The sequence below is a fragment of the Haliotis asinina genome, chromosome 15 (assembly GCF_037392515.1).
Source record: "Haliotis asinina isolate JCU_RB_2024 chromosome 15, JCU_Hal_asi_v2, whole genome shotgun sequence".
Lineage (NCBI taxonomy): Eukaryota > Metazoa > Mollusca > Gastropoda > Lepetellida > Haliotidae > Haliotis > Haliotis asinina.
In genome coordinates, this window is record NC_090294.1 from 38947706 (window position 1) to 39091884 (window position 144179).

A 144179-nucleotide genomic window follows, 5' to 3' on the forward strand; every position below is an offset into this window, starting at 1 on the left:
TATGTTTATTTACTAGTATATTTGTTATTTATGTGTTGAGTCAACTAGTATATTTGTTATTTATGTGTTGATATTTTATTTCTTCCTTATTTGTCTCGAATTTGATTTGTTGTTCATAACTTAAACTTCAAACATCTTTAAATTAAAAAGGCTTTACCTTTGATGTTTTTAGGTCATTTTGGTAGTTATGGCAGTCGTCCACCGTTCACTTTGGGTTATGGTGATAATTGAACGGTACATTCCGACCTCAGCAACCACACCGCTGCAGTAGCTGGAGCACAGCTATAGTAGCTGGAGCACAGCTATAGTAGCCGGAGCACCGCTGTAGTAGCCGGAGCTCCGCTATAGTAGCCGGTGTACCGCTGTAGTAGCTGGAGTACCGCTATAGTAGCTGGAGTACCGCTATAGCAGCTGGAGCACCGCTGTAGTAGCCGGAGTTCCACTTTAGTAGCTGGAGCACAGCTATAGTAGCTGGAGCACCGCTGTAGTAGCTGAAGTACCGCTATAGTAACTTGAGCACCGCTGTAGTTGGAGTGCCGTTATACTTCTGTCAGATAATATTGACTAACATACAGTCGAGCACCCCTGTCTCGATCTTCATTCATGGGACCAAGAAAAAATATCGAGTAATCATAAAATATCGAGACATCCGTATCGAGTAAAAAGAGCTTGAATGATGATAAATTATGAAGGACTTTGTCGGGACCGAGATGTTATATCGAGACAACCGAGATATCGAGTTGTGAGATTTCCACACAACGGTGCTTCACTGTATATTTATCATATACTTATGGCTGAGAAACGAGTGCGTTACCAAGGTCAGGGCATAAACTGAAACTGCGCATATCATAAACTGAGACGCACGTACAAAGATATATACGATCACGACTGACAAGTGCAAACGAGGTTAAGTGAAATTGACACATCAGTTGGTGATAGACACAAATATCCTATTTCAACTGCGATCGTCTCAGCAATATATACATCTGCCAGGGACTAAAGATCACACAAATGCCACATTCTACGTACATTGTGGACGCTTTATTTGTAGTCTGTCATAAAATAATACGCGCGTGGACTGGAACGTTGAACTACGACGTCGTTATTGTTGTGAGAGAAAGCTTTGAAGGCGCGGAGTGCGTTCCACTGTGCCGCTGTCATTACTACAACACTTCAGCAATCAGAAATAATGTCTTTCGCGGTCACTATACAAATGCCTGACCTGCTTTCCGGGATCACTGTCCTGAACCCTGTCATTTCCCCTTCGGGTGAGACTAGCGTTTAGTATCAGAAATAGCGTTATTATCTTTACAAATACATAATCACGCAAATAACAATAAATCGTAATGGATCCGAAGCTAGAGCTTAATTAGATGTTTCATTTAGACTCGTGGTGGATTTCTTTCTCAGTTTAATCAATAGGTTATCGGAGACGATGTTGATGCGGTAGCCTAGCTAATACATTGGGTTTGCTCGTCACGCCGAAGGTCTGGGTTCGAATCCCTATGTGAGTATAATGTGCGAAGCCCATTTCCCCAGTTTCAATATGTCATGTCTCAATGTGAAATGTCGGTGTTCCCACGTCGTGATACTGCTGGAACGTTGCTAAAGGCGTCGTAAAACCCACCACACTCGATCACTCACTTATCCCATATGCCTTTGTTCACGCGGCAGCGAACTGGGTACCCGGAAGGATGTGATGGTGACTGTTAGTTTGCACCTATGGAAAAACGTATACAGCGCTATATCCAGAATAAACTGCACTGCAACGCTTGCGACTGACGGAAAGTTGCTGTATGCTTCACAGAAGCGACTGCCAAGGCTGCTTGGACTGTATACTCCCCAGGGAGCCGAGGCGATCGGTCACTGACCTGGATAATCATATGGCGCTTTGATCATGTACCTCTACATGGAGTCCGACATCATATAAACACACATGTTATTTATGATTCAACAGTTCAAAGTCTTCCGTCTTAGTAGGGCGTCTTGTTAGTTCAAACAGAATATTTCTATCATGTTTCTAGTTTGAAAGACAAAGCCTCAATACAGGTTGGTAGCCTTGTTGTACATGTGGCGGTGTTAGCTCAAACACGCTAAATCAATGGTTCAGTTCCTAATTAGGAACATATTCAGTGATAATATAGACATATACAACATACTGAACAGGAAGACGTGGAGTCCAGATTAGAAAGGTCCGACCTAAAGGAGTTTCACTATGTAGAAGTCACATTTCATTTGCAAGAACGCTAACAATGATGATGGTGATGATGATGATGATGGTGGTGGTGGTGGTGGTGGTGGTGGTGATGGTGATGGTGATGGTGATGGTGATGGTGATGGTGATGTAATAAACATTGAAACACATGGATGTATGCGATACCAAGAAAACATCAGACACTAACACCTGGTGATGAAGTCGGACGGTGGGTACGCCTAGTGGTTTAAGCGTTCGCTCGTCACGCCGATGAACCGAGTTCAGTTCCCAACTCATTTATGGTGTAAATTAAAAGATCTTGACCAAACTGAATATGAATTCTACAATACTTTAAGCAAGTTGAACGAGGACATAATATACCTTATCAAGTTTTAACAAGCTAACCAAGCCGGAAACGTTTGTAATTATTTAAGTTTAAATTAAGTTTAATTTTGATTAAGTTTTTATTCTTATACCGGATCCTAACCACATGTAGTGGCATTTGTTTCTTTTTGAGTTCTGTAATATGTTTATGAAGAAGGTGTGTTTGACTGAAATCTGGACCACTAGACTTCATTAAACAAGCTGTCTGTCGTACTGCTCTTCCGTCCGTCCGTCCGTCCGTCCATCAGTCCAACAGACCGTCTGTATGTCAACCCTTCTCCTTCAACCAATCCGCCATGTTTATCCCCGTACACAGTCTCTCCCCACCCACACAACCAGTCTCACCAGCCCTGAATATCTAGACCACGGACAACATCTAAGAAATGCAACAAAACACTCCATCGACTCCGATTCTTCCATCAATAAATTAATTTTAAAGCATCATCTCCGATCACCCCTGACATTCGTCCAGATGATGTTGAGGGGCAATGCGCCGTGCACGCTGCAACCTACAAGGCTTATCCAAACATCAAAGTCAACGGAACAGCATGGCTTCTAATTAAAAATAAACGCTAATACCACAGATGAAAGTAATTACCTAATTCAATAAGCCGAAATCGGGCTTCACAGGCCCAGCTCTGTATTTAATGCGATTTATCTTGTTTACAAAATTAGATTTCTGAGGTTCATCGATAGAAATTATTGATACGCGGTGTATTTCTATAGTGATCGATGATGCCCCGCTGTTTTGGACTACGTCAAATATTTTCCGTGGAGGGTGTATTTGAAGCTAATTAGTGATTTCCTGCAATGAACGTACATACGGGTATTTGTCCCGTCAGGACATTGACTGATTCCTTCTGGCAGCACGAAAGGGATCACTGCCGTTTAATGAAGCGAAGTTAGTAACTCCTGAACCAAAATGCCAATTAATGAACCAATATGCTAATAACAGATTCCGTATGTTTATTTACGGTGATATTTTGTTAAATCTAATTTATTCATAACTAGACATGCTTAATTGGTTGTATGGCAAATAATACTATCATGGATATAGGGATGCTTGGCGTACATTAATCTGCGCATGCTTGGCATTGGTTTCATAGCCAATTTGGGGCGTAGACTGGATGTTTCTGCTGCTGTTAGTCTGTCTCACAGTGCCTGAACCATATTGTTTTCCCGCCTTTCAAGTCCTCTCTGCTAAAGTCCTAAATCAAGCAAGTCTAGATTTTCTCAGGTTCTGAATCCCTAGTCTCCCTGGGGCTCTCAGTTTGTATGGGTTACTTTGTTACTATATCAAAATTATATATATTCAGAGACTAAGCATTAGCCTATACAGCCCTGCACGGGTGTAAGTACATGCAACAAGGTAAAGGACTCGCATCCATGGTGCCCAAACTGGAATGTCGCTTTATCACCAACAGAAGGGTAACAAGAGACAAGAAACTGATAGCCTGATGCGTCAATACGGTAGTGTTTTGTATGTCCCCTCTTGGCCACAGACTGATTCTTGGTTCAGTGAGTGCCATCATACACCGCCCGTGTAAGTCGTAGCTGATCTATAATTCATGGGTTTGTCTGGTCCAGCTCCGTGCAGCCGACACCCGCCGATATCGGATATCGAAGGTTTGCTCAGTCAAAGGTTTTTGAAGTACTAAGTAGAGCGTTTGCACGGATCGGTGCTTCAATCCAGGTGTAACAAAAGGCTTAAAACAATGGTGCTTGTTGTTTCCCTGCCTAATTGGGGATAAAACCAGGTTAGGGTTTTACGTCTCCGAGTTAGTTATGTGTTCCACTTCGAATATCTTTCACTGCCGTTCTTAAAAATGAACCATAAAATTTGGATAATAATCAACGTAAGTATCTATCAAAGTTGATTTAATTCCAAAACGCAGTTTGACGAATTCTATACCGTCACTATTTTTGACAAAGTCAGTTGATAACGTGTCCTCAAGACCGCAAAGCTCAAATGTGTAGCAAAGTAAATGCATGTGAGAGAATCATTCCGACATTAACGACAGACCTTTGGAGCTTATGGAAAGGGACGAGTATTGGTCGTCTTGCGAACACCAGACCAATAACTAATCTCTGAAGTGAACATTCATATTTACAGAACAAAATGCTCACACTAAAAAAATATAATATAATATAAAGGAGCTGTGAGACTATCTTCATTTTCAGAATTTAGACTCGCACAACGTCTAGACTTGCGTGGGCTTTCTTGGATTTATCAGTTGCACCAGGGTCTGTATGACACACTAAATGATAACGACGACTGACGACTTCATCTATATGGTCAGTCAGTGTCCTTACCGTTAGATCCACGAGAATCAACAACCGGTCATTTCGACGCGCGTATTAACTTGATATGCCAAAAGTTCAAAGCGTTCGCAGTTTGTAGGTTAATTAGTAATTATACGATGATGGGAGGATGCCGGCAGTCATTTGTTCAAGAGACCTTTGATATCTGCGTGATGTTTCTTTTCCCACGTCTTATAGCTTGTGCTTAATCGGGAGAGAAAAACGACTGAATTTCAGCGAGCGTTTTATTGCGCCAAGAGCAATACACTTTGTTTAAACTACAACGATTAAATGAATTGTTATTAGCGATCCTTACACAAGGAACATTTTGGGTTGATAAGAAAATAAACTAGATTCTGGAACAGTGTTATTTGAGCGTGGTTTTAAGCGCGAAGAAACTGACAGAGAAGTTAGAGGAATTCCGTCTGTAGTGAACAATAACAGATTATACACGAGCGCCGTGTTCATCCCAATGGCGTTCGTGTAGATTTGACAAGAGAAACGTCTGTAAAAATACTTTTCGAAATACAGTTTTGTGGTAAAACTGATAAAGTTCCCTCCAACCCCTAACATCTCATGGTTGGTATTCGCAAAGGTCAGGCAATTTGGCAACCCTGGTGTATTTGAATTAAGCCCATGTGTTTCCAACAGGACTGTGCCAATCTTTGACTAACACAGAGCCCCCGAAATAAAGTCATGTGTAAAAATTAAAATAATTTGCTGAAATAATTTGTGTTAAAGAACACTTATGTTTTTGGATTGACGATTGACGAGACAGTCGGAGAGTGAATAAGGTTTCAATGTTGCTGCTTGCCATATTCAAGCAGCGTTTAGAAATTCTGACACCCATTTACATACTTTACCCATACGGAGAATCGAACCCATGTCTTTGACGTGACGAGACCACCAGGCTGCTCGGAAGGAGTGTCGAAAGTTAACAACAGAGTCATGCAGTCATTAACTAGCACTCTTCAACATAGTCCTACAATCATCGTGACTCTACAGTTCAACATAGTCCTACAATCATCATGACTCTACAGTTCAACATAGTCCTACAATCATTGTGACTCTTACAGTTCAACATAGTACTACAATCATCATGACTCTTACAGTTCAACATAGTCCTACAATCATCGTGCCTCTTACAGTTCAACATAGTCCTACAATCATCATGACTCTTACAGTTCAACATAGTCCTACAACCATCAAGACTCTCACAGTTCAACATAGTCCTACAACCATCAAGACTCTTACAGTTCAACATAGTCCTACAATCATCATGATTCTTACAGTTCAACATAGTCCTACAATCATCGTGACTCTTACAGTTCAACATAGTCCTACAATCATCGTGACTCTCACAGTTCAACATAGTCCTACAATCATCGTGCCTCTTACAGTTCAACATAGTCCTACAACCATCAAGACTCTTACAGTTCAACATAGTCCTACAATCATCATGATTCTTACAGTTCAACATAGTCCTACAATCATCAAGACTCTTACAGTTCAACATAGTCCTACAATCATCATGATTCTTACAGTTCAACATAGTCCTACAATCATCGTGACTCTTACAGTTCAACATAGTCCTACAATCATCGTGACTCTACAGTTCAACATAGTCCTACAATCATCGTGACTCTACAGTTCAACATAGTCATACAATCATCGTGACTCTTACAGTTCAACATAGTCCTACAATCACCATGACTCTCACAGTTCAACATAGTCCTACAATCATCGTGACTCTCACAGTTCAACATAGTCCTACAATCATCGTGACTCTCACAGTTCAACATAGTCCTACAATCATCATGACTCTTACAGTTCAACATAGTCCTACAATCATCGTGACTCTCACAGTTCAACATAGTCATACGATCATCGTGACTCTCACAGTTCAACATAGTCATACAATCATCGTGACTCTACAGTTCAACATAGTCATACGATCATCGTGACTCTCACAGTTCAACATAGTCCTACAATCATCGTGCCTCTTACAGTTCAACATAGTCCTACAATCATCGTGACTCTACAGTTCAACATAGTCCTACAATCATCATGACTCTACAGTTCAACATAGTCCTACAATCATCGTGACTCTCACAGTTCAACATAGTCATACAATCATCGTGACTCTTACAGTTCCACATAGTCATACAATCATCATGACCCTTACAGTTCAACATAGTCATACGATCATCGTGACTCTCACAGTTCAACATAGTCCTACAATCATCGTGACTCTCACAGTTCAACATAGTCCTACAATCATCATGACTCTACAGTTCAACATAGTCATACAATCATCGTGACTCTCACAGTTCAACATAGTCCTACAATCATCATGACTCTTACAGTTCAACATAGTCCTACAATCACCATGACCCTTACAGTTCAACATAGTCCTACAATCATCGTGCCTCTACAGTTCAACATAGTCCTACAATCATCGTGACTCTACAGTTCAACATAGTCCTACAATCATCATGACTCTTACAGTTCAACATAGTCCTACAATCATCATGACTCTACAGTTCAACATAGTCATACAATCATCGTGACTCTCACAGTTCAACACAGCCATACAATCATCATGACCCTTACAGTTCAACATAGTCCTACAATCATCGTGACTCTCACAGTTCAACATAGTCCTACAATCATCGTGACTCTACAGTTCAACATAGTCCTACAATCATCATGACTCTTACAGTTCAACATAGTCCTACAATCATCATGACTCTCACAGTTCAACATAGTCATACAATCATCGTGACTCTACAGTTCAACATAGTCATACGATCATCGTGACTCTCACAGTTCAACATAGTCCTACAATCATCGTGCCTCTTACAGTTCAACATAGTCCTACAATCATCATGACTCTTACAGTTCAACATAGTCCTACAATCATCATGACTCTTACAGTTCAACATAGTCCTACAATCATCATGATTCTTACAGTTCAACATAGTCCTACAATCATCATGACTCTTACAGTTCAACATAGTCATACAATCATCGTGCCTCTCACAGTTCAACATAGTCATACGATCATCGTGACTCTCACAGTTCAACATAGTCATACAATCATCGTGACTCTACAGTTCAACATAGTCATACGATCGACTCTCACAGTTCAACATAGTCCTACAATCATCGTGACTCTCACAGTTCAACATAGTCCTACAATCATCGTGCCTCTTACAGTTCAACATAGTCCTACAATCATCATGACTCTACAGTTCAACATAGTCCTACAATCACCATGACCCTTACAGTTCAACATAGTCCTACAATCATCGTGACTCTACAGTTCAACATAGTCATACAATCATCGTGACTCTCACAGTTCAACACAGTCATACAATCACCATGACCCTTACAGTTCAACATAGTCCTACAATCATCGTGACTCTCACAGTTCAACATAGTCCTACAATCATCGTGACTCTCACAGTTCAACATAGTCCTACAATCATCGTGCCTCTTACAGTTCAACATAGTCCTACAGTCATCGTGACTCTCACAGTTCAACATAGTCCTACAATCACCATGACCCTTACAGTTCAACATAGTCCTACAATCATCGTGACTCTACAGTTCAACATAGTCATACAATCATCGTGACTCTCACAGTTCAACACAGTCATACAATCATCATGACCCTTACAGTTCAACATAGTCCTACAATCATCGTGACTCTCACAGTTCAACATAGTCCTACAATCATCGTGACTCTCACAGTTCAACATAGTCCTACAATCATCGTGACTCTTTCAGTTCAACATAGTCCTACAATCATCGTGACTCTCACAGTTCAACATAGTCCTACAATCATCATGACCCTTACAGTTCAACATAGTCCTACAATCATCGTGACTCTACAGTTCAACATAGTCATACAATCATCGTGACTCTCACAGTTCAACACAGTCATACAATCATCGTGACTCTCACAGTTCAGCACAGTCATACAATCATCGTGACTCTCACAGTTCAACATAGTCATACGATCATCGTGACTCTCACAGTTCAACATAGTCATACGATCTTCGTAACAGGTATTCTTCGACATTGTCCTACGATCATCGTGACTCGCACTCTTCGGCATAGTCCTACGATCATCGTAACAGGTACTCTTGAACAGTCCTAAGATCATCGTAACTCGCACTGTGCAACATAGTTCAACGATCTTCGTAACTCGCACTGTTCAGCATAGTCCCACGATTATGAAAATGCAATGCAGCAATGTTGACACAAGCCTCTGTGGTCTCAAACTGGACTGTTGCAAGATAAGATAATATTAATACTACTAATAATAATAGTATAAAATATTCAATTTGTTCAGAAAACATAAGCGGAGGTTCTGGCAATAACACCTAATCAAGAACAGATCACTCCAATATTATTGACAAGCTACTCTGACAGCCGATTCAACAAAGAGGACAAAGTAAACTATTCATGCTGGTTCACATGCAAGGTTTCGTTTGGCTTCTACACCTACTGGCAGGAACTGAAAGAACCATAGAGCCAGCACTCTCCTATCGAAAGATCAATATCTGCTGGAAATAGTATAGTCAAGAACCAAAACATGGCGACAGGTTGTTGGGTTTTTTTTGTTTGTTTGTTTGGTTTTTTGGGGGTTTTTTGTCGTTTTTGTTGTTGTTTTTTCGTTGTTGTTTTGGGTTTTTGGGTTTGTTTTTTGTTTTCTTGTTGTTGTTGTTTTCTTTTTCCCTTTTTTTTGTTGTTGTTGTTCGTGGTGTTTTTTCTGGTGTTGTTGTTGTTGTTGGTGGTGGTGGTGGTGATGTTGTTGCTTTTTCTTCACCATGGCGCCAGTTGCCATGGAACGATATACTGCAAGACATCCGAGTAGCAGAAAACATCACTCACGACCTTTACATCCGTAGGGAAAAAAGTAATTCTCAGTATTTCGTGACATTTCATCAGTAGAATGTATCAAGTGACAGCATTATAAACAGTCTGGTACGCAATAGTGATTGTCTATCGTAAAGTCAGAAACTATTGTAAACAGAGAGTAAAGTAGCGTACGATATAGTTTAAACATAATCAATAAACGAAACACGATTCCCCAACGGAGACTAAGATCTACTCTACAATGCTATTTCTTTCGGGCACAAGCACGATGTGTGTGTATTATGGGACTGCGTGTTTGCACCAGAGACTTCTCATGAACCGAATGAACCGGGCGCGGAAATGTCATGTGATAGCACGAGGCATCCGGTGCATGATTTCTCAGATATATTCGGCTAAATAAAGGTGAAATGTTTCTTGGGTTTCAGTGTGTCACTTTTATTTGTGCACGTTACAATTTTTCATTGCCATTTTAAATAAATAATCTTCACTTGGTCGCGTCCCGATCATCCATTTGTCAACAAGAAGATCCGGTTTAGAGTTGATTGATCTTATGCAACTATTCTTGTCGTAAGAGACGAGTAACGGGACCGGGAGGTCAGACTTGCTGATTGAGTTGCCATGTCAACATGACCCAAATGCGTAGATCGATGCTTATGCTGTTGGCCACTAGATTTTCTTATCGACTTAATTCTATTATTTACATACAGCTGGAATACTGCTCAGCTAAAGAGGGAAAAAACAAACAAAGAAATTTACAGACCACAGTCATACACTGGATAAAGATGAAACAAAATAAACAAATTATAAACAAAATTCACAACTTGAATCCATTATAGTCTGGGTGACGAAATGCTGACGAAACTAACTGTACGTTAGAACAACCGAGTACCTGAGTGATTTTGTAGCCCCAGCACATGAGATCACGTCTTATACACCCATGGATCTATCCAAGTTCACTAAACCTATATCTTAACCTTTGCTGCGGCTACAAATAGATATCAGACTATTCATTTACAGGTCACCTGAGAACGGTCTTTCATCATTTTGTCTCTTATGAGATCTGGAAAGTGAAGATGAGCATCAGTTTGGTAATCGTGCAATCTCCAAAAGGTCAACACGGGGCATTCCGAGGCACCGTTACAGATATATATTAACGATTTATTCTGTCAAAATAATCGTCTATCTCTCCCTTCAAATGATAAATGAACATTTCAAAAGAGAAACATTTCTGTTGTACAACCAAATACAAATACAACGATTTATTAGATATTCAAGAATTTTCTTTTGTTCATTTATCAAATTTATAATTCCGAACATTCTCACAATATCTTTTACAACTTGAAGTCTAAATGGTAGCGTACAGTTTAAAAGGAGCCCTGTAAAACCCAGTTGGCTACTATCGACGTCATTCGAAATCCCGTTCGCGAAATCTCCTTTTGACGTGACCTGTAATAAGGTGTCGTATATCTTTGTATTCCAGCGGTCTGATATTAATGAGCTTGTTCGGGAGGTTTTATGGTGAAACATAAAAAATACCGATTCTCTCACAGAGAGTGAAAATATCGCAAGCTCTAGCGAGATAGTCGCTACAAAGTTTATACTTCGACTGAAAATTAGACAGGGAGTCTTGAGTCTTTAAGTTTTCTCGTAAATATCGGACCGGTTTGTCGAGGTTCCTGTTGATAGTGGTTCGAAAGAGCAAATCGTGACCTGACGGTCTTCCCTGTCTCAGTAACATCCTTGTCCATTAAATCTCGCAGGCAGTGAGAGGACGCGAGATTATAGTTTAGACTGCTTGTCAGTACTCCCTGACCACGAAGACTATGCTAGCAATTAGATGCATGGAACGTCATTTATCTAGCCGTGGTCAATTAAGGGCCTCTCCTGCCGATATAAATATTGTTTATTAGACACGAGATAAAATATGCTCTAATTAACGTCTTTTTGTGTGCCAGTAAATCAGCTGTTTGGACCTTCAGATCTGAGGTATTTGGACTTCTGCTATTGGCAATTACCACAACTATATATCCCAGGCCACTGTTGACCTCTGTGAACCGTGTAGTATGTGCAATAATCACCGGTAATAACCACTACTGTAATAAGATTCATCTGTGCTATGTTACACACAATTCACTCGTTATCGGTTTGCTTTGTGCCGTCCTTTCAGAATACCAATGTAATCTGGTAAACCTAGCCATGCAGCAATGTTTGAGGATGTCTGAAAACTGTATATTGAGTAGTAATTGTTATCATTGTGATCATAGCTGCGTTTTTCGTTTTCAGATCTGTTACATTTTGAGAGAAAAAAACATTTTAGACGGAACTTTCTTTCTTTTGCATTGCATTGTATTAATTGAGAACTTTGCACGAACAGCTTAGAAAGTTGGAATACAAGGTAGTGGCCTTATAATATTATATTAATAGATTTAGGAACAGAAACCGTTTTTCCCAAAATATGTTCCGTTCAAAGACTAAATTTTAGTCTACCATATATACTGCGTTTCGTTGTACAAGATGAATATATAATTTATCGAAATATCCTAACGTAATTCTTGGCTCCTCATTTCAAAAATCAAAAATGAATTATAATCGTTTTGTTGGTGATTACATGCCCTAGTTATCCAGTATTTCCCGAAATAGATTGTTAATTAAGAAACACAGTTCAAGTGATACACTTAATGCCAGTAGTAATCTTTGTACGGTGTTTGTGCTGAGTACAGGTGCTATGAATTGTCATGGTAACCTAATCTGTTAGCAGTTTCTTTATTTGCCTCGTCGATGAAAATGACGTTTGATTTCCCGTGATACACCACTCAACATGGCATCAGCAAATAGTGAAATGTCCTTGATATTCATCATATATTCAGGTGGCTGCCTGCTAAGATATAATTACCAAGGGACCATTCCTGAATGAGTCAGTGTGCTTATGTCGACAAAACTACAGATAAGATATAATTGGCCTTTTCAACTCCACCATAACATCATAACCAGTATTTATTCCTTTGATGAGTATCATAACGGTTTATTAAAGTCGTAAAACTAGCCAGACCCCGCTATGGCGTTACCAATAAACTCTTTACAATGAAGTGAGATTCGCTAGAAGAGGTCATTGTATAATTACACGATGTTTGGAGTCTTGCTCCTCAAGGGAAATAACTATGTTGATCTCTTGCCCCTTGTGTTTGACTGGGAATCTGTCTACCGATTTCTGATGCGCTAAATTGTCCGAACGGTCGCGACGGTGAACAGCAGTGCCAGTAAACGTCAGTGTTAACACACCAAACTAATTTTATATCCCACATCTGGAATATATTAGTGCTGATATGGCCCTCGTCTACAGATCGCTGTGAATATACAGACGCGCGCGGCTGATGATAAACACTGGTTTATGTTGCACGCATTCAAATCTCGAAAAATACCATAGTGTCGCAGAATACGTTTCTCTAAACACTACGTAAATGCAATCACATGCTGGAGTGATCTACCCATTTCCTAGCCTCTCAGCCTTGTTGTGATATCGAAATAATATATGTCTAGATAATATTTACACTGACGTACAACACGGTCAATTTCCGAACATATGGTTAAGCTGCATGTACTTATAAAAGCTTCTGTTCGCATGTGTTTATAAAGTTCTTCTGTTTTCTAAAGCTTTCTTATACTAAGCTATTTTTTGTGGTGATTTGTAGCGGTAAAGTCTGTGATGGGAAGGTACAACCCGTTATGACTCATTTCGTACTTTGAATGACGCTGTTTGGCCTATTATGTGTTAGTTTCCCGTAAATAGTAAAACGGGTGACATGGATGTTACGTGATTTTAGAAGGCACATAGTCAAAATTTGCATTGGGCTGTGTTGGATAAATTTGTTTCAGTAAGCGTTCATGTTACGTTTCTTTTACTGCTCAGTATATAAATGTGATCTACAATACTCACAAGGGCATTTGTGAGGATGATTATTGCCCTGACCACGTATGTCAATAATTCCTGAGGTATACTCTAGGTGATTTTGATAAGAATATAGCTTTGAACGATATGGGTTGAATTTCACGTTATAAAAGAGTCCCTATGGTAACGGACTATTTCAATAAATCAGATTTAAACATCCTGGGAATTCAAAAGTATTTACGCCCATCATGATTCCTAATGGTTTTATAATGTGTTCTATGTTTCTGGTGATGTCCCGAGTGAGGGCCGGTGGTCAGTGAGTCTTGACCAGTCTGAGGATTTTTCCTTTACTAATTTGGTGTGAGACCCCGATTCAAACAAGCCCCTTAAACCTTTATAAATCAGCACTCAGCTTTTCTGATACTGCGGATATCTTGAAGTGCTGCGGTATGTTTTTGGTTACAGCTCGTTACGCCGAAACCCTTGTTCAATTCCCCACATGGGTACAATGGTAAACTAACAACTAGTCTCTGAAATGAACAAATTGTACAGAAAAAAAGCTCATAGTAAAATGTTCCAAACAATGATACTGTTGGAATGCAACGAAAAGCGGTGTAAACCCACACTCACTCACTCAAGGAATACATGTAAAGGATCTTGTTCTATGTCAGTTAGATTTAAGCATACTTTCAGAGGGAAACACGGATTTGGGTACTCAGTGACACCCATGTACAGAGTGAGTGAGTGCGTAAGTGGGTTTGGGTGAGTGGGTTGGGGTAAGTGAGTGAGTGAGTGATTGAGCTTGTTTGAACGAGTGAGACCCGTGAAGGTCCCGGGGTAGAATAAGCCTTCAGCAACCAATGCTTGCCATAAAAGTGAGTGAGTGAGTTTGGTTTTACGCCGCTTTTAGCAATATTCCAACCATATCACGGCGTGGGACACCAGAAAATGGGCCTCACACATTTTACCCATGTGGGGAATCGAACCCGGGTCTTCGGCGTGACGCCTCGGAGCGAACGCTTTAACCACTAGGCTACCCCCCGCCCCGCTTGCCATAAAAGGTGACTGCGCTTGTCGTAAGAGGCGACTAACGGGATCGGGTGGTCAGGCTCGCTGACTTGGTTGACACAATCATGTCATCGGTTCCCAATTGCACAGATAGATGCTCATATTGTTGATCACTGGATTGCCTGGTCCAGACTCGATTATTTACGGACCGCTGCCATACAACTGGAATATTGCTGGATGCGGCGTAAAACTAAACTAACTCACTCACTCTGAACGAGTGAATAAGTGGGTGGGTGGGTGAGTAGGTCGGTCGAAGAGTGGTGAGTGAATGAGTCAGTCAGGTATTACGACGGGTTTAGTAAACCAGGGTTCATAAAAAATGACGTTCACACATTCTACGCATACAACAATACAACTACGATACAAATATCAATTTGTATACCACCGATATCCAGATAGTTCAACTGCTCAAGGGCACTTTGTTTCTCCCTCGATCATTGGATGTCCATCACAACGGCACATAGTATTTTCAATCTCAACTCCCTGGGGATCATACAACTCTTGCAGCCTACCAGGCGCACAGAGTTAATGTGTCTCTCCCATCCTTACAAGGTACCCATTCACAGCTGGGTGGACTGGGACAGATAGTCACAGTACTTTGTCCATGTTTACTGCATGTTGCTGTACCCGCAACTAGGTGTTTGCATGTATTGCATGTGTGGCCGCCATCTGGTCATCTACCAACGGATTCGTGGTTTCATTTAAGTGCACAGGGTTGTGTACTGTACACTAGGGATTGTGACAACACTGAAAGAGTCTGCACACGAAGGATTTTTACACCCGATCACAGGTGGGCTCGATCACCTCCAAGCTCGCTGGATTAGTAGCCTGGCGCCTTAGACAGCTCGCCCACCGCATGAGGGGAATCGATCAGGGTCTCCGGCATGACGAGCTAAAACATCAACCACTAGAACATCCCATTGTCCAATGTTTAAAGTGAATGATAATCACAGATTTTACCTTTCAAATCCCCTTGCATCACAAAGAAGATTTTAGTATGCAGATATTAACCATATGTTAGTAGTAGGGAGTGAGTGAATTTAGGTTTACGTCGCACTCCAGCTATCTCTCCAGCTATGTGGCGGCGGTCTGTAAATAATCGAGTCTGGACCATACAATCCAGTGATCGACAGCATGAGCATCGATCTGCGCAATTGCGAACCGATGACATGTGTCAACCAAGACAGCAAGGCTGACCACCCGATCCCGTTAGTCGCCCCATATGACAAGATTTTTCTTGTTGTTTAGACTTCTTCTTGAACTCTTCTTTGTCAGTTCCTTGAGCTATATGCATGCACGGGACTATGCGACACCGACTACCCTCGAAAACACAGATCCACGAGTGTAAATCTTAACTCTTGTTCCCGGTTTTGAACAAAACCAGCTAAGAGGACTTGACACGTTCATCCATATATGTTCCCATCTGGGGTTAACAGTGGAGGCCTAGCTTGTGGCCCCGATCAAACGTAATTTCCATTTCTGTGTCAGGATATACGATTATTATTGTTAGTCACTGCCTTGGTTGTAATTACCTGTGTAGATCGTATTTAATGGTTTATCCACATTCAGGGCCAGAGTCAACGGCATGCTGGCCCTGTTCGAGCACCACATAGCTGCACCTGTCATAACAGGCGCACATCTCACATCAGCGTATGTAAAATCCATTACAACACAAGGCACTGACACTAATTACACTTATCAAGAGACGGGCGCGTGCACTTCCGCTGTCTCAGTAAACACTGGCTGTAATTAAATGCACGTGCTCAAGGGAAGGTTTTTCAAATCATGAACAACTTTATAAATGGTTTATCATTTAAATGTAAATTGTTTACACAAACACTCATGTCACATTTCTGTTTCAATTTTCATGAAATATACTGAGCTCTTTAAAAACGCAACTTTCTTTATCGTTCGGTTGACAAGAGCAGCCAAGTTGTTTTAGTTGTGTCCCTTGCCCGTGCTAGGATCTGATGATCTTATCTTCAAGTCATGGTGTGAATGAAATACTGAACACATAAACCTTACTGACTCCGTCACTTACTGACTCTGTCACTTACTGAGTCATGCATCGATCGAAAAGCTCCGCAGACATAATAATGACCGTATAGTGTTGATAATAATTCATAACATATGTAACATTTATGGGATGTCATTTATGTACTCCTTCTCAGCACGAGATTGTGGAGAAGTTATGGTCTTCATTTTGCTTCTTCTGTCTTTCAGTGTGCTTCATTAACAGTGTGACACAAGAGTCAGAAATTCTGGAGCGGTAACGTAGAGTCAGTTGAGTCGAAAAAATCTGCGTCATGTTTCCACGCCTTGCAGGTCATTTCCCTCTGTTACATCACTCCCCATAAACAACTCATCCCTCTCCCCCTCCAATCATTCAAACAACAAATATCTCTCTCTCTCTCTCACACACACACACACACACACACACACACACACACACACACACACACACACACATATAGGAGTCACACATTCAAGTCCGCCACACTCACCCGTCACACAGACAATGCTCGACAACCTACCCATGTCTTATCTAAAACAAAAAATAACCATAATACTCCAAGCTGCATCCCCTCTATTAAACATACCATGCAAACTGATATGTGGTCGTGTGCTCGAATCTCAGACTTACCCTGCTTGGCACCCACTTACAACGAGTCGAAATTTCCACGTTTCGACTGTCGGTCCTTAGTGATTAAAATATCCGCATACCATCAATTCGGCCTGTGTACGATCCCCAATTTATCAGCATTACTTTCATTACTATGTGACAAGCTGCTAATAAAAAGGTGGATTTCCAGGACGTCATTACAGAATGCATGGCAGAGTAAAAATATGTGTAGGCTAAATGTACTACTACTAGTACTACTACTGCTGCTGCTGCTGCTGCTGCTGCTGCTGCTGCTACAACCTCTTCAATTATTACTGGTATTGCAGTCACAACTGCTGCTACTTCTGTTACTACTACTACTACTGCTGCTGCTGCTGCTACTACTACTACTACTGCTGCTGCTGCTGCTGCTGCTACTACTACTACTGCTGCTGCTGCTGCTGTTGCTGCTGCTGCTACTACTACTGCTGCTGCTGTTGCTGCTGCTGCTGCTACTACTACTACTGCTACTACTACCAGTTACTGCTGCTACTACTGCTGCTACTGCTAGTACTACTACCAATTACAGTTGCTGCTACTACTACTGCTGCTACTACTACCACCACTACTACTAACATTACTGCTATTGCTGCCGCTGCTGCTGCTGCTACTGCTACTGCTACTACTACTACTACTACTACTACTACTACTACTACTACTACGACCACTATCGCTATTCATGTGTAACCTCAATTAAAACTGTGATTTCCTCGGAAATGCTACCAGATATGTAACATTTATAGGATGTCATTTATGTACACCTTCTCAGCACGAGATTGTGGAGAAGTTATTGTCCTCATTTTGCTTCTTCTGTCTTTCAGTGTGCAATTGTAATACGTATACATGTTCTGGCATTGAAGAGAACATATGACGCCCCCTAACCTGGATTCAATATCAACAAATCGGTCCTATTCAGTATCGAGTGTCCCTGTGCACAGTTTCTGGCAGCATTACTTTGATAACGCTGCCCCAAGACATGGATACGATACAAACAGTTCCATATCCCCTTTAAGCAATTTTCCAATTACACAATGGAAAAGCGAAACCTGTTTAAAACTCTGGTGTTTCTTTTGCGTTCGAGTTGTTAATCTTAGTGGAATGTGTAAATACTAATTGCATGTCCGATTATACTTGACTCTGTGTTTGAACGTGAGCTCCCAGCCACTTTACTGAGGTCTAGCTGACCTCGTACGAGAGATCCATGACTTTCTTGGAATTCCACTGTTAAGAGCCGCACGCGCGAATCTCTGCTCAAGGCCATTCGATCATGAAGTGCTTGTTGCCAGCTTTTCGCGAGAGTCCATCACGATCTGTCACAAATTGCAATTCCCGGCGAACAAAAACGTCTCTCAATCAATTGCTGTTCTGTAGGCTTGCATTTCTCTTTGTCAGGAACTGACATTTCTCTGTTAAGACTTCACATGGACATCAGCTGCTGTTGGCGTTATCGTTATGACAATATTTATTTGTGATCAAAAGCTTACCGTGACCGGAGACCATATATTATTTTACGGCCTCTGGGTGACTATCCAATCTTGAAACAGCCCTCTTGGGCTGGGGGAATGCGTATCGGTGAGCATAGCTTAAAGGCAAAGGCAAAAGGGCCAATCATTGTTCATCTTATCTTTACATTTATGCCACACGCCAATTAATGAATAGCAAATTAAACATACAAAATTATTTTTAACAATATTAGTTTTGACATGTATAATCCAGAAAGGACTCCAGTACGTGTTTTCCTACCAGATGTATCATATCTCGAACATGTTTTCCTGTCCTGATTGATAAACTATATAAATAGATGTATACATTTATCTCGAAATGGAGGTGGACATTCCCGTCGCTCTGATCTCTTGTCCTAGTTATGATTTAATGTAGAACTACAGAATTGTCGGCGTAGTTGTTTACCATGTTAATTAGAGGTTTAGAAAAGCAAGTTCGAGTACCTATCCACACTTCTGAGTCAAAAGCGGAGGCAAACACAAACAGACGCACAAACATTCGCATCGCCGTAAAACGAAAGATTTGAATAGGTTAGTCGATGCATTATTCAAGCTAGATTGCATAACAAATTAAAATCTGCAGTGTGTGAGTTGAGTTTTACCCCGATTTTAGCAATATTCTAACAATATCATGGCAACGTCCAGCCTATAACATGGTTTCAGAAATAAATAGACGTATCACGAAATTTGTGGGGGGGAATTGATGTGGTTCGATCGGGGACTTTCAGACAGAGCAGGATTCTGTTTCAAGTTCGCCGGTCACAACATTCGATGTATCGGATCTTGCAGTTGGATTTGTAATAAAAGAATGCAGTACTTTAAATAAGACAAATTCACCTGACACTATTACCAATACCGACGAAGCAATGCAGTAATCACTCAAATCAATTACATCAATTACACTCACTGCCTCTCCAATCGGTGTTACAAGGCAACTATGCTCGCCCGCACACTCGTTGAAATCGACACATTGCTCTGACGTGAACCCTTGACCCTTGTGAAGTGTCGAAGTTATTACAGGAAGCACGAAGATGCACGTGGCTGCAAATTGAATATGTCATGTGACTGTCATGTGAGTCTGAATACAATCACAATTTGTGGTAGCAGCTGAGTCAAACGTGATGTGGAAAAAATGACGGACGTATGATTTATGAAGTATCGATCCATTAATATGTACAATACTCTGTGTCGTACAAATCTACAACGTAGGCAGTGACAACAGCATTTATTGTTGAAACAGCTGAAGTTTGAGAAATGCATATTTAACCTAGTTCTGTTCATACGCTTCTTTTGTGGGAGGTTGGGGCAACCTGCCACATATTAATCATAGCCATGTTTACCTGCACGATATGAAAGGGAAGGCTAATATTAAATGATGTTGAACTCGTTCATGTGTGTGAAATGTATCCTGGAAATACATTGTGCCCGAATGAACTCTTTGAGGCTGTAGTTTTCCTAGCGCGTCCCGTTTGTGACTGCGGGGGATGGGCGTTATAAATAATCAGACTGGGACCTTGCGAACGTCAAGGATAGACAGTGGAATGGGAGAGTTGTTGAGACGATGGGAGAGGATAGATTGTTGGGGGTGGTGGACAGAAGATAGCTGATGAAATGAACAGGTGACGGGTGTGGAGGGATGATTGCAAAAGAGGATTAGAGTGAGAGAAAGTGCAATGGAAGGATGACATGTGAAAGACAGACAGAGGGATGTGCAGCGGCTGAGAAAAAATAAGCTGGCACCAACCATCTCTCTCTTACATACAAGGACACTTGGGTGCGAGATGTTGTTTAGAACTCTCTGTGTAAGTCATACAGCATGTTATTGAGTTTCCTTTCATTTATTGCGAGTGTAATGAACAGTGTGATCACCGTTTCCAACCGCTTACAGCTGACGCAACACGTCACTGTAGTAACCCACAACAGCCTAGCTTAACAGATCCAAGATCTATTGAGCTTATTCCCGCATTGCTTCTAATACACGAAATAAAGTGACTCAGCCCTTCTGATCTCGTCTTTCAGTTATCCGAATAAAAGGCTTTAACGATTGCCCCTGGTCACCTGTGTATCAGTCAGGTTCGAAGGAAATGTAATTTCTGTGTTGAAAAACTCCTCAAGCACGGCTAATGTACACAGCGAGGATTTGGTCAGCAATCTTGGCTTTAGCCAATTGGGTCCTGCGAAAATCATGTCCGCAGCGATTCAGGGAATGCACGATGAACCAATGTCCGTATGAATATATTAACCGAAAAACTGACGAATCAGATCGCAGTATTTTAGGTCACGCGGAGTCCAGCCTATCGTTGTCAGTCATCGTCATGCATGTTTTCCCACGGATGAAACGCGAGTCTCGTGCGGAGTGTGTGACTTGTAGTAAACAGTATTTTGAGCTATATCATTACATCTGGGTCATTTTAATGCGCAGTAACATTTCGATTCTAAACAGATATGCCGGTGTTTTGGTGTTTTGAAAGTCGAACAAAAGGCGAATGTATATAAATAATCCTATGATTAATGGATACGGGAACAGGATTTCAGATTGACATATTTGGGCGTCTCCTTCGTTTCTATACATGGAGTTCTCACCTGTTCCTCGTTCGCGTTAGACAAAACACGTGACAGTTGCACAGCGGTTGTTTTACCGGAAAGATTGAAATGCTGAATCAGGCACAGCATTGTCCTTGAAGTTTAAACGCAAAATACTCAAGAAAGACCATCCGAAGATCACATATAACTGCAAACTGATCATTAGATGGACAGTGTGTGGCCATATATGGCTGCAATGGGGAAAGCGTCAGGATCTAACCGATGCCATAGTAGTAGTAGTAGTAGTGGTGGTGGTAGTAGTAGTAGTAGTTTTGGTTGGTAGTAGTAGCAGCAGCAGTAGTAGTAGTAGTAGCAGCAGTAGTAGCAGCAGCAACAGTAGTAATGAGTTTGAGTGGGTGAGTTTGGTTTTACGCCGCTTTTAGCACTATTCCAGCAATATCACACCAGAAAATGGGCCTCACACATTGTACCTACGTCGGGAATCGAACCCGGTCTTCGACGAGCGAACGGTTTAACCACTAGGCTACCCCACCGCCTTGTAGTATGTATGTATGTGCGTGCGTGCGTGCGTGCGTGCGTGCGTGCGTGCGTGCGTGCGTGTGTGTGTGTGTGCAAGTGATGAGAATACCAAGCGTACAGTTGTAGATATATCAGAAGTATTGACACAACACGGATCTTCTACATGTTTCAATCGTGTATCTTCAGTCGATGGATTTGGTACCCATGCCATCATCAATCACGTCATTTGTCATGTCTGTTTATAGACCAGTACTTTGTATCTGAGCCGTCAGCAAGAGCCCGGTCGTGATTACCAACTACCTGCATCAGCACCGTGTGAGTGAGTGAGTGAGTCAGTTTCTGTCAGAGGTTCACACATTGTACCCATGTGGGAATCAAACCCGGGTCTTCTACTTGACGAACCTTGTGAAGACACGATTCTAGGACTTGCCACCTCTGCACAGTGGTCTGAGATTAACTTCCCCACTTACAGGAATTACAATCAAAGACAGGGAAGATATCAATTATGATTTCTGCTGCTGACGGCCTCGCTGCCTGACATCTGAATGATCTTTAAGCTTTATGAATAATTTACACGTTGTTATTACATTATCCAAGAACTGAGCAAAATATTTTCCCATAATCCAATTGATGGATCTATAATTGAATAATTGACACAACAACATTTCAGATCCATCTAATATAGAACGATCCCAACTTGGTTTAATATTCTGTTGCTCAGAGGAGCTAGGCAGACATGAGCATTGCACGCTGGTCGTTCAAAAGGTCACGCGAAATTGGTACGAAGCATATCTCTTAAACAAGCGTTCCCTTGTTGTTTTATAATATAGACAGTAAGCCTTCGTCTTCAATATCACATAATTCAATGTGTTTATGAATAAACAGGATGTGTTTGTAAACGCTCCCGCCAGTAAATATGCTAATATAAGTATTAATTGCAAATGTCATTGCAGATGAAAATCCAGGTAAACATAAGAAAAAAATGCATAAAACATGATGTATGGTGAATTTATTCTGAATCGTGCCTGTAACGGTTATGTTTTTCAGTATCTGCATTTCGACAGCATGTGACGGGTCGGGTTCAGCTGGCTATTGTCAGCCATTAACCTAGATCCACGTCAACGGAAATAGTACAGTTATTGTCACTATAATGGCTTTGTATACGGACTGGAGTCACGTGAGACGTATCGTGGATCTGATCCTGACTGTTTCTCACGTGGGACTTTTGTTCTCGGGCGGTGGAAGCTACATACACAGCTTTAGAAACAAATAATTAACCCAGGATCTCCCAACAACTCCCCGATGCGTTGTATCAAAACATATCAACTTAGGCGATGACCTTTCGAAGTGGCAGTTGTGGGCTATTGGTGGTTGTTGTAATGGTGGAGAATTTGGAGATTGATGGAATTAGTAGAGGAAATAAAGGAAATTAGTAGATATATCCGAGCACCCTGGTAATAAAACCTTATTTATTATTCCTTGACGCTGGTGCAGAAATTGTGCAAAAACATGTTTGTAAGTACAGGTAGTACTGGTCGTCGTCGTAGTAGTAGCAGTTGCTGTAGTGGCAGTAGTAGTTGTAGTAGTAATAGCAGCAGCAGAAATAATAGCAACAGCAGTTGCTGTAGTAGTATTACTACTACTAGTAGTAGTAGGAGCAGCAGTAGCAGTTGTAGCGGTAGTAGTAGTAATAGTTGCTGTAGTAGTAGTAGCAGCAGCAGCAGGAGTGGTGGTGGTGGCGGCAGTAGTAGTAGTCGTAGTAGTAGTCGTAGTGGTCGTAGTAGTCGTAGTAGTAGTAGTAGTAGCAGCAGCAGTAGTAGCAGTTGTAGCGGTAGTAGTAGTAATAGTTGCTGTAGTAGTAGTAGCAGCAGCAGGAGTGGTGGTGGTGGCGGCAGTAGTAGTAGTCGTAGTCGTCGTCGTCGTCGTCGTCGTAGTAGTAGTAGTACTAGTGGTGGTGATAGTAATAGCAGCAGGTGTTGTAGTAGAAGTAGCTGTCGCAGTAGCAGCTCATATCAGACTGATATACTAGTAATGGATCTGAGGGTCGGTTTTCATATTGTTAGTTTGACAGTCCCTGAAGCACATTATTCCCCTGCCTCCCTCCCTCCCTCCCGCCCGCCTTGCCCTCCCAGCTGCCTATAGCCCTGAATGAAGCAAGTCTAGATGTCTCCCATCGCATCGGGGCACTTTTCAAATTTAAATGGGTTTATTTGTTTATATTTTAAAGGACCACTGAAAGTCCAAGGTAGCACAGGCCTTCAGCAATCCATGCTTGCCATAAAAGGCGACTTTGCTTGTCGTAAGTGGCGACTAACGGGATCGGGTGGTCAGGGTCGTTAACTTGGTTGACACATGTCATCGGTTCCAATTGCGCAGGTTGATGCTGATGCTGTTGATCACTGGATTGTCTGGTCCAGACTCGATTATTTACAGGCCGCCGCCATATAGCTGGAATATTGCTAAATTCACTCACTTATATTTCAAAGTTACACATATTCATCGTCTAAGCGATATTCTACCAGGTTGCATGCAGACTGCACTAATGCAGCGTTGTGAAACATACAATACTTTCATAACGGTTTCACTAGTCATTAGTCGACAAGTCTTTCATTTTGTATCGTTAGGTTTCTATTTCACAATGTTAAATAGCACAGCACATACTTGCTTATCGTTACCAATCGGGTGTCCCATACCATGACGTTCTGGTCTAAGGGAGGTAATAATGTGTAACTTGAAGGAGACTCGCTTAAATGTTGTGTCAATCACGAGTAGCCTCCCCTTAAGGTCATATTTTAGCATTTGAAGCAGCTGTAAAATCAGTCATATTGGGCCGCCCCGATAAAATACATTTCAGGCGCTTTCGTCACTGCATTCACACTCACATCATTTAATACGTGTCTAGCATGCATGTCCCACTGTTTAAAGTTAAGTATAATTATCGTAATGGTACATTTTGTATAATCACTCATTTTCGTGATCACTTATTCTCATTGCCACTGTTGCATGACCATGACATCACAACTCCTGTCTGCTTATTTTCCTGGAGTACACTATGGACTTCCTGTTCTGAAACCACTAGAGGCCTTTAAACTTATACTTAATAGTGACGTATTTAACAATGGTAAGATTCCTGAACACCAATAACCCATGTTTATCGTAAGAGGCAACTAACGTGATCGGGTGGTCAGGCTCGCTGACATATTTGGCACATGGCATCGTATCTCAGCTGTGATGATGATCACTAGATTGACTAGTCCAGACTTGATTATTAGCATACGCCGCTGTATAGCTGGAATATTCCTGAGTGCGGCATAAAACAACGATCATTTACTAGCAGCTCAAGTCACTCAGTCTGGATAGCTCAGTCTGGATCAGAATTTGTCAGAGAAAACTATAATAAAATTGCCTTCTGTAGTTTACTAGTGATCAGGTTTCAGTGAAATGACTCACTTAAACACAACAATCTTAACGAAAGTCCTTAATCAATAATTCAAACCATTCCTTTTGTGTTTACATTTGTCTCGAAGTACATTCTTGTTTCCTAATTTTATGATAATTTCCTGAACCCTAGTTCGTTATAGCTGTCTCTTCTTTACAAACGTAGGCCCCTTCAACTTGGATACAACGGTGTTAGAGTAAGTGAGTGAGTTTAGTTTTACACCATACTCAGCAGCATTCCAGCTATACGACAGAGTCCGTACATCAACTGTGTTAGACTGTATACTGGCTAAATTCATAGACAAATATTTCATAGTAAACCCCACTTAAGTCGAAGTCGGATGTGTCTACGCCAATTTCACGTTTTGCACAAACATGAAAAATGTAATGTTGGAAAGATGTCATTGTCTTCCCATTATATTTCCCCCCTCAAAGATTGACTCTTAACCTTTGACCTTTATTATATCTAGTGGCTCGTATCTGCATCCCGATGAAGCGCCCGTATGTTGTACAAGCATCATATTGTGTTTGTTTGTCGTTTGCCCTCAGCTATATTCCAGCTATTTGTTGGATACATAATCGAGTCGGGACCAACCAGTGATCAATAGCATTGGCATCGGTCTAAGCAATCGGGATACGTGCAAAATGTGTCAACCAATCAGAGAGTCTGACCACCTGATCCCGTTAGAATGGGTTACTGAAGACCAACTCCGACTCGCATCTACAGTGTTGTAATGTCGGAAAGATGCCTTCATATTCAGTCATGATATTTCCCTCTAAATCAAAGATTAGAGTCATTAATGAAGGTTTTTATGAAAGGAACTCTACTAGAAACCCGGAAACAGAAAAAGACATTCTCAAAGCGTTGAAAACACTTCAGGTTCAAAACACAAATATTTTGCCTGTATGGAATACAACATAGATTAACCATTTCGTTTTCGTGCAACTTTTATCGACTGTAAAACAAAGGTTCATGCCTTTTACCCAACAGTTGTATTATGTAGTTTTCTGTAATGATATCTTCATGAACTGAAAACCAGATATGTAAGGAACAATGTTCGTCTCCATGAACTCGAAACATAATTGAACATATACTGAACAACAAAAGAAACGCAAGTTTCGAAAAAAAAATGAAATCCCATAAAAGTAAACTTTCATGCTTATGTCTTCTATTTAAAAAGTTGACAAAAAAGAGTTGCGTTTCTTTTGTTGTGCGTTATATGTACATTAATCGAGATAAACAGAATTTGGAGCTGAACGCAGATCATGAGTTTCTAACATTAAACCCCGTGGGTATAACCTGTACATATCCTGGGAGATTTAGCAGAACTAAAAATGAAATTATGTTTGTTGTGTTAAAGAATTACCAGAAATTCCAAAGTAATAAATTCAGGTGTTTGTGAACAAAATACAGTCGTACGTTTTTCTTTTAGATGTACACCGAAACATTCGACATCGAGTACATATTTATGACGCAATTCAGAACTGACTTTGCATTTGTTTAAAATTTATTGAAGCATTGATCGAAAAAAAGACCTGCAAACTGGGTGAATCCGCGAAATGGTTTTTCTCATAACTCTGCAAGTCGGGTTTTCTATTCATACCCAATAAACCGAAAAAATGCATAGTCGATCATTTTAATTCAACTTGACAACGATAACATGTGTTATTTACATTGGTTTCATGAAGCAAATCTATAAATTAAAGTAGACAATAAACACAAGGGAAATATTATTTAGAAATATACTAGGCTAATGAATGAAAAGAACATACCAAGGCATACTAATTTCCAAAGTTATTGTGGCATATCAAATGTGTTGCCTGAAATGATATGTACAAAAGGCCATTTTATATCAATCGCGTTCGTGCCTTCTGAACGATTCCACGTGAATCGTTATCGATATAGATCGATCACGATCACGATCACTCACTCACACACGCACACACTGATATGGTTGTCAGTGTTTTGAGACATGTGGCATTTGCAAATGCCAAAACACTGACACAGTCATATTATATGGGGTGTAACAACAAGACACGTATTAAAACCCTTATCGGTGTGATGAGGCTTGTCAGTGTACTCTCACTAAACGATCACCAACAGTACAGTCAGGGAGGTGAGGAATTAGAGTTATGTAACTTAGTACATCGTATGTACGCCTACTCGGCATTCATTCAAGTGACAAAGTCTTCTAAAAGTTGTGAACATGTAAATGGATACATTCACAATCTGATGTTTTGGTGTATGACCAAATTGACATTTAACACATATCTACTCCTGAAAGTCACAACAGTTTTGTACCCGTGCCCGCGGACTTCACCAATTTGTGAGATCGACATAACTTCGGGTTTTCCTCCCACTTCAACCAGCCGCACTTCAACCTTCAACCTCCCACTTCAACCAGCCGCTGTGATGTTACGTCTGCTCGTCACGCCGAAGACCCGGTTCGATTCCCCTCTTGGGTACAATGCGTGCAGCCCATTTTCTGGTGTCCCCAGTCGTGATATTGCTGGAATATTGCTAAAAGCGGCGAAAAACTAAAGTCACTCACTCACTCACTCACTTACTCATTGTAAGTCACAACAAACATCTAGACCCAGTAGAATAGCATGTTATATCAAAATAACTTACCTTTTGCTGGATATTGGGATTCGAACACGCTGCACTCAGCAATATTGCAGTTATATGACTGCGGTCTGTTACTAATCGGACCTGGATCAGACAACCCAGTGATCATGGGCATCGAAGTGCGATATGACGGACCAAATAAACCGTCCAGTCTGATTACATGATGCAGTTTGTCGCCTCTGAGGAAACGAATAGGTTTTTGAAAAAAAACAGTGACCTGAATTATCACGAACTTTCCAGTAAATTCCCCCAGTCGGACCGGCAGTGGGATATTCTACTCCGGGTAGACAGGGTATTCAATTAAGTACATCATGACGTTTCTTAATTGGGTGGGTGGGTGAGTGAGTGAGTTAAAATTTAAAGTAGTATTTCATCCATATCGTGAGAGAAGTTTTAAATTTGTAATTGTATAGTTTGATAAAACCAAAGTCATACACATACATGTCTGCAAAGAACAGTAAAGTAACAAGTCTCCCAGATATGTACATGTATACTAAAAATATATAGCCATAAAACATTATTTCTATTTTTATCAATACAATATAAAATTGGGCTGTAGGTAGGATCCAAGGAAAGAGAGGTGAGACAAAGTTAGCCCTCGATCGTGCATCCCACTATTAACTCTACCCAGTGAGCGAATTAATCTCTGTTCTAGCCAATCGAGCTAGCTATTAGTGGAAGTTATACACAAAAGTTTTCACTCGCCCGAAATTTGAATGTGGAAACTAAGCAATAGGTTACAAAAATGTGAAAAAAACCCATAAAAAAACATCACAAAAATAGCAAAACACAAGTCTGAACTGTATTAATATTATTTTTTATGCTAAAATAACGTAAATATGTCATTATTAAGCTGCTACTACGATCAACATTTTTATCAAGCCATAATCTTTATATATTATTTATTGAAGGTCATTATAACTTAACAAGTCGGAGAGAGTAATATGTTTTCAGCCAGTCTAGTGACTGTGGGAATTTACTGGCCCGACCGCATTTTTACTAGCCACCAGCTAGCGGACCAGTGGTTATTTCGCACACTGACTCTACCATTGAGTAGTGATTTCGTGTAAGCCTAAAACACGAAAAACATAAACTAGCGGCCAAAAGGAACGCCACCAAAATAAAAACGACTGTAAATTGTCAAAATAATTGTCAGTCTGTTTGAAAATAGCTAAAAACACATCATGTGGACATTTGCACTTGGATTTCGTATTTTGTGAAAGAAACACACGAATTTACACGAATAAAACGGAGGTATCCATATCAAATTAGGGTATGAAAGCTGACAAAGTTTATTCTCTTACATCATTTTAATCATTTGACAACTGGGAACATTCCTCGTTTAACACCAGGGCAGAGGGAGAGAGCAGTCGGTATGTTACAGATGGAACAGGCACAAGAGCATGTGGCTAGGACCATGTAGCTAGGACCATGTGGCTAGGACCATGTGGCTAGGACCATGGGATGATACACATCCACCGTCGTCACACGTCCCACGTCACAAGTCTGTCTACGACAGACTGGTCGTACTGCAGACATGCCAAAGATAGACTAAGTGATAGACTAAAGGTCAATACCCAGCTTGAAGATCGGTATTTACGGGTGTTGCGAGTGAGGAACCGATGCGTCACTGTGGCGTCATCAAGCGTCAACATCCAGTCAGCAGACAGTGACCAGACGACTCCGCATTCATGGTCTCTGTGCCGATCGACCTCTCAAGGGCATGACGTTGACGTGCCAACACCGACGTGCCAGGAACCAGGACTGTGCCACAATGGCAGCAGCGTAACTGGATACGCCAGAATCAGCCATTTCGTGCAGCCCAGAAAGTTGTAAAAGCTCTCAGTCGATTCTGTATTGGTGATCGAATACAGGATAATGCAGCTCAGTTTCATTCACGTGATCTTAGATCACAAGCTGCGCCATTTTTCTTCTTTTTATCCATTAAATATCGTTGCTTAATGATTGTTTTCTGCAATAAAATCTTTAAAATATTTAATGGCGTTTCTTTTGCACGCATGTTCATTTATCTTTGTTCTTCAACGTTGCTCTCACCAATATTCCTACCATATGGAATAATTGAGCCTATACCTAACAATCCAGTGATCAATAGCATGAGCACCGACCTAAACAATATGATGACCATGTCCCTGAGCCTGACCACCCGATCCCGTTAGTCCCCTCTTTACGATGAGCGCGGGTTTCTGGAGACCGGTTCTATCCCGGAGCTTCACTGCGCACCCCTATTCACATATGGGCATACGGAAATGTTACCAGTCCGAGTGCGCTTCCCCTCTGAAAGTGCAACACATTATTTCATCTAATGAGGAAGTTTGTTCGACCCGCATAACAATGAGAGCACAGATAACGTTGGGCTATCCAGTGCTTAGGACATGAATTAGACTTCTCTGAATAAATATATATAATTTTGATAAAATAATCATACGATTTAAGTTGAAAAAATGTAATGAGGTGTAGAATTCAAAACTTGAGGAAATCAAAATGGCGTAGGGATCAAGATTAGACTGGCGCTTAATCCCTGAATATATATAATTTTCTTAAAAACAAAAAGATCCATTTAAACAGAAAAGGATACCCACGCGGGTAGAAGATTCAGAACCTGGGGAAATCTAGATTTGCATCATTCCTGGCTTTAGCATTGCAGAAAGGGCAGGGCGGAAATTAAAATAATATAAATATATTTCAGGGACTGTTAGACACACTACATCTGAATCACAACTAGTGCCTACAGAAATTGAATGTATATGCAGTCAGTTCCAGATAAATTTAAACCCGCTTCGAGATTATTTAAGTGATTCCGACCCTTGAAAAGCTACATGTTTGCATTTGTATTGCCAAACTTGTTGACAGAATGGGTGGAGGTATGTCAATGGATTGTTCATCTTGTGTGCTGTTTAAATAAGCAGCTGGAGAAATTATTATCGCGGATGAAATCATGCAGCAAAAATGACGCGAAGGAGCATTTGACTGTATAGACTTACAAACGTAAAACCCGACGTGAACACTTTGCGGAGCATATCGATATTCAGGTTGACACCTCCTTCTACCTCATTATACCAGTGGGTGGTAGGGTAGCCTAGTGGTTAAAGCGTTCGCTCGTCTCGCTGAAAACCCGTGATGGATTATCGAGATGGGCACAATGTGTGCAGCCAAATTCTGGTGCCGGAACAATACTAAAATCGACGTAAAATCAGACTCACTCGCTCATTATATTAGTAATTCAATTTGACAAAATTAAAGTAATAGGTTTAATACACACACGGTAGTGTTCAGCATTGGTTTAGGGCAAACTAGTGGACGATAGCATGAGCAATAATCCAGGTCTTTGGAACTGGAACCCGACCAGTATGATATAACCCGAAGACCCCAGTATATGGTCTATACATGGATGTTCGGCATACTATCGACAACCAGTCTCGATAATTGAAATACTAAACGGAATAATGGGTCAGAGTTGGTCTTCAGTAACCCATGCTTGTTGTAAAAGGCGACTAGTGGGGTCAGGTGGTCAGGCTGGTTGGCGCAAGTGGTTGTCAAAGTATCCCAAATGCGTATATCGGTCTTGATGCTGATGATCACTGGATTGTCTGCTCCAAACTCGACTCTTCAAAGACTGCCAGCATATAGCTGTAATGAACAAGCAAAGCCGAACTGACGAACACTAAAGCACATTGGCAAGCATTCGACTAGCTTCAACGTTAGGTGATTCAGGATTCAGGATTCAAGATTCAGGATCTCGACAGGTGATTCACGTACAGCTGTGTCCGACACACCCTGTGTCCAGATATAACTCATCACACCCGCCAGTATTGCCACGTGTTGCCAATTTGACACCGCACTTGAACTTGAAAAGATACGTGCAGATATATCAAGGGAGACAACTCATCCCATTATATTTAGCACCGGCGCTCATTCACTATTCGGTTTTCATATCGAGTAGTCACAACTTCCTTAGTGGGAGAAATAGGCCAGTCTATCTCGGAGACTATCATGAGACATTTGTAGGTGAGTAGAATATTAATTCGTTTAATTGGAGTTTCTGATTTTAGAAGGATCAAAATATTCAGTCGGGGGGCAGAGGGGAGTGAGGTCAATCCCCACTTACCTCGTCAAGCATGAGAGTTATATTCAGTTGAACCCAGTGTGGAGACGCCGGGCTTTGCTCGATTGAATACTGGGTGTTTGGCATGTCTTATGGCGGTTTGTCAATAGTATTCACTAAGTTGAGACAGACATTGATGCATTTTGTTTTAACAGACGGGGAGAACACGTATTTAATGTTCCCTTGGCGTAAGAGTAAAGTTGGTTAACGTGTTCACGGGTGTGTGTTTAGTTATGGAGATGTATATGAACGTCTGTGTTTATGTCAATAGAATGTGTTTAACAGTAAATGGATGCAGGCTATATGTGTTATGTCAGCTTAACATGCGTCATGTTTGTATGTCACGTCTTAAGCATGTTTGTTATGCTGTGTCTTGTGCCATGTCTTTTTTTGTGGCTGTGTTACATCTGTGGTGTTTGTTTCATGTGTGTTGTGTCTGTTACACGTGTTTTGGTTTCATGTATGTTGTGTCTGTTACATATGTGTTGTGTCTGTTACATGTAGTGTCTGTTACATGTGTGTTGTGTCTGTTACATGTGTGTTGTGGCTGTTACATGTGTTGTGGCTGTTTCACGCGTGTTATGTTTTCACATGTTGTGTGTTGTTTCATGCATTATTTGTCTGTTTCTCATTTGTTGTGTCTGTCTTACGTGTGTCGAGTCTGTTTCACGTGCTTTGTGTCCCTTTCATGCGTGTTATGTTTGTTTCACGTGTTTCGAGTCTGCTTTACGTGCGTTATGTTTCTGTTTCATGTGTCATGTGTCTGTTTCACGTGTGTTGTGTCTGTTCTACATGCCTTATGCCCTTTTATCGTATGTATGTATGTATGTATGTATGTATGTATGTATGTATGTATGTATGTATGTATGTATGTATGTATGTATGGATGGATGGATGGATGGATGGATGGATGAATGGATGGATGGATGGATGTATGTATGTACATTTCCCTGCTGGTGGAGTGTGTCTGTTTAACAGGTCTGAGTGTGTACTATATTTCCGTATTTGTTTTACTGTCCGTGGTTATGTGTGACTTAGTATCTGTCGGTTTGTCTTTGTGTCCGTCCGGGCATCTGTCTATCCATTAGAGTGTAAAAAGTATGTCTATGAATTTGCCCTCTTATACTTTACTGTGACATATGTCTGTCAATCTGTCTCTGTCTGTGCGAGTGTCGGTTGCATTGTCTCTGTCCGTGAACTGTGTGACTCTATGAAAGGGAACTTTTGTTCTTGCTGTTTTGGTATTAGTATTCAATGGGACGCGTATAATGGACGAATTTCTCAGCAGACAGCGTGGCACTACCTTTGTTCATTCCAAAACCGAAAACGGAAGGCAAGTGTTCAAGTGAATGAGTGAGTGAGTGAGCTCACTTTTATGCCTCTTTTAGCAATATTCCAACAATATCACGGCGGGGGACACCAGAGGTGGGCTGCACACATTGTCCCCCTGTGGGTAATCGAACCCGGCCTTTCTACGTGAGGAGCGAACGCTTTAACCGTTAGACTACCCCCACCGCTTGTGTTGAAGTGCGTATTTAAATAACATGGTAAACCAAACGTGTCCTATAAAAAACATGATCAAATAGTATTAGATTCCCGGAAACTGCAAGACTATTCACTGCGTATTGACACGTAAAAACATAGCAAACAATTGTTTTGTTGTGTCATCAACAGTGGTGACATCATTCAAATCATATCGTAGCGGGAACCAGCTGAAACGGCCAACTGGTGACACTTCACTGCTGTATCGACGTAAACGAGTGCACACAGTAAAACCCTTTGGTTTACGTTTTAGTGTACAGTGTCGATAAACATCATGTGTTGGCCAATTTCCGGGTGTTATTGAGTATTTGAAGCACGGGAATATTTATTTTGAAACCTCCGGCTGACGCCGTCGGTTCCAACTGCCTTCCCGTGCTTCAACACATGATGTTTATCTCCTAATTACAGCGAGCTGGTTGAAGTGAGAGGGAAATCAGAATTTAGGCCGATCTCACACATTTTGGTCTTCAGAATTCCATGCTTGTCGCATTAACGTCGCACTTAAGAATATTTCGCTATTTCGCTCATATGACGACGTGCATTCGTGTGTATGCGTAGTTGCTTTTACTGGCCCAGACTTAAGCTGGTTTTAAGGTACCGTGCTGCAGATAAGCATGAATACTCAACTCAGACTCATGACACTGCTTCCGAGGCGATCCCACCTTCTTGTTCCCATTAACGCCGCGAACGCCAGTCTCTCTCTCATCCTAACGAGGTACCAATTCACCGCTTGGTCGACTGGGGCACATAGTCACAGCACTTTGTCCAAGTTTACTGCACGTTGTTGTACCGGCAACTAGGTGTATGCACGTGTTCATGTGGCCACCATCTGGTCATATACCAACGGATTCGTGGGTTGTTTTAAGTGCACGGGGTTATGTACTGCACACTTGGGGTTGTGACAACACGGAAAGAGTCTGCACACAAAGTTGACTCCAAGGTTTTTATACCTGGTCACAGATGGGCTCGATCCCGACACCTCAACCTCGCTGAATCACTAGTCTGGCGCTTTGGCCAGCTCGTCCACCACACTACTACACCTCGAAGGCGGCCTATTGTACGTTGTAGCATAGTGTTCCTGATTGCAGAGTTTAGATTAAAAACTTGGAAACCTTGGAACGTATAGTTGGTGTGTTTCATGATTATCCTAGAAACTCGTACAGGTCCTTTATTGATATTTCCTACTGTCACTATATACTTCGCCTCAATATATCTTTCACTGTAGACCCCTGTATACATATATACGGTTTCTGAGGTAAACAAACGACAAGTCTCTGAATTGCGTATAATTTTGACAGAAACAAATTAAATTTTATACAAATTAAATTGAAAACAAGCCCCAGTGAGATGAGAGATTCAGCATCTGAAGAAGTCTAGACTTGCATCTTTATGGCCCTTGGAAAGTGCTGGGCGGAAGGAAAAATAATGTGGTTTTGTGACTGCGACACAGCTGTATTCGACGACACGCGCTCCGATCCGTGGTGATTCTACCTGGAAGTCGGGAATGTCACAACTGCATTGTCATGTCATCCCAGCTGAAGGCCTTTTAATGAGAGCACTGGTGCCGGGGTCAAGTTTCACTGAGAACATTCCAAATGTCTAAAATTAGATCTGAACGCGCACGCTAATGGAGATAGGGTATTAGGGCTGGGACGGGTAGCCCGTCTATCCTGGACGGGTGAGTAATTAGATGGACCCGGGTACCTGTCTCAATACACAAACCAGTTAAAAAGTAAACCAAAATTGATTAAACGATGTAATATGTTATTCTTTCCTGATTAAAAAGCTGTAGTTTCTTTGAAGATTTCGGAATAATTACAGTCACTTCTTTTGAATATAATACATGCTTAAGATACTGACTGAGTGAGTGAGTGATTGTACTTTTACACCACACTCAGCAATATTGGGAACCGATGACGTGTGTCAACCAAGTCAGTGAGTCTGACCACTCGATCCCGTTAGTCGCCTCTTACGATAAGCATAGTCGCCTTTTATGGTAAACATGGGTTGCTGATGGCCTATTCTACCCCGGACCTTCACGGACCGGTTAAGATATTGAAAACTGTAAGTTTTAGCCTCCGAGCTGAAAGAAACATTAGCATTTCTTACAGCATTGATGTCAGGAATTCACATAGGTAAGAGGTAAGGCCGTGGACCGTGTTGGGGACCTTGAGGTTGAGTGCATGGTGGGAACCTGGACTTGGTGCGGGGTTCGTGGCAGAGTGGTGGACTATGGGTCGGGTTGGAGAAACGAATGATAGTGTTTGTGTGATAGTAGAGTTACTGACTATTGTAGGGTTGCATAGCTGTAGTGCTGACTAACGTTTCACTAAAGTGGAGGTACATGGTTAGCCCGTATCGACCAGAACTGGGCTAAACAGTCCATAATTTCATAAAACCCTGTTTACTGCGGTATTGCTTCCGGTCAACACTAAAACATAAAGCGATATATGCGTGGAATATGATTTAGTATATTTCTGTAGGGAAGCATTGAAAATTATCATTTACATATTTCCATATTCTTTTGCAAATACTTAACCCACGTTGAATTCTCCAAAATAATTTCATTTGGTGGCACCGAAAGAGTTTCTAGTGATTTTTGTACCCGTCAGTTATTCTGTCGTTTACAGCGTGTACATGCGTGTAGGCCAATATAGATATGTACATGGTAGGGGTTCCGGACTGATACAGGGGTGCTTTTAGGGGTGAATGATAGGAATGTTGAACTGATGTATATGGAGGTGTTGTACTCTAGTGAGGATTTGTGATAGAGGCGACTGAAGGTAGTCAGGCTTGGATGGACCTGGGAGACTTGGTACGTCCATCCACTGTCAATTACTGAGACCCTGGTGAGCCTGAAACAAGGCTGAAAGGTGTTGTTTACATTAATCGCTGCTTTCAGCAATATCCAGCCCATATCACGGCGGGGAACACCAGAAATGTGCTTCGTATATTGTGGGGAACCCATCTTAGGCGTGACGATCGAACGCTTTACCCTCATAGCTACCATAGCATCGATCACGCTTAGGGAACTTCATAATTTATGGCTAGGGTGAGTGGGTGTCTGGATGATGATGATGATGACGACGACGACGACGACGATGAGGACGACGACGAGGACGACGAAGATGGTGGTGTGACGACGACGACAACGACGATGATGGTGGTGGTGGTGGTGACGACGACGACGACAACGATGATGATGATGGTGGTGGTGGTGACGACGACGACGATGATGGTGGTGGTGGTGGTGACGACGACGACAACGACGATGATGATGGTGGTGGTGGTGACGACGACGACGACGACGATGATGACGACGAGGACGACGATGATGGTGGTGGTGACGACGACGAGGACGACGATGATGGTGGTGGTGGTGGTGACGACGACGACGACGATGATGATGGTGGTGGTGGTGACGACGACGACGACGATGACGACGACGAGGACGACGATGATGGTGGTGGTGACGACGACGACGACGATGATGGTGGTGGTGACGACGACGACGATGATGGTGGTGGTGGTGACGACGACGACGACGACGACAACGACGATGATGGTGGTGGTGGTGACGACGACGACGACGACGATGATGATGATGATGATGATGATGATGATGATGATGATGATGATGATGGTGGTGGTGGTGGTGGTGAATGTCATCACACAAACACACACACACGCACAAATACACACACACACACACACCACTGTATGTGTTTGACAGTGTCTTCTCAGTCTGTTGTGATCACGCTTCCTCGTCTTTACATTTGAATAGGGAAAATTGATCCGACTGAGTTTCACTGTAATTACAATAACTGTTTATAGCTGTTTTCGAGTAACCACTTCCTGATACGGCTGTGTACTTTTCAAAAGGGATATGTCTTCAGTCATTACTATCCAATTTCATCCCAGCGTTTATCAACAATGTTGGCGTTGTCTCAGATTCGAATCTTGGACTCATTATAACGTTTGAGTACTGAGTGAGTGAGTTGGGTTTTACACCGCTTTTAGCAATATTCCAGCAATATCACAGCTGGGGACGCCAGAAATGGGCTTCACACATTGTACCCATGTTGGAAATCGAACCCGGGTCTTGGGCGAGTGATTGGATAGCTTGGTGGTTAAAGCGTTCGTTCATGACCCCAAAGTGAGTGAGTTTAATTGTACGCCGCACTTAGCAATATTTCCAGCTATATGATGGCGGTCTGTAAATAATCGAGTCTGGACCAGACAATCCAGTGACCAACAACATGAGCATCGATCTGCACAAATGGGAACCAATGACATGTGTCAACCAAATCAGCGAGCCTGACCACCCGATCCCGTTAGTCGCCTCGTAAGACGAGCAGAGTCGCCTCTTATGGCAAGCATGGGTTGCTGAAGGCCTATTCTACCCCGGGGCTTTCACGGGTTATTTTAGACATAGCATTCCATGACGAAACAGTGGCAGTATTCTATAAACTACAAATAAAACTCAGTAGGCACAAAGATATAGAAATACTATATATGTACACATATTATATGTACATATATAATGATCTATATTATAACAATTTCACAAATTATGTGCAGTATATTCACATGGAAACAATGTGAGGAAACTATAGTAATACACAAAATTCATTTGAAATTGGGTTAATATAAATATGATGACATGTTTTGGAATAATTACTTATATCTGCAATAGATCTAATCAATTTTCAGGTGTTTTATTACAGATTTAATACATGGACATTTTTATATTTGAACAAGGTAACATTTGAAGCCTCTAATAAAAGTTCAGGGTGTCAAAACCACATAACATCTCCAAATGTGCTTTACCTCCTCAATGTTTGAAGACATTTTAGACAGTTGGACTGATAAAGAGTTAAGGTCATCACCTGGGAGATTTCATCAGGGAACAGTTCCTGTCTATACTACATGTGTTTTTTGTGTATTAGTTTAATCCGAAATAATAGCATGTCCAGGATTGTTACATTTACAACAGCTGTGATTGTATTCGAGACAGTTATAGGATTCGAGACAGAGATAGTATTCGAGACAGTGGTAGTATTCGAGACAGAGACAGTGATAGTATTCGAGACAGTGATAGTATTCGAGACAGTGATAGTATTCGAAGCATTGATAGTATTCGAGACAGAGACAGTGATAGTATTCGAGACTGATAGTATTCGAGACAGTGATAGTATTCGAGATACTACATACACAGATATATAATGAATTACAGTAACAAAACTTATAATACTACAAATGTGTATACTAATGGACGATATAGAGATCTACTATATTTGTTTACAGTAGCAGATTGTTTCTATACAATTTGGTTGATTATTTTTAAACACGAAGTTATTATTTTTCTGTTGTAGTAAGACTTTGGGATTTATTAACTGGATATGAAAAAGGGTTAAATAAGGGTTGCCTTGCTTCTGAATATTTAGTACAAGACATGAAATAGTGCTCTTCATCCTCAAGGACGGATATTGCTAAAAGCGGCGACCGTCGTAAAACCTTACTCGCGTATTCATCAAATATCGTCCTCTATATGATAGTAATATTTCCTTAATTTAACGTTTATTCACAGACAACAGTCAGTGTGTTTCCAGCTAAACAGGATATCCGAGTAGGGTGTGATAGATTGCTAGAAACTGGGACACCCACGAGAAAGTCAGTTGGGGGTCAGTAGATCTAGGAGCGGATCGTCCTTGCTTTGAACCCTAGCGTGGAATAATATTTCCGTTTCCATGTCAGCCCCACGGTAGAAAACGGCCTGGGGCTAGATTTTCGAAGCTATCTTAGCGCTAAGATAGTCGTAAGTTAATGTTAATGCATGACGCTTACGACTGTCTTAGCGCTAAGAGAGCTCCGAAAATCTAGGCCCTGCGTATTATCGTAAACAATCGAGATCACGTACATTAACTATGACGAACATGTTGGTGGCTTGTTAGTCATAATCGAAATACATTTCACAAATATGTACTGTGGTTTTTTCTTTCTTTCTTTCTTTCTTGTTGTTGTTGGTTTTAGTTTGCCTGTTTTATATTGTTGTTGTTTGTTGGTGTTTTTTGGTTGGTTGTTTCATGTTGTTGTTGCTGCTGCTGCTGCTGCTGTTGTTGTTGTTATTGTTGTTGTTGTTGTTGTTTTCACAATACCTAATGTGTACTTTGATTAACATCAGTATACTGTATGGTTACTTAGCCTACTTGTTAAAGCGTTGGTTCGACACGCCGAAGACCCGTGTTCGATTCCCCACTTGGGTACAATGTGTGAAGCTGATTTCTGGTGATCCCCGCCGTGATATTGCTTGAATATTATCAAAAGGGGCTTGAAACCCAACTCACTCACTCACTCACTCACTCACTCACTCACTTTAGGAAGTGTGCTCAGTGCAGTGTTCCTTTAACCCTTAACCTGTCCCTATCGGAAATGTGTAACAGCATTTCTGTTGTCCCTTGTCATAATAGTGCTGGATTCTAGTGGTGTAAAGCCATACCCCCTCACTCACTCTATCCTTGTGTGTAATTTCCCATTGTGTTTCTATATGCATGTGTTTAACACCCATACCATTGATATGTGAACTCGTAAAAATAGGTAGACCATATCCATATTAATAAGGCATCTCTGCTAAAAGGAAGAGTCGACTGTATGATTCCGATTGTTTCACGGACATGGACTATGAATCAAATAGTGATACAGGTACTCGTATGAAAGTAAGCCCTTCCCTGCGTCACAAACACACGCAGGGGAAAAAGTCAACTGTATCGTTTTAGGTAACAGAAGGAGCTGTATCGGGAACTAATAAGTGGTAGCAGCCACAATAAATGTCAGTGACGTGGTGAATGGTGTCACTGTTGTTACGTGTCATCAGTATTGGTTGCAGTAATTGCTCACTCACGTATCCTGGAATACTGGAATCCTGGAATCCTGGAATCCTGGAATCCTGGAATCGAGAACATTATTGGATAGTGGCGGGGATCTAATTGAAGCTGATGACAAAAATATTCGTTTTAACACCAAACTTGGCAAGAAGATTTAGAAACAAAAACGGCCACGAATGGTTCCCATATTGCTCTTATGCAGGTGCCAACAGCTTTCTAGGGACTATCTAATTCCGAATCTTTCAAAACCAACAGTACCAGTAGTTACCTTTGAGTTCAATTCTCTCATTAAACATCAACAGGAAATATAACCTTGTTTGACTTACAAGTCACAAACAGGTTGTACGTGCTCCCAAAGCAAGAACTGTGTACTTTCTTTAGTGCGTCAGTTTACCTACAACGATGCCTACTGCTAGTAAAATTGCAAACAGGTAACAATGTTGTATGAAGATCGCGATAGTAAGATCTTCAGTAGCTATTTATTTTACGATCATGTTAAAGGGTCGTAAGGTCGGTGGGGTAGCTCTGTGGTTTATGCGTTCGCGCGTCACGTAGAAGGCCGAGGGTCGAAGGCCTGATGTTCACCGCCGTGATGTTCCTGGAATATTGCTAAAGCGGCCTCAAGCCATAAGAACACTCTCACTAAAAGAGACATAAAAAATCACGAGTGTATACTGATTATCATCTCATGAGAATTACATGTTAATGTAATTTCTGTGTATGAGTGAGTGTACTAGTTAATGCACATATCATGGATCTGGGTTGATATTATGAACAACGACGGTTGATGTCATCCTGCCATGGATGACTATCTGTAAAGTCAGTCTAATGGAATGTTATATGTTGGCTTCCAGAGTGATGACAACATGTCTGACTCCCACTCCTACTGGGCGGCCATCTACTACAACAGCTCCGACAGAGACAAGGCAAATGAGTGAGTAATGGTCAGACAATGGTCAGACAAACACGTCACAAGGGGACACAAGACAAGAGGGGATAGTACACGCACCTGCATGCACACCTTACGGACACCTACACTCTCAACTGCACACACCCATACACACCTGCAATCACACCTACACACACACTTGTACATACATCTGCACTCACACCTTTTAAACACTAGAACAGACACACACCCTTTCACCAAAACCCAGACCCGCACGCACACATAGCTCATAGCTACATCTACACCTAGCCAGACCACTCCCCTGACACTTACACATAAACACACCTGCACTCACGTCTATATAAACACCTGCGCCCATAATTGTACAGACACCTGCACTCACACAAATACACTTGTACTCATACCTACATACACACCTGCACCCATTCCTGTACAGACACACACTTACACCAAAACCTACTCCCACACTCACCTACAGTCAAACCTTCATCTACACCTGTACAGACGCATGCCTTGACGCCTACACACTTGCACTCACACTTACAAACAAACACAGCCATTCCTGTACAGACACACACTTACACCAAAACCTACACTCACACGTACACACATAACTGCTCAGACACATACAGACACACACACACACATTCCCCCAAACCTACACACACCTGCGACTACACCTGTACATATTTACACACTCACATACACGCCCGCGCACACACAGACGCACACACAGACGCACACACAGACGCACACACAGACGCGCACACAGACGCACACACAGACGCACACACAAATGTATATATGTGGCACACTGACTCTTGACCTGTCCACTTCAACATTTTGCGGAAGCAGCACTCACGGTTAGGTCCTTTATTGTGTCAAGGAGACAACTGGCAGTAGAATGAAACATAAACTAAGCATATCCAGCTTCTGATTGTCTGATTTTCCCCATATGGTGCTGTAATCTATCAGCCTGTTGCACTTAGAATAATTTCTTTCTCAGCTGTTTCCAATAAGATTTTGTTCTATTATTAAACAATACCCGTGAAGATCCGGTTTAGACTTGATCTTCAGTAACTCATGCTTGTTGTAAGAGGCGAATAATGGGATCGGGTGGTCAGCCTCGCTGACTTCATTAACACATGTCATCGGTTCCCAATTGCGCAGATCGATGCTCATGTTTTTGACAACTGGGTTGTTTGGTCCAGACTCAATTAGTTGCAAAACGTGGCCATATAGGTGGAATATTTCTGAGTGCGGCGTGAAACTAAACTCACTCACTAACCCATTATAAAACATCAAATAAGAAGGGTGACAGATTTTCTCCTTGTCTCACGCCAGCTAGGGAAAGGAATGGGTGAGTTTAGTTTTACACCGCCTTTAGCTATATTCCATCATGAAATGGGTTTCATACTTTGTAACCATGTGGTAGGAAATCGAACACGGGTCTTCAGCCTTGGCTTGGCAAACCAGTAACCAGGGACCTAGACACGCAGTCTTCAGCGTGGCTTTTAACAATCAACCTTGGCTTGGCAAACCAGTAACCAGACTTCTTCAGGGACCTAGACACGCAGTCTTCAGCGTGGCTTTTAACAATCAACCTTGGCTTGGCAAACCAGTAACCAGGGACCTAGACACGCAGTCTTCAGCGTGGCTTTTAACAATCAACCTTGGCTTGGCAAACCAGTAACCAGACTTCTTCAGGGACCTAAACACGCAGTCTTCAGCGTGGCTTTTAACAATCAACCTTGGCTTGGCAAACCAGTAACCAGACTTCTTCAGGGACCTAAACACGCAGTCTTCAGCGTGGCTTTTAACAATCAACCTTGGCTTGGCAAACCAGTAACCAGACTTCTTCAGGGACCTAAACACGCAGTCTTCAGCGTGGCTTTTAACAATCAACCTTGGCTTGGCAAACCAGTAACCAGACTTCTTCAGGGACCTAAACACGCAGTCTTCAGCGTGGCTTTTAACAATCAACCTTGGCTTGGCAAACCAGTAACCAGACTTCTTCAGGGACCTAAACACGCAGTCTTCAGCGTGGCGAGCGAACGCTGTAACCACTAGGCTAACCAACTTCCCCGATATGCACAGGGGAACGTCATCATTAATCATCCAGCATATCAGTGTATTACAATTTTGTAATAAGGTTATGAGATTATATTCAAGAATTCTCTCCCCAATACCAAGCGTTTACAAAACAGCTTCTCTAGATCTAGCTTCTGTGTCGGCGACAGAGTGCCCAGCATGCACCAAGAAAGTATGCAGTAGCGAAATTGCAATATTCATTCTGTTGCATATCAGTGATTTCGAAAACTGAACTGAAACACAAGTCTTCCTTGGTGACGAAACACAACTGATTGTGTGACACAAGATCATTTATAGTATTCCTGCCTGATAAGGAAGAACCGGTGCAGCTAAATATAAAGTCCCCGATGATAATTGTTCTACCTGAAACTTGATTACTTTTCTGACCTGATGGGACAAGAAAGTGTAGATGATCTACTAACGTATTTACGTCCTGGTTCTCGCGGCAGGCAACAAATCGTCACTTAGGTTAGTTAAACGCAGCCCTGGCGAGGCCAGGATGGATGGAGAGCGTCTAGCTTTCATACAGTGTCCCAGTTTCGAACAGTGTCACAAAAATGCAACTCTTTTGGAAACTTGACATTCATATAGTTAGTAATTACAGGAGTAATTCAGAACCGTGAATGTACGGGGTAGAATAGGCCTTCAGCAAATAAAAGGCGACTATGTTTGTTGTAAGAGGCGACTAACGGGATCTTGGTTGACAAATGTCATCGGTTTCCAAAGGCGCAGATCAATGCTCATGTTGTCGATCACTGGATTGTATGGTCCAGACTCGAGTATTTACAGACCGCCGCCATATACCTGGAATATTGCTGAGTGCGGAGTAAAACTCAGCTCACTCACTCACTAATTCAGAACATTCCTTGTTGTTCCCCACACATGTATAACAAGTAGGAAGCTTTATGAAAGACTCAGTTGGATTTCGTACCTGGTTACATTGTGTGAAGCCCACTTCTGGTGTCCTTTGCCGGAATATTGCTAAAAGCGACATAAAACCAAGCTAACTCACTCACTCATAGCCGCCCTGGCTATTGACTTCTCCTGTTCCAACGGTTTTATCAGTATGATGGTCGCGTTGAGGGTCACAGAGCAATATTTTTCATCTGTATCATAAATTGTTACCTGAAAGCCCCCAGTTTGATACAGATGTATTTTTTATAATAATGCACATCCTACATCCATTCAGATCGTAAACAAGTTGATTTTGGGCGAGTGAGTGGGCCGGTGGTCATGTCAGGTCAGGTAACCGTTATATCTCGGGGGAAGATACTTGAAATAGTTTTCACACACTGAACCAAGATGCTTACTCATTGTCGGTGCTCATACTTTTATCCACTTGTTTGGGTTTTTTTCTATCAGTTCTCCGGTATCGCAACACAGTACAGAAGGATTCATCACGAAAGTGAATAGTGACACAACAACCACTGCATCATGACGTCATTTTTTGACGTCCGCTGTGATGACGTCATTTGTTGATGTAACTAATGGCGAATATACAACAATAAATGAAACTTAATGAGATTATGACTCATATCACATGTTTTAGGTTATTATTCAATGATAACCTATTCGTAAAAACGGAAGACAAGCTTGGTCAGCTATGTAAACCAATTTGTGGTTTTATGTTTCAGCATTATCAGACGGCTTGCAGAGGACGGCGTGTTCCTTGTTCGTGACGGGACACAAGGAGATGTCAGTAGCTTAATTCCTTAATCCCTCTCTTGGCCACGAAACCGTGGATTAAAATTTGTCCTTAACAGCCCATACTTAGGTCAGGCTAGCTGAAAATGTGTTTTCGTATCCCAATTTCGTGCTACATGATGCTGTCTGGTAGAGACACAACCGCTTAACAGTCCGCCATCATATACATGTAGCTGGAATATTGCTGAGTGCGACGATATGAAAGATCTGAAGACGTCATCCGGTCTGTTATGGCAAATCCTCAGTCACCACTTAATCAGTATAACAGGTCCAAAGAGTCGAACCCGACATAACGAGCGAAGCTTTAACAACTAGGCTAGCCTAACCCCGCCCCTGTACTCAACTGAAACGTCGTGAGTAAGTTGAGTTTTACACCGCACTCGGCAATATTCAAGCTATATGGCGGCGGTCTGTAAATACTCGAGTCTGGACCAGACAATCCAGTCATTAACATACATTAATAATGAACACCGATCTGCACAATTGGGAACCGATGACATGTGTCAACCAAGTCAGCGATTCTAACCCGGATCTTCGCTTGTCTGACATAACCGACTCAACGATTTTCAACACAAATCAATCTACATTTGTAAACTAAAACGCCGTAAACATCCTACGAGTAAATTGAAACACAAGATAATCTTTTGCCCAAGCTGAGCAGGAAGAAACTGCTTTCATTGTATAACAATACAGTCAGCACCAAGGAAGTGTTTTGTTGAATAATGCAGTTTTAGTTACCGCATATAGTGAACTATGTCGTATGATATCGTAATGTTGACGTTGTTGGGTTAGATCAACCTAATTCATTTCATTTTAACGATCAGTTCGTCACAGTGGCGGTTTTTATCCGATTTACTGTAATATTTTCGACGACTTTCCATGTTTTGTTTTCACCGTTCTACTCAATCTGTACTTAATGAAAGTTTTCTTGAGCACAGGACAGCATGATGTATATTATCTTAGCTTCGTGTGAAATATTTTATTTTCATGGGTCAATGACCAACAAGTTTCCGTGCCACCCCTCACAGGAGGGCCACAACTTGGAAAAAAAATTTACCCGCTGCCACGGTAACCCCCAAATTCTCCCCCGTGTACCTGTACCGCTGACAATCGTATGACGTCATAATATGACGCATGTGGTGGAAAAATGTTAGCTGTTTTTGATTTCACCATGTAGACATTTATTTCACCGACTTTCACTGCTTTATTTCAACTAGTATACACTGAATCGTTTTCACACTCAACTTAAACATAATTAACCATTTTATATAAGTTTTAAGCTTATAATATGTATTTCTGGTTTTAAAAATCCAGTCGAGAGGCAGGCGCCATTCTGTTGACAGCGATTAAAACGACGTATACAACTTATAGTAGACAGGATATACATAATCAAATATTGTCTTCATTTTTCATTGGAGTGCTCTTTAAATAATTTGTATTCATTGCACACGAGTTTTACTACTTTTTGTAGGATAATGGTCATAGCACAAATATTATACATTCTTTTTGTTACAGAAGGTTCTAGTCGTCTACGCTGATAATAAACCAAGAAAATTCAGGATTGAAAACGTAGTAAGTATTATTATTCAGACAGGAAACGAGAATACCCAAGCTATTAGACGCATGCTGTTGCTAATGCATTATATACTGATCAGCAAAAGAAACGCAAGTTTCGAACAAATGAAATCTCATAAAAGTAAGCGTTTATGCTTGTCTACTATTTGAAAACTTGACAAAAATTTTAGAGTTGCGTTGCTTTTGCTGTAGCATATTGTTCATAAATCAAGGACTTTCTGTCTGAGACAGAGATAATGTGGACGCCATAAGCCGTGGAGTTTTTGCGTTTGCATCATCAGTGTCACGGTTCACCAAGCGTTCGAGGCGTTACGGCCCATCGTAAATCCACAGGCTTACGAATGACGTTGTTATACGAACGATTTGTAGATAAAGTCCCAAATCTTGGTAGTCTGTGTGATACCAGCAAATATCTCTGTGAGGCTTGGGTCACGTGTTGACGTCAGCAACGTCAAATGACGTCCTTCTGCATAAGACTTTGCTTTTATACCTACCCAAATCAACATCTCGTTCTCCTGTTGACCAGTACTACAAACCATGACAATTCTAAACAACGCAAGGGTAGCCAAGTGGTTAAAGCGTTCGCTTGTCACGCCTCAGACCCGAGTTCGATTCCCCACATGGGCACAATGTGTGAAGCCCATTTCTGGTATCGTAATATTGCGTAATAATAAGTCAATCTTAAGTTGTCCTATTTGGTCTGAAAAGGAAATGATTATATTTATCAACATCAGAATCAATATCAACATATTCCAAGCACATCACGACGAGTAGTGCGTGTGTGTTTGTTGTGTGTGTTGTGCGTGAGTGTGTTTGTATGTGTGTTTGTGTGTGTGATATTCGAGTATATATGCCATTATGAATTAATCACAAGTAAATGGTCAACAGTGATTCATGCCCAGATTTCGTTGTATTACGAGTGAGTGAGTTTAGTTTCACGCCGATTTAAGCAATATTGGTCTTCAACAGCCCATGCTTGTAAGTGGCGACTAACGGGATCGGGTGCTCAGGTTGGCTGACTTGGTTGACTCATGTGATCGTACCCAAGTTACGTAGATCAATGAATTAGGTCACAGGATTGTCTGATCCAGACTCGATTATATCTGCTCAACGCAGTGTAAAACAATAAACAAATTATTAGAGTGTAGACTATGTTTAAGATCATAAGTATATTTTAGTCACAATCTTTGACACCGACAAACTTTGGGTTATAGTGTTATTTATCTTCAATTTCAGCAAGGACAATACTGCTTGGAGAGTAATCATGGAGTGGTATACAGCTCGGTGGAGGAACTGCTGCACTATTACTATACCACGTGTCTACCTAATTATAACGTGTACCTAACAACTCCGTTCCAACTTCACCCAAGGTTTAGTTCAGACATGATGTGGTAACATTGAAGTGGATTTGGTGTTAAAAGTTTAAATATTTGTGTTCATTCCAAAGACTTGTTACCCGGAAATGCACCGGAACCGGAAGTCCAAGGTTCGTGCATGGTCAATGCGATTTCTCGCAGTGAGGGAACAGGATATTGTTGCATATATTCATCAACAGGGCGCAAGCATGAAGCTTACTAGCCCTGATCGTGCATGTATATTCTATCCATGCTTAGGTTTGTCCTCCTAAGCACATTGGCCCAGAATATGTATTTGAATGAAGATTATCTGAACTGGTCATCGTAGTTTGAAGGATGTAGATAATAACAAGAATGAAAGATTGAATAGCTGAACCTTGTAGAGTATCTCAGCTATTCGTGGCTTGCATGAGTGAGTGTATTGGGCTAAAGCGTGTTTGCACTATTACTAGTTCATTAAAGGGACGCTGGTTTGATGTGTGAGGAATGTCGCATTTAACCAGATTATTTTGAAAAGGCGATATTCCAACCGAATCTTGGATTCGAACCCACATTTAAACGTTCCTCGGAATAAATGAAGAACATGCATTATGTCATTCGAGTGCTACTAATTGTTATGCATGTGTTATCACAATGTTATCACCATTTTATCATCTCTGCCTGCCTTGTTTTTATTTATACCAGGGTGTTTTAGGGCTCTACAAAGGGTGTAGCCTAGTGGTTAAAGCGTTCGCTTGTCACGTCTAAAACCCGGGTTCGATTCCCCACTTTGGTATAATGTGTGAAGCCCAGTCTGGTTTCCACCCCGTTATATCGCTGGAATATTGCTAATAGCGACGTAAAACATACTCATACACTCACTTATCTCTGTAATGACGGAGAACTGAACACCAAATCCAGAATCTAACCCGTGCCTTCGGTGGGAGGAAACGTGAAGAAGTTCCGTCATTTCAGTGTATCATAAATTTCCTTGAAAGACTCTCTAATCCTAAAAGCATCAATCACAGCTATGTCATACGTGCGTGTATACGCCCAGTCGGAAATTCGAGTCATCTATTTATGTGGTTTGAACTGCTTGGAAGACTTGACTGTTAGTTGATAGGTACAAGGAAGTGGCCAGAACACAAGAGTGTACACACAGACGCCCACTCCCTCTCGCCCTAAACCCACAACTCATCGGCGTCCCGCAACTCAGTGTCCCTTACAACGGCACCCTTTCCTTTTTCAATATTCGTCGACTAATGGATGCTATAAAAACGGACTATGATAGATGCAGTTTCCACTTCTGTAAAAATATATCTTAGATATATCAGACTAGCAGAGTTTTTTAGGAGTTGTCTTCGATGAAACGTTTCGATAATGAAATACATTTATGTCAGGTCGTGTGTACGAGGCGACATACAGTTTACCCCTGAACGTTTCGTTACGTGCAGAGGAGACCGACAGGGTTGTATGTTGAGTCTGTGTCTATTTATGTTCAGATGATATAGGGCCTGTCGAGAGCACGAGGTTCTACACAGAGTAGACTTAAGATTTATCTCGAAAAATGCTGAGTGGTGGCTCTGCCTGTCTGTATGGGTGAGAGAGTCTGCTTCTCTCTCTCTCTCTCTCTCTCTCTCTCTCTGTGTGTGTGTGTGTGTGTGGTTGGGGTGTTTGTGTGTATGTGTGTGTGTTTGTGCTTGAGAGAGAGAGGGAGAGAGAGATAGGAAGGGAGAACTAGAGAGAGAGAACAGTAGCTGGACAAACGTATAACGCAATTGCCGCGCCATGTGTGGGTAAAACCATTGCAGAGGACGCCAATTTTCAATATGAAGCAGCATTGTCACATGTCAATTTCCTACTGGGCTGGGTTGCCGGCTCAGATATAAATGAGGTGATCGGACTTCCAGCACAACCTCAGGGCGTTTCCCTATGAGCTGTACATCTTGCTGATAGTCGTATCTACACAGCGGTCGGAATACCGGACAGGTGACATATATATAGATATGAACATATATATAGTTATAGACAACAAGGAACAGACGAAGGGATAACAATGGACAGGTAAAGAAACAATAGCATTGCCTTGCACTAGTTGATGTGACTTGAGAGTTGAGAAGATTTTGAATCTATTTCTCAGTTGGTTCCGACATTGAGTGTACTGTCAACTGCTGTACCTTATTTCCGGGTTCAGCTTTTATCATTGAAGCAGTGGAGTTCTCTTCACCTGGTATATTTACAGATTTCATAATGAACCCGTAGCTCAGGTGCAGCAGGTTTTCATAAAGTTGATACTGTGACGAGATATGAGAAACACGCCCTAATGTAAGCACACACAAAATAGAAGGTTTGAATGACACAAGCTTATATAAACAGTCAAACCAGTTCACGTCCCTATTGTTCACTGTCATACAGTGGGTGATACCGTTGGTTGGTTCGGTTTGTTGTTGGGTTATTGTTTAACGCCGCACTCAGCAATATCACACCTATATGGCGGCATGCTGTAAATGATCGAGTCTGGGCCAGGCACATCCAGGGATTACTGGATACTGAAGACCCGTTGTACCCTGATCTTCACGGGGTTTGATAGAAGGAGACATACAGACATACATACAGACATACATACAGACATACATACATACAGACATACATACATACAGACATACATACAGACAGACATACATACAGACATACATACATACAGACATACATACAGACATACATACATACAGACATACATACATACAGACATACATACAGACAGACATACATACAGACATACATACATACAGACATACATACAGACAGACATACATACATACAGACATACATACAGACATACATACATACAGACATACATACATACAGACATACATACAGACAGACATACATACATACAGACATACAGACATACAGACAGACATACATACATACATACATACATACATACATACAGACAGACATACATACATACATACATACATACATACAGACAGACATACATACAGACATACATACATACATACATACATACATACAGACATACATACATACATACATACATACAGACATACAGACATACATACATACAGACATACAGACATACATACATACAGACATACAGACATACATACATACAGACATACAGACATACAGACAGACATACATACAGACATACATACATACATACATACAGACATACAGACATACAGACATACATACATACATACATACATACATACATACAGACATACATACATACAGACATACATACATACATACATACATACATACATACATACAGACATACAGACATACAGACATACATACATACATACATACATACAGACATACATACATACATACATACATACATACATACATACATACATACATATATACAGACATACAGACATACAGACATACATACATACATACATACATACATACATACATACAGACATACAGACATACAGACATACATACATACATACATACATACATACATACATACATACATACATACAGACATACAGACAGACATACATACATACATACATACATACATACAGACATACAGACATACATACATACATACATACATACATACAGACATACATACATACATACATACATACATACATACATACATACAGACATACATACATACATACATACATACATACATACATACATACATACATACATACATACAGACAGACAGACAGACAGACTGGGAGGTCGGGAGATAGGTAGGTAGGTATGCATCAAATTCTAACATCAAATGTGAGTGGGTGATTAAGCATGGTTCACGCCACTTTAAGCCATGTTCCGTCTGGACACCAGAATTAGGCTTCACACATTATACTCATGGTTTATGAAAGTAAAATATTCCGTGGATTTGGCGTGAACAAGTTAACATATGAACAAATGTGATCAAACGGGTTCCGCGTCCTAGTGTTAATATATTTAACCGAACATGGGATGTAAAGGTTTATTTGTCTCAAAAAGTGAGAGAAATTTGAAACAACATTTATAAACAATTGTCAGTTTCCAATACACGCATGTGGCTGCTGTGAAACGCACGTAAAATATCTGTGTCTAGGGTATATTTGACGCAAACGCGGTCACCAGAAGTTCCGACGTTTTCCGAACGCAAGCCCAGGGCTTGGATTTTGACATTTAATTCTGACGCCAGTTTGAAAAACGGGCTTATGTTCGGGAATATGGGTTTTTGTTCGGATTTTTTTTCTAAAGCGGCAATCATATGGAATATAAAATCATAAGGCAATAAGTGAAGGAAATCTTAAAGTTTTTTTACATTACTTTCACGAACATTGCAATGACAACGAAATGAAACGGAACGCACACAAACTCTTGTAAACTTTGAAATGTTTAAAAATTGATAATGAGAACTATGGGGTTCAAACAAGTCAATCCATCACACAAAGGATCATCACAGTCGACACCGCTTGCGCCATCATCTATAGAGTTTCTAACAAGTCAATCAAAGGGCTCAATTTCCCCGAAAGAATCTTCGTCACTAACGTCGTTTGTGTCCGCATCATCGTCTGCATCCATATCACCCTCCTCCAAACCCACATTGTATCCTAGGTTCCCTCGTAGTCAACTGGTCAGAACCGTTATAGCCACCTTTACTTCATTCAGAGCTATACGAGATAGTGGGACACATTTGACACACTTTGGAAGCCCATGGGCTCTTATTTGGAAACAAAATCCGAACAGTAGCCCATGAACTTTTAAACGAGATGGCTTGCTTTCGGAAAACTGCGGTACTGCGGTATAACAAGCCTATGGTTGCAAGTTCGATCCCGCTGGAGTATACATAACACTGTATACTCCAGTGGGGAATAAACACTGGATTTTACACATCACCTGTCGTATTTCTGTAAGTTTACATTGCACTGTGTTTGTTGTGTTCAAACATAAGGTTGTACTCCAAAGGGGTGTTTATATTGATATGGGGTATTCCGCTTGACTGTGTGGTTCTCCCTTTATTCATAAACAACCTACAGGCGAACATGTCCGCATGTAAACACAACCACTTTGACATTAAAAACAATCAACTGACCCAGTTTCATATTACAGTTGTAAAAACATATGTTGGGAACACATCACGGGTGACTAGTGAGTACAGTTTAATATTCCAGCAATATCACGGCGAAGGACATTCCCATGTCGGGAGTTGAACTTCCAGGTCTTCGGCGAGACGAGCGAACGTTTTAACCACAAGGCTACCCCACCACCCCTTGGCTGCACGACAGAACACTAGTATCATTCATACTATATGTGCCATGAGATAAACTACAAACATTGTGAATGATTGATTGAGTGAGTTAGTTTAGTTTTTACACAGCTTTTAGCAATATTCCAGCAACATCACGTCAGGGGACACCAGAAATGGACTTCACACTTAGTACACGCGGGGAATGGAGCCTGGGTCTTCAGCATGACGAGCGAACGCTTTAACCACTGAGCTATTCCATCGTCCCTTGGTTGCTTAGAACCTTGGCTTGAACATGAATATGCGTTGTTGGTGGTTTGCAACATATGCTTGTGCAGAGAAGCTGTGATCCTAACAGTGGATGTGGTTTTATGCTGCCTTTTGCAATTTCGAGGCGAGGGAAACCAGAAATGGGCTTTACATGTGTACAATACCCATGTGGGTCTTCGGTGTGACGAGCTATCGCTTTAACCACTAGGCTACCCAACAGCCCGTGAACGATTCAACAACACGTATCACATGTCAACACAAAATAATAAAACAGACAGAATGTTTTCGATAAAGTAAGAAAATATTTATTTGTCAAAAATAGGAAACGTATTTGCACTTTCAGCACGTCATGTATACAACAAATGATCCCACATTCGGCTCCTGGAAAATAAATATTTACATGAAATTGTCAATAAAATCTAAGCAGAATAAAATAAAAGCACAATAAACTGGTAAAATAAGCAAATATCGTGTACAATAGAAGCAAACAGCACTATGATTAAACTGTGTAGATGTAGATAATTTTGTGTCTTACTTGAGACATTTGATCATTAACGATCACTTGGTCCTTGTTTGGCAGCACTTTTGAAGCTATATTCCTAACAGATTCAAGACTATGTAATTAGCTATATGGTATAGTTGTACATCCAACATAAAATATACGAAATTAGAAGGACGGCCACTTGAACAAAACAAAATATTTACTTGTCATCCAAGGTAATTACAAATTAAATGTGTAACCCAAGAATCTTTGACTTCCAAGACTGATTCTCAACATTCACGACAGTTTCTTCATTCTAGTAATATTCTTGTCGTCAACATTCAATAAATTTTGAAGTTTGAAGGCAGGATTGAATGAATGATTTCTACTATTATTATTTCACCTTGAAAATATACGTCAAACATATACGTCAGATATTTCTCTTCATTAATAATGCTTCGACGTGACTGAACGCTTCTACCTCAGTCAGTACGGTACCGCCGTTTGACGTTGTACCCTAGTCAGTACGACGACGCCGTGCTACCTCAGTCGTTCTGAATCCGACGTATGACGTTCTACCTCAGTCAGCACGACCTCGAGCTTTGACGTTCTACTTCATTCATAGTGACACAATCAGTGAAGTTCTGATCCAGGCAGCTGTGATCATGACTGTGATGAACTGTGTCTTTTCTGTAACATGACTTCGGGAATGGACAAAGGGAATGTTTTGCATCAGGATGTTGATGTGTGCAATATTACTGATTACTAAGCATAAGGAAAAGAACGTGCTGAATGACACGATTAATATCAAGTGAAATCTGACATCTGAAATTGTTTTCATCCCTGTATGAGCTTTATCAACATTCCAAATCAGGCTTTTAAATGTTTGTTTAAATAGCTAAGCACGTATATTATGCGTCATCTTATTGTAAGCCAGGTGCATAAACTGTATACACTAACAACGGTTTAACTTTGTATTTCATTTCCTGTATACATCTATGGTAAAAGACCTGTCATACTGGACATGAAGGATGGAACCAGAATAGCTGATTAACTATATATTTGTCCATCATAGAATCCACAGGCGCCCACCACGGGTCCGAAAGATCGATAAACTAAGTCCCGGTTTACTATCCAACCCCTTACTACATCATGGTTTACTATCCAACCCCCTTACTACACCCCAGTTTACTATCCAACCCCCTTACTACACCCACGTTTACTATCCAACCCCCTTACTATATCACAGTTTACTATCCAACCCCCTTTCTACATCCAAGTTTACTATCCAACCCCCTTACTGGGGGTTGGATAGTTTACTATCCAACCCCTTTACTACACCCACGTTTACTATCCAACCCCCTTACTACATCCCGGTTTACTATCCAACCCCCTTACTATATCCCGGTTTACTATCCAACCCCCTTACTGTATCCCGGTTTACTATCCAACCCCCTTACTACATCCAAGCTTACTATCCAACCCCTTTACTACATCCACGTTTACTATCCAACCCCCTTACTACATCCACTTTTACTATCCAACCCCCTTACTACATCACAGTTTACTATCCAACCCCCTTTCTACATCACAGTTTACTATCCAACCCCCTTTCTACATCCCGGTTTACTATCCAACCCCCTTACTACATCCCAGTTTACTATTCAATCCCCTTCCTACACCCCAGTTTACTATCTTAGTTTATCGATTTTCGGACCCGCGGTGGGCGCCTGCGATAGAATCCCTGTCACTAATTTACATGGTGTACTTCAAACATTTATGTATCCAGATTTTCGCATCTGGAATTTAAAATCAAATATATGAAACAGTTATCCTCCTATGTGTTTCATTTTATTTTATTATTATTTTTTGGGGTAATATATCATGACGAAATCATGAAATAATTTTGAAAAAGAAAACAGAGTAGATCCTGTAGAATTGTTTTAGAGACAAACGTAATCGTCATCAACTGACAAGATGTTGTTACAGGATTTTCGGAGTGTTTTTGTTTGTTTGTTTGTTGTTGTTTTGGGGTTTTTTTCAAATTCGATTTAACCACTTACATGAAAATGCGAATCACAAATGTGATGACGTTGGTCATCAATGTAAATCAACAAAAACGCATGAGACAGCATGAGTGACTTCACAAAACCCTCACAATGGTACGTGAGTATTGTATTACGCAAATATTTCAGCAATACTCAAGCAACATCACGGTGGGGGACACCGGAAATGGGTTCGCACACACTGCATGCATGTTGGGAGTCGAACCCGGGTGTTGGCTTGACGAACAAGCACTTAACAGTTCTCCAAATCATAATTTATATATCTTCGCACAAGGAAGTTCCCTGTTAAATTTTATATTTTGATATTTTTAAGAAATTATACTAAGGAAACAGGCGAACTAAACATCAGGAATGAAAATAGTATACATTGTTTGTCCATATATGTGTGTATGTTAATCTCATCTTGTGCTTAGGTCAACGGCTGGAAATGCCCTCGGTTGAGACAAGTTGGCAGCTGATAAATTACAACTATGTACATAACGTGTTCGATGAGAAGGGTTGGGTGGACCCTAACGTTGCCTCACATCGACAGAGACTGGATCCAATGTACGGGAACCAGGACACGATGACAAACCGTTGTCTGTGACGTATTTCGTCATGTCCAAATATCTGAAAGTAATGTATCTGACGTTAAAATAACAGACTTGACGGTGATCTACCTAATTTCAAACCATAAAACCATACCTGTACTGAACCACCACGCCAGCTGATATTTCGATATTCTGTACATGCAAACACATTTTTAAATGATATGAAACAAGCATAGGTGTGATTAATCAATAAACTCATACTAACATCGACATCATTGGCACTCCGAAGTAGAAAAGCCCAGTATCCCATTAATGTGGCATGTTGTTTGGTTGGGTTTTTTTTATTGTTGTTGAGAGCCTGATAATACTGCATCTATAATGTGGCGGTCTGTAAATAATCGGGTCTGGATCGGACAGTCCAGAGATCAACTGCATGAGCAACGATCTGCGCAGTTGAGATAGGGTACGTGTGCCATCCAAATCGGCGAACCTGACCGCTTTAGTCGCCGCTTACAAGCATTGGCTACTGAAGGCCAATTCTAACACGGATCGTCATTGGTCAAATGAATTGTTATGGCGACATATATCATAATTCGGAATGACTGATATTCTAAACTGTTTGAGGACATATATCATAATTCGGAATGGCTGATATTCTAAGCTGTTTGACGACATATATCTGAAGATATGTAATAATATTCTGTACCAGAATATGCAATATTCTGATATACGCCTAATAAACACATGTGATATGCGTCAGTAAGTAAACACTGATGGCGATTATCATGAACATACTTAATGCACACTATTGTTGGTATGAATTGCTACTCTGCATTTTAACTGTCATCGTGAATTGTGAAATATTCACATTGCTGATCCCTGTATACTTACTGTTCCCCGACGATCATCTGTGAAATGCCTCCAGAGAATGGGGGCATGTTGTTGTCCTCGTCCTGGCCGCCAATGGTAACGGTGTATGGAGTTTTTGAGTCATCCCCACCAAAGAATGTCCATCCACCCCCGTAGGTGATGGACGCCTCTTTACCCCGATATTCAACTTCCAGGGTGCTACCGAATAAAAGAACAAATCATTTCTTTTCTTCATCACTAAAAATCTGAGAAATGATAGTGAGAGAGGGACTGAGTTTTATGCCGCACTCTGCAATGTTCCAGGTATATGTCAGCGGTGTGTAAATAATCGAGTCTAGACCAGATAAACCAGTGATCAACACCATGATCATCCATCTACGCAATACGATGATATGGGACAACAAAGTCTGAGAGTCAAACCACCCGATCCCCTTTGTCGAATCTTACGACAAGCATGGGTTACTGAAGATCAGTAACTGTTCTAAACAGGATCTTCACGAGATCTGAGACAAAAATTCTGTTACTTATTATATCGGTAGAATCAGTCTCTGATCTGAACCTACTTGACTGTGAAGGGCGGGCATGGTGAGAAAGTGTTTATATCTTTACGCGGCTTTTGGCAATATTCCAGCAATATCACAGCGGGAAACACCACAAAAAGTCTTCAGCGGGCACTTTAACAAGTGGACTAATCCACGGGCACATTGTCTAATTACTTATCAAGAAAAAGAAACGCACTGAAATTTGATTTCAATATCATTTTGTCGAGCGAGTAAGGGTGCACCTTATTTCTTTAGGCCTGTAATGACAACCAATGCGAGAAATGTTGTTTTAATTCAGGCTTGTCTGGACAATGTGTGAAGCCTATTTATCGTATGCCCCGCTTAGTATTGCTGAAGTATTGCTAAAATCGGCATGAAACTTAACTTGCTCACTCACCCACTTCAGTCAGGGTGAGGGGTAGGAGGTTGCGCTTACAGGTGGGCAAGAAGGAATGAATAATTATATAATATTCATTAAAATGTAACATCAAGTAAAACCTTCTAAAGTATGTTTCTTATGGTGTTGCTGTTTATATCAAAACTAAAACAACGGATACAACCACTACTATTTGGGGATTAGTTGACCATTTTGAACATAAACCCCTCTTTAAGAGTAAGGCTCACCTGCCCGTATCTGTTATTTTGATAACAACAAACATGCTCTTATCCTCTTTCGCATAGTCAAGTCGGCCGTCGTAGGATTTCACAGACTCTGCAATGACGATTCCATTTTCTTCCATGGAAATAATGGCATTGAAGTTCTGAAAGAAAATATACTTCAAATTACAGCGTGAATTTACAAATGCCTGATCGCATGGAAAACGTTGGCGTTTTGTAAGGAAAACATTTGACTGCGATTTGGAACTAACGATCTGTGAAAGCAAGAGCTAGTTTCATTAAGTAGCAATTAAGAAAGTATCTACGGCCAGACTACAGAAGCACGTATATATGCATAATTTTATATATCTACTTAAATAAACAGAAATAACACAACCATTCTTCTCTGTGAAATGATTTACGTAAGAGAATATTCTTCAAAGCATTTTAGGATAGAATAAAATGGAACGTTAATAATGAATCATTTGTCAGTAATTGTCTATCTCACACAACTCGATACACATACTACTCAACATTGATAAGGATATACCAGTGTGCTGAAGCAGAACGTGAACGATCAGTTTTCATTCTGATACGGAATGCTGAGTGAAATAGAAACCTTACATTTAACAAATTTCCGTTTGATTATATTAACAGAGGAAAATGTGTTTCTTCAAAGTGTCACCATTTGTCGTATTAGGGAGTGACGTCAGCGCGTCCTCTCGTAACAATGACTTCTCCCCAAGTGAGCGTAATCCTATCGGCTGGCTGCCTTCAAAACCGTATCATTTGAAACGGATGCATGACGCACTGACGTGGTAATAACAGAATTGAGAGTTCTCTGGACAAATAACTTGTAGGTAAATGCAATACTGTATCAAAACCTCTCCATAGATTCGTGTTAGAAGTTCTGGCTCATTCCATCTGCTTGGTAACTATCCTTACAGACGTTGTGTAGCATATGATAAGAACAAAACATAATAAGAACAAAACATACGCCAAATTGTCCATGCAAAACTATCACCAAAACTCTTTCCTAGAACCAACAAAACACATAAACACTGTATCATTATTGGCTGAAAAAGAACCAATTCAAGGTGACAGTGTAAAATACTATAGCTGTTGACTAAAGTTAGTGAGTCTAAAGCCGCGACCACCTCTTACGGTCACCTCTTACGGTCACCGTAGTAGAGAATAAATGTAGTAGACCGTTGTAGATCCGTATTCGACCTTAGTTTAACGTACTTAGGCGTACTCAAGCGTAGTTCAATGCAGATCACCCAAGTTGTGACCGAGCGTTTTTGAACTTCAGCAAACACATGACTAGACCGAAAAATTTAAACACGTACAAAATATCTCTACTGTTACCTTGAATGTCAAAACCCTGTTGCTACCGTAGTGTCAACGTGGTTGACCTAGTTGTCCCTAATAGGCCGTAACTGAACCTACTGCACCGTTGTGTTGACCGTAGTACGCCGTGGTAACATGGGCACTGCTATCAAACTGCGGTGTACGACGTTAATGATTACCTTCTAGTAGAACAACCTTCAGACGTAAGACGTGACCGCGCCTTAAGGTTCAGACACTTTGCACTGTCAGCTTGAACTGCACAATATGGAAATGTTCCGAATATCTGAGTTAGGTATTTCACGTTTTTCAGAATCTACGTCACAGTTGTTGAAATCCTGGCGTGTATGTTTTGTTCATGGTTTGCTACGTATACTTGTGCAGAGAAGCTGGTAGTCATAAGACGGATTATGTTTTTACGCTGCTTTAGGCAATTTCGCGGCTGGGACACCAGAAATGGGCTTCACATATTGTACCCACGAGGGGAATCGAGCCCGGGTCTTCAGCGTGGCCTTGGTAGTCATAGGAATTTACAGGAAAGAAAACCTAGTAGCGATAACAGAATTTGAAGATGTTTAGTTAAGAAAAAGACTGCAATGAACTCTCGACATACTAGGTATTAGGTTTAATCATGTGACTTTAGGTTACGTTAACATGTGACGGAGATTGTGAATCCTGGTGAAAATATTGACCAAATACATTCCCTCGTACGATCAGTGTTAGTTGAACGATCATTGTCATAGCAACCGTGTATTTTTGACAAGACCAAAGTAATAAAAGGGAGAAAACTCGCTACCGCCACATCAACACGTGACTTTCATGCACGGGGGTACACTTCAGAGCTAAAATCATTTTTTTCAAACCATAACTATTCAGGTTTTACGATAATAAAATATTATTTCAAATAAACCAGCTGGAGGCGATCATATACATGACAAGACATCAGTTATATTTTAAACCGTGTCGAATTTATCAGTCAAACTCACAAAGAAGATCGCATCTCGGTAGAAAATTTATGTAAAGCCTGTTTACTTTTCAAACCAGTGTAAACCATGCGAGACAATGATAAACAAACGCACCCAATATCATAAAAGGTTTGTAATTACAAACGTTAAAAACAAAAACACCCAATCCCACCCCCACCCCCCCAAAAAAAAAAACAAAAACACACAAAAAACAAAAAAAAAACACCCTTTAACCTATCAGTTGCGTTTGTTTTCTACGGTCGCATACTACTAGATCTATTCAAAATGTGGTGAGTGCTAAAAGTCGTGTCACCTTAGGCACATCTTCCTCATCATAATAAGCCTGTTAAAATCAAGCAGGGCATTAGAAGAGAAAATCTACAAGCAACTGTATCAGAGGTAGTCCGCCCTCCAAGATCTCATGAGTTGCAAGCTAAAATTACAGCCAAATTAAGTTAAACCAACAAACGACTACAACACTACAAATATTAACACTGATGCATAAAGGTAATAAAACGTTTTTGGTGCATCCGAAACAGGCGAAGGATGAATATATTTTTACTTAACATACTTTCAAGTTATTTGTAAAGTCAAGATAAAATGTGCATGAATTTTCTTTACTGTCGTGATAGACATGAAACGTAGTGATATCAGAGTGTAATGCGTTTTATGGCCCCGTTTTAAAAAGCCACCCAAGAACTGTGGATGTCAAAAGGTTTTCATAGAGGCCTTCTTAAGTTAGAATGGCCTCGTGAATCATCCTAGCAGGAACGGCTGGTTTTACACCGCTCATAGCAATTTTCCAGCAATGTCACGGCGGGGGACATTAGAAATGCTATTCACACATTGTTCCCATGTGGGGGATCGAACCAGGGTCTTCGGTGTGAAGAGCGAACGCTCTAACCACTGTCTTACCCCACTGCCTACTGCCAGGAAACGTAATGATATTTACAAGAACATGGTTTAGACGAGGAGGAAGCGCTCAGGAGGAACTCACAGGAGTACGCGGTTTGATTCTACCGTGAGTTATTTATCCAGTATTTCACAAAGATGAGTGAAGTGCTGACTTGTGATCATGTTAGCTGTATACATACTTCTCCCTTTTGATATTGTAATATTGGCCCTCGACTTGCACGAGTTGCGACGATAACGACGACTTCAGCGTCCTCCGTCGTCCCGTAGGCGATAGGCGAGCTGGTATTGACGAACTGCACACAGGTGAGCAGGGGCTGGAAGATAAACCCTGACTGTCAGCACCAAGGATATGCTATGGACGTGAACATAACCATGGTAACAAAAAGCAACTTTGGTAAGGGCAGTAAGATTTTTTCAGTCGCATTCCAGAGCGTTCTACCTCTCGTGCCTCCAGATCACATTTGATTGTTTACTTGTTTGTTTATTTGTGTTCCCAGGTAAATGGCAGCGATCGGTAAATAATCGAGTCTGGACCAGACGACCCTGTGATCAAAAGATTCAGCATCGATCTACAGAAAGGGAAACGACGACGTGTGTCCACCAGGTCAGCTAACCTGACCACCTAACCTCCTGATCCCGTTACTAGCCCCTAACAACAAGCATGGGTTGCTGATAGCAAATCATTACCCTGACCTTCACGAAAATATTGACAGTTTGAAAGTGGCCCTGGTTTTACAAATCCTTGCTACACTAAAGTAGCGCCTTCACAATACCGATAAATCTGTTATATAATATGCCACTTCAAGTCGGAAAGCGTAACTATTTGCAATGCCTTTGTCCAGACGAGGACAAAGTGAAGTATTAGACTGCCGTACCCAGTGAATATGGTGTCCCAGGTGGGATGTTGCTGACTGTCGCTTTAAAAGACCAACTGACCATTAGGAACAACATGGGTTGTCGGGAGTCCAAGTCAGACTTTGTTGATAAGGCACCCGTACCTGGCTATTTCCAAACTGGTTCCATATGGCTAGCTGTGGCGGCGTTCAGCCATATTCACTTACTTTGAAACCTACATGGGTCTGATCCCAACTTGCTTTAAACTTCACTGTAAGTCAACAAGGGTAACAGGGTGCTGGTATCACCCTTAACTCACTCACTCACCTTGTTACTGGTGCAGCTGCCGATATAAACACCCTCTGCACGTTCAACATCAGACATCGTCATGGTAACGTCATTGATTTGAAGCTTTCTCACGCAGCCAATCAGCGGCCTGCAAACAATGTATGGAAACCATGAAAACATGCTTACATTTCCAATCTAAATTTGTAGGATAGAGCCTATAGCTTTCATCACGAAAGCATTAACCATATATCAGATGACATTTCTACTTCATTAGTACATGTATATATACATACCGAAAATACTTTCGGTTCAAGTAAAGTAGCCGTGACACGATATTGATCACTTGTTTGTCATGGTTTGTCCAGGATAAAATAGATTGGATTTGACACAACACGTGTTGTCTAAGAGTAAAGATCTCCATAACATGAGTTTTGTTCATTTAGAATCAGACCATAGTCGCGATCCACAAAGCGTCCGTAACGTTCCGACCTGTCGTATTTCTATAGTTTACGACAGGCTTACGAATGTCGTAACGCTTTGACGATCGGGGCCCTTGTTCATATTTAATGTAAAAATCAATAATCTATACACCATGTCGGCAACATCCTATCATTTATTCACTTCTATATATTTCTGCCAATTGGATATTACCTGAATTTTACGATCTGTTGTAATTCTTTAGTTCAGAAAAGGCTTACGGATGCCATAGCGCTACGAACGCTTTGAGTATCGGGACCAACATCATGTCTACAACCTAGCAATTACTCCTCTTTTCGCTAATAAAATTTTACCTGAACTTGTCCCCCATTCTCCCTCGGTGTTCTGGGAGCATTCCCCCAATGAGGATACCCTGGGTGGGGGTCTGTATCCTCTCGGGACGCGTCCGCTCTATGGAGAAAAGTCCTTCCTTGCCATCAATCTCTGGATAAGTCTTACTGTCTCTGTATCCGATCTGTGGACACAAATACTAAGGGTTCAAACAGGTAAAAGTCTACAGTATACGTACACCCGATCCCGTTAGCCGCCTCTTACAACAGGCATTGGTTGACCACTTCTAACACAGGGTCAGTGGGTGAATGTTCAGCTGAATATATGGCGGCGGTCTGTAAATAATAAATAACACCTGGGAAGACAATCCGGTGATCAACATCATGAGCATCAATCTACGAAATTGTTATACGATGACCTGTGTCAACATGTCAGTGAGCCTGACTCCCGATCCCGTTCGTCGCCTCGCTTGTCGACAAGCATGAGTTGACCACTCCCAACCCGGATATTCACGGGTTTCTAAATTGTCAAGTCCGACAGATAATTCAAATGCCTGCTACAAGGAGAAATGCACGCAATACTTGACATGTGAGCAAAACGCAAACATGTGTACACTGAAACCTTGACATGGTAGATGATTTCATCAAAAAGTAAGGCTTCTCTCTGTTTTGTACCTCATGTAAATATAATAAGTCTGCCAGAATTAACTGCTCTTAAATTGTAGTGTGATCTCTCTGTGTATTGAGACCGTAGTGTGGATCCACTCGTAACGAAAGAAAGTTCAAATGCGAAAAAAGCGGTTTATGTGTGACTATTCAAACAGGCTTGTCTCGTATGTTATCAGCCTACCTTTAGCGTATGGAACTTCCCATCGTTATATTTGCTGTTTCCTTCTCTAAGTACAACTGCTTCTGATGGTGTTGTAGTCTCTATGTACAAGGTTCCGTCTTGTAGTTGTGCTCGTAGCTGGAAGCCCTGCCATGATGGTTGTGACAAAAAAATTGTTGAAAACAAACAAAACGTGATTCGTGTTCAATGCTTTGATATTTTGCTGTATTATTTATAAAGTCTTCGTTAAACTATATTTACTTGGTTCACGGAAGTATCCAGAAGGATTAATCCAAAATGAAATGGAAATGAAGTTAAGAACAATCCGCTATTCTAAATTAGATGCAATGCATGACACTATGATGAAGGACTTAAAACATAAGGAGTGAGTGAGTGAGTTACGTTTTACGCCGATTAGCTTCACACAGTGTACCAATGTGGGCAATCGAATCCAGGTCATTGGCGTGACAAGCCAGCTTTAACTAATATATCCTCCCTACCGTCCCTCAAACGTTAATGAAATAGCAACGTACTCTCTTAACGACAGTCATAAGGAACGCATTCTTCTGTCTGGTTCTGAACTCAAAATAGACGGATTTGGTTGGGTATCTCAACTGCACTGTATGGACCGGGTAGTGGGCGTATCCATTCCCCTCAAACACCATGGAGGGAGGCTGCAGCGACGGGGAGCTGTGGGGAGTTCACGGATGACGGTATTATAGTTAGTTCAGCTGAATACTGAATATCATTTGAAATATATATTTTTCTTTGTGTAAGTACTGCCGTCTGTATTCTTGAAATTATATAACAGACAACTGAACCATTTTCCAACAGATAAAATTCCTTTCAACTGTGTCTACTACTTGCTACGGTGGTGGGGTCGGTACTCACCAGCTTGACGTGCATGGGGCTGGCACTTTACCGTCGCTGGTCTTCTGTAGCAGGCCCACAGACCGACCGTTCACCCTCAGTCCGCCCAAGCAGCCCTTCCACACCTTGCTATTCAGGTACATCTGCAACACCAGTAGGATAGGGATACAACGCCAGCGGGACAGGGACAAGACACCAGCAGGATAAGAATACAACCCTAGCAGGATAGAAATACAACGGTAGCAGGATAGAGATACAACGCTAGCAGGATAGGAATACAACGCCAGGACGATAAGGATACAACACCAGCAATATAGGAATACAACACTATCAGGACAGGAATACAACACTAGCAGGACAGGAATACAACACTAGCAGGATAGGGATTCACCAACAAAATAGGGATTCACCAGCAAAATAGGGATTCACCAGCAAAATAGGGATTCGCAACCCAAATTAGAATACGATAGATAGGGTAGAGATACAACACATGCAGGAAGTGAACTCCACATCCCTTAGTTCCCATATCTGATTTGACAGTTTGCTCGAATGACTAAATAGTAGCGCAGTTATATATCGGCTATCTATTTAATGTACACAACAACCATACAGCTGAATCATAGAAACATATCGGTTTTCACCACCAAAGCCGACATACGGGCACTGTGTCGGGTGCACCTCCCACGTAGGCAGCTAGAGGTGAGGGCTGTCCGTACGGCATGTCCATAGTATTTTCTACAACGACGGGGTCGACACTTCCTTCAGGCCGAACCATCAGTGCCACCTTCTGACCATTCCTTGAGAAACATTTCAAGGTATAGGTACCACAATGTAAAAACTCTTATTATTTGAGCAAGTCTATCCAACCCGACAGAGACTGGGATCGTTAACAGATCAGACAGTTATTTTAAGTTCGTTTGTGACTGAGACAGCAAACATACTCGAACTAAAGTGTGATCAATGGAAAACAATCAAAACATACCTATCACTTTTATAGCCGTGAGGTAATCCCACAGACCCTCCCAACACTATTGTCATGTCTTTAAAATGTTTAGTAAAAAGAATTAGTTTTGAAAAATGTCAAAAGACGTCTGTGCGTGATTAATGGCTAAAGGTGCACCAGCACTCTTTCAGCTAGTTCCAGACAATTAGGTCACATTGCGTTCGTACCTCTGTATAAGCACGTTATACCACTTGTCCTTCTCCAGGGAAATCGTGCTTTCAACGTCGCCGGTTTCATAGCCGCCCGTGTCATAGACGGTCATCTTCAAGGAGTTGCTCGACATGCTAAGGCTGTACGACTCCTAAAATTGACAATGGCTTATATCGGAGGGAGTGCATTAAGTGAGTCATTTCGTGTTGAGGTTAATGAGAACACTTTCCAATAACATAATGTTTTGTGACGAGCAACAGATCCGCCTCAATAATGACCCCACCTCCAATTGGTACTGCCAGAAGTAACCATAACAATATCAGATATATTGACTGACGTCACTGCTTCTTTGTTCGCGGTCTTCCTAATCATCGGAGTTTTACTCCCAAACAACCACTTCGTGAAATTTGTCCAGTTGATGTCATTATTCATAAATATGTTCACATCGTATTTTATTGTTAATCAAAGCTACAGTCAGTAATATTCTGTATCAGCTATATCACTGCGGCCGATGGTCTGCGCCTCAATGTCCCTCTAACTACTACAATAAGTCGAGTATGGGTTCGAGTCCCACGTTTATTTTGGTTTACTCATGCCTCCACCACCACTGACATTCCGTTCTAAAGACAGTTTTCCCTTTGTTAAAAGTACATCGAGGATAGGACAGAATTGTACAAACCGCCGATATAAAAACTTAATGTGTTCTCACCAAACTGATATATAAAAGGTCATGTGTTCTCACCGAATTGTTCCCAGACACCAACAGGATTTGTCCGTCTGCTACTTCCGGTCTAATACAAACTTCGACAGACGTGCGTAGGGACAGAGACTCTTCAGAAGCGGGAAGAGGCAGGGGGAGATAACCCTCGTCTTGCTTGTTGATGCTCATCTGTCATGTCATACAAACATAAATCACGTTGATTGTGTGAGGGATGTGTTCAAAGCATTCAAAGATGTCATTCAAATAGATCGGTTTGTTCCGTTGATATTTAAGTGTTGATATTCCGTCTGTATTTAAGTGTTATTGTAGCAACAATGAAATGCGGCGCAAAGTTAGTAATATTTAAATACAATGTTTCAGATAACTCAGACCTTAAATATCAATTCCTTTATCTATGTTATGTTAGATACTATGAGAGTTTTACGCCCCTTTGAGCAAATTTCCAGAGATACCACGGCTGGGGGGATCAAATATGGGTTACCTACATTTTACCAATGTGGGGAATCGCCCCGTCTTCGTGACGAGCGAACATGTTAACCCCTAGGCTACCCCACTGTCCTGGGACTCCTTTCACAAAGCAATCTTCGCTAGGGCTAACCGTAACTCCCATTCTTTCATTGCACTAAGGTTACGTAAGTCTAAGGTAAACTTAGTGCAGTGTTAAAGAATGGGAGTTCTGGTTACTATGTCTCTTGTAAGGCCTGTCTACCGTACCTGTATGGAGGCAAGCATCATTCGCGCTTTCTCCACCTTGCTCCTGAGACTGGAGATGTTGGCTTGTATCCGGCCAACTGTCGCGTTCACTCCCGTCACCATTGACGGTGCCAGTCGGGTCAAGGTCAGAATAGATCGCATTGTGGCCTGTGCCTTACCCTCTGTAAATGTTACAGTAAAGTATACACAGCGAGTTCGTGGGAATTAAAAATGTGTATGTTAATTAACGGCACAGTTGGCAATGTACAAGCTTATAAGATGGCGATCCATTGATCCAGCTTCTGAATGCTTCTCAGTGAAAACATCCATATACTGTCATCCTTCCTTATATAATGACGGTCTGTAAATAATCGAATTTGGACTAGACAATCCAGTGACTGAATCATACTGCAACAGAAATACTATGATATGCACTGAGTCTGACCACCCGATTCCGTTAGTTTCACAGGGTAAGTGTGGGTTGCTGAAGACAGATTCTGACATGGACTCCAGTGCTGGTACGTATATACAAGGTTATTGAATCTTTTTACTGGGCAAAAGAGTAAAAAATGAATGATGGCGTTACATTTGAAATTCTGTAATAACATATAACAAGTTATATCCTTGCTGCTTTCAGTAAGTGAGTGAGTGAGCGTGGTGTTCCGCCGCATTTAGCAATATTCCAGCAATATGACGGCGGGGCACAGCAGAACTGAGCTTCACACAGTATACCTATGTGAGGAAACGAACCCCGACCTTCAACGTACGAACGGTCACTTTAACCATTAGGTTCCCCTACCCGGGAACCTTGAAGAGAATGTTATTCTCAAATTTCAAACCGTACTGGCTTCTAAGGCAGCTGCATAATCTTGGCTTTCGCTTCCACCAGTTTCTCCGCTTTCTCCATTGGTGGCGCCACCTGTCCCTCCGCCGCCTTTAACTTCTTTCACCTTGCGTTCCGTCTTCAGCACTGCCTGGAAGGTCTTGCTCTGGGTGATATTGTAGACCAGGTCCACCCTCTCATGAACATCCTTAATCCGATCGGAAATGCGGTCAATGTTGGGTCTTTCTGTGCGCCATTCATTTAGAAACTGCTTGGCTTCGTCCACAAATCCCCTTGCGGATTGGAGATTGACCTTTGCAGAGTTCCACCTTGCAGTAAAGGCTGATAATGGAAAGTAAATTAACAAATAGGTGAAACGTTGGTTGGTTGGTTGTTTAACGCTGCACCAAGATGGTGGCGGTCTGTGAATAATCGAATCTGGACATGACCATCCATGGTCATTGATAAACAGCAGGCTGTGACAGGACACTTTATGAGAAGGAAATTGTACCAAGAATTCCAGTCGTGTTTTCTTTTTGATCGGAATGTGGCAAAGTACGCGAATTATTAGAAGAAAACCTTACCTCTTGATTTGTTTCTCGCCGTTTGGGATTTTACTAGAGTTATGTCCCCTTTTTGTCTTAGCTGAACAACGTGAGTCCGCAATTTATCCCCTAAAACACAAAGTCACATAGTACGTTTAATTTAATACTGTTTATAAAGGTTCCTATGTACGGTTTTGATATATATGCCCCACTATAAGTTCTACAAATCATCATAAGTGTTAGCTACAATATAGGTTCCAGTCTGATACCCATCAGAACATGATGTAGAAAAATGCAAAACTTTGAAACAACCACAGAAGCAACAGATCTCCATCCTCTTATACGCAAAGGCAACATTTTTGGAGATCTTGAAAGAAAAAACTATTCTGGACAAGAATTTATGTTTGAAAAATGTTTCGCTTCTCAAAAAATGTATGCATATCATCAACTTATACATTGAGAATACCAGCAGAATACTGGACGAATGACAAGACATGTTGGGGCTTTTCTGCATATCTCACCATGGAACAAAATGGAGTAAGTTCATTCTAACTCCGCTTTTAACAATATCTCAGCAATATATGGACACCAGAAAAATGGGTTTCATGGGTCTGGTCGAACCCTGGTCTTCGGTCTGACGAGCAACTGCTTTAACCACTAGGCTACCCCACTGCCCCATGGAACAATAGATTACGGCAGCAATCCTAGAAATTACCAAAGTTCTTTAACGAACTGTCCGGAATTCCTTTAGCACTTTGGTCTTCGTCAAATATAAAATCTGAACCCTCTCCATCCGGGTCCGGTGACGAGGTATCAGCACTACCCGCGTCTATGTATTCGTCGCAGTCGATCGGGGTGGTGTCACTGTCATCGCCAGAACCCATCTCAAGCTCCTCGCAGCGTCGACGTAGTTCGCCTTCGTCATTAATCGCTAATCGTATACGGTCTAGCACAGTGTGGATTTGCTGAAATTGACGAAAACATATTGACGTGGACACACGTTTACGTTAACCACGAAGAAACAATTAATTTAACGTTCACTCCTCCAACAATATACGTGCAAAACTACCAAAACAGTGAATGGATTTAAGCATTGGTAGGTTTCTCCCAGATGCCGTACCACAACAAATTTTCATTAGATCAGTCAGATTGTCGGTTAACAGTTCGTACTGAGACAGTCCAATTGCGTTTTCTGGTCAAAGACGTTTGTTTCCTTTCTGACAAATCATATTCATTGCTGATCCCGCGCAATGCAGCTTTCTGTCACTTTTTTCATTACATCTTGCATGTCTAACAGTTTCCTTTAGAAAAATTATTCGCGAACCACACACATCAAAGATTCCCCATCCCCAGAATATACAAAGGTATTTTAGTGAAACTGCATACCTGTACATGTGCGAGGAGCCTATCGGCGAGTAGGGTCGCCTGCAGACGGTATGAGGCTCCTCCACCTGTCTCTCCTCTGACAACATCCGTGGCCTGTCTCATCAAGGGATTCATCAACCTAGAACAGACATCTTAGATAAAATATCGGATATTCAGTTCGATAAACACCTTACAATCGGTGAATGATATCACCAGTATATGATAAACACTTGCATCCAAAGGATTCGACTTGAGAGGAGTTATTAATAGTCGTCCAATGAAATACATTCATAGATGAGCGAGGGTAGAGACGCTTTTTGCAAAGCTTCGATAAAAGAAACGTATTGTGACGTTCTTTCCAGATGGACACGATGGTAAGGAATGAGACCGTCAGTGATGAAGTATCCTGAACATCACAACTCTAGTTGTATCGCATGTTTGTGTTTTTGTATTGATTAACGCAACAGTCGGCATGGTTTCAGTCATATTCCTGCCGCATGTATTTTGTAACAAGCAAATTGGTGATACGTCATATTCCTGCCGCATGTATTTTGAAACAAGCAAATTGGTGATACGTCATATGAGCACCCTTACGCCGTATGCGAAGAGGTGCACTCTGCCTAGTGACCAGGTTCATTACTCGTCTGTAACATTGACAACAGGGACATGATGTGCCCACTAAAAATGCAGTTACCTATGTGCTTCAGCAGCCTTTCCAAAATTTAGTAAACATTACAGTTGACCTCGGTAATCAGGACACTGCAAATTCCCTGCGATTGTGTGTTTTCTGGATAAACCATACTTTCAATTATATAGAACCGACAGGATGAACAGGGTTTTACTGCATGTACCTACTGGTGCCCAACATGTGATTCCTTAGAGTTTGTACTGTATGGATTAGGATTTAACCCCACAGGCCCTGCCTGGTTTTAGGAGTATCACCTGGCGATTCTTTTGGCCAGCCGTTCCAATTCATTGGCATGGTTAACTGCTCGGTTAATGATTGGTCGGAGTCGATCCCTTTCTGCGGCTGTGATGTATGTGGACCTTCTCGGCCTAGACCTTGACCTCCTGTCGGTGAAGGACACGGGCGCCAAAGGATTTAAGCCTCCACCCCGTCTTCTTAGGTCTCCAGCAGCAATCAAATTGCCCTGAAGTTAAAAGTTGCTATTTGAGATCTCAAATAAATTTGGAAGACTCTATTAGTAGGATATCCTACAATAACGTCGATTGAATCCAGTGCATCATCTATTTGCTCACATATTCCCGAACGTGAGTACAATGTTGATAGTCGGTTAAAACGAAGTTGCACAGCCAATAGCGACTACTAGAGACATCAGATAATTTGAAAGACTCAGGTAGTAGGATATTCAACCATAGCAATCGACTGGGTCCAATGCAGCCTATAGCACTAATAATAAAGACAATGTTTACTTAGTTTAGTTGGAGAAAGTCTTCAATTCGCATGTTTCGCGCTTCTTCTCCTCTAAACGGTCTTGCACAAGTCTCATTTTCGACACTAATCGACAGATTTGGGACTTCAGCAGTACAATAGTTATTTGTTGTTATAAACAAGACAACAAGCCTTAAATGTCCTGATACGCGAGTTGTTGAATGTTGTTTTATGCCAGAATCTTCGCTATGACAGATCTATGGCGAACGGTAGCCATAATACTTGGGTAATAATACTGTTAATACTTGGGACAAACTGTTGAACGAAGCACAAGTAAGTCTGTTTTTATGGCAAATGTCAGTCAGTCACCTTACCAAAAAATAGCTCTTGGGATTAAGCACGGTCCTAACAGGGACGAAATAAAGGATACTGTAATCTTCAGGGTCGCTAGGATAGCCTAGTGCCGAAAACGGGTGCGATTCCCAAAATGGGTACAATGTGACACTACTGTAATACTTCGAAAAGCGGGTTAAAACTCACTCCATGGAAACTCGGAATTGAACAGCTTGAACAATGAACGGGTCCGACAGAAGACTTCCCTCCCTGTCATATGTTTGCAATAGGCAAGCAATGTGTCGGAGATACATCAATCCATCCAATCATACACTGAAGTAATCATGTGATCTAAGAATCTATACCCTAGAAGTGGCGGCCGCCTCTCTCAGCACTTCCTTTGCCTTCCTGACCAAGTTGGACGCCTCTATGACGTCATCTCTTGCCGTCCCCCCATTCGTCAGCTGCAAAAGTAATGAGTGTAAGGCTGATTGTTGAATCTCATTTGATGTCTAGCAGCCGGAAACTATCGAAAATATAAACAAAAAATTAATCTTCACACAGTCAGGATATAATTTTAATGCAGGGCATGAGAGTAAATAAATCTGTATTTTCATTTTATCGCTAAAGTAAAAAGGTATAGGGAGCTATATTCTATAGCTAAATGGATATCAGTTCATAAAACCTTCTGATCCTTGCATTCATTTCCGTGGTTCTTGCAACCTCGGACTACCTGCCCTTGATTTTCACTCGCCACACTGATCGACAGATTTGGTATTACAGCCACCTACCACTGGAATAAATTCAAGGGATAGTGCCTGTCCCCGAAATGCGAGCTCTGGGGATATAATCGGTGCGGATAGTTCAGTTCTTACCGAGAACCTGCCAATCTTCCTTGCTACCATAGCGGTATCGAACTCAGCCTGAAGCTTCCAGACTGTCATGTTGACATGTCGGACCAGGTCGGCAAGCTCGCGTTCGTTGGTGTTTTCAGACAGGATCTCCTCCAGCTGCAGCACGTAGGAGGATTGCTTCTGACACTCGCTGAAAAACAGGTGCCCGTTCACAGACATATTAACATGCACCGCAAACATAAAAGACCATCTCGGCCCTTTATCTGTCTTGCTAATCTATTATATATCTCTGCCTCTCTGGTGCCTCTCTGAGTTTTAATCATGTGTTTCATTCCTGAAACTGCCAGCTAGTCTATAGCTATCTCTGCAATTACTGTAATTTTAACCGAATATCGAACATGTATGAAACTCTATTGTCAGAAGGATTACTTAGATACGATAAAGAAAGCTGAACGTATCTATGTCCTGTGTGCTTACTCGACCATATTCTGAGCTCGATCAAACTCAACCTTCGTGAGTCGCTCCGCATTCCGCACCGACTCCAAATCCTCTTTAAAAGAACTGAATTTTGGCATGTCTGGTTTTCGGTACGTCCTTGGGCGGGTATCTCCTCTTCGATGCGCACGCATGTATATGTCTTTCGTGAGGAGGGATATATCCATGACGACGTCTGAAAATGAAGATGATTTGCAACCGTGTGTAATAAACACGTAACATGTCGGATCAGACTACAGATCCAGTGCCTGAACGCTTATCTTAAACAGTCAGTTAATATTGAATAGTCACCAGTTTAGCATTAAGAGTGTATCCCTGCTTCTACACTTCACAGAAACAGAATCTTACAAGGTCTCGATCTACAATGTTCTACAATCACCTCAAACAACACTGGAGATGATGTTCACTAATTGCAGCGGGTCGTTAATTGTGGAACAGGTGAAAACAGACCGAACGCGTAGCGTGAGGTTTGAAATACAAAATAACCGTATTTCTCAGATTTTAAACAAATATCTAAAGTGTTGGAAAATCAGAGGTATATAACGTGATTATATACCTATGAATGACTTTGATTAACCAATCACAATCTAGTATTTACTGTAGTCATGGTAGAATGTAGAATATTCCACATATTCCTAACTCTTCTCGTCCGGATAATACGGATTAACGAAGTCCGAACTTTATGAGTTTCTCTGCATAATGACTCTACTCACCATACACCATATCGTTTGCCTCAGCAATGTTCTGGAGTTCATGCCTCACGCCCATCATCATAGTATAGCGGGTATGGTTGAAGGCAAAGTCGTAGGTGTCGTGCATCTAAAACAGGAGCCAAATAACGTATATTCAGCAGGATGCAGGTCTTATCAGATGTCATTGTTTTCCTTGCATGCTTTGTTTGTTCTTTAACGCTGCACTCAGGAATGTTCTTGCCATAAGGCGACGGTCTGTAAATAATCGGGTGTGGACGAAACAATCCAGTGATCAACATCGAGAGCATCGATATACGCAACTGGGACACGATGACATGTGTCAGCCATGTAAATCACCCGATCCCCTGAGTCGCCTCTAACGACAAGCATGGGTTACTGAAGATCAATTATTCTAAACCGGATCTTCACGGTCAAACACGCATGGGTTACAGAAGATAAATTCTAACCCGGATCTTCACAGATTACTCAATATTACTTGTGTAATCATTTTATCGCTATATTCATTGTTCATCTGTTGTGAAATGGAATACTTTTCCTGCGACATTACATGAACATGTCGCATTTAGAGTAAAAACACGTAGTAAAAACATGATTCACGTAGATGTTCAAGTATTGGTCTGTTAAAGAAATTTCCAGATCCACTTATTTTCATGTGACTAGATATTGGTTCATTCGGTTCGTAACATTTTTATGGCATTTAAGTAGAAATAGGATTTCGGTAGGTTATTGTTAGTTCCGGTAGGATAACATGATAACGTCACTACGTACTGCTGACAATTATGTTCTCGCGTACTCGCCTGGGGAGTGTATGAAGCGGTCGTACAAGTTCTATAAGCAAGCCTCCTCTCCCTGCTCCCCCGTTCCCCTCAACCGTATACGTCCATTGTTGTGTGACACCAATTGTATCACAGGTACTTTCGTAAAGTCTATCAGCAATGATGATTCGGGTCAGAGTGAGGTGAAGGGCACGAAGTGACCCCGATGTTCACGGGGATTATATCAATGAGGACGGCTTACAGTCGAGTGACCAGATCTAAGCTAGGTAGGTAATGTGATCGCTGTTACGGGGACGGCTCACACCTGGGAGCGACCTCTACGACTGACGCAGGACGTTTTCAACCTTGTACGACAATGTTTGGTGGGACTGTACGACAAAGGTTGGGGGGATTATACGACAAGGGGAAGGGGTTGTCTGACGTAGGGATTGTACGACATATTTGGAGCGATTGTACAACGCAGGTTGTGGGGATTTGCGCAACATGGCACCCTAAGCGGATTACACATGGGATGAGAAACTCGCCTGATGTATGTTCGACTTGAGGGCCATTATGACCCGGTCAATGGAGGACACGAGGCGATGGGAGGAACTCCCCACGCTAGGATGAAGTCGCCGTTCCTGAGGAAGAAGAATATAATAGTTACACATAAACAACATATAAACAATAAACAACTATATGTACATGAATTATGCAGATTGAAAGCAGACAGAAACGAGCTTAAACGCTCACTGGTTTTCTCGTGTAGTAGAAAATGACAGTTTGAACATTCTCATTCAACCGTGTTAGTTTAGCTTTACAGAAAACGCCGCCATTCACACAAACAGAGAAATGTTCACACAGACATATGGATAGGAAATACGTCTTGGCAATTATGGGTTGGGTATCAACTGTTGTAAGGCTGCTACTAAACAATCAACAGATATACAATTAACCCTTGGCTATGATAACATGTTCGCAATTCTATGATCTAATGGCAACATTTTCCTTTATCATGATACTATAATGCATGAAAATATACACAATGAAACTTTACGTTACAACACAATTGACATATTCAATGTATCTGAAATTATAAATTACTTCATAAACACGTGGCTAACTGATACAGCAAACAAACACGTTTGTGGAACATACCTTAACACGTGCTCGAGAATTATTTGCGCACTAAGACTCGGAACTGGACAATGCCAATTTCGTTAGTGTCATAAAATGTCCAAAATTTGGAATGGATGAGAATGGAATGGTAACATTTGATAATAATGTTGGAGTATGTTTCATTTACTTTGCTTCTATTTTAAGGAGACCTCGTCGTGTAGAAAGCTACGAATTATGTTCAGTGGACTTCGTGATAAACGGTCCGACCGAGAACGAAGTGTTGTGTAGGGATGAACTGATTTCTTTGCAAAATGTGTGCTACATTTGGACAACTGTAATTTAATGTCGTCCTTTCATTGTTTGTATGTCAAACCTTTTTCTTGTTGATAGGGTGTCCAGTATACATGTGCAAAATGAACCAATTATTCAACAAACAATACCAACACGTTTCAAATCCACCAACGAGTATGACTACTGTGTTTGCGTCGAAAAGCGTTTTGTAGAGGGCAATTGCGAAGTCTTCAGAAAAAGTAACAATTGTGCATGTATAGGGTTCGGCTCAAAAAAACAGTTTTACTGTAGGGACTCATTTAAGTCAGAGTTAAAGAGTTCTAGGACTTCCAAACATTGTACATCGAGCTAACACGTTTCATTTGAAGGACGAGACCCGTGACCCTTTCAGACTTGAAATTTGCTACACCCTAAGTGTATTATATAAAACCGAACTTCTAAAAACACTAACCAGTCTATCAGCTTCAGGTGGCCTTTGAAGACGGTCGAATCCCCTCCCAAACCCGGCATAGTACTGGTCGTATGACGCTCGTTCGTGGTGATCGGCCAATACGTCCTCTGACTGGAACATGTCCTCAAGCGATACGGCGGTCATCTTGGATTTCTCCTTTCGTTGTCGATTCTTTCTTCCCTTCTTTCTGTTTTTTCCATGTTTCTTTTTCTTCATATTTTTCGGTTTTCCATGGTGATGGCGGCGTCGATGCTCTTCTGTACGTTTGCATTCTGATTAAAAACAAAGTGGTGATTTAACTTCAGGACCACACACTATGTTGTACGTCACAGTAACCTGCTTCCTTGTGGAGTCAACCTTAGACTGAACTCGATTATAACAGTAACTATATACCTCTTAATTACTGAGTGTTATTAGGTAGAAAGGACCTTGTGAAAAAAGAGCTTGGTATATTTACGTTTTTCGGTTTATATTTTTATCTTAAAAACTATATAAAATTTGGGGCTTTTCTGTGCATTACTATGAGATCCAAATCGGTTACATGTAAATGTTTTCTGGGTTTGAGGTGATGCGTCAAAAGACTATGAATATCTGTTATATACATAATATACATAATAATGTATAACTTGACCACTGGATTCTAATCAGACCTGAAATGGTGTCGACCTTATCAAAGCGTAGTTGCCCATAGTGAAGCACTGAGTTTAAAGTGGCAATGGACATTTGCCTTCAAGCCAAATGTTTATGATTGTTTGTTGTTTAACGGAGCATTCAGCAATATTGCAGCTAAATAGCGGAGGTCTGTATTAATCAAGTCTGGACCAGACAATCCTAGCTATGAATAAATAGCGTGTTCATTGATCTACCGTTTTTGGATATGACAAGTCGGTGAAACCCAATTCTTACCCGGATCTTCCCGGGTAAAGTAAAGAGAGCTTAGAGGACGAATAACAAAAGGATCGGGTGTTCAAATAACAACCAAGTCTGATAACATTAAATCATAAATCACTTTCCAAACACTTGTGCCCGGCATCTGAAGTGTACATAATGTTTATAAAACTGGGATCGGATGTATGATAAAATCCGTATTGCTGAAAACACTTTGAGCTTCATTACATTATGCAAGTCTATACTATAAAGTATCTATGGGTGTAATGTGTATATAAGGTTTATAACCTTGTCAGGGGTTAAGGAGTACATGGACCCAGACAGCCCACAGACTGGGGTAAGTGACATTACGATAAGGCCTTTATAAACACCGGGTTGTACAATACATCGTATATTGACCGGGGCCCACATACACCCGTGGCGACAAGGAGCGAGACACTCGAGACGCTGGGTCATGTTGGGTCAGATGGGACAAATCTGCTTTGTCGCTGAGTTGCTAACATCAAAGTCGATCTGGGGTAGTAAGGAACGCTGAGAGATAACATCTCATTCTGGACACCGCTAAGAAGGTAACCAGTTCACCTGTAGCGCTATATGACGGTATTTCATTCATGGCTCAGCGATAGCTGCTACAGTGAATTGCTGATCTACACGCAAGCGTTGTTAGGGGGGCAGATTCGTGAGGTAACTGACTGAAGCACCTGGGGGTGACAAATGGAGAGAATTTGTCTGTTGTTCAACGCCGCAATGTTCCAGCTACTTGGTGGCGGTCTGGAAGTAATCGAGTCTGGACCAGACAATCCAGTGATCAAAAGCATGAGCATCGATCGACGCAACTGAGATGCGATGCATTCCATGTGGGGAATCGAACCCGGTCTTTGGCGTGACGAGCGAAAGCTTTAACTTCTAGGTTAAGCCACCCATTGTTGAGGTAGAGATGGGAGTGAGGGACATGATGCTGCTGCTTCCGATATGTACCTGCGGCATAGCATGGATCCAGGATGTTTATTGAAAAGTGAGAAATAGTTTACTAGATCATTCAGGATGGCCTAAGGAGCGCAATTCCAACCACTTGTTTCAATGAAATCAATCTGCCCTCTATGACCAACCTTTCAACAAGTTAGCCTCAAGCCATCCCACAGTACACAGAGAATACCTAGCACTTGACTGATGTCATGTTTGGAGGTGCTCTGGTCAATGAGGGCAAAACATGGGCGCTATTTGCTCCTCCCTCCGTCAACGTCAACGACATGCACAGACATATCCATCATCATCCCTCACCGCGCCCTCTGTAGATATTTGTCTCCTCGGGGCAGTCAGCATGACCGTATATAGAGCTATCGACTGGTATCATTCGACGCCCCCAAGTGAAAGGTGGGCATCCAGCATCGGATTCGTTAGTGAAGATGAAACATGTGGATGTGCATTCCATTGTGATAGGTATACCAAATATTTCGCTCAGACAGGCTGGGTAAATAATTCAAATTCACTGAAACTCAGTCACCCAACAGAGCCCCAAATTCAAAATTTCAAAATCTGAGTCACTGCGACAGCGTAGTGATAAATCAAACTATGCATATAACAACCACGGGTACAAAAATTGGTAGGGTTAGTATTGACCTGCAAAGTTTGTTTTGTTTAATGTTGTTTGACGCTGCATTCAACACACCAGCAATATGACGGCAGTAGGTAGATCGAGTCTGGACCAGTGATCAACAGAACGAGCATCATTCTACGTAGATAGGATACAAACAAGTACACGTGTCACACAAGTCATCGAGTCTGACCACCTGATCCCGTCAGTCGCTTCTAACAAGCATGGGTTGCTGAAGACCAGTTCTAACTCGGATCTTCACGGGTCCAGTATCAATCAGTTCTGTCTATATTCATTGACCTTCCACATAGCCATATATCCCGTAGTCTAGATTCAGCACTGTACACCAGGTCAAATCTCCGACCCTCTTATTTTCTGCACTGAAAGGTCAGCGGATCACGACCTCCCAAACAGACACGAACAAACAGAACTATATTATGTTCCCAAACAATTACAGATAGTATCTGGACAGGACTACAGCATCACGTGGGCACTGGAAGCGCGATGACAGGCTGGATTCAACCTAATTGTATGGCACGACTATGAGGACGGGTACATTTGCATGCGTGATATTTCGGTACCATGGAGCAACATCCGTTTCCTATCAAGAGATGTGGGTCACTGTGAGGAGAATGTATAGGGTGCACTCCAGCAATACTCAACATTCAAGAGGTGCAGACACGAGGCCACATGTTCAGCCGCATTCTCTGGGGTAAACTGTTGGTCTGAAGATTTAGAATCCCCGGGATAAAGTAAGCACGGGATTATCTGGTCGATTATTTACATACCGACGCCACATGGCTGCTATATTGCTGTATGGTGTACATCACAAATAAATAAAAAAACAAACATGGTGGAGATCTGAGATAGAATAGGCCACGATGACGAGTGATTGTTAATGGGTCCATTGACAATAGCTGCAACTGCGTGTCATCTTGGGTGGTTATGCTATCCACCACTGGTTTCTCGGATACCGACGCGATTACACGACGTCAATTTAGCACATGATTTCTCTCGCACAATGGTGCACGCCGATTGGACGGCTATTTTAGTGTCGTGTCTGTCAAACGTGGTTCTGGAAAGAAGCTAAGGTAAGGAAAGGATATATATCATAGCAATATGGAGTAATATATCACGGTGGATAATCGATATAAAATAGTCGCAGCCGGAAAAAAATCTTGTATATATAGTACTAAATAGCAAAAGAAGTGCTAGCTTCACGTTTTTAAAACAGAAGACATAAGCATGAACGATTACTTTTGTGAGATATCATTTTTTTCGAAACTTGCGTTTCTTTTGCTATCCAGTATAAGTTTCAAAACATAATGAACAAGCCTTTCAATACGTGTCATGCTTGACAGGTTAAACCAACAAATCAAACAAACAAACAATCAGTCTGTCATCTCATCCAGTATGGCGTCTCTCTTCGTGGGCATAGGCTGTTCACATGTCAGAAGTTATAGGCAAAATAAACTCGTTAACAATTCAGCAGTGGGCAAAGTCGTGGAAGTATGATAAATTCATAGAAACGAATTAGGGAACGCATGAAAGTACAAGGGTTCCTTTATTGACCATAGATAATTTTCTGACTTTCATCTTCTTTATTTCTTTGAATACAACGTTACAGGGCTTGTCCTGGCCCTAATGTTACCAGATGATGAAAATATCTATTTCATCAAATAGCATCGTCTAAAATGCCAGTCTGTTCCTTTGTTCTTTTCCAGGATTTCACCCACGGTGCAATACAAAGAATGTGAAGAAACTTCAGAATGGGGAATAACAAAGGAGCACGAAGTCTTGTTCTTTCAGGACTTCCCTTATTCGTTTCCGCGAGAATATATGTGACGCATTTTAGTGGCAATCTGCACGTGGGTTTTAAGTGGGAACCACGGTCAGTGGCAGATTTCACAAACGAGGTTATCTTATGTTTTAGTTATCATTTCGCCTTAGCTGCCATATTCGTATATTTGGATACGGCAACCCACCTACGCCACTCCCGTCCTCGCGAGTTTCATCAAAGTGGATCTTTGACTAGTAACACTGACAGTATAAACGAAAGTCTGTGGAACGGGACATTATACCCACTCACTTACTCACTCACTCACGCCTGCTTGCTCGTATACAAACGCTGCATTGGCAACCAGAGAAAGCGAGTGAGTTTAGTTTTACGGCGCTTTCAGCAATACTTCAGTAATATCACGGCGAGGAACATGAGAGATGAGCTTCAATGTACCCATGTAACCAAAGCACAACACAGGTGCATTGTGACACGTATCTTAACCACCTGTGTGAATGCACAAGAAGTCGGTAAACAGTGACGGTAGAACAAGTTTATCCTGCTTAATATGGGTCAGGGTCTCTCTCCTCACCTCCTGTCACTTACTATCCACGCCATTGCAAAAACAATACCAAAGGGTACATCAACATGTCGACAACGACGGATAATGCAAATTGTTAACGCTGCATGATAAACATTATGACTTGTTTACACAACCGACGTGGCATATTGTGTCATCGGCTTGATAAATACATTTATAACACCCACCATAGCCCCCATAACAGTGGAGAATATGGCGCGGCATTTAGATCACCGGATCATTATTGATGGGCGAGATCAGACCTCAAAGTTTAGTTTTGATCTATTTGTAAAGTGTATAATTCATATTTGATACCGGAAGGGAAATTAAAACATATGATACTATGATTTTTTAAACGCCTATTTTACAAATGGTGTACATGGACTGCGAACAGAAAGCGGAATATAATATATGGATTCCAATGTAGCCTGTGACACTTTCATCAACAGATTATCGCTATGCGGGTTTAGGAGTATTATTGTAAGACGAAAAAACTAGGGAGATAATATAAATAGCCTGTCTGTTTTCCTTTGTTGTTTTACGCCGCACTCAAAATTATGCAGCCATATGACAGCGATATGTAAATAATCAAACCTGAACCAGACATTCCGGTGATCAACAGCATGAGCATCGAACTACGCAACTGGGAAACGATGACATGTGTCAACCAAGCCAGTGAGTTTGACCACCCGATCCATTTAGTCTCCTCATACGACAAGCATGGCTTACTAAAAAATTGTAAGCCGAATCTTTACTGATTGACCTGTCTAGGAATGATGCTTCCGCTTGGCAGAATTTTAGGAGCGTAAACCTATTCGGTAAGTTTAAAATGTACTATAAACAACAGATGCCCCAAAGTGGATTTTTACACATGCCGGGGCCGATTGCTGGTTGCTTCAGGCAGTTGAGATGACTTAGAGATCATACCGAATAGAACAGAGATTATGTATAGAACAGAAATGAAGGACACAAACAAATCAGCTGTCGCTGTCTGGCAGGTGTTAAGCCAAAGGTCAGAGAGCTAAGATTAAGAGATCCTCGCGTACTGATGCTAAATGTGTCAATCACAATGGTAAATAAGCGTTTAACGCGACATCTTAATATCAGCGCAGTTTGTATTTTCCCGCTGAAAACATAATCCATAGACCTGATTTCATGTTTGTAGATACTGAATAGACATGTATCACATTTCCAAACAGATAAAGTTACGTCATTTTCAAGGTAATTTCTTTATCTCTCCTTCAGTATGAAAAAAGAGGGTTCTTAAAAAAATAATAATAAATTATTACGAAAAGGAGACCAGAGACTTTCTTATGGTTAAAGCGCTCGCCTGTCATGCCGAAAGCCCGTTATCGATTTCGACATAGGTGTTCCCATGGACAGTTGCTAACTGCGACATAAAACCATACCTACCCACTGACTCCGTGGTAGTATGAGGGTTCTACATTTGTTCAAGTATAATGACAGCAGAGTTCAGGGAGTGAGTTGGCTAAGTCCTCGAACTCGGAACAGTATTCCAGTTACACTGTCATATTAGAAACTGCCTTGCAACCGTTCGGGCATGTCACCTGCCAAGATCATACACACGTAAACAATGACTACACCTGGCCCCGATTTCTCGAAACAAACTTAAGTTTTTACTCAAATCTCAAACAGAGTTTCACAATTTGAAGCAGCTGATTTTTTAACTCAACTGCGTGTTTTAAATATGAAAGCCCGAACAACTTAAGTAATCTCAATCCACCAAACTCAAACTGTCTACTATCGTCTGAGTTCTATGCCGATTTCAGTACATTGTATGAAATGCATTTTCTCATATTTGAGTAAAAACTCGACCTTAAGTCAAAACTCAGAGAATCGAGAATCGGGGCCTGGGCTATTCTCTACTGTTCTAGATACACGATAGCAACTGGTAACTGACCGAATCGGGAACAAACCAGAGAATGGTTGATATCATGAAAGTCGGAAAGCGAACACTATTTGAGTTGTAGACCTTTGTGCAATGTTTCATCTAAAAATCAGGGAAAATACTCCATTCGTGAACACAGAGGGTTTTCAGCCATGAAGTAGACTATTTTCAAAAGTATATGTTATGAAGGAAACTACAAGAGGTCCATTTGCATGCAAAACCATTCAAACAATGACTTGTTTGACGCCACAGAAACATGCAGTGAAGGTCAGCCATGTTGGTCATAGATTGAAGTTTCATCTGCATTCTTTGCATGATGATGAACACAATATTCGAAAACATATTGTGCGTGTTCAACCCAGTGTATATAACCCATATAATATTCTGCATACCTGTGTAAGACAACAATTGTCACTGAAGCCGCTCTGTCCATAAATATGCATTGCACCAAAATAAATTTATATCTTGCCGTTAACCATTACAGTATTTCGGTTGTACGTGGCTTTACAGTGTACACTCTTCGTGGTTTTACCTCGCTCACAAACATGGGGATCCAGGAGTTTTCTTAGTTTTAAAGGTCCTTGCTAGCAAACCGAAGGTTATGTGAAGTAATAATGTAGAGAAAACTGTACTTTTTGATAATTTCTTGATTACCTGGAATGAATCGTTGATCATTTGGACTGATGCACGCAAGGCTGCAAGGTATTACCGGTGTACCGGTATATCGCAATACGCTTTTTCAACGATACATATTGGAATTTTTTTCTGAGAACTGGTATATTGGGTAATGAACATATGAAGTTTTTGTGGTAATTTGTATGGTTTCAATTAAAACCTACACATCGTATTCTCAACAGATGTTTTCCTTCGTTATTCAATGACAAAACCGCATGGTATTACTGTAATACTATAAATTGTATAAGAAAGAAAATAGTATAAATGACTATGGAAACCTAATTTTGAGATTGCTGTTATCAGAACCACAGTATGTTTAGGGACTTATTATGTAGAAAATAGGACTGGCATGTGCAATCAGTGCCCTCACTGTCAAACACTTAAGGTCTCAATATATCGCAATACGAGTACGTATCGCAATACGGGTACCTATATCGCAACACGGGTACCTATATCGCAATATACTGCAATACAGTTTTAATGCACAGCCCTAGATGCACATAGCTACTCGGGACCAGTGATGGTCCCGGGGTAATATAGGCCTTCAGCAACCCATGATTGCCATAAAGGGCGACTAACGGGACCGGGTGGTCAGGCTCGCTGGCTTGGTTGACACGTGCCATCGGTTCCCAATTGCGCAGATCGATGTTCATGTTGTTGATCACTGGATTGTCTGGTCCAGACTCGATTATTTACAGACCGCCGCCATATAGCTGGAATATTGCTGAGTGTGCACTCACTCACTCACCCACGTAGCTACTCGGAAACAAACAACCGAACACCGAAGTCGGGGCGGAGAGGTTGTTTGTGGTTAAAGTGTTCGCTCGTCACGCTGAAGACCCGGGTTTGATGCCCCATATGGATACAATGTGTGAATAACATTGAGCGTCCCTCTCGACGCAGTACATATTGTTTTTTTTTCTTCTATATTTCTACATTCTACATAATCTACATTTGCGAGTTGCATAAAACCGTGCCTAAACATATAACCCAAGGATATCCACCAAACAGATAGCTGGGGGTTTTTTTCTTCAAATGACGCCGCCTTGTATGCCCAGAAAGCAGCTAATGACATGTAAATGTCGTGTAAATACCCTAACAAACAAGACTGCCCCATTGAGTGAGGCAGGTGTGAGTAGGAATACATTAGAGTTGGTGTGTACAAGCAGACGGTGCTGCCTTCAGAAGTCCACAACGTTGCCTTTGTACCTCAGCGTGTAACTGTAAGGTGTTCCAACCGTTAAATCCTTTACTCCTAAATATAGATATACAAGGGATTAAACTGCCCTATTTGGTTTCCATCGGTTGTACGAGAGGATGAATTAAATCATTGACCATTTCACGTATACTTATGAGTATGAACGTATGTAGGCATGCTGACGTTTGGCACCTGCTGTTTTTGTATGAACGTTGGGCCTTGAATACGTTTCACTTCGCGTGGGGTTTTCTTCCTTTCAGACTTGGTGTAAACAACAAAGGTCTAATGCTCTTTGGGCATGCTTTACGTCCATGTCTTTGGAATATATATCAACCGCATATATAGATTGGTTGTTTGTTGCTGAAAGCCGCTCGAGGTAATATTTAAGCTATATGGGGGCCGTTGTAAATAATCGAGTCTGGACCAGACAAACCAGTGATCAACATTATGAGTAGCGATCTACGCGGTTGGGATACAATGGGGTGTGTGAACCATATCAGCATGCCTGACCACCCGATCCCGCTGGTCGCCCCTAACAACAAGCATGCGTTACCGAGGACCAAATATAAAGCGAATTTTCACGGGTCTGCATATGTGGAACCCGAGTTGGATATGTGCTGAATGTGGACATTCTTACATTTTGCTTGCCAAACAAACAAAACTAATTAAACAACAGTAGCCTAAGACACAGGGATAAATTTTGTTCCAGATGCGCAACAAGATGTGCAGGAAAAAACGTTAACGGCTTCTTTGCTATTTCCATATGCAATAAAATACAAAGTACACTATAAGTCCTTCTCATATGTAACATCATTGTGCATGGGGGCAAATGGTTAAAGTGTTGACTTCGAAAACAGGTCCGATCCTTTATGGACAAAATACCTGAAGCACGTTCATCTTGTTTTTCGACATGTTTAGAACAATGGCGTAATGCAACAGTCACTCGCTTATTAAACAGTTTCCTCTTAGGTTGGTCAGAATATGGTGAACGAAGTGACCTTGATTCATTGCAAAATGGAAATTTTATATCTGTAAATGACCTATTTGTCATAAATAGATTGTACAGTACACTTTTTTTGCCCAATGGAAGTCCAGATGTCTTAGGTGAACCAGACAGATAAGTCGGTGCTAACTGCTATATCAGTACCAGGAGTGAACAATATGGAATCTAAAGTAATCCTGCACGTGACAGAACATTCTTGGAGGTACTTAGACTATAGAGGTTGAGTACATGCAGGCATAGCTCATCGCACATTAGATCAAAGCTAACACTGTGTGAAGATCACTACCAACCCACGATCCCCTGCATAGGTCTATTTCGGAAGCCAGGCCACTGCTAGGAGAATATTATCACCACTGCCCTTCTTGCCATAAGCCATATATTTTCTAGTATAGTGTGTTTGCGCCCATGAATTTGTTCTAACAGTCTATATTTTGCACTGTCACTGTAATAGCTTTGCCGGATTTGTAAAATTCAGTTACGTTCAGAATATGCTGATGCTAACATGCACACAGCGTGTCTGAATTGAAATCACAATCCAGACACCTTTCAATAAATTTGTGTAGTTTTTCGAAAAAACAACCCCAACAAGGCGCTATGTGTGTACTTTCTTTTGAGCGTCAGTTTATGTAATATAACTTCAACATGCATATTCACTTAACATAATTCAATGAAGATCTGTAAAAATATTGTTCGTCGTGCCCTACATACCACCGTCTCCTTCCAGGGTCACCACGCCCCGTATGCTCACATAAACTTACTGAGACAGGATGTACAAACAGGCATAGCGTAATCAGGTATTTGTCATTCAAGTCACACGAACCACCATGTTTAAAACTGCCACTCGTGGATGGTATCCTGCATTTGGCGGTTGAGATGAACAGGATATTGCATTGTGGGATCGCACAATATGACGTCGTAACGTCATATTATGTACAGTACGTGCACATGAATTACAACAGGTGCCCGTCTCTAGGAAATGAATCAATCAGATAAACCTATGACACATAGTAAAGGGTCTTGCAATGCCAATTGATAACGTGAATATTTCTCATTTAGATTTCATTATATGTTAGGTATATCTTACAGGTGTCCTGTTCTGGCATTCAAACTCCACGGGGTATTGCAAGAGTAGACAACGGACAGCAAGTACAGAAACATGTATTTACCCAATTTATTTCTCTTCAGTAATGTGTCTTTCATCCACAACTTCATTTTGCTTTTCATTTTGTGTTTTCCTTTTTTTTCCTTTTAGTATATTTTCATAAAATTAATATTCGACTATAGAAAAGTTCTTTTTTCACAGTGCTTCCTGACATTTAACATACCTGAGATTCACATGTTGACTGATGCAAACGCTGAAATGGGTCTTTTTCGTGCTTACCGGACCCAAACTAATATAAACTGTGTTAACAGCCGCCCTTGATGCAGTAATACCTCTTTGTGGACCCCATGTTCAGTTAATTTGGCCCTGATTAAGGATACGAATGATCAAATGATTGTCGCCGGGTGTGTAATCACATACAGGTAGATCGGCCGCGAGATATCTACCTGGACGCATGCTATGGCCTTCACTAACCACACATTGAAAACATCAAAGAGCCCAAGAACGTGCATTTACCAGGAAAATACCACACACGTCAAGCAAGACATAAAGCAGCACTGTTCGTGGTGAATCGCAGTTTGTGTGGCTAATTTTGTAACCAGATATAGCTTGTGCTAATATATGTTGTTGGTCTCGTGGGAAACTGAGAGAATTAGGGTTTTTTAGATTTATATTGTATTTTTTTCAGATATCTCGGAATGCATTGTCTCGGTCAAGAAATCAAGTCGTCCATAAACAGAAAACCGAAAATTACCCCGATTTTGCATATGCACTACGACAGAATAGTATTTAAACTATGACTGGATATTTAACACTGCGTGGAAACACGTAACGAGTAATGAAATGAGTTTCTGTAGTTCAAAAGGTGACGCGGTGAGGTTACCTCGTGGTTCAAGCGACCTGAGTTCGATTCACAACACATAGAACTCATTTGCGGTATTCCTACCGTGATATTGCCGAAATATTGCTAAAAGTGGCGTAAAGCCAAACTCACTCACTTTACCTGAACTGAGAATGTGTTAAGACATACACAGTGAACGTATGGATATATATTATCAGGACCAGAATAAAGAGTGACAGAAGTTTGTGACTGTAACATTACGTCACAGTGTGCTATGATGGCGGTCAGGATATATGTTATATATTATATATTTTAGCCTCAAGACTCTAACGGTTCCAGTGGACAGGTCATGTTGACTCACCACCAGCAAGGCCATGCAATGAAGCAAGTACAGTTTTACGCCGCTTTTAGCAATACTCGAGGGGACCCAAGAGATGGGTTTCATACATTGTATCCATGCGGGGAATAGAACCCTAGTCTTCAGCATGACGAGCGGACGCTTTAACCATCATACTACCCTACAGCCACAAGTCACGACAATGCATGGTCGTCTGGACAACACACGTCGGACAAACGTTAGAACCAACAAATATCCAGGCACTGGAGGTGTTTTTTCTGAGCCGGAATGAAGCTATTTAGATGACAGACGTTGAGATATAACATACAAAATAACATAGTATTACACATATCAGGAATATTCGACCCGAGACACTGACATAGTTGAATCAGGTCAAAACACAACTTGTGCTGTATTTTCACCGAAACAGAATCAGCAGGAATCATCCACTGGCGTATAAACACGTGACCAAGGATGAGACAACATGTCCATGTCAAAATGATAATTGTAAGCTTCATTCTGGAAACAAACGTTGAAATATATGGAGCTGCATAATGTGTATGCCGTTATGAGGTCTGCAAAAGCGTCCATTCAAAAAAACCCGTTCCGATTCTTAAACCCTCGATTTTACTAATTAACCTTGAGCGTCATGGTGGATTGTGCTAATTTTCAAGTCATCCTTTCAAGCTTTCTGTTTTCCTCAACAAATCTCTGACACGCGGGGAGGGGATAAGCGACATGCCATTGGGGTCAGAAATGAGATAGAATCAAATCCCCCGTGTCCGTCAAAGAAGGAATCAGGTCAGGCCAGAGGACCTGTAAACACCAAATTAAACATTGTTGTGGATAATAGACTTAAAGAACGATCGTTGGCGAATTCTACAATGTAGAAGTGCTTAATACCTCTGCGGATTTTTCCACTTCAGCCGACTGCTTAGGCTGCATGACGTCATCGGGGCATTGACCAATAGAATCAGTAGAATTGAAGGTACCTGTCCATGACCCTTCCGTGTTTAAAACAGCCAAGGTAATATGGTGTTTAGTCAGTAATCGATTCTGTACGGGCACACTAGTGGTTAGTAGACGGCATCGAGGGCAAGATGACATAATATCATCCAAATATTAGTGCCCGACAAGCCGATGTCTTTACATGATAAGCATTGGCAGTGGACACCTATTCCGGATCGGAACATACACAAATACCAGATATATCATCAAATGTTTGTACGGTGTACATACATTACAGTGTTGAAGGACACTGAGTTGTGTAGTTTTCTTGTTTCTCAGAATATTGGCCTGGAATGTTACATGCATTTGACTGTAGGGCACTTAAAACAAACTCTAAAACAAATCTCGACTAAATGCATAGTCAAGTTTATAGCACGGACAAAATCACAAGCAACTTTTTAGGATCACTATGAAGTGGGGATGATATAAGGTTTTCTTACTGGCGGCAGCTGTCACTCACACAGCTGTCACGCAAGTAAAGTGTTCATCACGAGTAAACTGGGGAACAAATTGTACCAAAATGGGGAATGACGTAAGAAAAATATCTGCCATTATGACAAATGTGAAAATGACCTCTACACACGTGAGCGTTATATAAAAAGTTTGAATGCAAAAGATAAATACGAACACCATTACTTTATTTGTCTGCATTCTTATTTGTTATCGTAAAAGAATCATTTTGGAAAATGGCAGTTACGAATCTGTTAGTGGGAAAGAATTCTGTAAATATGACACTTAAATGTGACCCGTACAAAATGTCTCTGAAAGGTATATCTTGAAGGAGCTGTATTCTAAACAACACGTCCAGTTTATGACAATTCTTGTTGAGGTTCATTCCGTGTAAAAAGAGGTCGTGTGTTTTTTGTGACCTTATAACTCTGTCTTGAAAAATACTGACCAATGGGACTGTGCTAGCCACAGTCAGAGTTCCCGATATCTCAACAATAATTCTTGAATGCAGTTGAAAAATAATATTTGCTCACTTAAAGCTTCAAGAAATCCTTTCAATAAATACCGGGACAGCTCACGATCTTCGCGGTAACTGGCTTCAGTGAACGAGACATAGCTCCCTGTGAATGGAGGTGAAATAAGAGCGTGAATACCCGAATAATTACAGCGCCCCCAAGTGGGCGGTAGTGTAAACACATTGTCTGTTCATTCATAAAAATCGGATGATCGAAAATCAGGCGATTTGAGGTATTTGTTTGAATAATAGGGGCCTATTTTGGGTTGTGGAACATTGTTCTCGATTGCCTGGTTTAACAATACAATACATAGGTTAAACCTTTTATGGTATCATTAAAAAGCAAAAACGTAATTTTAACAGACCACTTAGTGTCGAAATAAACATTTTTGCTAATAACAATAGTGGCATTTGAACAGCCTTTTGCAGCCTGTAATTGCCATAGGGTCATGTACGTGAGTGAGTCTGGTGGGGTCAAATATCGCGATCAGTGTTATTTCACTCATGCATCAATGTCCATCTAGCCAAACAGTGCTAGTCTTCCTTTGATACAACGCAGCAGCTAAACACGGAGGCACCGGGGCGATGGGGTAGCCAAGTGGTTAAAGCGTCCACTCGTCACGCCGAAGACTCGGGTTCGATCCCCCTGAATGTGTGGAGCTCATTACTGCTGACCCCCCGCTATGATATTGCTGGAACACGGAGGCAATATCACTGACTCCGATGAAACCAGTGTATTATCCCTTAATAGCTAGTGAGGGGCAACAATAAAAAAGCGCCATCCTTTAATTATATATAACCACAACGCCATTTAAACAGCGCGAAACTCCACGGGTCTGCTCTAACGGCCTACAACACAGTGCTCCGGATAACCCAAACAGCCTGTGAAGGTGCTATAAGGTTAATAGCCGTATGGGTTCTCTCACCTGGTACCCATTTTCTGCTGGGTGAACGCAGGTAATTGTGAACAAACTCAACTGTCAACAAACTCAAGGTGAGATCACTGACTGACGCCCTGGAAACTCTCAGGAGTCAAGATGCCAAACATGGTCACCCAGACTTCTCCGTAACTGATGTTGTTTATCTTCAGCTGAATGGTATGGTCTGTACAGCTAAGCATAAAAGCAGACATCAGGAATCCTTTGTCGAGTGATACTGATTATTTTAAGGAATATATTGGGATAAAAAAAGTTTTGAAATATATGTATTCAAGGTATTCATAGACCCTGCTTCATGGCACGAACTCATTAACATCTTTTTAAAACTCAAAAGTAATACTTATTACTTGTGTTAATGAGGTAAGAAAGTTTGAGGACAATCCCCAACCCCAACAAGGCCCCTCTAAGCGCGGACACGGGGAAGGTGACAGAGGTGCGAGTGTCGCCCAGGTCACCACGTGTGTACGCCCCACACCGAACACTCCGTGGGACTCAGTCGACCTAATGATGCTCCTAGGTTTGACTGAAGCGCATTTTTTATGTTTTTACACGAAGAAGTTTTTTCGTTGGTGTCAACCTGTGTTTTGATTCATGGAAATATGTTCCCTAAAATGACTGGGCATCCTCACCTCCAGCCCATACTGGCTGTAGGCGAAAGTAGTAGCGGTGGTGATCGTCGCCGTTGTTGTAAGAGATCTGGTGGTGGGAATAGAGTAGTAGTGGTAGCAGTGTTGGTAGCGGTGGTGGTGACCGTCGTCATGGTAGTAGTAGTAGTAGTAGTAGTAGTAGTAGTAGTAGTAGTAGTAGTAGTAGTAGAAAGAGAAGATGAAGAAATCTTTGTCATTGTAGTAAGTTGTCCTCGTAGTAATAGTACTAAAGGTCCTAGCAGAAGTCGTCGTCGTCGTCGTCGTCGTCGTAGTAGTAGTAGTAGTAGTATGGTTGGTGGCGCAACAATGGGCATAGTGCAGGTATTTCCAGCAGCCTCCTTTGATAATGGCGAAGTGAAGGTTCAAAGCTAAGAGAATGCAGACACATTGTGTTCATTAGTTGCATCTGCTGCCTTGGAACGTTATCCGACTAATAGCTTCACAACCAGCGTATTTATGTCATGTCAATATTCCCATAATGTGTCAGCCATTATAATAATGGTATGAAGAACTGTAATCCCCACCATACCCGGCTACAATGGGGAACGCTGCCTTTGTTTTGTGATATTGTTTAAACACTATATTTTTGGTTGTGAACCAAACCAAAACTATTTGCCCAGTGCAGATGGCTGTGGCGGTGGAATTTAGTGAAGGTAATGTTTAGGAAAAGACACTTTGGTATTTGCAGTTCGGTGCTTGATTCCCATGGAGAGTCAGCCAATAACACGTGGCCAGAACAGCCGAAATACCTGCATATGGAAACTCTTAGGAACAATGAAAAAATCACGTTTCTTCTCAAAGTTGGTGTGTGGTGTGCACGTTCGAAAGTAAATGTGCTAGCAAGATTTCATTCTCTCTATTTTGGTAGCTTAATCTTGGCGTGATAGCACCAAATGGGGTTGAACACGGTAGTCACGACAGGATTCGAACTCGGATCAACAACCAGGTCCCGTTACCAAGTCCAGAGTGAGTGAGTTTAGTTTTACGCTGCAGTCAACAGTATTCCAGCTACATGATGTCAGTCTGTATATAATACGAGTCTGGACCAGACAAGCCAGTGATCAACATCATGAGCATCGATATACTCAAATGGGATACAATTTCAGAGTGAGTGTTCCACTGCGACAGCTTGTATGGAACACTTTAAGAAGAAATACTACAAATGTGCGTCACAGGCAGTTCCACTTTTGAATGTGACAAGCGAACACTTCAGCCAAGAGGCTACCGAACAGCATGAAAAAAGCCTCATGAAATAGCCGTTAATATTTCTGAGTAGGGTCCGGTTCGTCATCATAGTGGTCAGCTGACCAACCTCATTAGAATCGTAATTTCTTATTAAACGTATTTAACAGTTTTGTTTTGTAAAATCGTGCAAAACAACGTAAAATTTACGCCGCTTTTAGCAATATCCCAGCAATATCTCGACGGGGACACCAAAACAGGCTTCACACATAGTGCCCATGTGGGGAATCAAACAGAGTCGCACGCTTTCTTTCACCAGACTACCCTCGGATGTCCCCGAATAATATGTTTAATAAAACAGTGTAAAACTTAGAACACAGCTCTTGACATACCTTTATGTACTGAAAAACAAACACTGTTTGAAACAATGTAGCTGGACACCCATTCGGTTTGTTTGGAAATGAACTTGCTCAAAACAACATCTCTTCTGACCTGGGGTTATGGCTTGTTTTGCGTTTTCATTGTGTTTCAGAATAGTTGAAAGGCTGAATCTTATAAGGCATAAGGCATATAAGGATCCAAACCCGTGACCAGCCGATCCTAGCAGAACCAAGGGACGCAACACCACACAACACAAAACGCCAACTTCAAACAGCTGACCATCGTGGCTCCTCGGTACAAAGAAAGACACCCTGGTTCAAGATAATGTTTGTCAACAACTGCATAACAAAAGAAAATCTGCTTCCGGCGTTAGCCACTTATATCTTTTCACAAGGATGCAATTCAAGTCTACACCTGATATCGCACAGGGGGCCCACTTACTCCAGATATGAATTAAATGGGTCATTACATGAATCATGATGGGGCGATGTACCCGATACCCTTTGAACATGATTCACGCGGCTGTTTGCTGGGAATATCAAACTAAAAGGATTACCCTGCTTTTGTGATGTCCACCACAGACAAAGCATCTGAGACACACCGTACATGTATTACCGATTTTCAGAACCGTGTGGAAACGTACGATGTTTCTCATAAAACACACAGAAATGTTTAAGTTTTGTTTCGATTGGCTGCACTGTATTTATTGAAAAGGGGTATTGTCAGCTTTCGTGATTATACATTTGCAGGGGTGGATACAACTTATTGAGAAATGGGGCTTGCACAGTCTTGAGAAGAGCGAGGGGTGGGGGGCACACTTCGTTTTCACCCGTTTCCACGAGAGTTTCAATGGTCATTTATTAAACAAAAGAGGGGGTGCGCTCCCTATACGTGTGTATTAATTGGAGTGCCATATTTGAAGTGGGTACCCCCAAATCTACTGTCTGTTCCCGAGATTACATGAGTGTTATGACTCATATTGTCCGGGTTCCTTTCACAGTTTTGAACTCTGATATCCTAACCTTTTTGACCGTCATACATCGAAAACGCCTCGCACAGGATGAAATCTAAACAGCTACCTCTCCCGGTCATTGTTGATATAAACATATTCAAAACAGCTGTTCGTGTTCACGATGCACTTTGACTGCATGACTGGCTGTCATCAGGTGATTACAACGCTACACCATCACCACTTCAGCAAACACGATGTTTCATGTATCAACAGTTGTTACCCAGCAACAACAAAACCCCAAATAAAACACCTAAGGCATTAAAAACAAAGGAAACGTGACGGTATTATATGTTTAACCTTTATGAAAAAGGGGGCTTAAGTCAGAGTCGGCGTGAAAATTTCCACGGACCTGCCGTCTACACGTTTAACAACATTCATTTTACGAGATGAGGTGATCTGGTCACGTGACCTGCCCAGACTCAGGTGGGTTGGGTTTTTCAGTGTGGCTGGGGAAGGAATTCTCTTCTACGTGTTTTCGTTTAGTCTGCCCTGACTGCAAGATTGTCAAGGAACTTTGTAAACAGAGAGTTGCTCCGCTGCTGGTCCTGGTTAAATACTCCCCCTCGGAATCCCCCTTGCCCGCATACCTGTTCACATGACAAGTCGCCATCATCTGACACTGAAAAGTCGCATGTTCTCTTTCGACCAATACGCAACTGGTGATCACCCACACCACAATAGATCAGTCGGCTCCATTCATGCGTCTGTACTACTGGGTTAGAGAGCGGGACGTAACTGACAAAAAGTCTACGCACGTAAAACGGTGTTTGTGTGATTCAAAGCCTAGCTACAGCTCAGAATTATTTGAAAACATTTGTTTCAAGACAATAACCCGCGTCTCCGTTGTTCCAACACCAAGCATCACATAAACGTGGTTCCGCCAGTACTTCTGTACTTTAACATTGGTTTCCCATGGACAATGCATGCTAAGCTCTTCGCGTTTTCAAGCATATGGCGTTTTGTCATTTTTACTTTGATCATCAATGCAGTAAAGCGTAATAATGAAACCTCTCTGGTACACAACCACCAGTGTACTGAAATACTACCTGAGTAGTTGACATTCATATCAAAACCTATATTTATCTTCACTGCTAGACACTGAAACGAAAACATGCATTTTGTCAAAAGTACTCAACATGGCCAAGCTAGACGCAATGTCCAATGTGTCCACAGTGTATGAGGTAGGAAAAATACAACTTCTTGTTTCTGGTATTCTGACGTTCCCATTATCCTAGCTGACAACGTTTCTAATCACGTTTCATCGTGTCACAAAAACTGCAATAATTCGTAATCTATGCACCGACCCATATACACAGCGTAACTGCGTTGTATGTTTGACTCGTGTATTAGAGATCGTCGGTCTTGCAGGCGAGGACATGATAGCATATTTAGTCAGGTAACGTGTCTGATACACAGAAAATATTGAAATAAAACTAATGAATATGAAAATACAGTAACGCTAATCACGATGCGGAAAAATAGTCTTAATGACTGGCACTTAGATGCAATTTGAGTACAAAAGCATCATGCACGTGGTATACCATTCCGCGTGGGGCAACAGAATGCGATCAAACTTGCCCGCGCCTTCCCCCCACTGATGTACACCTGTCTATATGATGCAACAAGACGAAGTATAGGAAGTAAAAGGACGGCTGAAGTTGACTCGTCGTAGATTTCTATAGATAATATTCAGAGCACGATGAATGTATTTTTAACAGTGAAGGAAATAGATCAACACTTTATTCTGGACGGCTGTCGTTATCATTGTGTTATAACCGGATATTCCTCTCAAGCAAATACTCGATGCATTATATCCTGTCTCCAATACCGACATTACCCCATTAACACAAAAGGTGAAAAACCCCACAAGCACAGTTACCTATCACGAAAGTTTCAATTATTGAAAGTGATAGGTAATTTAAAATGATTGAAATATGGTTTTATTATAACTGCCTCAATTACATTGTCAATTAACTTAATACTGTTTGAATTTCAATCACAACAACAATGGAATCAAATTGATAATACTTCAAACACATTAATTAAAAGACAGTAAACACGTGAAATATTTAGATATCCAAGATGTAATGTATGTTTATATTGGGTAAATATATGTTTGTGTCACCACAAACAAGCCTTGAACATTTCACTACTCTGACCTAAAAACTTTCATATGTACCTGTAGATGTTAAACATGCTTTTCTACCAAGTCACCGAGACCTAGGTGTGGGGCACGAAATAAATAGGATATGAAACGATGGAATGACGTTGTCGATATGGCGAATACTAGTGACGCTTGAATATATATCATCTGTCTAGTAACCGCTACCCTGTCACTAGATCACGTCTTTATGTCGTGGGTTGATTTAATGTCGTTCCATATCGCGAGATTACAGGTTCTGATGAACCCCGTCCTTGATTACTGATAAATCTATTTGAGAGCCTGGTGAACATAGATGTTCAAATTTAACAGAAGCTGATGAAGTAATATCAGCTGAATATCTAACATTCTTAATTATCCTACCTGAACCGTGGCAGGCGAGATCAGTGTTTTCCGGCGACGTTCTTTTAAAATATATCTCAACAGAATCATCCGATCTCCGTGCTTGTTTTTTCTCGTGTTTTCGACGTAAAATCCCTCTGCCTTCGATAAACTCCAAAAGAAACATCATGAGGATGAAGACACTCACGAAAAGCACCAACTGGTTTATTTTAGTCATGATTTATCGTCTGTAAGTAGTGCCCAATACTTGCGAGTTACATTTCCCACAGTCTCGAGGTGTTGTGTCGTCTGGGTGCTTGTATCGTCTGCTTTGTCACGTGATCGTAAGGTATCGGGGTCACGAGCTAACAAAGCCGTATTTCGGTATTTACCGAGCAGCCGAGCGAACATACACAGTTTTTATTTAACACTGACGAGAAAAATGCGTGTATATTAAGCATATTATGTCTATTGACGTAGTCATTCCTAGGACAAACTAAAGGTTATGATAAACGCATTTGGCCGTCTTGACGTAAATGATAGTTTTGATGCTTGAATGAATAAAAAATATCTGTTGATGGTTATTAAATGAAATCATAATGCATGGTTGAGCACACGAATCACCTGTTAGAAATTGTTCCGATGTTGCCAAATTTAGACAGCATTTAAACTAGGTGACTCGATCATGGGGTAGACATGTATTCAGCAGAGCTGAATCTACTACACGTACGTTAGGCGATTTGAGATGGGATAAACGTCTCGTTACATTTCACGTGTGTGCGTGCGCGCGTGTGCGGACGTCAGTGTGTTTTCCCTAAGCCTTGGTTTATGCCCTTCGTGCCATGCGCAAGGCAGGGTAACAGCAAGTATCAGTCTTTAAGCATTTAGTATATGGGGCGACCGTGGTGCCATTGGCCCACCGCTATAAAAGCAAGCACACAATCCAGCTGACCAAAGTGGCCTTTCTAGATTTAGAGGAATATACCTCCCGTTAAGAAAACTAAAGTCTGTTCATTAGGTGTAGTATGTTAATATGATTTTAACATCCAAAACATCCAGATGTTTGTGTGAGATCAAACTATTTCTCACAGTAGATATTTATCGTTTTGACGGTAGATTTTTCACAATGTGACTTCATGAACGACACAATGCTATGACGTCACCGTAATGCAAGTCTAATGACAGAGATGTATATGTTTCATTGAAAACTAAAGAAAGGTGAATTTGGTTGATAAACAGAATCTCACCCTCGTGTCTTCTGAAATCAAGTATGTCAACACTCATTGATAAAAGTAAATATATCCTCGGTAAGCCCAGGATATTTATAACTTTATCAGCTCCTTTCGTGATTGTGTATGTAATAAGCAAATATCATGCAGATGTATTTTGCGACACTCCCTCAATATAACGGGGCTAAAAAAAATATTACAAAGTCATGATATTTACCAGGTACAACGTTGCTACGTCTTTTTAATTGGACTCTGTGTTAATGCTTCCTAGTCGATACAGGAATCCAAGTGTTAATGAAAATGTTGCTTTTTCGGGAAAAAAACTTAGTAATAAAGGATAGGACTAGTGTCCTTAATGAAAGAAGATCACTTAGCTCAAGCACCCATCCACTCAAGCGCCATCCACTCACTCACCCACTCACTCAGGCACCTACTCACTCACTCGCGCACTAACTCATTCACACAAGCGCCCATCCTCTCAAGCGCCATCCCCTCACTCACTCACTCACTCACTTACTCGATAATCCGTCCACCATGAACCCGCCACCCACCACACCACAAGGTAGAGGTGAAACCATGTCTCCAAATATCGCAGGGCTGAATCACCCCCACAGATCGTTGTGCGCAAGGTGAGACTGGCACGGCGTGGGTGGGATAGAAAGGAGTGGGGGTAGCGCGTTATGCCGACATGCTCGAGGGTCATATACCTCCATCTGTGAGCTTACAATCATGTTATTGCCATATTCAGATGTGTTGAGGACATTTGGGCTTTGTTGCCTATTGGTGTGTGAAGTCTACCCCATTTATAATGTCGTTTAAGCTCTGGAGGATTAACGCCTATCTCCGTTCCATTAAAACGCAGAGTACAAACACGGTCTATATTCTAGAACCCCACTCAGTAGCCACGAGTCCTGTGAAGATCCAACCTGTGAATTAATTCCAAGATAAGGAGTAAAATCTGCAGTGTGGAAACGAACCCGGCACCCACAAAGGCACACCAAAAAAAGAAAAGAAAATTAACCTGTCGGTTTGGTGACGTAATTAATGTACCTTTGAGCAATGTGTTTTCAGGAATGGAGAGAGACTTATGTTTAACTATTATCTTATTGTAGTTTCTTTAATCTTATTTAAATTGAGAAATTAGGCACTTAAAGTTTGCACCCGTCAGTATCAGACTTAGTAACCATTCCGTTCCGCTACTAAATGTATATTTAACAGCAAAAGCAACGCAACTGACGTTTAGTTTGTTTGGTTTTTTTTTTCGAAACATGCGTATCTTTTGTTGTTCGGTATGTCTTTGCGGTGTCTCAGTTGAGTATCTCAGGCAAGATGTCTAGTCTTACGGTAGTAAGTGAATTTAGTTTTACTCTGCACTCGGCAATAGTGTAGCTATATGGCGACGATCTGTAAGTAATCAATTTTAGTCAAAACAATCCAGTGATCGACAGCATGAGCACTTGGTATACGATAATATCATGTGTCAACCAACTCAGCGAGCCTGACCACCTGATCCCATTAATCTTGCGGTAATGGGTATCCGTTGTTCAAATCGCACCTGGTTATAAAATGTCTTTCTAAGAGAGTCTAACGTATGAGCTATATGCTAAGACGAGTAAGTGAGTGGCCACGAAAGTATGCACAATCAGACGCTTTAATATTCTAGCTATATGGAAGCGGTTCGTAAATATTCGACAGTAAGTATATTGAGTCTGGACCAGGGATCAACAGCATGATCGTCAGTCTACGCAACTGGGATACGATGATGTGTGACAACCCAGCCAGCAAACCTGACCAACCAATCGCGTGTTACGTACATGTAATCGAGTATATTTATATGGTGGGTAAATCTGTGCAATGCCAAATATTAATTTCCTTTTAACCGATTTACGAATGATTCAAGTCCCGATGATGAATGGCCAAGTCTTCACTATTCACATAAATATATAAACATTGATTCAGAGTGATCCAAGACAAGAGGGACCTCATTCAATGCAAGCTGTTTTATTTGAGATAAAAAGTGTGTAAACTTCTATTAAAAACATTCATCACTGCGGGAGAGAGCGTGTGTGTGGTGTTTATACACGTGTATCCTGTATGGTGTTTTCTTTTCTTTCTTAACCCGTTTACTGTATTTTCTTAACGATTGCATCAGAGAATTAGTACCCGTAGTTCAACGGATTTTCACGATGTACGATTAGAACATGTGTCTCATATTCATCCTAATCCTCACAAGGTTCATTCACAATCCTTGCTACATGTTTGGTTGTACAGGCGGCGTGGAGAAGTTTGACATTAAGCCGCCACGATACAGGAATACCGTTATATGCCACGGGGTAATTGTGTCGAGCAGTGTACCTGCATAAAGTAACAGATACCAACTGGGGTTCCGTTTGGCATTCAGAAGACCATGCCACATGTACATCTGCATATCTGGACCTGTAACACAGCATTCACTTGGCATACTAAATATGAGTATATGAGTTGACTTTACAGTCAATATTTAGTTTTACGCCTCATTCAGTAGTGTTCCAGCAAATATCACGGCGGGTGACACCAGAAATGGGCTTCACACATTTTACCTACGTCGGGCATCAAACCCAGGTCTTCAGCGTGACGTGCGAACACTTTAACCACTAGGCCACCCTACCGCCCTGTGGGAATATAAAGTTCATTTAAGCTGATGTTCAAATTGGTTATAAAGAAAGTGGTAAAGACATGTTGTTTTAAAGGCAACTGAACTGACGTACAAAAGAAAGTACATGTTCTCACCTGGATTTCAGGGAATATTTTCCAAAGATCAAAGTATGAAATGTTTGTGACGTGCGTCACAATCAAAGGACTTTTCAAAATATTACGTTGTGTTTTTATTCCTACCAAAGCTTTGTACTTCAATGCAATACAGTCCCTACCATACCCACATTATCCACTCTAATGCGAAACGAGTGAGTGATTTGTGTCTAACGGCGTTTTGAAAATTGTTCTGGTTTCGTCACTGCATGTCAAGTTGGTGTGAGGAAATCCCAAAACGATACAGGTCTTGCTTTGAAGAAATCTGCAATCACAAGAAATACCCATATGCATGGCAATGTGCGACGGTGATCGCTATAGATGATGATGACGATGACGATGACGACGACGACGACGACGCTGCTGCTGCTGATGATGATGACGACGATGCCCAACGGGCTGTTGCGCTTTTCTGTCAGATTGTTATGAATTCATGTTATCATATGATCTGGGAAACTATGATCTACTGTTACTAGCGGGGTCTTAGCACTGCCCTTTTATAATTATAGTGCTAAGAATGCGTTAGTGACAGTACATAACCTGATGGCAGTGTTTAGACTTACAAGCTCCTGTGATCTCACTAACCCTCTCATTTGATTCGTTTTGTTTCAAAAACCGATGTAAACAAACAAAAGTTGGATTTTAGAAACGACAGTGGAGGGCATGGTCTCCAAGGAGACCCCCTCGCCTATTCGTCCCGTGGGTTTGACCGGGGTGGTAAACCTATGTCAGACTTTCCTTGAAGCTAATGTAACAGCACTACTGCTTAGCGGGGTAAAACAAAATTCAGTCGCTCATTTCATCTTGATGTACGTCGATGCTTGTGACGGTGATAATGAACCATAACTTCACGTAAACATGGAGTTAGGTAATGTAACAACCTAGCCCCGCGCACAGAGCGTTTACAACATATGAATGGACTCTACATGCCAATCCAAACCCTGTCTGATCTTGCATAAATTCATTCATTCGTTGCAGAATATAACTGGGTAAAATCTGAACATGAATGAACTCCTCCTGTGTGTTGGAATGTGCTTGATATTTCCTTCGTTAGCAACAGCAGACCACACTGTCAGCTTCCTACAACAGCGCGGGGGCGGAAAATCAAACAGGCGTTCAACAGGGGGACCGCTTTTACCCGTGTGTTTTATAGCATCTTGATAAATGAAGGAGTAAAATTAGCATTTGTCTTTAGCCTAAGGCAGAATACCTCTCTGGTTAGGTATTTAGGAATCTCTTAGAAAGCTCTTTTTATGGTCCGGCATGTCTGATTTTTTTATTTATGTAATGATTGTTAAAGTACATTACAATGTCTTTACGTACAAGCCCCCTTTAACAGGTAGTTACAACTGCGTGCGTCTGTCAGGCACTAAATAGGACAAGGTTACATTTGATGTTTCAAGTGTTATTTACTAGGGCTGTAACGATGCATCGAACTATCGCAATTAATCGATGATAGATACGAAACAATATTAATACATCGATAGTAAGTTTATCCACAGGTCTACTTTTCAATCTACAAATAACTGTTTGTTTCTATAAATTAATATATACTCATGGAAACAAATAAAGGCAAAAGTAGAAGTGATGTTTTATTCTTTTCCAAGTATTTTCACAAGGTATGTATAGCAATGTGAGTGTATTGTACCTTCATCTGTTCCCTTATTTGTTTCCATGTGTATATATTAAGAGATGATGCCTTAATGTAGATACTAGATTAGTCTATCTCACAGTCCTGAACCACATTATTTTCCCTGCAGCCCAGCGCTCTCTGTAGTGTTAAAGCCTTAAATGAAGCAAGTCTAGATTTCCCCAGGTTCATGTTCTGAATCTGTGGTCTCCCTGAGGCTCCTGTTCCATTCATATGGGTTAGTTCATTGCTATCAGAATTATATAGATTCACAGACTAAACAGACTAACAGTAAAGCGACATCCAGAGATCTAACTTGACTAAAGCCATAAGTCTAAAGTCTACATTCCGATCATTGAACGTGTTCATCATGCATGTATAGTGCGTTGTATAACTTCACATAATATTCCGAAATGCATTTGTATATGTGATATCAACTGTAAAATATAGACATATTCTTTAGGTTTGTATTCACATCTATAATGATATGTACGTGATACATAAGCAATAAATATTAACTTTCATCTTACGTAAATTGCCTGACATTATCTAAAATCAGGCCTCTTGAGAAATGTTTAATCCACAATGGCATGTCTGTATAAAAAAAAACGAGATCACCATATGTGTTTACGGGAAAGATCGTATCAGATAGAACTGAAAACATATCATTAAACCAACCTGTTCTATTCATCTACGATAATTTAATTTTGGACTTTGAATGAAATACAACTCCATGTTATGTCGTATCAGCTGTGAGTCGGCCGTGCGTTAAAGCGAAACATGTGACTTAATAGGTCTCTACTTCACGGTTAAAAAATAAACAAATGTCTGGATTTTTAGAAACTGCCTAAAAAGAGACGTTGATGCTGTGTTTCACAAGAGATGATAGTTAATAATTATTATAATATACTGGAAGCACACCGGTCCCAAGAAAAAATAACTCTCATTTAAATAGAATGTGTAGGCAATATATATTTATTCAGAGACTACCTTCAATCTACCATCTCATTACCGTCGCCTAAAGGTTTTTTAACGGTTCAAACTCGTAATTTATCGGAGATGAATTTCAACTAACTGTCCGACAGCGGAAATTGCCGAGACATTGATGCGGGAGTATTAACCGGTTTCGGCGGAGTATGTGTTGTTAATGAACCTACATGGATGCCATGCTGTAGATAATAGTGCAATTTGTACCTATAAAGAGGGCGCGTTGCTGCGTTGGTTATCCCACAATTGGATTTTTCTGTTAGTTCGGCTGAACCTATTATCTGAATTAGTGAATGAGTGAAAAAAATCATGTTGGTGAGTGAGTAAGCGATATTTTATTCCACTTTTTTTCTTGCACAATATCGCAGTCGTCATATAGGTAAACTGCACACATTTCGCCGCACTAAGCAATATTGCACCTATGTGGTTGCGGTCCAGACAATCCAGTGATCAACAGCATGAGCATCGTTTGACACATCTGTTATACGAGTGAGTTTAGTTTTACGCCGCACTCGGCAATATTTTCACCTATACGGTCCGTAAATAATCGAGTCAGTGATCAACAGCACGAGCATCGATCTGCACAATTGGGAAGCGAGAGACCAGTGGCAACCAAGTCACCTAGTCTGACCACCGATGACATGTCTCAACCATGTTAGCGAGCCTGACTTCCCGATCTCGTAAGTCGCCTCTTACGACAAGGATAGTGGCCTTTTCTGGCAAGCACGGGTTGCTGAAGGGCTATTCTACCCCGGACCTTCACGGGTCAAACAAGTGGGGTAGGTTACAAGGGGTGGTGGGGTAGGTTAGTTGTTAAAGTTTTCGCTTGTCACGCCGAAGGCCCGGGTTTGATTCTGCACATGGGTACAATGTGTGAAGCCCATATCCAGTGTCCCCGGCCGTCATATTGCTGGAATATTGCTAACAATATTGCGACATAAAACTAAACTCACTCACACACCAAGCCAGGGAACGTGACCACCCGATCCCATGTATAGCCCCTTAGGACAATATCCTAATATGGATAACTGATAATCATATGTAGCAGCCGAATGTACAGTGGTCTATTTGCATTCCATAGGGTAAATAGGTAGGCTTGTGGTTGAAACTACCGTTCGTCATGGAGAAAAGCGGGTTCGATTCCCTCACAGAAATGATGCATGAAGTGTTTTTCTTAACTCACTCATCCGCTGGGGTTGCTGAAGACTTATTCTACCCGGGTCTTCCTTGGGATGCGTCATCCACGTCAGTGACACGGAATGAAAGTTGGACACCTGGTAGTCAAGACTGCGTACTTTTGGTTACCACTCTGATTGGTGCAAACTGGCACGACTCTCACGACCGAAAGCTATGATTACACAGTGCATATAGAAAGTGATCAAATGTAACATAGGGGATAATACTTTCTTAGTCGCGGTGGCTTAGAGGGCCAGGCAGCTGACTTTGTGAGCTGGCGATTATGAGCCTGACTCTGAGGGTGCGGGTTCGAATCTCGGATGGGACTCAACCCAAAAAGTACTAGAATTTGTACTTTACTAAGAAAGTGTTATCCCAAATATGACATATGCTACATTTGACCACTTTCTAAATGGCATGCATTCTCTTCCCACAGAGGTTACTCCTGTCATATCTTCCTACGTAACCTATTGAGTAATCATAAAATTCTAACAAGTATCTTCACGAATCAATGATCACAGCCACTGGCTGATGAGTAAATGCCATTAGATGAGTGAAAGGATTCACCCATTCAATAGTAACAAAAAAAACATATTTGACAGTTGCGAAGCCATTGTTGAAAATGTTCGTACAGAGCAGTTTACACGTTCATGTAAAGAATGCTCCCCGTTAGCTGTGGCGTAGTTATTTCCCTTTATATAAGAGTCGGTCTGCCCTGAAAGCGTTAATTAAAAGAATTCCCCGTGAACATAAGGGTTTGTTTAATAAACACAAGCATATTCCAGTCATGCTGTAAACTATATTAATAAACTATATAAATGGTGCTTCTAATAACGCAGAATTATCAGTGAGCGAGTGACTTACAATTTACATGTTTCATCAGAGGATCAACAGCTCCTGCAACTGAGTGTATGAGTGAGTGTAGTTTTACGCCGCACTCAGCAATATTCCAGTTATATGGCGGCGGTCTGTAAATAATCGAGTCTGGACCAGACAATCTAGTGATCAACAACATGACCATCGATCTGCGATCTGGGAAGCGAGAGACAGGTGGCAACCAAGTCAGCGAGCCTGACCATCCTATCCCCCTAGTCGCCTCTTACCACAAGCATAGTTGCCTTTTATGGCAAGCATGGGTTGCTGAAGGATTATTCTACGCAGGGACCTTCACGGGTCCTGAGTGTATACATCCACTATGACCTGTTTCACAATCAGCACACCATACCCAGGAAAAGATATCGATGCCACAGTACTGCAGGTGGGAAATTTGGGGTGAGTCACGATATTGTCTTTCAATGGTTATGTCCCCAGCAGGAGGTGGAGAGAGTGAGGGAGGGAGTGAGCATTGTGCAGCATGTTATTGTCTGCGTCTGAAGTGCATGGTATTCTCCCTAACAAGAAGAAGAGACACCTGGACTGACAGATCTGCCATTGAAGCATGTGGTTGTATTCAGCCACGTACTCTCAGCATCATCATCATCATTATCATCATCAGCAGCAGCAGCAGCAGCAGCAGCAGCAGCAGCAAGTAGATACTATCTTGTTGCTTAAGCCATGTGAAAAAGCTTATTCTGAAGCACCAGCTAGTTACTGGTATGTAACAACCCTCATCTACTTTGGTTTAACCTCTTGGTTTTCTGTCAATATATAGACTGGAGCTAAAACCACATACAGTCAAGTCTTGTTAATCTGACCTGGGTTTATATGACAATCAGCTCCATCGGATGCTTTTGTTGATAACAAAATGAATAAACTTAATTCAGTCTCAATTATTTGCTCCGACATCCTCATCAATCCAACAATCTGATGTGCAACGGGTGTTGTCGTATTCACAAGACTTGACTGTATAATACATATACCCAGCCCTTCAGGTGCTCAAATCATACTAGCGCCCCTCCACCCCTCCCCCCCCCCCCCCCCCCCCCCCCACGTTAGACGGCCAACATGTCCATCTGACTGAAATAACATGGAGCTATTCTGAGTCAGATGTAAACATGGAACATAAAAATAAAAACAAGATGGGCTTTCTTCTCTATTTCAAAATTTAATAACACATTTTCTTGGATTATGAATACAAAAAATAAAAATTCTTTTGTACATTCTCCTCACTTCCTTCAACTATGCAACTGGCAGTGATTTATATATGAAAACAAATGCAAAACCAGACCTCATGACAAAGACACAGATTGCAGTACAGCTTTGACAATGGCAGGTGGAGAGGCTGTGAAGCAACCTGTTCCCACCAGTCAGATCAGGGCTCACAATACTGGCTTTATTCAGTAATATTTTAACATTAAATTAACATGGCAAGACTAAATATGGTGCATGTGCGTCCTTTCCTGATGATATGGCATCAAATTTCCAAGGTCAATACAATCAATGAGTACAGTGTTGAAATTAGGAGCCTGCCAATGGCCTGTGGCAGCTTCATTACATAAATGTAGACGTCAATGAATTTGTCACAATAAACAACACTTTGGGTTGTGCAGAAAACCTTAGTGCTACAATTATTGTAAGTGAACATTACGGTATAGGAGTCAGTGTAACCCTTGCAGTAAAGTTACACCAGAGTTGAGTCAGGACCTGCAACCTCTAATGTCGGTGGGTCCCTATGGCACCTCAACAACTCATATGTTTCAAACCCTGAATGTGTAGGATGAATTCTTATTTAACAAACCAAGAGCAATATTCAACATGCAAGATAAACACTGAAGTAAACGCTTGATATTAAGTGTTGATGGAACAGAAACTACACAAAAATGACAATGGACAAACAATAACATGAACTGCTGGGATGATTACAATGTTATCTAAAGCATCCACTTTTCCGCTTAAACATCTCCTTTCGACAAGTTTAAAACATGCTTTAAGTCTTTACTCTAAGTAACTTAACAGGCACTGACAAACCTTTTCACCTCATTCACTGCCCATGTTACCATGGTAATTTTTATTTCAAAACTTGGAACATACTGATTTCCAACACATAACCTAGGTAATAACTAGGCAATCAATCATTATCATTCTGCTTCAAAATAATTTCAACCAATAACCCAACAACTGGGGATAACCTACAACATAACTTAGTACAATAAATGCCAAGCCCTATGACTGAAATCAGACATAAACTTCCAAAGTTTGTCACAAGTATATGATCCTTAAAAGTATAATTATCACTCAAAATAATTCTTGAATTCATCCATCGAGGACAAGCTGAAACCTCTAAATCCTTCATCCTACCTGGCATTCAAACATTCACCTTTCACCAAACTTATCATAACACTTATCATGCTTATAATACCATCCGATTAGCTATCACTCATTCATCACACACTTCTAACTATATTTACAGTCATTATACATTAAATGATGTGTCGCTAAGGTGTATACACATCAGTATTGTCCTTTGTTCAAAACACCTTGTATTTTCTTCATCATACCTGGTAGCATGTCAACATGGACATTGCCACATTTCACTACACATGCCTCTAGCTCTGAGCGGTACTTGTTGGCCTCTGCCTCTGTTGTGTTGGCTGTTACTTTGTCTCGGATTTTGTCCTGGCAGTCCATCGCACAGCGCTGAAGCCGGTCCTGAAACAGTTGATTCATTTTATCCTGAAGTCAGCACTAATCCAGTATTTGAAAACAACTTTCACAGCCAGTGCAATTATTGTACAGTCACGCAATCAGAAAAGGTAACATGATTCATGGGCGACAATTTGTGCGTCATATTTTGATATTTTGGGAAAGATTCTTATAACTTTGTAAAGCAAGAGTGACTGATTGACTATGGTTTTATGCGGCCTTTAAGCAATATTCCAGGAATATCATTGCAGTGGATGCCAGAAATGGGCTTCACACATTATTCCCATTTGTGGAATCAGACTCAGGTCTTCGGTGGAACGAGCAAACGCTTTAACCATTAGGCTGCCCCACCATCGCAAAACAAGTGTGAAGTACTATTGCACAGACAGACATACATGTAACTGGGATTAACGAAGATCATATGAAGGTATGATTGAAAGGGATTCACAACATTAGAGGGTTTGCATGTCATTGAACAGTAAGTCTCTGAATGACAGTGAGAAGTGGGTGCTCATGAGGCAGGAAATTTATGGATGTCAGCTTATTTATTATATGGAAAACAATGATTCAGTACAATGATCTGTTATTCTGAAGCCTGGTTAAGTTGTTTTTGTACACAATGAAACAGTTCGTGGAAATTGTGCCAGGGTAACAACCTAATTTTTTAAAGCACTACCAAAATACTGAAATTTCAATAAGCAAAAACAAAAAATAGTTCCTTATCCACAATTCCTCACCAGTGTTTTTTCATAAACGTCAATTTGAAAAATGCATGTGGTTGCTAGGGTCAGCCATCATTGAATCAGAAAATCCCAATGTTATACTAAGCATGTGACATACATTAGGATTTTATATTCAGAATACTTCATTAAATGCACTGTAGCCAATAAATACAGTGAATTAAGACTCTGACTGTCCTAGTCACTTAATGAATGTTACTTTTATTCTTTAAAAACAAAAGTTGTATGTAAAAGTTAGCTATGAATTCAGTCAGGAAGGTTATGGTTATGTAATACCAACCTCAACACTATCCAGTTGAAATACTTTGCTTTTGGAGATCAAAAATTCACTAAGGGAAAGCCATGGCAGCATACATTGAAGGATTACCCTGATTCTGGTGTCATATGTCTGTCAATGCTAAACTTACTCGTTAGGCAACCCATGTTAATACGAGAAATGGAATACTTGCATGTACTTGAAGTGCTATATAAAAATAATGTGTTGCACGTTAACCATTGTTTTTTAATATGCTGAAATGTACTTCATTTGAAAATTGCAAGCTTCACCAGACTTCTCAACTGGTCTAGTCACTATTGTGATGATGGTAGCAGGGACAACTTCTGCACCTTATAAATTCTCAACCTTTTTATGTTTGGCCATGATTCTCTGACATAATGGTAATTCTCACCTGAAACATTTGGAGTTCTTTATGAAGATAGTTCTGAGCTTTATTCACAGGAATGGCACACTTTTCTAGACAGTTCTGTGTTTCTTCAAGTCCTGCTTTGGTATTTTCACAACATTTTACACTGCATCTATGCATGTCTGCCTGTAAAAGATAAAAAATCATGTAAAGTGTATCATCATGATCATTAGCCATTGTATCTCCTTTCCACTTCTTGCAACCCTTTATGAACATTTTGATTAATATGATTAAATACCGCTTTCTGACCAAACACCCCATTCCAATTTTTGAAAACACTTCCCAAAACACTCCTGAAGGGTTAGTTGTTAGGAAGATATAGGTATCTTTTTATCTTGGGATACACTAAAAGTAAGATGAGGAAACATCATATATTTTAACAAATTTCTTTTTGCCCTGTACTTGCACATTTGATTATTTCTTTTGACAGATCTTGTGGCCATCTAGTACAGCATTGGCAAATAAGATTAACTCAGTTGTCTAGCTATGTTTAAAGCTGGCAATGCAAGTATGATCTCCTACATGACAAATGAAATTACAAAAACATGTACCCAGTAAACATGATAAAGTGCACTACTCCTTCAGTCGTTTCTTTCAGTTAATGACAAAATAATTAGTCTGTGTATCTAAGGGCATCAACTTGACAAAATGTAATGCAGAGTTATTCTTTCAATCAGCTGGATTTCCTGGTTGTCATTATACCGCCAGTCATTGAATCAAGGAAATAGAAAATCTCATCTTGTACCTCAATGACATCAGTATGTTTTATGTCAGTTTCACAGATTGCCTATATTCTCAGGCCAAAGAAATGTGTAGATTGAAACGTTATTGACTTTTTGTAGCTTTCTGCATTTCATTTATACATTCCATTGTCTGATATCATTAGTTTGAGAACTGTGATTCACAGTTAATACGTAGATGCTTGGGAAATTCAGTTGCAAATTGCAACGATCTAAAATACGCCCACTTCGTACGCTTTGCCTTAAATTCAAAGCTCAAAGAGGATGTTTTTTGGTTTGCCTATCAACTGAAATTTTACGATACGTTTGAGACAGACGTCTATGTACCTGCATTTTCCGCAGACATTCTATGTCGATTTTGGCAACAGATTCATGAACGGCTTTCTGCACACGTGCTTGGATGTCCTCCATTTTGTTTGATGCTAAGGGCAACGGAGGAAATAGTAATACCGGTTTCATTGGATTATTTTGTCAACAAATTTTATCAAAAGCTATTATTAAGAATACATAAATACATTTACTCATAGTATAAGCAGAACTATGTTTAATGAACTAAGAAAACTTAGTTCCTTCTAAAGGCAACGGTGCAAATATTTTATGTAGCCAAACAGGAAGTACACTGCGGGTATGTGAAGCAGACGACGCATATTTGTCTGTCTGTGCGTCGTTCTTGTCAAGAAAATATTGGGTTATATCAGCATGTTTACTGACGAAAATCTTGATCCAGTTGAATTCAAATCATCTTGGAAAAAGGAGAGGTATGTTGTTGGTTTGGCTAAGTCATTGTTAATCATTATAATTACTGGCATGCCTAGTATGGTTTGTGTTGGTTGTGTTGTTAGGCGTTAGTTCAAGTAGCAAGTTCCATGACAAGCTGAGCTGTGAGTGAGCATTCAGTTCCGATATGACACTGAGAGTTTCAAATGAAAAAAAAATCACAACTAAACTACAAAAGGCTAAAATTAACTTTGAAAGCATCGCGACTTTGCTGCAACAAAGGATTCTGCAAGACACTGCATTTCACTTTTTCTAACCTTTATCCTGTAGGATATTCATTTTCCCGTCATTACCAAATTATAACACCCTTATGGCATTTTGGCAGATGAACAGTAGCTGATTAGATGATCTTTTTCAGGTGTTGCATTATTCAGGATCCCATGCTTGTTATAAGAGGCGACTGTACTGGTCTTAACTTTCAAGTACTTGCTGACTGCGTTCATATATATATATATACATATATATATATATCCGCTTTTTTACAGTAAAGTAATCAAAAAGATCACAAATCTTCGTTCAGTACGACCATTATTTATTAGGCCATATATAAATATATTCTTCTTTCTCATTACCTCCTGACACTAATAACTTTGTATAACTGTTTTTGGTGTTTTTGCAGACATGTGTCTGACAACAGCTGCCAAACAAGTGACTTACTCATTGAAGAGGTTGGATGTCAGTCCATAGAAAGAAATGATGAAGGGGTACTGTCTTTTATGAACAAAAATATATAATGTTCCTTTTTTTAGACTTACTGACTGTACATTAAATAAGGATATCTTGAGGTAATAGTTACACTTTTTTGGCAAAATATGTAGGATCACAGAACCATTTGGCTTGGTTCATTTCTTAATAATAAAGTTTGATATAATTTTTTGTGTTTGAAATTAGTGACTGATCCAAAGGTATTTAAAGTTTTACTCTTAGTCCCTGAGACTGCCCTTTGATTTTGCAGACTGTATTTGTATTTCACAATATTGATTCACAGAAATTGACTTTTGCCTTTCCTGTTTTAATTAGACACAAACCGATGACGGGCGTGACAGAGCACTTCGACTTGCTGAGACAGATTCACAGAGACTGCATCAGTTCCTCCAACGAGTTGAACCTCTGATAGTTGCAGCACTGTCCAAGAACCTCAAGAGTCATGCCTTTGATAGTAGGTTAATGACTGACATTTAAGGAACAGTCATGTGCTCTTGATATGGGTACAACAAATATGTGTCCGGAACTGTTTCTCCATGTCATTTGAAAATTTTATATTTGTATCACATTAGCATTTATACTGGTATTAATGTTTGTTACACAATTATTGATAGTTCCAATGTTTCTGAAGCAGTTTCACAACTGTGTGCATGTTACACATGCCACTTGGACTTTTGTAACTCCTTGCTGTATCGTATGCCAAAATAAGTCCTCTACAGGTTACAGATGGCAGAAAATTCAGCCGCACAATTGATCTGCCAAATTTACAGGACTGATCACATCTCACCTGCCCTCAAAACTTTACACTGGTTTCCAATTTGCTTTAGAATCGACTACAAAATCCTGATCCTTATTTACCAGTGCTTACACGATCTTGCGCTAAATTACCTGTCAGATCTCCTGACACCATATCACCCAACTAGATCACTCCACTCAAGAGATCAGTCTCTCCTTGAAATACCACAAACTAGAACTAAGTCATATGGTGACAGATCTTTCTCTAGAGCAGGACCCTTCCTGAAATGTTTCCTAAGCAGTTTTATAATAACCAACCTTTTGCTCTGATATGATATCTCTTTGTTCAAGATTCATTTTGAGATGTGGTATGTATAAGTGTGGCATCTTATGTCATCTGCCAGGTTTTTTAAAACAGATGTATATTTTCACATTTACAAGGTTACTGATTCATGTTTCAGATCTCTTGACAAGTAGTGAGAATGAAGGAGCCGCAGTCACTTGTGTCCATACACTTGGCCATGCAGAACTCAGTGAAGAGGTACTTTAAAATGGGTTCAGATTTGTTACAGTTTATATCTCTGATACCGATGCCAGTGGTGGGTAACAGAACTGATCGGGTAGTTAGATTCACTGACTTGGTTGATTTTGTGTCGTAGCAATGGTGTAGTCTTCTGCTTGAGATAACTGCTTACTGGGGACACATTCCCCACATTGTGAAATCCATTTCTGGAGTTGCCTGCCATGATCGATGTGTCTGGAATGCTTGTGATGGCAGCATTAGAGTTTAGTAATTTTGGTCTGTCATTCTAGTGGTTATTCTGCCAAATTCTGCCTATTTTACTGAAAAGCATTTCACACAGGCTGAAAATTCTCTCACATTTTTTGCAGGTAGATATTTGCTTTTTTGTATGCTACAGGTTTACTTTTTAACAGCATTCATTCACAGAATGTGTTCATAATTTCAAATGGTCATATGATCGTAGGGGCAGTAGGTTAGCCTAATGGTTCAAGCATTGACTTGTCACGCCAAGGACCCGGGTCCCATTCTCCACATAGGTACAATGTATGAAACCCATTTCTGGTGTTCTCCACCGTTATATTGCTGGAATATTGCTAAAAGCTGTGTAAAACCTTACTTACTCACTCACTCATATGATTGTATTATAATGTCTCATGTTTTCTTACAGCTCCAAGTCACAGGATTGTCCTGGAATTGTACAGGTTCAGTGATAGCAGGAACATATCCTTTTTATGTATTTGTGTTAGTTTCCTGATAAAGTTGATATTCTGTTTCATAATTTTACATATGTGTATATATCTTTTGTTTGAGATGGACATTGAGTATACAGTCAGAGGTACGGATTAGTACCGGTAAAACTATTTTCTACACGTGTAATGAACTCTTGAAAGTACTGTTTAGTATGTCGTTAAAAGTCTCAGCACATTTACTCATGTATGTTGACATAACCTTGCCCCAAAGACATTTGTCTAGTCTCAGACTTCGAAAATTTGACTGTCCTGCAGACTGATACTTACATTTTCATTTACGTATATTGACAAAAATTAAAATAGCTGTTACACTAGTGAAACTAACAGGGAAGCAGTGTCTTAGTTACTGATATGTGAATATTGATGAAGTGAAGCTGATACAGTTATGTCCTTGACCCTGTTACTTATGGGAGATACGACCATGAAGACTGGTGCACACACAAAGCTGCAGTAGCCACGTGGAACCTTGACAAACGATCTCTCAACGTCAACAAACCAGACACAGTCATTGATTCTTCCTCCTGTATCATGTGTCTTGAATTCCATCCAGAAAACCCAGCCTGGATAGCTGGGGGAAACTTTAATGGTGAGACAAGCAACGTTATCCTGTTTCGATCTTATTGACCTTTTATCAGTATTTTCAAGGTATAGAAACTGTAGCAGATGAAGAATTAGAATGTACATGTAATACTCATATTCAAGATAAGGTCTTCCATGGATACAGATCTTACTATACTAAGCATGTTGACAAACAAAGGACAACTTTGAGGATTGAATTTGTATTTAAATTGCACAACCCAAATCATAATACTACTGCATCTTGAGGACGATAAGAGGTGTTAAGGCCCAAGGTGTTGATGGGTGATTGTAAATGAACCAAAAGATCAAACTTTTAGTTGATGAAATAATTTCAAAATGATATCATGTCATGTTGAATATTGTAGGTTACCTCTTGATGCATCATGGCAATTACAGGGTCCGCATGTGCTTGAAAAAGTCTCAGATTTGGACATTTCCCTATAAAGGCCCTAGATGCTAGTCATTTGCCCTAAAAGGGACCCTGATTTAGAGGGACTTGTCAAGTTATGATTTTACAGGTAACTAATGCAAAATAATGTAAATATAGTGACATTTGATGAGTCTCCAGGTGAAGTAAAACTTTCCCAGTGCAGCTATAGCTAAGAGTTATTTCCCTTCAATGGTTGGAACTACATTGGACAAACCTTGGGTGCTTTCAATTATTTATCTGTGTATGTGAATCTATAGTTCCTTAAAATTGTTGAAAGTATTTTGAAAAACCCCTATAGAGACTGTGACTGATAATCTGCATGAAACCTGTATGGTGCCTGTGCCAAATCACAGATGGGACTGACTCCACTAAAGTACTAGAATCAGAACTTTACAAGGAAACTGTAATCATAGCATTGTTACATTTGACCACTTTCTAAATGGCAACTTGTATTCATAACTTACGGCTTGACTAGTTCCAGCTGGTTTACCAATTATTCCATAGTATCTGACCATGTATACATGCTGAAGAAATGACACAGCTTGTCTCAGTTTTCTACTTAATCTCTTCCTTTATATATCAGTGTGTAGTTGCAGTCATGAGACCCTCATGACATGTATTTTATGTTTGAAGGTGAGGTTATGGTGTGGGATCTCAGCAAAGAAGATGACCTCCTAATAGCAACATCTGGTATTGGAGACGATGCCCACAGGGAACCGGTCACCAAAGTCAAGTGGATTCCAGATCCCGCATCCAAGAGTAGGAGGCATCAGGTCAGAAATTTGTTAATGTACAGATTAAATTAAAGTTGATGTTTTGCATTAAACCAGCCAACCAACCAATGCCCATTTGAAATTCCTGCATCAACCATTGATTAATTGCTATCATCCTTGATATCTACATCTCAGTCTGATAATTTTATTACCTCTCTTTGCTGGCTCCACATTCTCACAGTAGACAATCAGCCAGGCTGCCGTTTACAACTGAACTTACCAACAAAGTGTCAACAAAGATAGCGGTTGCAACTGCGAAGGCTTGTCTGCAGTGCTACTCAGATTTTTGGGAAATCATACAAACAAACTGACGTTTACAAAACGTTTACAAAATATGCATGAACTCCTCCTACCTCTTTCAGAGTACGTCTGCATCATTTATGTTGCCAGTTTAATCGGTTAGATAATTTAAAAAGGGAACATGAGCTGTCATTGGTACTCTCAACTTCCCAGCGTACACACCTGATTGGATAGAAAGCCAGCCAAGGAAGGTTATGAAATCATCGGGCCGAGGTATAGATGCATCCAGGGTTTAGTGGAGATTTATCGAAACGTATACCCTGGAGATATCAAGGATGAATTGCTTTCGAAGGCTCAACAATTGCAGTCCATTGATAGTTCAATACATCATTATAGCCATACTAAAATATACCACGTTACATTAACTGGTGTGTAGTGGAGAGGTTCATTGATCTGAGCTCCAAACATGACTGGTTGTCCTGTAGTGACAAAGTGTTCTGACACTCTGGAAGCAGCACAAATTTTATGGCGTACCTGGATCTAATATCCTGCATGCTACATTGATGTGTTATTTTTATGTTTACATTTCACAGATAATCAGTGCCAGTGGGGATGGAAAGATTCTGATTTGGGCAATGAGTTCCAAGAAGCAGAAACTGAAGCTTGTTGATGGGTGAGTTGACTAAAGAATGATGCCCCTCACATATTCTGTTCTATATTTATTGGTTGCAATGTTTTTGTAATTTCCATCTTATTTGATACCTACAGAACATGAGAACATATGCACAATCAGACTGAATTGTGATGGTAGAACATGAGTAAGGTTTATATGTCATGAATTTACATGTTATGGTTAGTATCTCTGGTTTAGCAGACCTTGAAGATTTTTACTACTTTCATGTTTTTATCCAACAGGTTTGTGTTGATGGCTCAGAGTTTACCTCGGAGTATGAAGACCCGGTCTGTGAGAGCTGACAAAGAGATTGGTGTGACGTGTCTATCATACAACGCAGAGGACAAGGACATGTTCATCATTGGTTCCGAGAGTGGTTGTGTGTTCAAGTGCTCCATGCATGCACAGGGAAACCCTGCTGGAAGTGAGATATTTTCTGACGTATTACTGTTTAGTGTTAGAAACTGAGTGGTTCTGGGGTACTTGAGTCAATTTAAATCTAGGAACTCATAAAATGTGAACATTTTTGTGTTACGGCAAGGACTCCTTGAACTTCATGCCTAACTTCAAACACTGCTTTATCATACAATGGAAAGGTAATGGATGGTAACTGAGTCAGTGAGTGAGTTTAGTTTTACGCCACACTCAACATTCCAGCTATATGATGGCGGTCTGTAAATAATCAAGTCTGGACCAGACAATCCAGTGATCAACAACATGAACATCAATCTGCGCAATTGGGAACCAATGACATGCGTCAACCAAGTCAGCGAGTCTGACCGCCCGATCCCGTTAGTTGCCTCTTACAACAATCACAGTTGCCGTTTATGGCAAGCATGGGTTGCTGAAGGCCTATTGTACCCCGGGACCTTCACGGGTCGGATGGTAACTGTGATGACAGCAATGTATGACTGTCATATAGTCCATCAACCTATTCACAGTTTAAGCCGCTGGAGTATGTTCATAATCCATTGACCTAATAAACTTATTGTTCAAGAATTATTGTTTTATCATTGGATACAAAGAGCACATATCTCTTTGGTATCAATAAAAGTGAGGTGAATTCAATCATTAAAATCTTGGTGTCAGTAGTGATGATTCCATTTGACAGGCTATAGGTGTCTGAAGAAAAGGTAACTGGTTTGTTTTTCACTCATGTAGTCCAGGACTTAATTTCCCACTTCATTAGTGCAATGATTTCCCTGTTTTATACTGGTAAGAGTTAAAGACAGTCAAATTTTACTTGTATTAAATTTGTTAATTATCCTTCTTGTTAAAGAATCACGGCTTCACCTACCTGAACTTGTTCATTATTAATGTTCATATTCTTGATAAAGTCACACAGCTTTATCGATATCTGTGTTGAATATAATTTAGAATAGTTGTCACCATTTTTGGTGTTTCTTGAAAACCATTTGATGTAGACATGTGTATACTTGATGTAAGGTAATTTGTCAATTTAAACATTTTGTATTATATTTTGAATGTTCATTATTCTTTCATCAGGTCATGTGATCTCCTCTGTGCCCCTACGATCCCCAGTCACCTTCACCTTTAACCCTCACCATGGTCCTGTGTACTCAGTAGACTGTTCACCTCATCACAGACATGCCTTCCTCAGCTCTGGCATGGACCAGTGTCTCCGACTGTACAATATGCTACAGGTACACAGTAACAATGACGTAATGCTACACTTATAATACGTACGTACATACAATACGTACATTGTCAGCTAGGTTCACTAAGCTATAGGACACTTCCTAAGCTTGGAGACAAAGTATAAGCCAATAAAGGAGCAGTGTGTGGAATGAAACAAATTTTTCAAATTGTCATTAAGACCAGTGCCTAGATTTTCTCTTAGAACTCAGATAGTTGTAAAGTTAATGTTAATGTATGGCACTAATAGTCGTGGCACTAAGAGAGCGTTGAAAAATTACGCCAGGACTTCAGGAGTTTTGAAAAAATTTGCAACCTATTCTGACAAATAGATCATCATATAAAATATCTTCAGGCCATACAGACCCAAACACATTCAAAACTTATGAATCTGACATGAGATCTGCCTGCCTAAGGCCAGTGGACAGCTGGCTTTTATTTCCAACGCTGTTATTGTATGCCACTGTCCAGTCGGGTTCTTCAATGCACAGGAAAACCTGTTACATGGTTTTACTTCCAAGCTCAGAATATTACAAATGAATGAATAATTACAACAAACATATGACAAGTTGATAAATTTCATTTTGAATTATACATTCATTTGAAAGTGAAAATCAGACAGTTCAATACTGGATGGATGTCTTATCAGGGTCATCTTCAGCTTGCATTATGCTCATCACTGAACCTTTTGCGAATCCTCACAGCTTCAGTTCTGTGGTCTGAAATGTATAACATTTAATGGCAGACACTTTTACAGGCTGACAAAGGCATGCTGTATTGTATTATTTGACTGTTTATTTATCCACCCACTATTCCAAATGTATCTGACAACAACTTACTTTCAGTCTCTTTTTGGAATAGCTTTGCAATTTTTTTTTCATCTCAGGAGAACACACTCACACTAACAACTATTCATAGTTCCAACATTGTATTGTTACAGGACCAACCAATCCTTACGATTGAGCCAGGTGATGGGTACCTGTATGGGGCCAAGTGGTCACCTGTCCGGCCAACAGTGCTGGCCACTGTGAGTGAGAATGGCAGCCTGTTGGTGTATGACCTGCGTGAGGGTAATCTGGCTCCTCTGCAGAAACTGGAGGCAGGAATGAAGAAGACGTCTGTGTACAGCTTACAGTTTAATGCTCACCAGTAAGTACTTGCCCATAGTCTAAAACTGAATTTTTTGCAACTTAACAACTGTTGCTAGGAAGTTCAATTTCAGCCAACTTCATACAGATTTCAAAATTCTGATCATATTTGTGCAAGTGTATGGAAAAAGTTGTCCAAGCTGACAGCATTAGTTTAAATACCACTACCTGTAAAGACTGAAATAGTTTCAAACTGACGATGATATTAATGAAAGTAACACTCTTTTAGTATTTGGGGTAGCCTAGTGGCTATAGCATTTGCTTGTCATGCTGAAGACCTGTGTTCGAGTCCCTATATGAGTACAATATATGAAGCCCATTTCTGGTGTCCCCACCTGTGATATTACTGGAATATTGCTAAAACAAGACAAAACTAAACTCATTCACTTCTTTTGTGTGTATACTGTTTTCATCTGAAATATATGTGGTGGTTTGAATCAAGAATTTTCAAATTAGTACTGACCAACTTGTTAGCATTTCATGTTCAGTCACATTGTCAATTGTTTCTTTTCATTCTATCCACTTCTCACCAAAACAGTGTTGGGCATGATATTTATTGTATTATGTGTCAGCTGTGGAGTTTTGTGTCTCATGTGATTATCAAATACAACCAATCAAGTATTTACTGTGCATAATGATAAGTTTTGTTTACACAGGCGCCATCTTCTGGCAACTGGCGATGGACTTGGCTACATCAAGATCTGGAAACTGGGGGATGAACTTACTACACAACTACCAAGAGAGAATGATCAACTCAGTAATCTCATAAGCACTTCAGCTGACTAAGAGCTGTCGTTAAAATGTAAGGGGGATCGTGAACATCTAACATCAGGCCATATTTTACATGTGTTACATTTTCTGGAAGAAGTTTTAAAAATTATTGTAACAGGTATAAAGAGAGGTGAGAATTTCTGGATGTTAACAGCCTTTCGGAGTATTGTCTTAACCCATTAAAATATGACTATACCCCGAAAGGTTATGTTCCTCTTAATAAAATAAGTTGACATCCATAAATTCTCCCTTTTGATCTGTATCCCTTGCCATTCAAGGACTTTAAATATAAAACCAGATTAGATCTGAGAATGGCGATAGTACATAGTGGATATTGGGAGCAATGGGGAAGCATTGTGGTTAAAGTATTCACAGATCACACTGAAGACCCGGGTTCATTTCCCCACATGGGTACAATGTGTGAAGCCCATATCTGCTGTATCCCATCGTGAGCATGCATTAAACCAAAGTCAGGTATTCATAGTGGATATTTACACCGTCATTTCAAAGATCTGACAAAGTTGCATTAACAAGTAGTGCAAAATTGTGTTCTAGCTGGTTTAAACTGACTCAAACACCCGAATTGTAATGCCTCATACAGCTTCAATTTGAAGTTGAGCAAAATGATGTTTTAAGTTAATCATGTATGTTTTCATCAGGAAATGTTCTCATTTACCTAAGAAATCTCATGTTTTGTACATCCTGTCAGTGCTTTTCACTTGGAAAATTCATCTAGCATTTTTATTGCATAAGTAGATCTGTACAATCTTTCAAATACATGTATATCCTAGGTGGATCCATATCCATGGAGATTAACCAACAGAAAATGAGTATTTCTGTCTCTCTTGTTTGACATGTTTTGTTCATAAGAAAATGTATTTTATACAAATTTATTTATTTTCATGTTAAAGGCTAGCTGAGAACCTCAAAATGCAAACACACTAATCACAATGTTTTGTTTAATGAAACAGTTAATGACAGCAGTGTCTTAATGTGAACTATTTTAATATAGTTTCAAGTCAGTTGTAGTTTCATTGGGTAGATTCACCATATCTGGGAAGAGTCATCTGTTGTTTAGGTACGAGTGGGTAGTTGTCCAGCATTTGGGTACTAACCTGCTAGAAAGGTTTGGCTAGAAATCTCTGTGGGTATGGATTGTTCTATTCCCATTTACATCCATACAGTTTGTGCAACCCGTCCATAATGTCTGTGATATTTTCCATGAATCACTTCATACAATATCATGTTTCATAGAACTACCTTAAATATATCTTCTCAGATCCATTATGTTTTGTGGTATTATTTACTTCGAGTGAATAGAAGCCCATGTGACATTCTCCTCTCTGGGATCGGATGGTAAGGCTTGCTGACATGGTTGACATATCATCATATGTGAATTGTGATTGATACTCATGCTGTAGATTACTGGATTGTCACCCAGACTCGTTTATGTACAAACCACTGCTGTATAGCTGGAATATTGCTGAGCATGGCAAAAACTAAACTCACTCTCTCAGTTTGATGAAACAGTCACACGAAACATTTTCTTTGAAACTTCAGCGAGTTATAAAGATAGAAACAAATTGTATGGGTTTTTTTTCAATACTTGGTCTTTATTATGTATGATCAAGGTGACCATGTGGAGAGTCTGATTTTATATTGGTTTCCTTGAACATACATAGATTGGGTGGACATGGTTTGGAGGCCATGACGTCATCATATCTTGACAGCAGTCAATGGTGTATCTGATGTATCTGTGATGTGATATGGCATGTCGTCCTGTCCACAGCGCTCAGGCCTCAAATCAGCTGAAGTTAAGCTATCATGTCAATCTCAGACAGTCCTTGGATGGGTGACCGTGTTTGGCAGCTTGACTCCTGAGAGTTTCTAGGATGTCAGTCCTGCCCCACTACTTCGGGTCTCACTTAAGGCAAGGGAGTTTGTTCAAAACTGCCTCTGTTCACCCACCAGAAAATCGGTACCCAAATGGAAAACGTCATGTGAGTATTACCTTCTAGCGCTAACAGGCAGCTTGGGTTATCTGGGGTAATAAGAATCAGATTCTGTTTGAGCACCACCTGCAATGATTGGTGTTTGGAGACTGTGCGCTGTAGAACTATTATTATTATTATTATTTTTTTTTTTCTTACAGATTAGAATGAAAATGCAGCAGAGAGGGTTCGGGTGATCCTGGCACAGTCAGGCTGGTCAAGCTCATCATCAGCTCAGGGCCCTCGCCCCCTCTACACGCAGCCCAGACAGCGAATGGGACTTCTCCCAGGAAACACTGCCTAGTCGAACCCACCAAGAACTTTTCGGAGAATATGGAGGCTCCCCAACACTGCAGCCTTCTGCATTACCCAGATTGTCAGAAGGGCTGTGCTCCCGGTGGAGAACCCGGGCGAGGTCCGCATATTTATCATGCTTTTCCTGAATCTTGCCAATCACATTGCTGTCAAAAGGGACAGAAAATTCTATGATATAAATAATTTCATTGGTTTTATCAAAAAGGACAAGATCAGGTTTGTTGGCTGGAATTCGTCTCAGGCTGTATATTGGCCTATTCCAGAGAAGTTTAAAAGCATCATTTTCCAGGACGCCCTGGACATGTTCAGGGTCATACCATGAATGGACCTCAGAGTCAAAGCCACAGGCATGGCGGAGACGATAATAAAAGCAGCGAGCCATGCCATCATGTCTTTTAAGATATGCTGTTTGTGCCAAGGAAGGGCATCCACTAATAAGGTGTTGGACAGTCTCTGTAAATTCATTGCAAAGACGACATTTCATATTGATATTTTCTTTAAGAATCACATTCTGGCGATTGCGAGTGGGAAGTGACTGGTCCTGAGCAGCAAAAAGGAAGCCCTCAGTTTCACATTTGAGACCAGCCGACTTCATCCAGGCGAAGGAGTCGCTTGGATTGCTGTTCTGTTCCACACACTGCATATACACACGATGCAATGGCTTCTCAGACAGCTTCTCCACAAAGGACCGACTCTGGGCAGACTTGGTGAAAGACTTCACCTGGTTTACTCCCATCAGTGTACCGTCCAGCAGTACATCACCATCAACAAAATCAACTTCAAATTTCAAATTGTGTCCAACAACCTTGTCACGCTTAAAGTAGCTGTGGAATTCCTTGCTTTCATCATGAATCTTGACGTGCATCACCAGAGAATCATCTGACAAATAAATATGTGCAAAAGTACACAATAAAATTCTGTCATGAAGAGCTTCCACATTAATCAAACCCCGACCTCCCGAATTGATTGGCATATATAAACGATTAAGAGAGGAGCGAGGGTGGTGTGCTCTGTTATCAGACATGATCCTTCTGGTCAGGCGGTCAAGACTCTGGATGTCTTGTTTTGTCCAATCAACTACTCCAAAGGAGTAGGAGAGGACTGGCACAGCAAAAGTATTGGTGGCTTTGACTTTGTTTCGAGCATTTAGCTCTGAACTCCAGATTTTCTTTAAACGAGATTTATACTCGGCCCGAAGTTTATCTTGAATCTGGGCATTCTGGAGCTTGTCTCGAACTTGCATTCCAAGATAGGTGTAGGCCTGATCTTCCACAAGATGCTCAATAACTCCTCCCCCTTGTAACTTGACTGATCCATCATTAGTTACGTTGCCACGTTTCAGATGAAGAGTATTACATTTGTCGAGTCCAAATGTCATACCAATATCATTAGAGAAGGACTCGACAAGGAGAACCTGTTCTTTCAAATTGGTCTCTCCTTTGGCAAGGAGCCCGATGTCATCCATGTAGAGGAGATGAGTAAGAGGTGTTGGGGATCTGTGCTGAGGAGGTCCGGGATGATAACCCTCCTCCCTATTGAGCAGAAAACTCAAAAGATTCAGAGACAGACAAAAAAGGAAAGGACTGAAGGAGTCCCCCTGGAAAATTCCCCTTCTAATTGGAATAGATTCCGAAGTCTGCACCTGCCCTTGTGAGTACATCTCAAGTTGAGTCGACCAGCAACTCATTAAAGACTTGAGTAAATCAAGTAATCGCTCAGGGAGGTCAATACACTGAAGAGACTTCAGAATCCATTCGTGAGGGACAGAGTCGTATGCCTTTTTGTAGTCTATCCAGCACATGGAGAGGTTGCGGTGATAGGTTTTAGCCTCTTCCAAAATCATTTTCTGTACAAGAAGTTGATCCTTGCACCCCCAACATCCCTTTCTCGCCCCCTTCTGCTCCCTGTAAATTATCTCATTGGAAGAGCAGTAAGATGACACGAGGTTTGTCAAACACCCTGTGAATAATTTATATTGAGTATTTAGACATGTGATAGGGCGGAAGTTTTGGGGATCAGTCAAGTCTCCTTTTTTGGGAAGGAGTAGTGTGCGACCTTTGCAGAACCATGGAGGAACATCACCTGTATCCACAAGAGAATTGAAACAGTGAAGGAGTGGTGCTTGGACACAGGGAAACAGTTTCCAGTACCGGTTTTGAATGCCATCAGGCCCTGGAGCTGTATCAGATTTGGACTTTTTAATGACACTTTTAAGGCAATCTGGTGAAATGTAACACACAAACGACCTAGTTACTTTCTCATGCATTGCATGGTCATAATCACTGACCCATGGTGCCTCCAGGTTACAGTTGCCGGGTACAGACCACAACTGTTTCCAGAACCTTTCATTGGCAGCCATGGGAGGCCGTTTATCATGCTCACCATCACTACTTGTTTGAAGTTGCCTATAGAATTGCTTTTCATTATTTTTGAAAAGTTTATTTTGTTTGATAAATTTGTTTCTCTTTTCCCATTTTTTCTTTCTTTGAGTCCAAACTTTTATTTTTGCCTTAAGGGAATCGACAATTTGGAGCAGTACATTTTCTTTTGTTGTTTTGTACTGTAATTTTAATTTTCTCCAGATTGCCTTTTGTCGTTTAGACATGGGATTATTATTATGTTTTACAGATTAAAAATTGAAATGCAGCAGAGAGGGTTCGGGTGATCCTGGCACAGTCAGGCTGGTCAAGCTCATCATCAGCTCAGGGCCCTCGCCCCCTCTACACGCAGCCCAGACAGCGAATGGGACTTCTCCCAGGAAACACTGCCTAGTCGAACCCACCAAGAACTTTTCGGAGAATATGAAGGCTCCCCAACACTGCAGCCTTCTGCATTACCCAGATTGTCAGAAGGGCTGTGCTCCCGGTGGAGAACCCGGGCACTCTCCTCATCTGCGCCAAGAGATCAGGAGGTACCAAACCAAGGGCACCGAGAACAATGGGGAGCCTGACGACAGTGTACTTGGCATGTAAGCGAGACATTTCAAAGGCGAGGTCCGCATATTTATCATGCTTTTCCTGAATCTTGCCAATCACATTGCTGTCAAAAGGGACAGAAAATTCAATGATATAAATAATTTCATTGGCTTTATCAAAAAGCACAAGATCAGGTTTGTTGGCTGGAATTCGTCTCACACTGTATATTGGTCTATTCCAGAGAAGTTTGTAGCTGTCATTTTCCAGGACGCCCTGGACATGCTCAGGGTCGTACCATGGATGGACCTCGGAGTCAAAGCCACAGGCATGGCGGAGACGATAATAAAAGCAGCGAGCCATGCCATCATGTCTTTTAAGATATGCTGTTTGTGCCAAGGAAGGGCATCCACTGACAAGGTGTTGGACAGTCTCTGTAAATTCATTGCAAAGACGACATTTCATATTGATATTTTCTTTAAGAATCACATTCTGGCGATTGCGAGTGGGAAGTGACTGGTCCTGAGCAGCAAAAAGGAAGCCCTCAGTTTCACATTTGAGACCAGCCGACTTCATCCAGGCGAAGGAGTCGCTTGGATTGCTGTTCTGTTCCACACACTGCATATACACACGATGCAATGGCTTCTCAGACAGCTTCTCCACAAAGGACCGACTCTGGGCAGACTTGGTGAAAGACTTCACCTGGTTTACTCCCATCACTGTACCGTCCAGCAGTACATCGCCATCAACAAAATCAACTTCAAATTTCAAATTGTGTCCAACAACCTTGGCACACTTAAAGTAGCTGTGGAATTCCTTGCTTTCATCATGAATCTTGACGTGCATCACCAGAGGATCATCTGACAAATAAATAAGTGCAAAAGTACACAATAACATTCTGTCATGAAGAGCTTCCACATTAATCAAACCCCGACCTCCAGAATTGATTGGCATATATAAACGATTAAGAGAGGAGCGAGGGTGGTGTGCTCTGTTATCAGACATGATCCTTCTGGTCAGGCGGTCAAGATTCTGGATGTCTTGTTTTGTCCAATCAACTACTCCAAAGGAATAGGAGAGGACTGGCACAGCAAAGGTATTGGTGGCTTTGACTTTGTTTCGAGCATTTAGCTCTGAACTCCAGATTTTCTTTAAACGAGATTTATACTCGGCCCGAAGTTTATCTTGAATCTGGGCATTCTGGAGCTTGTCTCGAACTTGCATTCCAAGAAAGGTGTAGGCCTGATCTTCCACAAGATGCTCAATAACTCCTCCCCCTTGTAACATGACCGATCCATCATTAGTTACCTTGCCACGTTTCAGATGAAGAGTATTACATTTCTCGAGTCCAAATGTCATGCCAATATCATTAGAGAAGGACTCGACAAGGAGAACCTGTTCTTTCAAATTGGTCTCTCCTTTGGCAAGGAGCCCGATGTCATCCATGTAGAGGAGATGAGTAAGAGGTGTTGGGGATCTGTGCTGAGGAGGTCCGGGATGGTACCCTTCCTCCCCGTTGAGCAGGAAACTCAAAGGATTTAGAGACAGACAAAAAAGCAATGGACTGAAGGAGTCCCCCTGAAATATTCCCCTTCTGATTGGAATAGATTCCGAAGTCTGCACCTCTCCTTGCGAGTACATCTCAAGTTGAGTCGACCAGCAACTCATTAAAGACTTGAGTAAATCAAGTAGTCGCTCAGGGAGGTCAATACACTGAAGAGACTTCAGAATCCATTCGTGAGGGACAGAGTCGTATGCCTTTTTGTAGTCTATCCAGCACATGGAGAGGTTGCGGTGGTATGTCTTAGCCTCTTCCAAAATCATTTTCTGTACAAGAAGTTGATCCTTGCACCCCCAACATCCCTTTCTCGCCCCCTTCTGCTCTCTGTAAATTATCTCATTGGACGAGCAGTAAGATGACACGAGGTTTGTCAAACACCCTGTGAATAATTTATATTGAGTATTCAAACACGTGATAGGGCGGAAGTTTTTGGGATCAGTCAAGTCTCCCTTTTTGGGGAGGAGTATTGTGCGACCTTTGCAGAACCATGGAGGAACATCACCTGTGTCCACAAGAGAGTTAAAACAGTGAAGTAATGGTGTTTGGACACAAGGGAACAGTTTCCAGTACCGGTTTCGAATGCCATCAGGCCCTGGAGCTGTATTAGATTTGGACTTTGTAATGACACTTTTCAGGCAATCTGGTGAGATGTAACAGACAAACGACCTAGTTACTTTCTCATGCATTGCATGGTCATAATCACTAACCCATGGTGCCTCCAGGTTACAGTCGCCGGGTACAGACCACAACTGTTTCCAGAACCTTTCATTGGCAGCCATGGGAGGCCGTTTATCATGCTCACCATCACCACCTGTTTTAAGTTGCCTATAGAATTGCTTTTCATTATTTTTGAAAAGTTTATTTTGTTTGATAAATTTGTTTTTCTTTTCCCATTTTTTCTTTCTTTCAGTCCAAACTTTTATTTTTGCCTTAAGGGAATCGACAATTTGGAGCAGTACCTTTTCTTTTGTTGTTTTGTACTGTAATTTTAATTTTCTCCAAATTGCCTTTTGTCGTTTAGACATGGGATTTCCTAATGATCTTAATTTCAGGCACAGCTTTATCCAGGAAATATGTTTTCTTGTTTCTGTTAGTTTAACTTGAAACCGGTTTTTCTTTCGTTTATTGTTCTTAGTATTGGGAGATTGTTCTTTGGAAACTGTGTGAAGTTCCTCCAAAGTTCGAGCGGCAGCATAGACACAACAATTTACTTCATGTAACGAACAGTCCGCAGGAAGTTTTAAAGAGATAATTTCATTAAGTAAATCAATTTCCTTTTTGGGAAAAGACACGTTTAGTTGGTTAATTAGGCTCCGTTTCTCTAAAGGTAAATTACAAATTTCCTCATAAATAGATGTAAACAAAATATAAACAGGATTTTCGGTAAGGTCTGCAACTGAAGAAGAGGAAGAGTGAGGGTCCAAAATTTCGGGGCCAATTGGCTCTTTCTCGGAAGAGTTTCCACCAGGAAGAGGGAAGAGGTTGACGCGGACGTCCATCAGAAGTTTTGGGTCTGCTGCCACTTGAGCATTTTGCTCTTGCAAAGGTTCCTGACGGGCACCAGTTGTGGGCTGAACTGTCTCACGGGGCGTAAGGTGTTTTAGCCGCCGGAGTTGATCTCGGAGATTTTGCTCCGTCAGGTAAGCATACATGGGCATGGCATTGTCCCAATGCAGCTTAAGCGACTTGCCATTTATGCGTGGATTATCAGGCCATCCAGTCGCCATCGCACACTCAAGTAGCGTGGATTTTAGATGTTGTGACCAAGATATTCTTGGTCGGGTTCTGTGCCTTCCCCTGGGGCAAGTCCCATCTCCAGTAAGGTTGGTTTGGCTACCGGAGGAAGGCTGACTGGGCTGCGGAAATGAAAGATTCAAGTCCTCTTGTCGATTTGTAACCCAGTAAGAAAACCAGCTTCGGGGGGTCAGCCCTAACTGGGTGATGTACGTTCAGTTCAGGGAATAAAATTCCCCTATCTAGGCCCACCACGAAGAGGCGTACATTATTATTATTATTATTATTATTATTATTATTATTATTATAGTTAATGAAACACTACTGAATGAAGTGAAATATCAAACAGTTGCCCACAAATTCTAACCATGTTTGGTAGAGTTTGGCACTGCATTTGTACTACCTTTTTGTGCGGCATGTTGTTTGTTTGAGAAAAGCCACTTGTGATGCTATACAAGAATGGCAAAACAAAGGAGGTGGTATGAAAACAATGTGACTGTGGAGGAAACGACTCCATAAAAAACCCAAACAAAACAAACATTGATTGCTAATGGTATAATTAAGTCTGAACTACCCAAAGTGTCAAAAATATCAAAATATCCAAAACCTTTAACAGTGCTAAAGGTCTCAAATGTAAAGAAAACAATATCCTTTTTGCACAAACATATTCTAAAGGTCCAGTGGAGTTTTTAACACAGAATCCAAGAGGTAGCAAGATGTCACTACAAGCGTCCATCCTCACACAGGACACACACATAAGCAATCCATGACTTTGCAAGATGTCATCCTCACATGAAACACACTCATAAGAATCCAAAAAGTTGCAAGATATCACTGTATGCGTTCATCTTGATACACACTCCTAGAGAATCCCCAAAGTTGCAAGATGCCACTCTAAGCGTTCATCTTCACACAGGACACAAACCTGAACAATCCATGACTTTACAAGATGTCACTGTATGCGTCCATCTTCACACACACAACTCTCCTCAAAGTTGCAATATGTCACTCTAAGCGTCCATCCTCACACGGGACACACTCCTAAAGAATCCCCAAAGTTGCAGGATGTCACTACAAGCGTTCATTTTCACACTGGACACACACCTGAACAATCCATGACTTTGCATGATGTCACTATGCGTCCATCTTTACACACAAAACTCTCCAAAAAGCTGCAAGATGTCACCCTAAGCGTCCATCCTCACATGAAACACACTCCTAAAGAATCCCCAAAGTTGCAAGATGTCACTACAAGCGTCCATCTTCGCACAGAACATTCTTCAAGAATCCCAAAAGTTGCAAGATGCCACTCTAAGCGGCTATCTTGCCACGGAACACTCTCCTCAAGAATCCAGACACACATGACAGGAAGACTCGAACTGGGGACTGGGTCACAGTGTTGTCATCATTGAGGTCAATATCGACGAAGTGAGGGGCATCACGGAGGACGGGGTTGGAAAGAGGGTCAGGGCCAGGGATGGAGGTGGGAGGGACTGGCAGTTCTGACAGGGGCTCAGGGATGGTCATATACCTCCCAGTAGGACGCTGACAGGGAGGGAGAGAAGGACATGAGGAGAGTGACAGAAGATGGAAGTGTATAAAGAAAAGGGTACTTATTGAAAATTAGATCATTTAGGTGGGAGTAAGGATAACGTTAGGAGAATGTTAGTTACTATGCAAAATGGATATTACTGCACCTGGATATCACTGTCCATTTCACTTGTGCATATGTTGGTATGTGTTAGTTTATGATGAAATGGTTATGTAAAATCGATACATAGGTTATATAATTTCAGTGTAACAATAACAGTAAACTGCTGATTCCCTAACACACCCACTTGGCGAGGAGGGGCCCAGATGTCAAAATTCAAAGGGAACCTGATCGCAAGGTCAAGAGCTGTAGGGAAAGAAGGAATGTGAGGATTAAATGGTAATACACCCGAGAGAATCAACAAGATAGTGTAGAAACTAGTTTTAGAAAAGAGTTACAGACACTGTCATCTGCCTCACTTCCTATGCAATTGTCAAGGGTAGTAGTCATTGACATCAATTAAAGTCTGAACACACTTACAAAAGAACTATGGCCTCCAATTTGTTTTATCAGACTAACAATAATTATGATAAAATCCTCAAAATGAATTCAAAGAATACTGCCTCATGTTTGTTTCTTAAATATAATTTGATGAAATGTTTCACAGATTCTATTTTATAAATCACAGAAACTATACTTGATCACAGAAGGATCAAAGGAGAATAGATAGATTCGGATAAACGGGGCACGACTGTATAAGAATATGGAATAGCGTTTTTATAATTCAGGAGCTGTTATAATAATTTATTTGGAAACTATATGATAGGGCAAATGCACCTTCAATGACATTAGGTCGTTAGCATTTTATGACACTGACAGATGAACCTCATGTGATATGTATCCAATATGACACTCGAATATCACATCTCAGCTCACTAAAGATCTGTACAAAACAAATAGTTAAAGTCCCTTTCCATTATCTATATTCAATGTTAATATTTGTCACTCAAATTACAATAACATCACACTACATGCACGCACGCACGCACACAGTAATTAAGTTGTTAGAAGCCCAAATGCGTGTGTTGTTAATAGTGATAATCTGTGATTGATGCGTACATATAAATATATCTTATACCCAATATCTCTTATATGAGCAAACTGCAAACAGTATGAAGCGGTACTGGGATGTCTGCACACTTTCTAACCGCTTGAAACTAACTGATTTAGTTCCGGTAGATCTAGATGTTTAAGTAAAGTACCGGCAATGGCAAGCTCGTCTCCAAAAAAAAAAAAAACTATGCATTTTCCACGAAGGAAAATGAGTATTTTAGATCAGATTAAACCTACAAGCTATTTCAATATTGGAAAATACGAATCAATATTATGAGGCTAAAAGACTAAACGATCACCTATTGTTTATTACCAGATTAAATATTCAAAAGGTCCTCATTTTGTGTACCAAAGTTAGTTTAAATGACAAACTGTCACGTCTTGTTTCAGGGTTTAAAGTTGAGTAACAGGTATGCTGAACGAAACTCCACTGATATTTGTTCAGTATCTATATTAACATACTGTCCCTATGACAGAATGAGATGTTAACGTTTTGCTTTCTTCATCTACAAAGGTTGCAATTTCATGTAAATGGTGAATTTTCGATGTCTTTTCTTGCCGATAGATGTACGTACATCGGCATGCTTCAAGTTTAATTAAGAAAATTAGCCAAATGGCAAAGAAAAGGGGTCAGAATTATCATTTTGAAATAGAAATACCTTGGGTGTACGAGTTCATAGTGTTCAGATTCGGAGATGAGCAAAACACAAGGCAAACAACAGCAGATGAGTCGCAATATAATTTGGTAAGATAGGCTCGGCAATATGGCAGAGTCAATAGTGAAACTGTCGTCATGACGACGTCATAAATCTCACGAGAGCATCATAGCATCACGTGATGTTAACATGTTGACCGCTGCGGTTCTCTTGCTGCTCTATTCGGAATCATGATCCCAGTCATGCTGCAAGTCAAGTGTTGAATGGCTCCATATCACACTGTGCAGTGGCCACACTGGGAACGCCGTCCTATGCTCAACGTGCTCACCTGAAGTGAACTATTATCAACGTTTTTCAATTTACCCTAATCACACTCTGACCAAGTGTTCGGCGATCCGTATTACTGAATTTCCCTGGCCTCTCTCTCCCTGTCTTGTGCTCAATCCCAACTACTGACTGACCATTCTTCCAAATTCTGTACACTGTGGACGGAGGAATGTCATATCTACCACCTAATCCTTTTACATTTGTCACACCCTTTCACAATCATCGAAACCAGCTTTCTGTATTCTTGTCAAATCTGCCTAGTCAGTAAAGTCGGTAGACTGACATCCCACGGGAGATAACTCTTGATATCGTTTGGTTCATTCTTAAGCTTAAAAGAGTTGCCTCCCAAAATTCACTACACAATGTAACCCCTATTTTTAGAATTTTGTCAGTATTAGGAAGTGAAGATTTTCAATAACTTCTGGGAAAACTCTATATTATAACAAACAAGCGTCTTTCTTCGACGTAGCGAAATACATTAAAAATGCAATGATGTTATCTAAAACTGTAGTTTTGTTCTTTCTTTGAATGTGAACATAAGGCTAGTACTCTGATAATGATACAAAACTAGTCCAAATACATTACGCACAGGAGAATATGAACTCCTTTACATACTAGATGGGGCCATCCACTTGGCTATTACGTGATTTCTTATGTCTTATGATTTCGACATCTCTTGTAATTTGTGATCGGGTCAAAACGCATATGATTACAACGTGGATCTGTGTCTTAGGATAGTTTGGTTCATCTTGAACGAAGCATCAATTTAGTGTCCATATCCACAGGAAATTCTCTCCAAATGACCAGAGTTACAATGGCCTTGCGTAAAGCATACTGGAATTATGCTCTCTTGGCTTTATACGTGTATGGCCTCTCTAACGTCGTGTAGGAAAATCAATTTCAGCCATTTTCTACTGAATCTATAAAGTTATACATAAGCTCAGATAACCATTATTTATAGACTTCTGATATCAGCCAGTATTGTGTTCGCTCACACTTTTCGTAAATCATCGCAAAGTGCTTTTATCGAGGTACGATAGGAAGTGGGTAAATTTAACGCGTAACATAATTTTGGGCAACAACTGCGGTGTCTTTTATCTTTTGCATTTAAATCACGGATAGAAAATTCAGCATTGGCATTTAATATCTGTAGGTAGATTCAGGGTCGCACCACTTCCACTTTTATCTGCAATAAGGCCTAGGGCCCATGTACTCATTACATCGGACATTTATCTTACCTCACACATGAATGTCGCTTTCTGATTAGCTAAGCGCTATGCTGTTATTGTCAATGTACCCCACTTACAGGCAATGTACACCGCTGGGAATTCCGAACTCTTCTGGTGCTTCATGGTGGTACATTTTTGTCTCGAATAACATTGAATCACGCATGAAGCACGGAAATTTCCGATGTTTTGCGATTGAAAATTGATGGAAGGGAAATAACTCTAAATCTGTTTACCTTGTGTTGTCTGCAAAATGGCGACTCGCCTTGCATTCAATGGAAGTGCTTCAAACAGTTCAAAATTAAAACTCAGGTGTTCGGTAAGATAAATACGTTGTTCACTGGTACCTCGGGGTCCATGGGCTCATGGACCCACGGGGAACATAAACAAACCTCGAGGATACATGAGCCCATGGACCCCTCGTGATCAGTGAACAACTTCAAATGTATACGTCCACTTTTATCAGTAATAAAACCTCAGGCCCATGTACATAATACATGCAGATATTTTCAGTCCACTTTTATCAGTAATAAAACCTCAGGCCCATGTACATAATACATGCAGATATTTTCAGTCCACTTTTATCAGTAATAAAACCTCAGGCCCATGTACATAATACATGCAGATATTTTCAGTCCACTTTTATCAGTAATAAAACCTCAGGCCCATGTACATAATACATGCAGATATTTTCAGTCCACTTTTATCAGTAATAAAACCTCAGGCCCATGTACATAATACATGCAGATATTTTCAGTCCACTTTTATCAGTAATAAAACCTCAGGCCCATGTACATAATACATGCAGATATTTTCAGTCCACTTTTATCAGTAATAAAACCTCAGGCCCATGTACATAATACATGCAGATATTTTCAGTCCACTTTTATCAGTAATAAAGCCTCAGGCCCATGTACATAATACATGCAGATATTTTCAGTCCACTTTTATCAGTAATAAAACCTCAGGCCCATGTACATAATACATGCAGATATTTTCAGTCCACTTTTATCAGTAATAAAACCTCAGGCCCATGTACATAATACATGCAGATATTTTCAGTCCACTTTTATCAGTAATAAAACCTCAGGCCCATGTACATAATACATGCAGATATTTTCAGTCCACTTTTATCAGTAATAAAGCCTCAGGCCCATGTACATAATACATGCAGATATTTTCAGTCCACTTTTATCAGTAATAAAACCTCAGGCCCATGTACATAATACATGCAGATATTTTCAGTCCACTTTTATCAGTAATAAAACCTCAGGCCCATGTACATAATACATGCAGATATTTTCAGTCCACTTTTATCAGTAATAAAACCTCAGGCCCATGTACATAATACATGCAGATATTTTCAGTCCACTTTTATCAGTAATAAAACCTCAGACCCATGTACATAATACATGCAGATATTTTCAGTCCACTTTTATCAGTAATAAGGCCTAGGGCCCATGTACATATTACATGCAAATATGTATACGTCCACTTTTTTCAGTAATAAGGCGTATGGTACATGTACATATTGCATGCAAATATTTACAGCCCACTTTAAAGCATTAGGAAAATGCGACTCAGAACAAAAACCTCGGCATTCAGGGAGTTAAGCTGCCTCAACTTAGCCTTCCAGTGTAAGGTTAACCAAACGAACCGATGCATTTCACTTTAAACGAAAAAGTGAATAAAAAAGGGTAACATTAAGACTGCGAATCTCATAATTATACCATGCCAACTGAACTTTTAAATATCAGTATTTATTCAACATAGGAACAAACGATCATCGATTCAAATCGCTGTTATTGACTCGTATTGCAAGAGCAGTAGATGGAACAGTGAAACAAAAGGCTGGATCCGCCCATGATATAGTTAACATGAAGTCATGTCCTGATTCTCAATCAACCCCCACCCCCAAACTGAAGATATAAAGGATAAAAGTGCAACCCCCCATGGGTACTTCTTTCATTTTACTTATATTTACTTATATATGTCGCACACCCAGCTGTTATTGGAAACGCGACGCTTATTCCTTGAACAGCTGCTTTACCACAGGCGCTTATTGTAGGAAATACGGTGTATTCGCCCCCTTACCCCCAACGGCAATGCATTTATATCAATATTAACTGGACAAAGATAGTTAGGGATATGTGTCAATTTTGAAGTTATGAATAATGATGTATTTATTCACTGATATACTGATAAAATATCAATCATAAAAATACCAATTTCTCTAACGTATTTTGTCCAGTATATAATAAAGTAAAGCTCCTTGTCTGCGCACATGACGTCTTCGTTAATATCACGGTGGTTTATAGAGAGCTATCGCTGTGAGGAGCTTGACTTACGAATCTGGCAAAGAAATACGAGTAACCTCCCTGAATTACTCATACACGCGAATAACTCTTGAGGTAGTATGATTGAAACATATCAGGTTTTGTTTTTAATTTATGCCCACCATTATCTTAAGTGTCCCAACTTTACAAACTTCTGAACTATGGCGTTAGTGTTGTACATTTGCTGGCTTCTGTGTCATTAAGTTGAAAACACATTTAAACCTATGTATGTGACCAAGTGGAAAGTCACTTTCATTGTAAAGTTCACAGGCTCTCTATCATTCATATGGCAATGTTGACGCCCCAACAAATTTGAGACCAAGTCCAGATATCGGCTAGACAGTGTCTTACATGAGTCTATGAAGGTACAGAAAATTCACGATACGATATATATCGCGATTATCTTGGGTGGTACCTCATGTGCAAGACCCATGACCACTTAACCACCAAAGACGATGAAAAAACCTCTATCAAATTCCTTCTTTGTGTTATGATACAACAACACGTTGTTTTATATCGCAGTAAAATTTAGGGGTTTTTTTAAAAAAAAAATGATATGTTTTACAAAATTATGTCATACGAGGGGAGGTCAGTAAGTTTTGAGCCTTGAGCATTTTTCATACCCAGGTGTCACAGCCTATGGTACGACATTGAACCTTGGGGTCTACCTGATGTGATATATACGTTTTGGTATCCTACCCTCAGAAGTTATTGAACAGCTCACATTGACAGAAAGGGACCCCCCTCACGGCAGTCAAAATGAATAAAATTGAGTATAGAGCAGTAATTAAGTTTTTAGTTCTTGAAGGAAACTCGGCGAGGAACATTGAAGAAAGGCTTTCAGCAGTTTATTGGAAGTCCTCCCCTTCATCTGCTACCATCAAACGATGGGTCAGTGAATTTAAGCATGGTAGAGAGAGTCTTGAAGATGACCCCCGTCCAGGTCGCCCAACAACAAGCACTAGTCAGGAAAACATTGACAGAGTGCATACACTTGGGCTGGAAAATCGTCGGATCACACTCCACGAGTTAGAGGAGACCACAGGCATTTCACACGGATCCATCGAGACAATTCTTCATGAACATCTCGCCATGTCTAAGGTGTGCGCAAAATGGGTGCCAAGAATGCTTGCAGATGAAATGAAGCAAACAAGGGTCACCATAAGCAACTCCATGCTAACCAGATACAACAAGAATCCAGAAGATTTTCACTTTAGGCTAGTAACCTGTGATGAAACCTGGATCTACCACTATGATCCCGAGAGCAAACAAGAATCCATGGAATGGAAACACGTCACTTCTCTCAGGACCAAAAAGTTCAAAGCCTCCAGAACAGTGCAGAAGGTAATGGCGACTGTCTTCTGGGATAGCAAAGGCGTCATCCACATAGATTACTTACCGAAAGGAAGAACAATGAATGGAGAATATTACGTTAACTTGTTGAGGCAAGCGCGACAGTCAATCAAGGAGAAGCGCCGGGGCAAGATCAGACGTGGTATTCTTCTACATCACGACAATGCTCCAGTACACACCTCTCGCGTTGCAGCCGCTGCTGTCCAGGAATGCGGGTACGAAATCTTGCCGCATTCCCCCTACTCTCCAGACCTGGCACCAAGTGATTACCATCTGTTCCCAAATCTCAAGAAACACTTGTGTGGTCGTAGATTTCAGGATGATAATGAGCTTATTGCTGCTACTGAGGCTTGGTTTGAGGACCAAAATGAGATGGCATCAGCGCCTGGCAGAAAAGATGGAACAAGTGTCTTGACTCACAAGGGGACTATGTTGAAAAATAAATGTGGTTCATTTAAAAACTTATTGAAATCCCCTCGTACCTGAAAATCATGTTGTGTACCAAAAACAAGCATTACCTTTCATATGCAGTTAAAAGCATGTGCACACAGAAATCATGCTTTGAGGGCTGCTATAGCACAAGTTTCTCAAGGACAAAGTTAATACAGCTTTTCGAGTCCTGCATAATGATTGCAGTGATTGTAGGTGCGGTGGAGTAGCCCAGTTGTTTATGCATTCGCTCGTTCCCTTCCCCACTGGGTACAATGTGTGAAGCCCATATCTGGTGTCACCTGTCATGACAGTTGAGGAGTATTGCTGAAAGCGGTGTAAAACTAAACTCACTCACTACAGCAGGGGAAATACACGCAAGGAGGGCGTGGGTTATAACCAGGCTTTTGATATTCAAAAAATCAAGTGGGCTAACCACGAACCTTGAATCGAATAAAATATATGCTTTGCCTGTCCTTTGTAATGTGATGAAAAATATTCTAATAATAGCCAACGTACATTTTGGGGCTCATGCCCAAGAGAAATGATAAGGTGTTTTCAGTGTTCTGCATATCATGTAAAAACTCTGTGTCAACCCCACCCCATGTAGTACAAAAAATATACAGAGTCAAAAAAGAAACTTCACATTCTTTCTTCAGGGCACTATGAAAGAACAAGAGATGGTAAGATGGTTACATCGTTATTATTTCATTGCTGAGATCTGTGCCACAATCAGTTCCATCAGGCTACACCGCCGTTCCAAAAACATGGGTATACTTAATGTCAAGTCACAAGAATAAAAATTCAAAATTTCTCAGTTTAATACTGTGTATGGCCGCCCCGCGTATTCACCACTGCCAAACACCGTCTTCTCAACGACTGCCTGATGCTTGTGAACAAGTGGTTGGGGATTCTGCGCCATTGCTCTTGCAAGGCAGCGCCAAGTTCCTGCAAATTCTGAGGTTGGTTCCTAAGACCACGAAGCCAAGTGCATCCCAAACGTGCTCTATTGGATTTAAGGTCAAGGGACGTTGGTGGCCTGTCCATGACGTTGATTCCAGCGTTTTGAAGGAAATTTCGTGTCAACATCGCGGTATGCGACCGAGCATTATCACGCTGGAACTGTAGACCTGGGCCATGAGCCGCCAATGAAAGGAACGAGTTCAGGGGTGAGCACCTGGTCGCGGTAAGCAGCAGCTGTGAGGTTTCCACGGACAACCAGAAGTCGGGAACGGTTGTTCCCACAGAAAATACCCCACAACATGCAAATTCCGTCGACTTCCTGTGCACAACATTGGGCATACCGTTCACGACGTCGTCTCCAGACACTATGCCTGCCGTCTGCGAATCTGAGGGTAAACCTGGATTCATCGCTAAAGACGACTCGATTCCAGTCTCTCTGGGTCCATCGAAGGACCCAACAGAATTTTAAAGTTTACTATTGATACAAGGGCGGTGGTCCATTTTAAGTTAAGAAAATCACTGATAATCCAGAAAATGGCCATCTGCAAACCCTGCATAAAAATATTTATTTGTAAAATGAGTCAGATGTTGAATATACATCACACCCTTTCTGACTGTGTAGTTCTGTGATTAAGTAATTGTCTTATAATAAAATGTTTTGTTGATTCGGTGTATTTCATGATAGCACTAAAGCCTCAGCTCTTACTGGACACAGAGGAAAACGTCATGGGAAAGAACCAGCAGGGATTAGCAAATCTTCTCCTTAAAATACCTGCTGAAGTGTCTGTTATGGTATAGCATACAATGTATTTGTCACGAAAAGCTTTAGATTTGTATATTTTGATCAGACAGGAAAACAGATTTCGATGCTGGAAATAAAACAAATGAAACTATCGGTTGAAGACTAATGTGTTTTTAAAAGGCTGAAATCGAGCCATTTAAGGTAAAGGAGCATCTTTAGAAACACAGCACTCATTCTAGTGAGGATGTTAGGGTTATACTAACCTAACCTAACCTAACCTAACCTAACCTAACCTAACCTAACCTAACCTAACCTAACCTAACCTAACCTAACCTAACCTAACCTAACCTAACCTAACCTAACCTAACCTAACCTAACCCTAATGGCCTACACTTACTTAAAAAGGTATTATGACGTGCTGTTAAGGTTTGTGGTGCTGTATTCTAAAGGTAGGCCAACGTAAAGATACTGTAAAGGGTTATCTGTTGTAAAGAGTTATCTGACCATGGGTTTCCTCCGCAAGATAATTAACACTGATGATATTTTTTTTTTAAATTAGGCGGTAATATATGTAAGTATCTGTATATTTTCCACGTGACTGTGCCATGTAAATATGTAACAACACTACTGTACTAAAGGTCTTATGGCCTGAAATATTGCATCATCTTCTGTCCTTCTGAATGTAGACTCCGCTGATCTCTTTTTAGTCGGTAAAAGAAAGCATGTTATTATGAAAATATGAATTTACAAAAAGCTGAATGGCTCAGTTCACCAAAGTAGGATCATTACTAGGATCGACACAAAAAAACCCTGTCATATCTGGCTTATGTTCTTGAAAAAATCTTTTTTTTTTTGGCGCTTAACGGTTCAGAGTACGTCAAGGAAAGGAAATATCAATGTGAAATATGACAGAATATCATGTAGATGCTATCGATAACTGAAACAAATATTATGGGTTTTAATCTTATATATAAATGGTGGTGGTTGATGGCTGAAGACATTTAATGTTAAATATAGATCGAAAATAAACATAAAGGCCAAAATCATCCATTTAGAAATGTAGAAATACCTTGGGCGTACGATTTCATTGTGTATTCAAGCGGAGATGAGCAAAAGACAAAGGAAACAGCTGAATCAAAGTGGCATACCGAAACATAAGTCTCACTAACCTATTCAGACAATGACCTACTTTTCAGATGATCCGAATTTTCTCGTGTGAAAGTGTAAATTGACACCACAAACATCTCTGGTTAAGCTGAATTCCAATTCCTTGTTTCATAAGAAAATGGTATTTACAAATGAATTTCAGTTTTAAACTTTAATTACACCGTCATTCTCTACTTTATGTCGAGGTTGAGGCAGCATACCTTAACTATGGAATCACAGATTGCCCCTGTCTGATGAGGTCGTAAAACGATTTGCAATGCATCTGGCACACTGGTTAAACCTGTTATGTGTTGTTTTGCGCTTATTGAACGTAGTTCTGTAACGAAATATGAGGTTGATATGATATCAGTTCCGTCAGAGACCACTAAACTTCTCTAGCGGCAGAGCCTCGTTTTGATATTTCCACCATTTCCAGGTTCCTGTTTATCAGAGCTCGCTGCACGACATAGCACGCCATACGACGTATTTACTAGGATTAGAAGGAGCTTAGTGTCGCAATATACAATTGCGTAGACTTATCAAATCACACTGATTAATATTTATGCATCCAGTTAAATGACATAGTCTAAAAATACAGGACTGGTTATCGCATTAAGCTGCGCAATAGGACAGAACCAAGTAAACAGGCAACGAGACTTTTCTGTAATCAATGTTTTGACATGCAACGTTTGATAGTCACAGATGGCGACATCAACAGTGAACCTGTCGTCAAGGCGACGTCATACATCTCTCGTCATAGCATCACGTGACGTTAACACTGTCTGGCATTTGTAACTACGAAAAGATCCCTTGGAACCACTGTCCTGCAGAGGTGCAGTGATGGGTTGACTGTCCGCCTGCATTTGCAGTGATCACGCGCTTGTTTTGGTGGTGAATGTAAGATCGGTGTTAAAATCTAGTCACCATTTTCGAAACACGAACAATATCCTTTAAATATTAACATTTCACTAATGCAAAGGTCCTGATGGTGATATATAGAAAGTTTCAAGTTGCTAGGTTAAACATGAAGGAAGCAATCGTCGATTATCGGGAGATCATGTCTTTTCAAGTAGACAAATACTGATTTTATTTCAAATATATTTCCATTTTTCCCATGAATGACAAACTGAGTTAATAGGTATCACCAGTAGGACCCTTTGTGAAAAGAGGAAGTCATTCAGATGAAAACTGAAGAAGTTATTGTACAAAATGTAAACCTGATATTCAGTGAAGTGATCGCGGGTGTACAGTGAACACATAACTCAGTGATCGGTAATTTGGAATATGCGGAAATTTCTGTACACTTTTTCTTAAAATGTGTCGAAAATATGGTATAAGTAGGTTCTTCGATGTAACAAAGTATATTTTCAGTCAGTTTCAGACCGAGCAACATGAATGATGGGGTTAGGTGTGGATATTGCCCTTCTATGGATGACTTTTCTGAAGTTGTCAATCACTGTGTGTAGAAACACGGAGATTTGAAAATAGAGACAATGACCATAACACTTAATAATAACAAAAGCAATAATTCATATTTACCAAGCGTACACGCACGTCAATGTATATCAAGCCAACTTGAGGGTACTAAAAAGATATTACACATCTGCAAAAACACAAAATCTTTAGGCATAGTACCTTAATCCACAGCTAGTTCCCTAAGCAAGAAAGCGAACCAGAGACACACATCCAGGATGTATCGCCAAAGTGTGAAAATCAGTGATGTCGGAAATATGCGTCAGACTCCGACTTTCCATTAACATACTCACAACTACTCACAGAGATTTGTTGTTGACCAACTGATCAGTGGTCACCACACAGACAAACATGTAGACACGAAAGGTTTCCTCAATGTAGAGTACATACAATCAATCCGTGTATCATGTGAGACGTGGAAAGAGAACAATTCGTAGTTTTTGTACTATTTTATATTCTCTGAATAATTTTCTGAAAACGTATTTGTAGGGATATTTGTAGTTCCAAATATATTAATGGAATTACACGCCATTATTGGTGTTGTAAATTTAGTTTTACACCACCCTTAGCGATATTCCGGCAATTTCCTGTTGGGGGACACCAGAAATGGGTTTCACACCTTCTACCCATATGGGAAATTGAACTTCTAGCATACCCAATCGCCACAGTAATGGTGTTGAATGAAGGCTAAATTCACCCCTAAGTCTGCTAGCGTCATTAATGAAGGGCCAAGCTATTAGTAACAACAATTTTAAAAGTTGTAAAATCTTCGTTTTTATCCCGCCGTCATGTAATGCCGGGGGATATAGTCGACGCCTCGTCTGTCTGTCCGTCCGTCCGTAATCATTTTGTTTCCGGAGCATAACTCAAAAACCATTCGATATTTTTAGACCTTTGTGCCTTTTGCTATTTACAGATTTTTGGCTTTTATATTTTTGTTGTTTTTCGATGGAACGTTTTGGTCTTAGTCCAGTGGTGGGGTGGGTTTGTTTCCGGATCATAACTCAAATAATAACTCAGATAAACTTGGTAGATATTTGCTGTTTACAGGTTTTTGTGATTTATGATTTTCTTGGTTTCCATGGAAACGTTTCGAGCTTAGTGTCAAAAGTGAGAAGTGTGTTTCGTTTCCGGAGCACAACTCAAAAACGTCCTAATATCTGTCAGTAAAACTTTCTAGATGTGTTTAGCAGACCTCAAAGTGGTGCATTTTGCTATTTACCGGTTTTGTGATTTATCATTT

The 144179-nt window shown here is 40.8% G+C and overlaps 4 protein-coding genes across 4 annotated transcripts; 2 read left to right on the top strand and 2 right to left on the bottom strand.

Annotated features, from left to right (window-relative positions):
• The first annotated feature begins 31946 nt into the window (after positions 1-31946).
• LOC137265355 (tyrosine-protein kinase Fer-like) lies at positions 31947-48855 on the top strand. The gene is made up of 5 exons (XM_067800743.1): positions 31947-32040; positions 41418-41497; positions 45199-45259; positions 46784-46840; positions 48080-48855. Exons 2-5 carry the CDS (start codon positions 41430-41432, stop codon positions 48236-48238), a joined length of 345 nt encoding a protein of 114 aa, XP_067656844.1. The 5' UTR covers positions 31947-32040; positions 41418-41429; the 3' UTR covers positions 48239-48855.
• A 7167-nt stretch (positions 48856-56022) lies between these two features.
• On the bottom strand, positions 56023-98161 carry LOC137265786 (uncharacterized). Its single transcript, XM_067801243.1, has 25 exons — positions 97858-98161; positions 77298-77569; positions 75982-76077; positions 74682-74787; positions 73951-74143; positions 73495-73663; positions 72985-73083; positions 71836-72044; positions 70915-71032; positions 70244-70493; positions 69568-69657; positions 69005-69325; positions 68182-68342; positions 67489-67635; positions 66764-66897; positions 66252-66390; positions 65615-65736; positions 65257-65413; positions 64745-64870; positions 63919-64079; positions 63167-63275; positions 62185-62319; positions 58806-58942; positions 57661-57837; positions 56023-56848 (listed from the first exon to the last, which is right to left on the bottom strand). Exons 1-25 carry the CDS (start codon positions 98051-98053, stop codon positions 56749-56751), a joined length of 3924 nt encoding a protein of 1307 aa, XP_067657344.1. The 5' UTR covers positions 98054-98161; the 3' UTR covers positions 56023-56748.
• A 9487-nt stretch (positions 98162-107648) lies between these two features.
• On the bottom strand, positions 107649-111805 carry LOC137265401 (protein FAM136A-like). The gene is made up of 3 exons (XM_067800801.1): positions 111697-111805; positions 110615-110755; positions 107649-109212 (listed from the first exon to the last, which is right to left on the bottom strand). Exons 1-3 carry the CDS (start codon positions 111778-111780, stop codon positions 109015-109017), a joined length of 423 nt encoding a protein of 140 aa, XP_067656902.1. The 5' UTR covers positions 111781-111805; the 3' UTR covers positions 107649-109014.
• A 176-nt stretch (positions 111806-111981) lies between these two features.
• Positions 111982-122412, top strand: LOC137265631 (cytoplasmic dynein 2 intermediate chain 2-like). The gene is made up of 12 exons (XM_067801064.1): positions 111982-112127; positions 112766-112850; positions 113167-113305; positions 114048-114127; positions 114777-114829; positions 115263-115444; positions 116501-116640; positions 117474-117553; positions 117796-117977; positions 119060-119217; positions 120150-120358; positions 121014-122412. Exons 1-12 carry the CDS (start codon positions 112069-112071, stop codon positions 121141-121143), a joined length of 1497 nt encoding a protein of 498 aa, XP_067657165.1. The 5' UTR covers positions 111982-112068; the 3' UTR covers positions 121144-122412.
• The last annotated feature ends 21767 nt before the right edge of the window (positions 122413-144179 follow it).

Bases quoted from the DNA above. Each gene is read 5' to 3' on its own strand.
- LOC137265355 (XM_067800743.1), top strand. From the start codon at position 41,430: ATGTCTGACTCCCACTCCTACTGGGCGGCCATCTACTACAACAGCTCC. The intron at 41,498-45,198 runs GTGAGTAATGGT...TTTATGTTTCAG, and splicing joins GACAGAGACAAGGCAAATGA to CATTATCAGACGGCTTGCAG. The intron at 46,841-48,079 runs GTAAGTATTATT...CTTCAATTTCAG, and splicing joins AATTCAGGATTGAAAACGTA to CAAGGACAATACTGCTTGGA.
- LOC137265786 (XM_067801243.1), bottom strand. From the start codon at position 98,053: ATGACTAAAATAAACCAGTTGGTGCTTTTCGTGAGTGTCTTCATCCTC. The intron at 66,898-67,488 runs GTGAGAACACAT...TGTCAATTTTAG, and splicing joins TGGTGTCTGGGAACAATTCG to GAGTCGTACAGCCTTAGCAT. The intron at 66,391-66,763 runs GTACGAACGCAA...ATGTTTCTCAAG, and splicing joins TATAACGTGCTTATACAGAG to GAATGGTCAGAAGGTGGCAC.
- LOC137265401 (XM_067800801.1), bottom strand. From the start codon at position 111,780: ATGGAGGACATCCAAGCACGTGTGCAGAAAGCCGTTCATGAATCTGTT. The intron at 110,756-111,696 runs GTACATAGACGT...TATCTTTTACAG, and splicing joins AATGTCTGCGGAAAATGCAG to GCAGACATGCATAGATGCAG. The intron at 109,213-110,614 runs GTGAGAATTACC...CAACTGTTTCAG, and splicing joins AAGAACTCCAAATGTTTCAG to GACCGGCTTCAGCGCTGTGC.
- LOC137265631 (XM_067801064.1), top strand. From the start codon at position 112,069: ATGTTTACTGACGAAAATCTTGATCCAGTTGAATTCAAATCATCTTGG. The intron at 114,128-114,776 runs GTACTTTAAAAT...GTTTTCTTACAG, and splicing joins ATGCAGAACTCAGTGAAGAG to CTCCAAGTCACAGGATTGTC. The intron at 116,641-117,473 runs GTCAGAAATTTG...TACATTTCACAG, and splicing joins CCAAGAGTAGGAGGCATCAG to ATAATCAGTGCCAGTGGGGA.